Source organism: Arvicola amphibius, chromosome 10 (genome assembly GCF_903992535.2).
Source record: "Arvicola amphibius chromosome 10, mArvAmp1.2, whole genome shotgun sequence".
Taxonomy (NCBI): Eukaryota; Metazoa; Chordata; class Mammalia; order Rodentia; family Cricetidae; genus Arvicola; species Arvicola amphibius.
Genome location: NC_052056.1, coordinates 92,367,712 through 92,484,005, shown reverse-complemented (window position 1 = coordinate 92,484,005; position 116,294 = coordinate 92,367,712). Strand labels below are relative to the sequence as shown.

At 47.1% G+C, this 116,294-nt stretch overlaps 1 protein-coding gene across 1 annotated transcript; it reads left to right on the top strand.

Annotated features, from left to right (window-relative positions):
* The first annotated feature begins 23,795 nt into the window (after nt 1-23,795).
* On the top strand, nt 23,796-108,314 carry Gtf2i (general transcription factor IIi). The gene is given in 40 exon segments (XM_038344459.1): nt 23,796-24,142; nt 42,501-42,604; nt 43,616-43,754; nt 50,561-50,695; nt 51,436-51,619; nt 51,749-51,777; nt 59,697-59,751; nt 60,123-60,166; nt 63,496-63,573; nt 68,398-68,454; nt 70,350-70,412; nt 76,206-76,319; nt 77,159-77,224; nt 79,257-79,440; nt 82,229-82,287; nt 83,685-83,756; nt 89,348-89,531; nt 90,411-90,469; nt 91,744-91,815; nt 93,634-93,817; nt 96,409-96,427; nt 96,429-96,469; nt 96,985-97,058; nt 98,953-99,054; nt 99,789-99,856; nt 100,048-100,159; nt 100,162-100,243; nt 100,950-100,970; nt 100,972-101,003; nt 101,239-101,255; nt 101,258-101,321; nt 102,215-102,298; nt 102,569-102,598; nt 102,601-102,673; nt 102,675-102,749; nt 104,088-104,116; nt 105,362-105,403; nt 106,013-106,054; nt 106,644-106,716; nt 107,292-108,314. Coding segments are annotated over 38 exon segments (2,943 nt in total). The 5' UTR covers nt 23,796-24,142; nt 42,501-42,505; the 3' UTR covers nt 106,703-106,716; nt 107,292-108,314.
* Nucleotides 108,315-116,294: the final 7,980 nt, after the last annotated feature.

Below are 116,294 nucleotides of genomic sequence, written 5' to 3'. Positions count from 1 at the left end.
GGAGAGATGGCTCAGTGGTTAAGAGCACTGGCTGCTCTTCCAGAGGTCCTGAGTTCAATTCCCAGTAACCACATGGGGGCTCACAACCATCTGTAATGAGATCTGGTGCCCTCTTCTGGACTGCAGGCATGCATACAGACAGAATACTGAGAATACGGTATACATAATAAATAAATAAATCTTTAAAAAAAAAGATTCTATAGTAGCCAGGTGGTGGCACACCTTTAATCCCAGCACTTGGGAGACTGGGAGACTGGGAGACTGGGGGGTGGGGGTGGGGGTGGGGGTGGGGGAATCTCTGTGAGATCAAGGTCAATCTGGCCTACAGCCAAAGTTACACTTAGAAGCCCTGTCTGAAAAAACCATAAAGGGAAAAGATCCCATAGTAAATTTACATTTTTTAAAAAATTATGTTCATTTACGGGGAGAGGTCCACATTCACTGCTGTGGAGGCCAGAGGGCAACCTGTAGGAGTCACTCTCTTTTTCCACCGTATGGGGGGTGGGGCTTGAACTCAGGTCCTCAGCCTTGACTGTGAGCACTTTTACCAGGCCAACCATCTCACTGGTCCCACGGCAGCACTTTAACCGTCCTCTGTGGGATGACTCGGCATTGAACGTGTTTGCTGGCGACCTGCAATTTGCTAGGTCTTTCTTTAATTGAATATAATTATGACTCGCCCCCCCACCCCGAGATTCATGCCCCTCTGACTGAACGCAGTGAAGTCACTCCTCAAATACGTGACTGTTTCCCTTCATGTCCCTTTGGGGTCTCTTCCCTAAAATGCTGCCTAAATACGATTACGTTCAGGGTATTTGGTGTTTTATTTCATTATTATTGCTGTTGTTGTTGTTGTTTTGTTTTCCAGACAGGGTTTCTCTAGCTGTCCTGGAACTCACTCTGTAGACCACGCTGGCCTCAAACTCAGAGATCCACCTGCCTCTGCCACCTGAGTGCTGGGATTAAAGGTGTGTGCCGTGACCTCCAGGTCACTTAACCGCTCTTACAAAGGACCTAGGTTTAGTTCTAGCACCTGCATGACTGCTCACAGCCATCTGTAACTCTAGTTCCAGGGGCTCTGATGCCCTCTTCCAGCCCCTGAGGACACCAGGCATGTTTGTGGTGCACAGACATACATGCAGGCAAACATTCTTGTACATTTTGAAAAAAATAAAAATAAATCCAAAAAGTCAGGTGAGCCTTGCTGCCAAGTCTGACTAGAATTACATTCCTGGGACTTAAGTGGTGGAAAGAGAGAACCACCTCCTAAAAATCATCCTCTGATACACACACACACACACACACACACATCTCTGTGAGTTTGAGGCCAGCCTGGCCTACAAGAGCTACTTTCAGGACAGGCTCCAAAGCTACAAAGAAACCCTGTCTCAAAAAACCACAAAAGAAGAAAGAAAGAAAGAAAGAAAGAAAGAAAGAAAGAAAGAAAGAAAGAAAGAAAGAAAGACACACAGACAGACACACAGACATAGACACATACACTCAGATACACAGTCACACACTCACACACTCACACATTCACACTCATACACACACACTCACACAACGTAATTTTTAAAATAATTTACTTATTTTATTTTATGTACATTGGTGTTTTGCCTGTATGTATGTCTATGTAAGGGTATTCAGTCTCCTGGAACTGGAGCTACAGACAGTTGTGAGGTGCCATATGAGTGCTGGGACTTGAACCCGGGTCCTCTGGAAGAGCAGCCAGTGCTCTTAACCGCTGAGCCATCTCTCCAACCCCCACAATGAAATTTCTTAAAATCAAAATAAACAAAAGATTCTCTGTTTGAACTGGTGTGTACCCACAGAGAGGTTTCTCACAACACAATGTCAAGCTGAAACCGGACACGAAACCAGACATAAAAGAACACAGCGGGGAGCTGGGGTGGGTCTTAGCAGCGTGCTTGCCTAGCACACACAGGCTTGAGGTTCATCCCCAGCACTGCACAGCAAAACAAAGAAAGCCCAGCATTTTTGAAGATCAAAACCTTGGTGCAGGTGTGGGAGGAGGCCCCAGGGCTCAGTGCTGGGGCCTGGGAAAACTCACAAAGAAGATTCTGGTTCTACCAGTTTACCTAAGAGGGGTTTGTCTCAGCCCGCCTCTGTAATGCTATCCTAGCCTTCTATGCCAAGTTGGCAAAGGGTCAAGAAAGGTTAGATCTGGAAGTAACCAGAGAGTAGGTGCCCTTGGGAACAGCAACAGAAGCCAGCAAAAAGAACTATACATGGCAACTATACATGGCACCTTCCATGTTGGAGACCACTATGGTTTTCTCCTCCTCTTCCTCCTTCTCCTCCTCCTCCTCCTCTTCCTCCTCTCCTTTTCCTTTTCCTCCTCCTCCTCCTTCTTCTTTTTGTTGGTCTGGTTTTAGTTTTTTGAGACAAGGTTTCGCTATGTAGCCTTGGCTGGCTTGGAACTCACTCTATAGGCCAGACTGGCCTGGAATACACAGAGATCCTCCTGCCACTGCCTCTCAAGTGCTGGGATTAAAGGTGTGCACCATCAGGCTAGGCTCCCCCCCCAACTACTTTTTTTTTTTGAAGATAGGATCTCATGTAGCCCAGGCTGGTCTTAAACTCAAATTTGCTATGTAGCCAGAGGAGACCTTGAATTTCTGAGCCTCCTACCTCTATTTCCTGAGTCCTGGCATTATTGACATGCATCACCACATCTGGTTTTTGCAGTGCTGGGATTTGAACTCAGTACTTCTTCCATGGTAGGCGAATACTCTATCTACATGCCCAGACCCCATTGTGTTCTTGTTCTAGACATTTGAAAATGGTTTTTACTCAAAAGCCCAGGAATGTCTGTCTAAAATAAAACAAACTAACAAACAAAAAAAAAAATAGGGATACTTGTTGGGCAGCAGTGGTGGATACCTTTAATCCCAACACTCGGGAGGCAGAGGCAGACATTTCTCTGAATTCGAGGTCAGCCTGATTTTTAGAGTTCCAGGACAACTAGAACTGTTTCACAGAGAAACTCTGTCTTGAAAGAGGAAACAAAACAAAACAGCAGCAACAACAAAACCAAAACAGGGACATCTAGGGACAGTGAGCTGCCTCAATAGGTTAAGGTGCTTGCTGCCAAGCCTGAAGATCTCAGTTCAATCTCCGGGACTCACACGGTAAAAGGAAAGAACTAACCCTTCCAAAGTGTCCTCTGACCTCCACACACAAGCTGTGGCATGTGTATGGCCTCACATGTTAAATAAATACATGTAGTAATAAAACACATACACATATGCGTGTGCTCACGTGCACACACAGACACACACACACACACACACTGGGCACCTCACCATCTCACTTTAAAACTAAAGTCACTGGCTGGAGAGATGGCTCAGAGGTTAAGAGCACTGGCTGCTCTCCCAAAGGTTCTGAGTTCAATTCCCAGCACCCACATGATGGCTTACAACCATCTATAATGAGATCTGGTGTCCTCTTCTGACATGCAGGAATATATACAGGCAGAACATAATAAAAATAAATAAATAAATAAATAAATAAATGTTTAAAAACAAAACAAACAAAAAAAAAAAAACCCTAAAGTCACAGAGATGAGCGAGTGAAGTGGCTTTCTATCCACTTTGTTTTCTTCTTTCTGAGACAAGGTTTTCCACGTAGCTCAGGCTGGTCTCCAGCTTGCACCAGTCTTTCCCTTCCTGGCGTTGGTGCACCCCCATACCTGACTGCTGACTCTCAGTTCTTGCAACATCTGTATCCAAAACCCCCAAAGGTACCCCATGTTCTTATTACATGGTCTTGTGTCCCAGGAACAGCAAAACCTCACTAAGATCTCATCTGGTGATGAAATCACCCCCAAGAAGAAGTCGCTGCGTGGGAACAGGCTTGTCCCCTTGAGCCACAGAGATGTCTTCAAAACCCTTGCGGAATGAGAGCTGAGACAACAGTCATGAAGATCTCACCTGCCCATGACTGCCTAATCACACATAGCTCTCGCCCCATCCTTCCTCAGTACCCCAAAGATGGATCTGGGGGCCACTGGCCCCTTTGCCTAGACTTCCCAACATGGAATCTCTTTTCTCTGATTTTCACAAATTTTCCTTTTCTTTCTCCTCCTCTTTCGTTTTCCTCTGTGTTTTTTCCTTTATCTTGTGTGTATGTGTGTGCATACAAGTACCACCGTGCTTATGTGGTGCTCAGAGGACAACATGCAGGACTTGGTTCTCTCCTTCTACCCTGTGGGTCCCAGAGATTGAACACAAGCTGTCCGTCCTGATGGCAAGCCCCTTTACTCACTGAACCAACCTGACAGTTCTTGTTTTGATTTTTTTTTTTTTTTTTTTTTGGTTTTTTCGAGACAGGGTTTCCCTGTAGTTTCTAGAGCCTGTCCTGGAACTAGCTCTTGTAGACCAGGCTGGCCTCGAACTCAGAGATCCGCCTGCCTCTGCCTCCCGAGTGCTGGGATTAAAGGCGTGCGCCACCACTGCCCAACTTCTTGTTTTGATTTTTGAGACAGGGTTTCCTGTAGCCCAGGTTAGCCTAGAACTTGTGGCTAAGGCTTACCCCTGAATTTTTTAAAAGGTTTATTTAATGTACATTGGGGTTTTGCCTGCATGTATCTCTGTGTGAGGGTATCTGATCCCCTGGAACTGGAGTTACAGACAGTTGTCAACTGCCATGTGTGTGCTGGGAATTGAACCTGGGTCCTTTGGAAGAGCAGCAAATGCTCCCAGACGCTGAGTCATCTCTCCAGCTTCGACCCTTGAATTTTTTTTAAAGTATAATTAATTTTAATTTAATTTTATGTGCATTGGTGTGAGGGTGTCAGATTCCCTGGAACTGAGTTGCAGACCAGTGTGAACTGCCATGTGGGTGCTGGGAATTGAGCCCAGGTCCTGTGGAAGGGCAACCAGTGCTCTAACCGCTGAGCCATCTCTCCAACCCAACTCTTAGATTTTTTTAATCATCCTGCTACTACCTCCCTGAGTGCTGGGATTATAGACATGAGCTGCCTCTCTCCATTTATGTGGTGCTGAGACTGGAACCCGAGATATTGTATGAGCTAGGCAAGTACTTTGACATTTTGTTTTCTTTCGGTAGATTCTTATGTAGCACAGGCTGGTCTTGAACACCTGATCACTCTGTCTTCAGCTACTAAGTATTGGGATTTACTTGTCTCTGTAATAAGTATATTGGGACAAGTTGTCAAGCCTAATACATCAGAAATGGGACTTCAGTCCTAAACTCCAGCTGCATTCTGTCTTTCTGTCTGTTTCAAGATAGGGCTTTTGTTTTTGTCTTCAAGACAGGGTTTCTCTGTAGTTTTGGGGCCTGTCCTGGAACTAGCTCTTGTAGACCAGGCTCGCCTCAAACTCACAAAAATCCATCTGCCTCCACCTCTGGAGTGCTGGGATTAAAGGTGTATGCCACCATCACCCGCCTGAGAAAGGGTTTCCCTGGATGTCCTGAAACTCACTATGTAGACCAGGCTAGCCTCTGACTTTGAGATCCGCCTGCCTCTGCCTCCTGAGTGCTGGGATCAAAGGTGTGCGCCACCACTGCCCAGTTCCAGGTATGTTCTTATGCTCTGTAAACTTAGTTCCTGGGTAGAAGTCATGGCTAGCTGCCCTGCTGGTGGCAGAGCCAGCATGGGGACCAGTGTAGGTCAGCAACCCAAGCTTCCTGGACTGCTCAGGGATACCTGCAACTGGGATCTGACCTGACACTACTTTATGGACTGTCCCTGATTTTTATATCTTTTTTATGGTGGGACAACAGGAATCTAGGTGGGACGCCTCAGGCTGGTCACTCTTTCGGCTTCCCTTTTCTTTCCTTGCTATTCGATTGAACTGGATAATTCGATTCAATAAGCCAGGGCTGGAGTTGTAGCTCAGCACGCCTGTAACGCTAACACCAAGAGGTGTAGAGGTAGGAGGATGGGAAGTTCAAAGTCAGGGTTACATAGCAAGGTTGAGGACATACTAGGCTATGCGAGACTCTGTAATGGCTATTGCTAATTGTCAATTTGATGAAATCTGGAGTCACCTGGGAAATACTAGAGTCACCTAGAAAATGTGTCTCCTGGTATGCCTGTAGGGCATCATCTTGATTTAATATAATCTTCCTGATTATATTAAAGGGTCTCACTGTGTAGCCCTGTCTGAGCTTGGAACTCTCACTATGGAGCTCACCTGCCTGTGCCTCTGGACTTCTGTGATGAATTCATGCACCGACAAGGGAAGAGCCATTTTACCCATGGGCAGGACCAGGGAAGCAGACACTGGGCTGTAGAAGAGGAGCAAGACTACTGGGTAGCAACATCAGTCTCTCTTTGTTTCCTGCTTATAGATGTGCTGTGATTACTGCTTCAAGAGTCTTTTTTTTTTTTTTTTTTTTTTTTTGGTTTTTCGAGACAGGGTTTCCCTGTAGTTTCTAGAGCCTGTCCTGGAACTAGCTCTTGTAGACCAGGCTGGCCTCGAACTCAGAGATCCGCCTGCCTCTGCCTCCCGAGTGCTGGGATTAAAGGCATGAGCCACCACCGCCCGGCTATGCTTCAAGATTCTTATATCTTCACTTCTGCACCATGCACGTCTGTCTGTATGAGTGTCGGATCCCCAAGAACTGGAGTTACAGACAGCTGTGAGCTGCCTTGTGGATGCTGGGAATTGAACCTGGGCCCTCTGGAAGAGCAGCCATTGCTCTTAACCACTGTGCCATCTCTCCAGCCCACCAGTGCTTTCTTCTTCTTCTTTTAAGGTTTATTTGTTTTATTTTATGTGCATACGTGTTTTGTCTCCAGCTGTGTATGCACACCACATGCAAGCCTGGTACCTTGCCTGCAGATCCAGAAGAGGGCACCAGACCCCCTGGAAAGGGAGTTACAGATGTTTGTGAGCCCCACGTGGGTGCTGGAAACCAACTCCAGTTCTCTGGAAGAGCAGCAAGTGCTCTTAGCCTTCCTGAGTTTGCCAGTTTTAAACAGTCAGACACAGCTGGGTGCATGTAGTGACTCACACCTTTAATCCCAGCACTTGAGGAGCAGAGCCAGGTGGATCTCTGAGTTTGAGGCCAGCCTGGTCTACAGAGTGAGTTCCAGGACAGTCAGGGATTCATAGAGAAACCCTATCTTGAAAAACAAAAACCAGCATTTGGGAGTCAGAGACATGCAGATCTCTACAAGTTTGAGGTTAGCCTGGTCTACATAGCAAGTTCCATTCGAGCCAGGGCTATCTAGCCTAGCGAGATGGCGCTGGTGTTTTTTGTCAACTTTCCACAAACAGACAAATCTGAGAAGAAAGAATCCCAGTTAAGGAATTGCCTTCCGCGAGCTCCCTAGAGACAGGTTTGTGGGGCATTTTCTTGATTCATGACTGATGTGGGAGCATCCAGTTCCTGTGGGTAGTGCCATCTCTAAGCGCATGGTTATAGGTGATATAAGAAAACAGCCCGAGGGGGCTGGAGAGATGGCTCAGCGGTTAAGAGCACTGACTGTTCTTCCAGAGGACCTGGGTTCAATTCCTAGCACCCACATGGTGGCTAACAACCGTTTGTAACTCCAAGATCAGACAAACATGCTGGCAAAAAATAAGAAAGAAAGCAACCTGAACCCGGTGGTGGTGATGCACAACTTTAATCCCAGTACTCGGGAGACAGAGGCTGGCAGATCTCTGTGAGTTTAAGGTCAGCCTGGTCTACAGAGAGAGTTCCAGGACAGCCAGGGTTGTTATATGGGAGAAATCTTGTCTCAAAACACCACCCACCCCAAAAAAGAAGAAAAGAAAGCAGGTTGAGCAAGCCATGAGGAGCAAACCAGCAAGCAGGTTTCCTCGATGGACTCAGCTTCAGTTCCTGCCTCCAGGTTCTTGCTATGAGCTGTGAGTTCCTGCCCTGACCTTTTCTCTCCATGGTGACCGGTGATCAGAATGCGGAAGCCAAATCAACACTTTCCTCCCCAAATCGCTTTTGATAATGATCTTTATCATAGCAATAGGAAACAGAGACATTATGGGGGGGGGCAGCTTGGTTGGGCCTCCCTGAGTGGGTGATGTAATACTGCCTAGAAACGGAGGCTGGAATGACAGGCATCCTGACCAGCGTGTCTGCCACAGACTTCTTGGCTAGCCCTGAAGGGCCATTGTGATCCAGGCCAGAGTCATTCCCCAGCCTGACCTGCACCTGGTCCTGGAGGGGGACGAATTCGTAGCGACTTTATGAGTCACAGCTCTGAGGCAGCGCCAGCCGCCACTTGCTGTTTCCGCTGTGAGTTGTACGCTATAACCACGCTCTGCTCTGCGTGTGCATGCATGTATGTGGCACAAGCATGTGTTTCCATGTGCATTTGATCATGTGAGTGCACGTGGTGGCCAAAGACTGGCAACAGGTGCCCTTCTCAATTGCAATCACATCTTCACCATCTTTTGTTGGTATATTTTGTTTTTGAAACAAGGTCTTAACCGTGTAGCCCTAGACAGCCTGGAGCTTGTTATGTAGACCAGGCTGGCCTCAAAATCACAGAGATCTGCCTGCTTTTGCCTTCTGAGAGCTGGGATCAAAGCTGTGCACCACTGTACCCAACTTCACCTTAAAGTTTTACTTGTGTGGGCCGGGCAGCGGTGGCGCATGCCTTTAATCCCAGCACTCTTAAGGCAGAAGCAAGTAGATCTCTGTGAGTTCGGGGCCAGCCTGGTCTATAGAGCAAGTTCTAGGACAGACTCCAAAGCTATATAGAGAAACCCTGTCTCAAAAAACAACAACAAATATTTACTTGTTTGTTTAATTTATTGTGTGTGTGCGCGCACACACATAGGCACTCACGATGTATGTGTAGACATATGTGCTATGGTGTACAGAACCAACCTCATGGTTGGGTCTTTTCACCTTTATGTAGATCCTGGGGATCTAACTCTGGTTGCCAGGGCTTGCGTAGCGCCAGAGCCTTTACCCACTGAGCCATCTCACCAGCCCACTAGCTTTTTTTTTTTTTTTTGTAAAGGAGTCACTGAACCTGGAGATTGTCAGGGAACCCCAGGATCCACACACAGATTTTATTTATTTATTTATTTATTTATTTGGTATATAATGTTCTGTCTGTGTGTATGCCTGCAGGCCAGAAGAGGGCACCAGACCTCATTACAGATGGTTGTGAGCCACCATGTGGTTGCTGGGAATTGAACTCAGGACCTTTGGAAGAGCAGGCAATGCTCTTAACCGCTGAGCCATCTCTCCAGCCCCCCACACAGGTTATCTTGAGTACTTCCACTACCTTGCAGCCTCCCCATGTTCTTTAATGGTTAGTTGTAGGGCATCGATCAAGGCCTGTCTCAAGCTGAGTGTGGTGCTGGGTGCCTGTAATCCCAGCATTTATGATACAGTTCAGATGATGCTGCGTTCCCAGCCAGCCTGGACTATTCAGTTCTCTGTTTACCATGTGGGTCCCAGGATCGATATCAAATCGTCAGGCTTGATGGCAAGCACCTTTACTTACTGAGTCATCTTGTTGGCCTGGCCTAGACAACTTAAGAAGGCACTGACGAGAAACAGAAAAGAAAAAAACAGTGAAGCCTTGTACTCAGCACTCAGGAGGAGAGACAGGCAGATCTATGAGTTCAAGGCCAGCTTAGTCTACATGGTAAATTCCAGGACAGCCAGGGCCACACAGAGAAACCTGGTCTAGAAACAAAAGAAAAACCAAACCAAACAAATGAACTAGAATGTACCTTTACTACCTCCCTGGGCACTGTATTTTCTTTTTCTCATTCTGTCCTCCTTTTTGATGGTGAATACATATGTGTGCAGTGTAAGTGTGCAGCGTGTGAGGTATCTGTGCCCGTGTGAGTGAGGAGGCGACAGAATACGTGGGGTTTCATGCTCACCATTCTCTACCCTGTCTACTGAGACAGGGCATCTCACTGGACCGGGATCTAGGCTGACTGTCGGCAAGCCCCAGTGGTCCTCTGTGATTCATCCCTGACCCACAGAGCTGATATTAAAGGTATTCACAGGGCCACACCCAGCTTTTCGTTTATTTGTTTGAGACAGGGTTTCTCTATGTATCTTTGGCTGTCCTGGAACTCTCTTGGTAGACCAGCCTGGCCTCGAGCTCACCTGCTTCTGCTTCCTGAGTGCTGTGATTAAAAGCATGCACCCGCTGGGCTGTGGTGGTACATGCCTTTAATCCCAGCACTCGGGAGGCAGAGGCAGGCGGATCTCCGTGAGTTCAAGGCCAGCCTGGTCTACAAGAGCTAGTTCCAGGACAGGCTCAAAAAGAAAAAAAAAAACAAACAGCTACAGAGAAACCCTGTCTTGAAAAACCAAATAAACAAACAAACAAACAAACAAACAAACAAATAAATAAATAGATTAACTAATTAAAATAAAAGCATGCATCACTACTGATCAGCATACCCAACATTTTACAAGGGTTCTGGGAATTGGAACTCAGGTCCTCCTGCCTGTACAGTGAGAGCTTGTATCCTCTTGACCTTCTCCCCAGTCCCTCCTCCCACTTCTTCTCTTAGTCAGGACCTTGCAGTGCAGCCCAGCCAGTCTCAGATTTTATCCTGTCTTAGCTTCCCTAAGGGCTTCGGTTACAGGCCTGTGTCACCATAGCTGGCTTATCCGAGAAATATGAGTACAGCTCATCTGAAAGGGGGCCAGCTACAGGTGAAAGAAGGGAGCGTGGCTGCTAAATGAATTAATTGAAACAGCTTTAAGACAGGGCCACATATCCCAGGCTGACCTCGAACTGGTTATGCAGCCACCGGTGATCTTGAATTTCTTATCCTCCTGCCTCCACTTCCTGAGTGTGGGGAATAAAGGCAAACATCTCTACTCCCTGTTGGTGTGCTGCTAGGGGTGGGAACCCGGGACCTATTCATGCCAAGCAAGACTCTACCAACTGAGCTAGATTCCCAGCCCTGCCACCTGGAGCTTTTGAGACAGTGTCTCTCTGTGTAGCAGCACAGGCTACTTGGAGGCTACTTGGAGAGCTGCCTGCATCTGCCTCTTCAGTACTTGGATTAAAGACATATGCCACCATTACCTGTCTCTTGGCAGATTTTCATGTAGCCCAGGATGGACTTGAACACCTGATTACCCTACATCCAGCTCCTGAGCACCAGGATTACAGATGTGTGATTTACTTGTCTCTGAATAGGCATATTTGGACAGGTGGCCAAAAGTCAGAGATGGGGCTTCAGTCGTAAAACTCTGGCTGCATTCTATCTGTCTGTCTGTCTGTTTCAAGACAGAGTAAGGGGAAGATTCCTGTCCTGCCAGCAGCTCACAAATAACCACACTGAGCCTTGTATAAATTATAAATGCTCGGTCAATAGCTCAGGCTTATTACTAGCTAACTCTTACCCTTAAATTAATCCATGTTTCTATCTATATTTTGTGCTGTGGCTTGATACCTTTATTAGCATGGCACATTCATCTCCTGCTCTCTGTGTCTGATTGGCACCTACTGACTCTGACCTTCTCCTTCCCATCATCTTTAGTTTGGTCACCCCACCTATACTTCTTGCCTGACTACTGGTCAATCAGTGTTTATATCAAACCAATTCAAGTGATGAATCTTTTCACTGTACAAGAAGATTATTCCACAAAATTTCCCCCACTTTGTCTAATTAAAAAGGAAGGTTTTACCCTTAATATAGTAAAATCATATATAGCAAAAACAGTTATTAAGAAAGAATCACAGTAATACTATCTAATCCATTTGCATTTAGAAATTTAGAGAAGATAATTATCTTATCTTGATGAGTCTAAAGTTTCTTAAATATTTTATTTATTTATTTATTTATTTATTATGTATACAGCTAGCCAGAAGAGGACACCAGACCTCATTACAGATGGTTGTGAGCCACCATGTGGTTGCTGGGAATTGAACTCAGGACCTTTGGAAGAGCAGACAATGCTCTTAACCACTGAGCCATCTCTCCAGCTCCGAGTCTAAAGTTTTGTATTTAATTTACTTTCTATTATAATTAAGGAAAACTATAATTATACTACTTAGTCTTCAACTCCATCAAAGACCCCAGAAGGGTGAAATGTTATCTAATGACAGGGACATCAGGCTGCCTGGACAGTCACCCAAAGTTCCTCTGTAACACTGGGTCATCCAGTTCTGGCCTACAGACCTACCATAGCTAACAGACTTTCCTGTGAAGCTGAGAATTTTGAAGGACTGTCATACTTTGTCTTGCAAAGTTTGGCAATCACCTTTTTTTTTTTGCATGCTGCTGGTCTAGTTTGGACAGTAATTGTAATGGTAAAAGGAAAACAGGGGCTGGAGAGATGGCTCAGAGGTTAAGAGCACTGCCTGCTCTGCCAAAGGTCCTGAGTTCGATTCCCAGCAACCATATGGTGGCTCACAACCATCTGTAATGGGGTCTGGTGGCCTCTTCTGGCATGCAGGCATACACACAGACAGAATATTGTATACATAAAAATAAATAAATAAATAAATATTTTAAAAAATAAATAAATAAGGAAAGGAAAACAGCACTTCCATTCCCCAAGTGACCTGTGGGCCTCGAGGGCAGCCAGTCCCAGGCAGGGAGCCCTTGAGTGGCCCACGGGCCACAAGGGGCAGTATATCCGAGGCAGGGAGCTGCATGGCAGGTGAGAGACCTAGACGGATAGGCATGCTATGCAGAATGAAGTTGGATATTTAATTAGTGGGTTAAGGAAGGGAAGGGGAGAGGGAGGGAGAAGAGGGATGTTGTGGAAAGAGAAAGAGAGAGAGAGAGAGAGAGAGAGAGAGAGAGAGAGAGAGAGAGAGAGAGGAAGGCAGAGGGGAGAAGTGGGGAGAAGGGGGCGAGGCAGAAGCTGCCTCTTTGGGAGAGAGACAGAAAGGAAGAACTCGGGCTGCAAGCAGGAAGATCTGTCTGCCTTAGCGGATGGGGGGGGGGGACTGGGCAGGGCTTGTCTCTTAAAGGGACAGGACAGACCATTACAGTAATTGTCAGTAACTGAGGCAGCAGCAATTTCTTTGTACATATGACTAGCTTTTGCAATAAAGAAAACAAACTCTACATGGAGGTTTTTCAACGTCCACAATCTTTTCTGGATTATATTGGTACTGCTAGGAACATTATCATGAAAAGTCTAAGTTATTTTTTAAAAAGATTTATCTATTTTATAGTGTTCTGCCTGCATACCAGAAGAGTGCACCAGACCACATTATAAATGGTTGTGAGTTACCAGGTGGTTGCTGGGAATTGAACTCAGGATCACTGGAAGATAAGCCAGTGCTCTTAACCTCTCAACCATCTCTCCAGCCCCAAAAGTCTAAGTTATTAAAACATTTTTTGTTTGCTTTTTTGAGACAGGGTTTCTCTGTGTAACAGTCCTGGCTGTCCTGGAACTCGTTTTGTAGGCCAGGCTGGCTTCAAACTCAGTGAGATCCACCTGCCTCTGCCTCCCAAATGCTGGGATTAAAGGCACGTGCTATCACTGCCTGGCCAAACCTAATTTTTCTAAACCAAGAATGAATCCATATGGCTGGAGAGATGGCTCACTGGTCAAGAGCACTGACTGCTCTTCCAGAGGTCCTGAGTTCAATTCCCAGCAACCACATGGTGGCTCACAGCCATCTATAATGAGACCTGGCACCCCCTTCTGGCCTGCGGGCACACATGGAGGGAATGCTGTACACATAATAAGTAAATAAATTAAAAAAAAAGAGGGGCTGGAGAGATGGCTCTGAGGTTAAGAGCATTGCCTGCTCTTCCAAAGGTCCTGAGTTCAATTCCCAGCAACCACATGGTGGCTCACAACCATCTGCAATGGGGTCTGGTGCCCTCTTCTGGCCTGTAGGCATACACACAGACAGAATACTGTATACATAATAAATATTTAAAAAAAAAAAAAAGAATGAATCCATAACCTCTCACTTCCTGTGGAAATAAAAGCAGAATCTCTTTCCCAAAGTAACATACCTTTTGACTTAAATTTTGAAATCAAGATATTTTTAAAATATATAGATTGGTTTAATCTAGTAGCTTTAATAATCAAATATCTCTTAGCATAAGTTTTAAAAAGAGGCGTATGTAGTAATATCTGTCTGTAATCCCTGTGCACTCCTCTGGCAAGATGGGAGGCAGAGACAAGAATGATCCAGAAGCTCTCGGTGAACCAAGAATTGAAAGCACTGCAGAAATAAGAGCGATGTTACCTCAACGAGGTGGGAGGGGAGAACTGATTCCAGAAAGCTGACCTCTGACCTCCACACATGCACCATAGCATGCCTGCACCCACCCCCACCCCTCCCCCCACATATTAATAATAAAAGGAGGTTGCTGGGTGGTGTTGGTGCACACATTTAATCCCAGCACTTGGGAGGTGGAGACAAGCAAATCTCTCTGAGTTTGAGGCCAGCCTGGTCTACAAGAGCTCGTTCCAGGACAGCCAGGGCTACACAGAGAAACCCTGTCTCGAGAATCCAAAATAATAATGATAATAATAATAATAAGAAGAAGAAGAAGAAGAAGAAGAATTGAAAAGGGACTTCAGCAAAGAATCAACAGGTAAAGGGTCTTGTTGCCGAGAGTGACAAATTTAATTTTAGCCCAAAGACCCACATGGTGGGAGGAGAGAAACAACTTAGGCAAGGTATCCTCTGACCTCTACATACAGGCAGTGCATATACACACAGACACAGACACACACAGACACAGACACACACACACACACACACACACTAAATAAATAAACAAGTGTACTCTAAGATGTGGGGGCTGAGCCAGGCAGTGGTAGTGCATGTTTTAAATCCCAGCGCTTGGGAGGCAGAGACAGGCAGATCTCTGTGAGTTTGAGTCCAGCCTGGTCTACAAGAGCTAGTTCCAGGACAGCAAGGACTATTAAACAGAGAAACCCTGTCTCAAAAAACTGAGAAAAAGAAAAAAGATGTGGGGGCTGGAGAGATGGCTCGGTAGTTAAGAGCTCTTGCTGCTCTATTGTCTTAGTCAGGGTTTCTATTGCTGTGAAGAGACACCATGACCACAGCAACTCTTATAAAAAAAAACATTTAATTGGCATGGCTCACTTACAGTTTCAGAGGTTTAGTCCATTATCCTCATGACTGGCAGCATGGTGGCATTCAGACATGGCGCGAGCTGAGAGTGTTACATCTTGCAGGCAACAGGAAGTTGACTGACAGTTACACTGTGTGCAGCTTGAGAAAAGAGATCTCAAAGCCCACCCCCACAGTGACACACTTCCTCCAACAAGTCCACACTTCCTTATAGTGCCACTCCCTTTGGGGGCCATTTTCTTTCCAACGCCACATCTATTACCGCATACCTGGTTCTGTTCCCAGTACCAGCATCAGAGGACTCACGCTAGTAAATCCAGCTCCCAGGGGACCTGGTGCCCCTCTTCTGGACTCCATGGGCACCTGCACACACACATACACATAACAAATCATTTTTTTTGTTTTGTTTTTGGAGACAGGATTTCTCCAAAAACCCTGTAATGGTTTGGTAATGGTCCTGGCTGTCCTTGAACTCACAGAGACTTCCCTGTCTCTTCCTCACAAGTGTTGAGACTAAAGCCTCCACCATCTGGCAGTTTTTGCTATTTTTTTTTAAGATAGGATGTCTTCTTATCTCTAGTTTCCACCCCTATAGGGGTCAGATTACAAGTGTGTACCACCACACCAGGCTAAAACTCATAAACTGGTGCATTTACCAAATATGAGTCCTAATAGCTTTAGGTATCTGGGCTAGGGCAAGCAGGAAGTCACCTCTAGACTCAATGCTGTCATCTAGTGATCTTACTTAGCCTTAGGGTTGATGGAGTCTAAAAGTAGGTTAAGCTTTGAGATACACTCTGGACTTTGTCTATTAGAATTTAGGTCAGATAGAAAAGTTTATGTGACTGACCCAAGATAAAGGGCCTAGATGCAGTCCAAGATAATATTGGCTGTAGACCAACCACATTCCACTTCTACCACACTGTACAGAGGTCCCTGTACCTCTTGATGGCTGTATCTCCCTTCATGCTGCCCAAGAGGGCTACACAGAGAAACCCTGTCTCAGAAAAATACATGAATAAAAAGAAAAAAGAAAAGAAACTTTGAAAAATGTTATTTTAGGTGACTGGGTCCTTCGCCTGCGTGTCTGGGCACCCGCGTGTCTGGGCACCTCGTGGAAGATTGAAGTTCAATGAGAGCAGAAGTGGGTGTCGGATTGCCTGGAGGCAGAGTTAGAGGGTTGTTAGTTGCCAAGTGAATGATGGGAATCAACCAGGTCTTCTAAACTGCTGAGCCATCTCTCCAGTCCTGGAGACAAATGACTTTTTGATTTTTCTTTTCTTTTTTTTAATATTTATTTATTTATTTATTATGTATACAATATTCTGTCTGTGTGTATGCCTAAAGGCCAGAAGAGGGCACCAAACCCCATTACAGATGGTTGTGAGCCACCATGTGGTTGCTGGGAATTGAACTCAGGACCTTTGGAAGAACAGGAAATGCTCTTATCCTCTGAGCCATCTCTCCAGCCCCAGACTTTTTGATTTTTCAAGACAGGGTTTCTCTGTAGCTTTGAAGCCTGTCCTAGAACTAGCTCTTGTAGAACAGGCTGGCCTCGAACTCACAGAGATCCGCCTGCCTCTGCCTCCCGAGTGCTGAGATTAAAGGTGTGCACCACCACCGCCCAGCTGACAAATGACTTTTTGAGTATAGCTCTCAAGATTCTTTAAGTAGTAAGAGAAAGAGAGAGAGAGAGAGAGAAAAGAATGTGAGCCATATCTTATTTATAATAATTAGCAATGTAGCCCTGATCTAAATCGGACTTCCGGTTCTTGATGTATGAATGTTGAATTTTGCTCATTGCAGAGCACTTGAGTACTTAGGGGTGCTTAAGCTCCTTTAGCCTTGGCAGGAGAGATGGCTCAGTTGGCAATTTGCTTTCTCTCCAAGTATGAAGACCCGAGTTTGATTCACAGAACCTATGTTAAAAAAAAAAAACAACAACCTGGGTGTGATAACATTTATTTTTAATCCCAGTGATGGGGAGACAGAGCGAGACAGACCCCTGGGCTCAATAGCCAGCCAGCCAAGCCTGGTTAGTGCGTTCCAGACTAATGAGAGAATCTGTCTCAAAAAACCAAGATGAGCCAGGTGTGGTGGTTCATGTCTTTTTTGTCTATTTCTTTGTGTAGCCTTTGGCTGCTGTCCTGGAGCTCCATATATAGGCCAGGCTGGCCTTAAACTCAGAGACCTGCCTGCCTCTGCCTTCAAGTGCTGGGATTAAAGATGTGCTGGTGGCGCAGTTGGGAGGCAGAAGCAGGCAGATCTTTGTGAGTTTACGGCTAGCCTGGACTACATAGTGAGTTCCAGGACAGCCGGAACTGTATAGTAAAACCCTGTATCAATAACAAACAAACAAACAAACAAACAAAAAAGGATGTCACCTAAGAACAATACTTGAGGCTGGCTATTGTCAGGAAATCTGAAGCCCACTTTTGACTTCCAGAGGCACCAGGAACACATGCGATACACATATATGCAAGCAAAACACTCATATACATAAAAGAAATAAATCTAGGGGTTGGAGAGATGGCTCAGGTGTTAAGAACATTGGCTGTTCTTCCAGAGGACCCAGGTTCAATTCTCAGTACCCACATAGCAGTTCACAACTGTCTGTAACTCCCATTCCATGGGATCCGACACTCCTACACAGACATACATGCAAGCAAACACACCAGTCAATGTTCATTTAAAAAAAATCTAAATTTTTAAATGCTTATTTTGTTTCTAATTATGTGTATGTTTGTGTGTCTGTAGGTAGGTATGTGTATAAAGAGTTTTCCATTAGGACTGCCAGCCAGCTCCCAAATAAACACACAGAGACTTACTACTAATTATAATTGCTCAGCCGATAGCTTAGGCTTATTACTAACTAGCTCTTACAACTTAATTAACTCATATTTCTTATCTACATTCTACCCTATGTGATATCCTTTTTCAGCATGGCTTGTTCATCTTGCTTTATCTGCATCTCCTTGTTGGGGAATATATGTTAAGGTGTGTTACTTTTGCTTATGTTGTGTTTGTTTAACTCTGTGAAGCTTCGTTACTGTCCCTGTCTAAAACACCTGATGGTCTAATAAAGAGCTGAATGACCAGTAGTGAAGCAGGGGAGAGAAATAGGCGGGGCTGGCAGGCAGAGAGGATAAAGACAAGTAGAACTCTGGGACTGGAAAAGGAAGGAGGATAACTTTAGGGGCCAGTCACCCAGTCACCCAGCTATGCAGCCAGACACTGAGATTGACAGCAAAGGTCTACAGGAACAGAGAAAGATAAAAGCCCTGAGGCCGAAGACAGATGGAATAATTTAAGTTAAAAAAAAGCTGACAAGAAACAAGTCAAGCTAAGGCCACGCATTCATAACTAAGAATAAGCCTCTTTGTGTGATTTATTTGGGAGCTGGGTGTGTATTTATTTGGTGCCCCCCCCCCAAAATCAAAAGACTAAAGAGTAAAGAGCAAACAATCAGCAAGATCTCCTGGTGACTCCATCCCCTTCTACCCCACACTCTCTTTAGGTCTGCAAGTTCCACCTAAGCTTTTCCTGCCTATCTATTGGCCAGTCAACTCTTTACTAACCAATGAGAGTAATCCACATTCACAGTGCACCTAAAGATTGTTCCACTGCAGGTATGTATGTACACATGTGAGCACTGGTGCCCAAGAAGGCCAGAAAAGGGCGTTGCATCCCCGATAGCTGGAGTGACAGACAGTTTTAAGCAGCCTTGTGAGGGTGCTGGGAAACCTCCGATCTTCTGGAGGGGATGTAAGTGATCTTAACTGTTGAGGGAGCTTTTGAGCTCTCTACTTTTTATTATTTATTTGTTTGTTTGTTTATTTTTGATTTTTTTTTCGAGACAAGGTTTCTCTGTAGCTTTGGTGCCTGTCCTGGAACTAGCTCTTGTAGACCAGGCTGGTCTCGAACTTACAGAGATCCGCCTGCCTCTGCCTCCCGAGTGCTGGGATTAAAGGCGTGAGCCACCACCGCCTGGCTTATTTTTATTTAATTTTTTTAAAGTTTTTTTTTTTAACCTATTACGCCATCTTGTAGGCTCATTTTTATACTTCGTTTGTGTGTATGCGTGTGTGAGAGGGAGATAGAGACAGAGAGACAAATGGAGTATTGTGTGTAGATCAGAGGACAACTTCTTCCTCCTTCTACTATATGGGTTACATGGGTCAAAGCCATGTCGCCAGGCTTGATGCAAGCGACTTTACCCACAGAGCCATCTTATCTTATGAGTCCTTAAAGTTTGCTTATAATGGGTGTGTATCTGATGCTCTCCTGCAGTACTGGGAGGTGGAAGATCAGGAGTCTAAGGAAATGAAGGCTAGCCTAGGATTTTGGGTCCCTATCTTTAAAAAAAGATTTTTTTGCCGGGCGGTGGTGGCGCACGCCTTTAATCCCAGCACTCGGGAGGCAGAGGCAGGCGGATCTCTGTGAGTTCGAGACCAGCCTGGTCTACAAGAGCTAGTTCCAGGACAGGCTCTAAAGCTTCAGAGAAACCCTGTCTCGAAAAACAAAACAAAACAAAAAAAAAAAAAAAGATTTTTTTTTTTATGTGAATTGGTGTTTTTCCTACAGGTAGGGGGTTAGTATGGTGTGAGCATGCGTGATCCCCTCAAACTGGAGTTAATAGACCGTATGAGCTGCCATGTGGTTGCTGTGACTTGAACCTGGGTCCTCTGGAAAAGCAGCCAGTGCTCTTAACCTCTGAGCCATCTCTCCAGCCCATGTGTGTCCCTATCTTAAAACCAAAAACTTCTCTGTTCAGAATAGCTTGAGGACCTCTCCAGGGCTTTTAACCATCCTGGATGTGATTCATCCCTATGTCCAGGGCATCCAGCCTGGGAGTGACACTTGCCCTCTGGCTATACAGTAATTGTTTCCCTTATCAGATCTAGGCTTGAAGTCTAGCATTTTTTTTCCAGTGGTTGCATTCAAGGAATGCTCATTTTCCTAGAAAAGGACCTCAAGTTCAAGTGTATAGATACTGTATCTTCTTGTTCTTTCCGCTAAGATGAAGGGCAGTAAAAGTACTGATTCTGGCTTTTTTTTTTTTTTTTTTTTTTGGTTTTTCGAGACAGGGTTTCTCTGTGGCTTTGGAGCCTGTCCTGGAACTAGCTCTTGTAGACCAGGCTGGTCTCGAACTCACAGAGATCCTCCTGCCTCTGCCTCCCGAGTGCTGGGATTAAAGGCGTGCGCCACCACCGCCCGGCTTGATTCTGGCTTTTTTTTTATATGCATGTGTGTGTTGTAGGTATATCTGTGTGTGTGTTTTACATGTGTGTGTATGCATCTGCACATGGAGGCCAGAGGTAACACCAAGAGTCTTAGCTTGCTCACCACCCTATTTACTGAGATAGGCTCTCCCAATTGAACCCAGAGCTTGCCAATGTAGCAAGTCAGCCAGTTTGCTCAGGGACTCCTGCTGCAGAGATCCACCTGCCTCTGTCTGACTCCTGAGTGTTGGGATTAAAGGTGTGAGCCACCACCCAGTTTAAAACCTTTTCTTTAAGTGAAAAATTTCGAGTTAATTGGAAAGGCATGATGGGTACACAGATGTAATCTTATACACTCTGGAGACTTAGGCAAGGAAGCTGGAATGTTTAAAGCCTTCCTGGGCTTATAAAGTTGAGTTTGAGCACAGCCTGGGCAATTTAGAAAGACCCTGCCTCAAAAGGACATGTAAATAAAGGGCTGAGGAGAGGTGGTAGATTGCTTTGCCAAGAGATAATGCTGGAGACCCTGGGTTCAATCTCTATCTCTAAAGCTAGGAAAGAAAGAAAGAAAGAAGGAAGGAAGGAAGGAAGGAAGGAAGGAAGGAAAGAAAGAAGATTCTAAGATCTTCAATAAGGAGTCTTTTCTCTATTAAACTGTGAAGGAAAATTATGTCTTCGGTATGCAAAGATTACAGTCAAGATATTTGTATAATCCTGGAGGTGGTAGTGCATGCCTTTGACCCCAGTACCCAGGAAGCAGAGGCAGGTGGATCTCTGTGAGTTGGAGGCCAGCCTGGTCTACAGAGCGAGTTCTAGGACAGCCAGGGTTATACAGAGAAACCCTGTCTTGAAAACAAAATAAAACAAAACAAACAAACAAAAAGGTATTTGTATAGTGAAGGTGAAAAGGGTTTTAACTTTGGGGGTTGAAGACATAAACGGAAACCTTGTTTAGACTGTAGGCAACTGTGACTTGTCATTTATGGCGACTTCTGACCTGGCACTGGGGTTAAAAGTTCAAGATCAGGCCGGGCGGTGGTGGCACACGCCTTTAATTCCAGCACTCGGGAGGCAGAGGCAGGCGGATCTCTGTGAGTTCGAGACCAGCCTGGTCTACAAGAGCTAGTTCCAGGACAGGCTCTAAAGCTGCAGAGAAACCCTGTCTCGAAAAAAAAAAAAAAAAAGTTCAAGATCAGCATGAGGCTACAGAGTGAGACCCATCTCAAAGCCAAAACAAAACAGTGGCATCCAACAAGTCCTCTCCTGAAAGGACTGAGCATGGGTAAGAGAGGAAAACCATTTACAGCGTTAAGAGATGGTTACATAGGAACCAGTTTGTGGGCTGGAAAATACAAGCTGCTGGAGAGGCACAGCCTGCCCATGAAGGAGCTTGAGTACATTCCCAGCTGGGGAAAAGCCTGGCTGAAGATCAAGGATGCCATCCAAAGACAGTCTTTCCCTGTTTCGAAGGTGGGCAGAAGGGTGTGGGCTGCTTTAGTATTTTGAGTGATGTTCATATAGATGTGATGATATTACAAATGGTCTATCATTATTAGTACTATTATTTTTAATACAAGTCTCATGTATCCCTGACTAGTTTCTGACTCTGTATAGCAGAGGGTGATGTTGAACTTCCCATTCCCTGCCTCCATCTACCAAGGGCTGGGATTGCAGGTATGTCCCACCATGTCTGGTTCATGAAGTGCTGAGCATAGGGGTTTGTGCATGCTAAGCAAGCAATCTGCCACTAAGCTACATCCTGGCCCTAACTCTTCAATTTTAGTATTGGTTACTTTTAATCTTATGTGCCTATTTAAACAAACAACTTTGTAATGTTTCCTGTCTTTGTGTTTTGAGACAGAATCTTAAAACATGCAGCCCTGGCAGATCTGAATTCCCCACTTGGACCAGTCGGACCTCTAACTTTTGTCCATACTCCTGCCTCGACTTCCTGAGTGCTGGAGTTTCAAGTGTGCATCACCACACTCTGCAGAACTTTTGTCCTAAGCATGTATAGGAAAAAAAAAATCATTGTATGTAGGTTTGGACTGTTTTAATTTCAGGCATGGATCTCAGAACACAGCCCCTGCTGCAAAGAAGCAGGACTCCTGTTTCCGGAGTTTGGGATTTGGTTAAATATTCCAAAGATCAGTGAAATCCAAGTGCAAAGAGAAAGTTGTTCTTTTGACAACTTAATGAATAGCTCTGGACAGACTCGACAAAGTTGAGTCAGGCACAATCGGATTAGGCTAGGAAACGAAGGGTGTAAATATTGTTAGGGGGAAATCGTAAAAAACGTAGGCGGCTTCTGTAATCAGATTGCTTCCCAGGGATCCTTAAAGACTCCGTGGAGTGCAAGAAAATCCAACATGGAGATTCTAGATGAGGCTTTGTGGGTGCGGTTTCATGCAAGAAAGTCCACCAGGGAACGCCAATCCTTGAACCCGAATTCAAAGGCAGGGTTTTGGAACTACATCAAAAGACTGGCTTGCACGGAAAGTTTTCCAGCAAGCGACAAAGAGGCTGGGAGGCTGGAAAAAGCCTTGTGGCCGCCACCTACCGAGAAGCAGCGAGTGGGGGAGGGCGCCCGAATATTCGACTGGCGAAGGGGGTGGGCAGGGAAAAAAAAAAAAGGAAAAAAACAGACGAACAAATACCACAAATTGACTCAATCTAGTGCTCTGTATTAACATCCACGTTCTTCAGACACGGACTTTTTAAACTTTTGAGTTTAACTTCGATGAAGTTAGTTGTTACTCTCGAAAGTCACTAATCTTATTAAATAGTTGAGAAGTAAAACTAAATATAATGGACGGAGGAGGGGCTTTAAGTTAAACCTCTTTGTAGTTGTGGGAACAATCGGAATCTTTCCAGTTTTCTTTCTAACTGTAGAGGTGTGCAGGTATTCGAGAGACGAGAAATGGAAATCACGAGTTCCCCACCTCCTCCCATCCGTTGCCTGTCCCAAGTTAGGGCAAGTCCGTTCTGGTTGCTTCTAAGGCCAGCTCTGAAAACATTGAGTTCTTTGTGTACCGGAGCTGGGGGACTTCCATCTGCAAAACAGGCGACAGGCCAGCCCCGGGGCTCCCCTGGTCTTTGCAATGTCCCCAACTTTGCAATTGGCAAGGGAATGTAGGTTGCAAAGAGTTATTTAAGTGGAAGTTGTGGCCTGCAGCAGAAGCAAGGTGGGGAGGGCACCGCGATCTAGGTCTCCGTTTTTTTCCACCCCACTCCCCTCCCCCATCCGGACGGCCGCGCAGGCCCCAGGTGCAGCCATGTTCTTGCTCCCACCACCCGCGCGCCTCCATTGACAGTCCTAGTCGGAGAGGGCCGGGCGCCGCGGCGCTTCGGCTTGGCCTAAAGGGGGGCGGTGGGGAGAGAATCTGGGTTCATCGCGCAAGGCTGTCTGGGAGTTATAGTTCGGGGTACCCATCCGTCGTGTAGGCGAGCGCCGGTTTAGAACTACAACTCCCGGTGGGCGGTGCTACTTGTGCGCACGCGCAGCGGCACCTTCGAGGAACAAAAAAAAAGCAAAAAAAAAAGGGGGAAAAAAAGGAGGAGGAGGAGGGTGAGAGAGAAGCTCGGAGAGCAGAGAAAAGGGGGCACCGGCGCCCCCCCGCTTCCCTGCACGCGCTCGTCGCCCGCCTGCTGCGGTCACCCCCGGGTTTCGTCCCTCTCTGTTTCCCCCCGCGCGAGGCGATCCGAGTGAGGAGCGAGGCCCCGCCGGGGGCGGCCATGCGGCGGTGACAGGAGCACGGCCGAGACGCGCGGGCCCCCTTCGCCCTCTCACCTCCACCCCGTTCGCCAGCTCGCCTCAGCCGAGGCCCCTCCGGCCTACACCCGCTTGCTGTCCGCATTCCCCCCTCCCCGACCCTCCCGGGCTGCACTTCGGGTGAGTCCCTGTCTCCTCAGAATGTCCCCTTCCCTCGTGTCCCCTCCGCCGTCCTCTCCAGCCTCGGGGTGCCATGGCGAACAGGGGCGTCTTTATTCGACACTTTGCCCCCGTCGGGTTCCTGTGCACCGACTCGGGCGTGAGAGTTGGGGTCTCTTGGCGCGTTGTGAGTGACGATGGGTCAACTCCGGGGTGAGGAGACGGACGCGCTGTGACCCCCTCACCCACCCCAAAGTCCACTCTACTTGGGGGCCTTGGCAGCGGACACGACGCGGCTTTTTTGGGGGGGATGGGGCGGCTGAGGAGGGGGGAAACGACGGTTGCACGCGCGCACCCGTGGCGCGTGGGGGAGGGCTCGCGGCGATCTTTTTATTTTATTTATTTTCTTGCGCGTGCGTATATTATAGACAGAAGCGTGCGTGGTGGTCGGGGGAGAAGGGGGGCGGTGTTTGGGAGGGATGGTCTCGCGCGAGCAGACCCCCCGCGCGTGAACGAGCGAGCGAACCCCGCGGAGCCGCGCAGCCCTCTCCTTTGCTCTGATTGGCTGAGCCGGCTTTCCGGGGGCGCGCGCCCGTGCGCGGTGCCAAGGCCCCTCCTGAGCCCCGTGGGGTCGCGCTCGGGTTCGGTGTATGTGTGTGCGTGTGTGTATGTATGTGTGTACGTGCGTGTGTGTGTGTGTGTGTTTCTGGGGCTCGCTGCTCGTAGGGCAGCAGGCCGCGCGCGATTGGCCGGCGGGCACGGTGGGGGCGGGGCGTCTGTGCCCTGGTAACTGCGGCGGGGGCCTTGGCAGGGGGGCGGGAGCTCTCAGGCTCTGTTGCCAGCGCCCGCCCTGGCCGGCCGGCGCTCCGCCCTGCTCCCAGGTGGAGCCCAGCCGTGGGCTTTGTCCGAAGCTGTTGGCTTGCGGGAACCGCGGTGCCAGGACTTTTTTTGGGGGTGGGAGGGGTGGGGAAGGAGGAGGAGATGGAAATAAACACAATGACCGGAAGGAAGACTTTAGCCTTGAGGCTATGGAAATAATCGGTCTGGTTTGGGCGAGCACCCAGATGTCCAGGTTTAGAGGAGGGATGGAAAAAAAAGTTTACTCTTGTACCTCCATTTTTTTTTTTAAATCAAATTTTTGCCTTTTTGCGGGATGGGGTGTGTGTGTGCGGGAAACTTCAGTATGTAGCCCTCGCTGGTCTGGAACTCCTTGTAGACCAGGTTGGTCTGGAACTCACAGAGATTCGCCTGCTTCGGCCTCGTAGATGCTGGGATTAAAGGCCATTGCAACCACGTCTTGCTCATGTTTTGCTTATTTGTTTATATTTTAATTTTTAAGCAAGGTATTTTGTAGCTCACGCTAGCGTGGAACTTGCTATGTAGCCGGAGCTTGCCTTGAGCTTCTTCATCTTGTATGTGCTAGGATCGCAGGGCTAGCTCCCAATTTTGCCCCGCCTGAAGGTTTTTTGCGCCTCGGTCTGCTGAGAGTGCAGGTCTGAGAAGGTGCTGGTGGGGCGCCCGCTGTGTTTGAGAAGGGGAGGTGAGGTGCGAGGCCATGCTTTTTGGCTGCCGTGTGCAGTGGTTGGCTCAGCCTGCCTGTTTGTCTCAGGGTGTTTCCAGGGCAAAGGGGAAGCTGGTTTGCAAATAAGGGGGTGCAGGTACGGTACCCACAAGCACCTGATTTCGTATGTGGAATGGCTGATACTTTCTACAGCAGGTTTTTTTCCTTTTTAAGTCTGCTGCCTCGGGCTCCTTTGTTGCCTGAGTCCCTTGATCTTCACACCCTGAAGGCACTGAAACTTTTCTCACTCATCTGTAGTCATTTCTGTAAGGTCTTTTATGTTATGGGGTCACGAGTTTTCTTTTTTACCTTGTAAAAATATGGACCACATTCTCTTTTCCTTGGGTCATCCTTTGGCAGGGGCATGCTAATACCCGTATTTAGCATGGCGGGGGGTGGGGGGTGGGGTGAAGTCTAGCATGCTCTTCAGGCAAGCGAGGATTCTAGGCTGGCGTTCTCCATTCGGTCATACTGCCACTCTGTTTTACTTTTCCAGATAGAGTTTTGCTGAGTTGCCCAGGTTGGCTTTGAATTCCCTCTGTAGCCCAGGTTATCTTTAAAGTTGGTAATTCCCCTGCCTCAGCTGCTTGAATAGCTGGGATGATGGACCTTGGAGAGGGCTTAGGTTCCATCTTCATCCCTTTGCTCTTTTTATTTATTTATATAGTTATTTTTACATCCCAGCCACAGTTTCCCCTCTCACCTCTTCTCCAGCCCCTCCCTCCGTCTGTTCCCACCCCCCAACCCATCCACCACTCCTCCCTTTCTGTTCAGGAAAGGGCAGGTTTCTCATCAATATCAACAAAACAGCATATCAAAGTTGTTGAAGACTAAGTATGTCCCCATGTACTGGGCTAGGCAACCCAGTCTGAGGAGTGGCAAACTCTGGTCAGGTCCTTCGCCAGTCTTCATGTCCTGCCAGGTGCCAAGTGTGTAGTGTAGTGTAGTGTACTGCAACTGTACTTGAGTGTGTTTTCAATGGCAGGTGTGCTCCTTGGTCCCTTCATGAAATTCTGGTTGTAGACGAGGCCAACTATAGCGAAGTCAGGTACTTTCTCTCTGTAAGTGGGGCACGTGACTTCATCTGGGAGCCAGGGGTTCTCTAACCCTCTGCTTCGGTAGAGGACTGATGACGTCATTCCAGAGGCTGTGGTGCTGCGGGTCTGGGTTGGGGCCTTAACTGTGTCTAATTGTGTCGCCCAGGCAGGCCTGTAAGTTGCAGTCCTCCTGTCTCAGCATTCTTAAATTACAGGCATGTGCCACTAAGACTAGTTTAAACACAGGGTCCAAGTGGAAATAATGGAACTGTTTATTCTGGATTGCTTGGAAGACTGGTTGAGAGGGTTTTTTTTTAAACATTTTTTATGTAATTTTATTTATTTATTTGGGCATTGGTTTTTGCCTGCATGTATGTCTGTGTGAGGGGTCAGATCTTGGAGTCACAGACAGTTGTGAGCTGCATGTGGGTGCTAGGAATTGAACCCAGGTCCTCTGAAGAGCAGCCAGTGCTCTTAACCGCCGAGCCATCTCTCCAGCCCTGGTTGAGAATGTTTTGTTTTTTTTTTTTTAAAAAGAGTAAATTGTAATTACAGAACTCACCTCCAGCATGAAAATTGGTTGTGGGTTCAAGTGCCGAGTTAAATTTGAAGCTCAGCTGCACTGACAGTTATTCCTGTCTCGTTTATTATTTCAGTCATGGGAGCAGTTCCCGCCCCCCCTTCACAGTGCTGGAGAACAGACCCAGGCAGTCTCCTCCAGGTGTGCTGGGAGAAGCTCCCCATAGTCCCCACAGTCCCCACCGGGTGGAAGGATGGGTTTTAGGCCAGAGCGTGGTGTGACAAGCAGAGGCTGTCTTTAGGATCTGTTGCTCCCCAGCCTTCTCTGCCCTCTCTGTGGTTTTCCTTCACCCAGGGAACTCTCCCGATGTTTCCTCTGCTCCTGCAGCCCTTGCCTGTTTCTGCACTACCTATCTGCTCTTCACCACTTTGGCCAGAGAGAAAGTGAGAAATTTTGACCCAGCTAGAGATCATTGGAGGGCTTGGAGGCTTTTCTTGGTTGTGACTTGATTAAAAACAGTATAGGCTGGGTATGGCGGCTCACCCCTTCAGTCCCAGCACACCTCTCAGGGCCAGCCTGGTTTACATATCTGTTCAGGGGTGAGACCTGTTTCAAAACCAAAACCCAAAACAAAAAAGGTTGGGTATGGTTTCCTGAGCAACTGAGCAGGAAGGCTGAGAGTTTATTATACTCTGTCTTTCCTCAACTATTAAGGACTCTAATACCTCTGCCTATGCATTGTAGATGGACAAACACACACATATATGCACGCATACATAAATACCCCCAAGCGGACCGAAAACATACGTAGTGCTAGAGGTCTATCCCAGGACCTGCTTTACCACTAAGCTGCATCTGTCATTTGGGACTTTTAAAGCATTGATTTACTCAAACTTTGTGTCTTTGAGAGCCAGCGCTTCTCTATGTTTTTGGTAGTACTAGGATTGGATGAGGGCGTCTGCTCGTTCCAGGAGCTCTTCTGCTAGCCCACCCCGCCCCCATCACTGGTGGATGTAGCAGGCCACTGGAGCTCTTCACACCAGCCACTGTTTGAACCAGTGTCTCACTGTAGCCCTGGCTGACCTGGAACTCCACAGAGATGCGGTGAGGTGAACGCGCCTGGTCTTGGTCTCGACTTGGTTTCCCTTGCCTAGGCCTTGAACTTCCTGGCCCTGGTCTTAGATTGTATAACACTTAAAGTTACATTATCTCACTTACGCGTCTTGACTAAGGATGGCAACATATGCCATATGATGACAGAAGAAAAGGGGCAGAAAAACTAAGAATATAAAATCCATTAACTTCATGCCCCCCTCCCCCAGGGTTTTTGTGTAGCCCTGGCTGACCTGGAACTAGCTCTGTAGACCAAGCTGACCTCGAACTCAGAGATCTACCTGCCTCTGCCTCCCAAGTGCTAGGACTAAAGACGTGTGCCATCATGCCCAACTGTTTGTTTGAATGTTTTCTTTGGAAAGAATTTGCATGGATCTGGGCAAATCTCTTACTAGCATAGAAGCACCATGTAAGAAGTGTTGGCTTGCTGGGCGGTTGTGGTGCACACCTTTAATCTTAGCATTCAGGAGGCAGATACAGACGGATCTCTTTTAAGTTTGAGGTCAGCGTGGTCTACAGAGTGAGTTCCAGGACTGGCTCCATAGCTACTGAGAAACCCTATTTCAACCCCCCCCCCAAAAAAAGAAAGCATTGGCGCCTTCATGAGGAAGAAGCTCCAGCCTGCATTTTCCGAGTGGTGGTCTGGGTCCTCACACATGCTGCGACAGTGCAGAGGCTCCCGCGTTGAGTGTCAACCCTAACTTCTAGCCCCCAATTTGCCAGTGCAGTCTTTCGTTACTTCTACCTTTTCTCTTCTCACTTGACAGTTTATTTGCAGACTATTCACAACAAATACATAAAATTAGGTTGGATTCAACCACACATTGAACAAATCATATACACAGAAAAGGGGGGCTGGCTCAGTTGTTAAGGTGCTCGCCAGGCAAGCATACGGACTGGGGTTTGCTCATCGGCACCCACATAGGAAAGCCAGCTACAGCAGCATCCTGGGGCTGACCCACTCTCACTGAGGCCGTGACTTTCAGGTCTAGTGAAGGATTGTCTCAGACCCAGGTGGTGCTCTTGAGCAAGATCTCTGCCTTCTACACACAGCCAGCCCCAATCACAGACGCAGAAGGATGCAGTGACTCTCAGTAGTGACTCTTGAGTACGGCTTAACTTTAGCCTCCACATTTACTGGATATAGGATTTGGTAGAGAGCATTCACAGCAAAGAAATGTTTGTGTTGGCTAAGTATACATCTAAACATTCAAAGCCAGTGTTTACAAAATACCAGTGTGGGGCTCTACTAGAGAACATGTTTCTGTTCCCAGCACCCATGTTGGGCAGCTCACAGCCTGTAACTCTCTCTAGCTCTGGGGTGTCTGATACCTTCTTCATACACCTGATACCTTCTTCATACACATACATACACATAGGCATACATTTGCTCATAAATAAAAATACCCCCCCCTTCCTGAGACAGGGTTGGCTGTCCTGGAACTCTGTTCTTCATACAGAGATCTGTCTGTCTCTGCCTCACAAACGCTGCGATTATAGGCATGTACTACTACTGCCCAGCATAAAAATAAATCTTAAAAATGAGAAATTCAGCTCTGTGCTTTAAGAAATGTTAAACATAGGGGGCTGGAGAGATGGCTCAGCGGTTAAGAGCACTGCTTGCTCTTCCAAAGGTCCTGAGTTCAATTCCCAGCAACCACATGGTGGCTCTCAACCATCTGTAATGAGGTCTGGTGCCCTCTTCTGGCCTGCATACACACAGACAGAACATTGTATACATAATAAATAAATAAATATTAAAAAAGAAATGTTAAGTATAAAAACTAAAGTATATTTAAAAAGCAAAAGAAATGGAAGTAAACATAGCACTATGCACACTAGTCCCGGAAAGCCGAGATGACTACTAACGCACAGCGTAAGACTTTGGAAAGAGCTGTGTTGAGGCATAGCGGAGGCACAGCATGATCAAAGATCAGTTCAGAGGGAGGACTACAGCACTTTAGATAGTGCCCAGTGACAAAGCTCCCAACTACATGGGTGCTGGGACCCAAACTCTGATCCCCAGAAGAGCAGAAAGTCTTAGGTGCTAAGTCATCTCTCCATCCCCTCCATCCCCTGCATTGTCTTTTTATTTTATTATTCATTCATTCATTTATTTATTTTGTGGTGCTGGGGATTTAACTAGGCAGGGACTCTACCACTGAGCCTCATGTCTAGATCTTGGGCAAAACAAGTCCCTGGTTTATAAATTTTTAAAGATAGGCATTTGGAATAAGGTGAGCAAATCATTGTGCATGTCATTCTGATGGTGCCCCATTTATCTGCTTCATCAGAAAATAGGTTATTTTATTTAGTGCAGTAGTAATTAAAGCAGCTGGCTGAGAGCTGAGCCACTTTTAATTTATTGGGTTCAGGTTTGGAGTTCGTTTATAGGTACGTAGATAAAAAGACACATAAGATGTGCTTTAGGTTTGCTTAGTTTCCTTTAGTATGGCTTAACTTAGTGGGCATTTTGTAAAGTGTTTTTTAAAGTATAAAGTACTTAGTAACATTCCAGGGTAAGGGTGCTTGCATTGGCTATTGCGTTTTCTAGGCTACAAAAAATTCACCCGGATGCAGTTCTTCAAATGCAGGTGATTTGCATGTGTAGAGTAAGGTCAGAGGACACGTTGTTTGTGTGTTGGCAGAGCAGGCTCCTGTTGTTCAGAATGCTGGACTCTGGGGTTGAGGAGATGGTGGTAAAGTTCTTCATATGTGAGCATGAGGGCCTGAGCTGGATCCTGGGACCCACGATAAAAAGATGTGCAGGCTGCATGTGTTTATAATCCAAGTGCTGGGAAGTAGAACAGGTGGGCCCCTGGGGCTCCCTGGCCAGCCAGCCCAATGTGCAAGCTCCAGCCCCACAGAGATCCAGTCTCAAAAAACAAATTGGGCTTCGTAAGAGCAATACAGGAAATTGATCACTGGCTCCAAACCTGTGTGTGTGTGTGTGTGTGTGTGTGTAAGTAAGGGTGAGTTGGGGTGGGTGTTGATTTTCTTTTCTTTCTCCTGAAATAGCCCAACCCCCGTCAAACTTGTTATAGCTGAGGATGGCCTTGAACCCGACAATCTGGCCTCACCTCCCAAGTGCTGGGGTTACAGATGTACGCTACTACACCTGCTGTGGGCGTCTTCTTGAGTGTTTCCCTGATTCTTCTAGATAGATCGGATTTCCCTTTTGGATCCTGTTTGCCTCATTAGTGGACTTGGGCTTAATGGTTCTCATCTCACCTTGGCCTTTAAAGCAGAGCTACTTAAATTTCCTACTCTTCACAACCTTTTTACCTGAGAATCTTTATGTGACCCATGTATAGATTTTAGGTAGGTATACAAATTAAACTTTTACTGATAACAAATAAATATATTTTAAATAATTCTTTTTCATAAAATTTTACTTTTTATTAAAGAGGGGACCTGCTGTGTGTAGTGGTGCACACCTTTAATCTAATCCCAGCACTGCTGGGACTGAGGCAGACAGATCTCTGTGAGTTTGAGGCCAACTTGGTCTACATGGTGACTCCCAGGCCAGCCCTGGCTGTCAAGTGGGTCTTAGTTCCCCTGTCACACTCACCCCATTAAAGAAAGGGAGTGGGGTGGTGTGGGTCTGGGTTTAAGCAGCCTAGTCCATCCCAGGGCTGCCGTGTCTCTAGTGCTGGCTTGGACACCTTGCGTTTCCCAGCAGTTCTTGAGTGGTTTATTTTTAAAAGATAGGTTCTTATCGTAGTCTGAGCTAGAAGTCACTTTGTAGCTGTTCTCAGACTCCCTGACACCTTCTGCTTTAGCACCCCCAAGTTACCACAGTGCCTTCCCAATTCTGGCTTTGGAGTTCTGTGCCCCTTCTATTTACCTGTCTGTCTGTCTGTCTGTCTATTTTTTTTAAGATATGATCTCGTGCAGTTCAATGGATGGAACTTCATGCATAGTTAGGGAATTTCTGGTCCCTTACCCCTCAAAGAACTGGTATTACAGGCATGTACTACCTCAGTTGATGGGGTTGGGAGGGATCGAACCCAGTGCCTCCCTTACTCTAGCTAAGCTTTCTGTTGACTGACCCACATTTCCAATCTTTGACCTTCTGAAGACCATAGGAGTCATTTTTCAGGATCTGTGTCAACTTGGATTTGTCCATTTCTTCCTTGTGACTTGACGAAGTGTTTAGGGCTGGACGTCATGGTGTGTTTTCTTTGAGCTCTGTTGGGAGAAGTCCTCTTGTCTGGAGTCAGTATTGTCTTTCTTGATTGAGGCGGACGCTCTTCTGTTTTACTTGGTGAAGGGACAGTACTTAGGGACCCCCAAAATTGAATATTTTCCCTTTCTTTTCAATTAAGCCATTTTGCCTTTTTATTAGAGGCTGAAAATTTTGAGGAGGACAGAAGAGATCAGTGCATGGATTTAAATATTATAGTGTTGTCTTAAGTCCTCAAAACCTTTTTCTCAAATAAATGGTGTAGATAATGAAATCAGAAACCAGTTTAAGATGGCAATAAGTTTACAGTGTACAGGGTCTGAAAGATCATGGGTAACTGAAGGGGTCTGGTCAGTTGGGTGATCTGGATTCCCCTTGCCAGAGTTCTGGGCTGGCCTGTAGCCTGGTGGCAGAGCACCTGCCTTTCATATGGGCATTCGGGTATGATTCCTAGCATTGCAAAGCAAAACAGAAGCAGGCAGCTTCTGCGTGTTGAAGCCTGTAGTTTAACTCCTATGTTTTTCCTTTCTAGGGCGCTGGGGATGGAACCTAGGGCTTCGTCACTGACCTAAGTGCTATGTCATTGAGCCACACCATATCCCTACTGCTGTTCTTAGTTACACCGTATCCCTACCGCTGTTCTTAGTTACACCGTATCCCTACCGCTGTTCTTAGTTACACCGTATCCCTACCGCTGTTCTTAGTTACACCGTATCCCTACCGCTGTTCTTAGTTACACCGTATCCCTACCGCTGTTCTTAGTTACAAGGAAAAGCATGGTTACCAACTGTTTCAAGCAAATGTCAGCCTTTTATAATAAAAGTCAAGATTCCAATAGCATCAATAAATTACCTTAAACACATCTAAAAATACAAATTTATGAACACAGTTTGAATAAAAATTACCACGTGGACATAGATCAAATGGAAGTTTGTTTCTAAACTGCACTCAGTGTTTGTTGGTGTTTGGGGTTATGACGAGCAGGTACTTTTGGGTCAATGCCTGGTAACTGTAGACAGAACAAGGGGTGTCTACCACACACCTTGATGTTTCGGGGAGGAAGGCTTGGCAGCCTGACGGATTGCTGGAGTATAATATTTCATGATTGAGAACCCCACACTGCAGTGTGCCTGAACTTGCTAGAATATCATCAGACTTAACTATTAATCTTTGTGTTTAGGCATTGTTTTAGAACAAAGTGAGTGGTGGCATTTTAGAAGATGGATTTTGACTTTTTGAGTACTAGCCATTTTGAAATATCTTTTATAAAAATTAAAAGTTTCGGGGCTGAAGAAATGACTCAGTGGTTAGGAGCACTGGCTGCTTTTCCAGAGGACCTGGGATCCCAGCCTCCACATGGCAGCTCAGAACTGTCTGCAACTCCAGCTCCAGGGGATCTGACACCATTAAAAAAAAAATTAAAAGTTTCTTGAGATTGAAGATCCCATTTTTTTCCTTATAATTAAGTGGTAGTTCAAATTACTCAGTTTTTTTTTTTTGTCTCTTTTAGCCTTTTAATTTTGTTGTGTTAGTGACTTAAATGAATTGATAAAATTTGGAATTTATTTTATATATATGTACATATTTATATTTGAGACAAGGTCTCTGTGTGTAGACCAGAATCATAGCAACCTGCCAGCCTCTGTCTCCTGAGAGCTGGGATTAGAGGCATGTGCCACCACCCAGCTCTCAGTGCTTCTGCTTTGAGCCTCCTCTCCACTTCCCATCTGTTTCTGTTAGAATGATGATAACATGTGAAAGTCTTCCAAAGCTCTCTTCCTTTGGTTCACTATAAAAATTCTCTTTCCCTTTTTAGTGCTACTGATATTAACACCAAGGATCAATAAAAGCAAAAATATAGTCAGAAAAAAATTACAAGGAATTAATTACTGGCTTGTTTTAGGCACACCAGATGAGAACTCTGAGGACACAGACGAGCCTGACCCTTATCCTAACCGCCAACAGGAGAGAGAAGCAGCGCTGTGAGAACGGGTGGTGTCTGCTCTCAGGGCTGAGGGGAGGCACCTCATCTGTTAGACATTCGCCATCTGGGGCTGAGACAGCAGCAGCTCAGAGAAGCCATAGCAGGGAAGTGAAGAGGGAATAAAGCAATCAATAATGCAAAGCCCAAGGTCGGAGAGTAAGTGGTAAAGAAGAGATGGCAGGTTGGGGGCACTGAGGCATGTGGCCTCATTACTCCTGTCTTGGCCTTGTGGAGTTTGAGTTTGCTGGGTGGGAAAAGCCAGGAACAAGCAGTGGGTAGTTTCTAGGATGCTTGGCCTGCAGTAGCAGGATGTGGCCTCCAATAGACTGGATGGGGATCCTCCCTGTGTCCAGTGTTTGCTTAGCTGCCCTGGTCTCCAATCCTGGGCCCCCCACTTGGGTTCACATAACTTCATGTACTTTGATAATGGCCCCAAAGCTCAGAGTACTACTGGCTGCTTGGATGTGCTAGAGGAGCTTCAAGGGGCCTCTGCTAAGTGACCAGGTGAAAGTTCTGGCTAGTCAGACCAGACTGTCATGAATCTGACAACTTAGTTGGTGAAGAAGGAGAGGAAAATCAACACCATGTTTGTGGCTCTCCAGAACGCTAATGTCATGGCCACAGTGTGAGCCTGTGGGTGGAAAACTCACCCTGGACGTGGGTTCACAGCTGTGGTAGCAGGCTAGGTGCCTATTACCCCACTCAGGGCTGGCTACACAGATTCAGCAGCTAGTTGGGACTACAGAACCCAAATGCCACTGCAGAGGTGGCAGCAGCTCAGATATTGGCTATGTTTTGTGTTCAGTGGTGAAAATTGGCCAAAGAGCGCGCATGCCAGCCACCACAGGCCAGTCTTCCTTTCCATGACAGTGGCCTGAGGGTGAGTACATAGAGACGATCCCATTTGGCTGTCAGTCTCACTGTGCCTCGTTCGCAATGAAACTTTGTCCTAGGTGTGTGTGAACAGGAACAAACCAGGATCTGCAGGGTTTTGCCCTGTCCCCTATGGCGATGATGAAGGAGGAGGATGTCTTCTGTGAACCTGGCCTGCTTTTCCATCCCTTTTCCATGATGCTGCTGCTGGCCTTGATTTGTGAGAATTGTCTGATTTGCAGTACGCTGGTGCTGATCAAGCCCATCCCGGGTAATCCTTCTTGTGGCTAGCTACTGAAATTGGCCCAGCCTAGGCTCCGGACTAACAAACACCTTGTTTTTGCCTTGGGGTCACAGTAGAAGTATTGGCAAGTTTGTTACCTGAGGTTCTTGCTTGTGCTTGGGTGGGAATGGCGAAGACAGACAATATGTTTTGTGTTCTTGAACCTGGCTGTATGTGGGATCCATGGAACTTTGAGATACTAACAATAATAAAACTGCTTTTACACTTAAGTTGGCTTGAGTAGGGAATTTGTAACCTCACTATCTAAGACCTGCCTAATAATTCATACTGTTATCTAACAATAAAAGTATTTACAGCAAGGCTGGAGAGTTGGTTCAGTGCCTAAGAACACTTGTTTTTCTCGAAGACCTAGGTTTGATTCCCAGCACCTATGTTTTGGCTAACAACTGAAACTCCAGTTCTAGGGAATCTGATGTCTTCCTCTGACTCCATGGGCATGTACACACACACACACACACAAACACACTCACTCACACACACACACAGGCAAAACACTCATACACATAATAAAAAAATCTAAGCTTTTTTAAAAAACCTAAGAAATTGTTACCATAGAGTGGTCTGTGGAGAGAAGTGGAAGAGAGGCGCAGCTTGGTGGTGGAGTGCATTTCTGATCCCATTCTCCCGCACAGGACAGTCATTCAAGGGAAGTCAGAGGTCCTGTAATAGAAACACAACTGCCTACCATGCTCTTGTTTGGAAAGTGCTTTGGGGTAGGAAGTTCAGAAATCAGCACATGCATTGAGCTCGTTGTTTAGACAGGACACCCCTTCAGGTGAGATGCAAGTAGGTAAGGGCGATGGAGGATCCTTGTTTGTGGGTGCTCCAGACTTCAGCTGTGGCGACTCCAGGAGGAAATTATAGATAGCGTTAAAAAAATTCAAGGTAGCCGGGCGGTGGTGGCGCACGCCTTTAATCCCAGCACTCGGGAGGCAGAGGCAGGCGGATCTCTGTGAGTTCGAGACCAGCCTGGTCTACAAGAGCTAGCTCCAGGACAGGCTCTAAAGCTGCAGAGAAACCCTGTCTCGAAAATAAAACAAAACAAAAATCCAAGGTAATCAGCACATAAAGATAAAAATTAAACAAGTACATAAATACAGGAAATATGAGCAAGAGCCACTAGAAATAACAGACCAAAGCCAGAGATCTTAGTTACCAGAGACTTGTGAATGTCCTTTTAGGTTTGAACAAATAAAACATGTTTTTAAGGGTAGGAGACCATAACTGACAAAGGAATAGTGAATGGAGGGTGAGCTAGAAGAAATGTAGTTCAGCTAGAGAGGAAAAATGAGCCGTAACAGGATGGTCGGAGACCTCGGCTAAAGTGATGGCTAATGTATGGTAAAGTTGAGCCTTTTGCGGGGGGGGGGGGGGGGGGAGGGGAGTGGGGGTCTCACCGTGTGGCCCTGGATGACCTCTGCCTCCTGTGTGTGTGGTTCAAGGTGTGAGTCTGGAGAGGTGGCAGCTGAGTCTCCCCCAACCAGACACTAGCCTGTACTTAAGCCCTGCGAGTAATAATGGGAGAAAATGTGCCGTACACACATGGTAACACTGCGGAGAGCAAAGACATAGCACCACAGAAACATGCAGGGCTTAGCTGCGTGGGGACCATCTTCGGAGGACGCTGCAGATGACTTCCCGGGGGCGGCAGTGGTAGACAAAATACGACGACTCTCAAAGAGGTGAAATGGCTGCAGTGTGCAGAGGGAAATAACTGTTAGGCCGAGTTTCCATTGCAGAAAAAATGCCCTCAAGAAGAAAGAAGTTTAAGCAAACAAAAGCAGAGTTTGTCACTGGAAGGAAATTCTGCGGGATTGATGTCAGGCAGGGGGGATATTTGAGACTCAAGAATCAGCAAAGAATAGCATAAGTAAATATGTCACTGTTTTAAGCAGATATCAAATCACTTCAAACAAAAGTAATGTTGAATTAAAAAAATCAGAATTACGGGCTAGAGAGAGGGCTCAGTGGTTAAGAGTACTGATAGCTGTTCTGAGGACCCTGGTTTGATTTCCAGCGCCCACATGGGAGCTCACACCTGACTATAAGCATAGTTCCAGGGGATGTGACCTTCTGATTACCACAGGCACACACATGTATACATACGGGTAAAACGCAAATAAATAATAGACTAAACACACTGGGAATTAGGTCAGCACGATGGCTCAGCAGGTGAAGGCACCTGCCACCAAGCCTGGTAACTGGAGTTGGGTCCCTGGGGCCCACATGGTGGGAGGAGAAAACATGACTACAGTTTACCCCCTGACCTCCACCTACCCATGGTGGCACACCTAACTACAGTGAGTAATGAGTGAATGTGAAAACAAAACCCAGAGCCAAACAGCAAAGGCGTTAACATCCCTTAACATTTCCAGAATTCAAAGAACAAGAGTTGGGAATGATTGGCAGTTTATACAAATAGTAAAACCACCACCGGGCATTGCACGGCATCATGTTTACAATGGGCAACAGTCTGGGTGAAGAAGCTTTAGAAAGCCTCCCCTCAACGTTGTTAAATCTGATGGAGTTAGTGTGTTTATACGTTCCTGGTACAATGATCACATACCAGCTATGAAGATGCCCGTACTGTTGGTTTCAGTCCTGAGAACTTTAAAAACGTTGAAATAGGGGCCAGAGATGTCGCTCAGTGGTTAAGAGGGCTAGCTACTCTGTTTACAGAGAACCTTACTGGGTGGCTCACACCTGCCAGGAACTCCGTCTTCAGGGCCTCTAATGCCCTGTTCTAGACTCCTCAGGCACCCTAACAGGTACAGATACATACACAGAGAAACTGCACGTGCACACATTCTCTCTCTAAAGAAATAGAATCTTTAAAATATATAAAAAGTCAAGGTACTTTTACTAAGATTTGGGAACTCCGTGGCAGTATTTGTTAGACTGCTATGCCCGTAGGTAGGTACTTACAGTTCTTTGAAAATGTGGACACCCACTAACCCCTGAGACCAGGTCACCAATCTGCTAGCTCCGCGCTCCATCCCCAGCCCTTTAGGCTTTGGCTGTTTGTCACCTTCCTCTGACACATGACTTGAAGCTGTATTTGTGGTCTCTTTTCAGACAGCCTGTCCGTTTCCATCTTTTTCTGTGGGTGTTCTGTGCCACTAAACCTGTAGAGAACATTGTCACTGAGATGAGAGACTCCCTTACTGGCTGAGCGTCTTTGTTTTTCAACCTTTGCCTAACTCCTTCTGTTGCACAGCTACCCCCACGGTGCCTCCAGGGGCTGTGAGGATGGAAGCCAATGTGTTCTATACAGCAAGGTCTCTTAGCCTTCCAGCGGGACTCTGTGGTGGTGAGAATGCTGTATCTAGATACGGCGCAGATAGCTCTTCTGCGCTTGAGCAGTGGCTAGAGGTCCCGAGGTCATCTTAGCTTAAATATAATTAACTGCATGTGGTGCTGGCTCCCACACTGGAGGGGCACTCTGGGTTGGCTCTCTGCCTGGGATGGTGGTTGTCTTCCTACACCACCTCCTCAGCAGTGTGGGAGATGCACACGCCCTGAGGAGCCTCCTGGGACCCCTCCAGCAAGTGGAGGTCTGATGTCCTGTCTCTGCCTTCTCTCTTGAGTTCATTTACCCCTTTCCTGATGGCCCTGGGATGGAGCCCAAGGACTCACACTGAAAGGATTATGAAGGCTCAGCCAGCCCCTTTGTTTATAGAGACACACCTGGGTGCTGCCCCAGACTCCACAGTTTCTGAGAAAAGGTGGGGAGGGGACACCACCACCAGGTGAGGGCCCCCGTAAATGGCCGGCATATGAAGACTGCTCAGGAAATTGCTTCTTGGGGCAACAAAGATCAGGTCAGTGAGGTAATAGAGCCCCTGACAAAAGTCTTCTCTGTCCTCTAGTCCAGCTGGACTTGAGTCAGCTCCACAGCACCTTCCCTTCCAGGGTTCTGTTGCTCCCCTCCTGAGTAGTTCCACTAATGAAGTTAGCAGCAGGGGGTGGGTGGCACTGTGGGCTGTGATGGGGTGGCGTTTGTCTTCCATTACACAAAAAGTAAATACAGTCCTTTATTTGAGAATTTCATGCTTGCTTGCCTCACATGTAATATGTTTTGCTCATGTCTCCCTTTTCTAGTTGAGACGGTGTGAAGCCTGGCTGGCCTGGATCTCACTCCCAGGGATCTGCCTGCCTTTGCTTCTTGAGTGCTGACATTAAAGGTTCCCCGGTTTCTTAAAGCACATCAAGGTGACTTTAGGGCAGGTTTTTGGCAAGTGAGTCCTGAAGTCCTAGTTTCTTGTTCTGATTCCAGTCGGGACCACATGGCTTTGACAGAGCCCTGCGTGTGTGAGATGAGAACATCTCATTTCTTCATTGATTGATTGATTGCTGGGAAGTTTAAAAAGTGAGCTTTAGAAGAAAGAATATGAGTTTTCAGGAATACTGAAGTATATTTTAAGTGAATATCTGCGATTATGGAAAAACAATTATTTATCCTGCCTCTGTCCAGCCTATATTTACATAGGTTTAACTGGAGAAAAGAGTTCAGTGCGCTCTTTGCTGGCTTGTGGCTCCATCTCCTGCCCCAGTCACCATGGGGGCCTTGGTTTTCGAGACAGGGTTGCTTGTGTGTGTTTGCAAACGTGAGGTGGGGCTGGAGGTGCATTGGTTTTCAGTACAAAGGCTTTCTCCTAAGCGGGTAGAAGTGAGTGCTTGGTCAGACCCCAGCCTTTGCTAGTAGGAATCAGTCTTCCTCTAGGAGCGAGGGAGAATTCTCCTGCGCATCCTGCAGAGCAGAGCTGAAAGTGCTCCCTGCAGCCCTGGCCCCTTGCACAGGTGCTTCTCAGCTGCAACACAGCCACATGCATGGGGCAGCTTTAGAATGACATAATATTTCAGTCATCCTTCCTTAAGCTCTCCTTATGATAAAAATTGTTGCTTAAAATAGAATCTATGTAAACTTGAAAGGGGTAATGTTAACAGGCATGTGATTTACATACTATTTATAGAAAATCAATTTTAGAGTATTTGGTTTAAATTTTACCTCAGATTGTCCTTTGTCTCTGCCACGTGCTAATGGAGTGTCTGTGGTGTCTTTATTGTTGCTTCTGAATTGACTTTGTCCAGGTAGCGTCATAAAAGTTCCACCTTGACTGTTCTCCAAGTGTTGGCTCCCCAGCATTAACTATTAACTGTTCACATTGTGTGGGACCAGACTTTCACAATGGCACCTCAGTTAAGTTTAGTCTTTTCAGTGTCTCCCCTCTGTCCCCACTTGCCTCCATTCTACTTCTACTTACGATTTGACTCTTCTAGACCCCCTTTGGGACTAGACTTGTAGCACTTGCTGTTAGTGCTTGACTTATTTCACTTGCGGTCCTCTCTCAAGGTTCTTCTGTGCTGTAGCACGAATAAGTTACTTTCCCACTGCTATGGAAAACACCGAGGCAACTTCCATGTGAAGTCTCTCTCAAAGGCTGCTTCTAATGACGCCTCCTCCAACAAGGCTACACCTTCTAATCCCTCTCAAACAGTTCCAGCAATTAGGGACCAAGCCTTCAAATAGATGAGTCTATGGGGGCCATTCTCATTCAAACTACTATACATCAGAATTTTCTTTCTTTTGTTTTTGAGACAGGGTCATTAGCCTAGGCAGGCCCTAATTTACTATGTCCATAATTTACTGTGACATTGAACTCCCATCCTCCTGCTCCTCCTCTTAGTGGTGGGACTACAGCTGTGCAGGGCACTGGGGCGGAGCCCAGGTCAGCACTTGAGCATCTGAGCTGCACCTCCAGTCCCGTCGCCCTCTTTTAAAGACCAGTGCTCTCTGCGGGTAGCTTGCATTCCATCTGTTCACATACTGCTAGCTTTGGAGCGTGCCACTGTTAGACTGTTAAGAGTGTGCCAGGTGGTGGTGCACACCTTTAATTCCAGCACTCGGAAGGCAGAGGCAGGTAGATCTCAGTGAGATCTCAGTGAGTTCAAGGCCAGCCCGGTCTACAAAGAGCATTCTTGGAAAAACAAAAACAAAAAATGATGTAAGCCTACAATTCCAAATGTGGAATGGCTGAATTACATAAATCTCTTTGGTTTTGTTGTTGTTGTTTGGTTAGTTGTTTTTTTTTGGTCTTTCGAGATGGTTTCTGTATGTCCCCTTGGCCACCTTGGAACTTGCCCTGTAGACCTGGCTGGCCACAAACTCAGAGATCCACGTGCCTCTACCCCATGAGTATTGGGATTAAAGGCATGTGCCACCATTGCCCAGCAATTTCAAGGGTTCTAATCTTTTTGACATCTGTTTTATGTTTTTTTTTTTCCCTTCGAGACATGGTTTCTCTAGATCAGGTTGGCATTGAACTCACAGAGATCCGCTTGCCTCTGCCTCCCGAGTGCTGGGATTGAAGGCACGCGCCTTCGCCTGCCTGGCCGAATGAGCCTTCTTGCTGACACCATAGACCAAGAGTGTGTCTGAAGTGATAACCACACTGTGTTGCAGAGGAGCTGTAGGCGCTACCTGGTGCCCAGCAGCCTCAGTACTGCTACCTGCTCCTCCTATTTCCACACACGGGGAGAGTTGGTTGCTTTCCTCTGAATTGGATCATGAACTGTGCCTGCTCTCTCTGTCTGGGTAGATGTCACGCGGGGTTTGGTTGGAGTGTGATCTAAGCTAATTTTGTGGAAATGACACGCTATGGAAAGTTAAACGTATATCCTATTTATAGAAAGTATGAAGCTGTAACCATGAAGCAAACGTGAAGCTGTAAGTGACACGGGCTGTGACGGATCCCTGGGGATGCCTTCCCATGTTCACTTTCTCATGTGTTTCTTGTGCAGGAATCATGGCCCAAGTAGCGATGTCCACACTGCCTGCTGAAGATGAGGAGTCCTCGGAGAGCAGGATGGTGGTGACGTTCCTCATGTCTGCCCTGGAGTCCATGGTGAGACACCGGTAGTTCTGCCAGCGTTCTACTCAGAGTGGAAGAGGATTGGGCTTCTAGAGAAGATGCTTGTGCTTCTATGAAACTAACTAATTAGTTAATTATTGTGGTGCTGGGGTTTAAACCTAGGTCCTTGTCTATGCTAGGCCAACACTCTTCTGTACCCCTAGGCCTCAGTACTTTTTTTTTTTTTTTGAGGCCAGCTGACCTTGCAATTTTTGATCATTTTGTCCCAGTTTCTAGGATTATAGAAGGCAAGCACTTTAGCAGCTGAGCCACATCCTCCCGCTCCAAGATTTGAGCTTTCAAGTCATTTTTTTGATGTTTAAGAACGTTGTGCTGGGGCTAGGCATGGCTCCAGCCTTGTGCCTTGCACATTCCCTGCCCTCAGGTTCTTAAAAATACTTAATCTTATTGGAGTAGCTTTAACAAAGCCAATCAGAATCTGAGTGGAACCCTAGTGTTTTGGGAACTGAGGCAGGAAGATCTTGGGTTGTAGCATAGCTGGACCAATTAAGGAGCCCTGTTTCAGTATACTAAGAAAAACTCCAAAGAAGCAAAAGAAAAACAAACCTTCTGAGTGGAATTGCATTGTGGCCATTACAGGTGGCTTGAGAGCTCCTCTCAGGATGGTGACACTAATTCTCTGGCTCCTACTCACCTAGCATCACCTCACTGTCGAGGGTATCAGTCCTTCCCGATGTAGTGGCACTGACCCTCTGGACCCTGCCTCCCTCAGGCCTCGAAAGTGCAGGTCTACAAATTGTAAGCTAGTTTCTTGAGGAATTGGACTTAAACACTCAAGTATTTTCTGCTCTCATTCATATTCCTTGTTTGGTTTTGAGATAGGATTTCTCTGTGTAACAGTTCTCGTGGTCCTGGAACTTGCTTTGTGTACTAGGCTGGCCTCTAATTCACAATATTAAGATGGTTTACGTGTTAGAGTTTTAGAAAAGAAATGGTGCTTTTAAATAGCTACATGTACTATAACTTTGACTGTTTCTGTTTCAGTGTAAAGAGCTGGCCAAGTCCAAGGCTGAGGTGGCCTGCATCGCCGTGTACGAGACGGACGTGTTTGTTGTTGGAACCGAAAGAGGACGCGCTTTTGTCAATACCAGAAAAGATTTCCAAAAAGATTTTGTAAAATATTGTAAGTGTAGTTGTTTTTTTTTTCGAGATAGAATTTCTCAGTAGCTATGGAGCCATTCCTGGAACTTGCTCTGTAGATCAGGCTGGCCTTTGATCCGCAGGGCAAGTTCCGCCTTTAATCCTGAGTGCTGGGATTAAAGGCATGCACCATCGCTGCCTGGCAAGTAGAGTGTTTTTATCTTGTGTAGTTTGTAAATTTTAAATATAATTATTTATAGATAAGACTTCTCAAACTTTCTAAGAGTGAGTTATGCCAGAAAAAGACACAAGACCCTCTGATGTGTTTTTAGGCGTGGTTCAAGACAAGTCCCTGACAGTGGTCATGTAGAAGGCAGTGTGAGAAGGGTGCTGGTAGTTGTCTGTGGGGTTGCTGAGTGCATTTGCTATAAGAGCGGGCAAAGCTGAACAACTCTGGAAGACAAAAGGTCAAGCTGCAGAGATCGAGGCTCTGGGAAGCCTAAGGCTCTGGGCCTGTTAAGGGATAGACAACTGGTTTGGGTTTTTTTATAGGGCTTCTTGGTCTCCCCTTCCCCCTCCTGGTCCTGTTTAGGCAGCAGCCTCCAGGCCTTCCCCCACATTTCTCTGCAGTCGTCTTGTCTTCTGGGAACAAGGACCCAGCATCTCAGGACCTGCCTACCTATGTTCCTCTAACTTCCCTCATTTCCCCCTCCCTGCTCTTTGCGGACAGAGTAGTGGCCTCTAGCTGCCTCATGGTGGAGTTTGTGGGGTGTAGGTTCAGGAGAAAGCAGTCTTAACTTGGTGGCTCTTGGGAAGGTTCAGGTGTGGCAACATTGTGGCAGGCAGTGCATCTTAATCTCCCTCTTCAGGACCAACTGTAGGAGTAGAGAAGAGAATGCTAGCAGTTAGTACAATGTAGCCCAGCTAGGACAGTTGTTCCTAGTGAAGTCCTGTATGCTACTAGCAACCATCTAGGCTGGTCTTGAGGTAGGTACAGGATCTGCTTTCAGGTACTTTGGTAACTGTTGGGGTGGCTAGCATCACAGTGTGAGGCCTTTTCCCTACAGCTTCTACAGAAGACACAGTAGTGGTCTATCTCTTTGGGCTCTAGGTAGGTTCTGCAGTGTTGAAGTAAACTAGATCATGATGTCCTATTTTCTGAGTAGCATTCTTCTCAAGAAGAAAGTCATTAGGGAGAAATAGTTGCTTAAATAACATCTCAATGGATTTAATCCTAATGCCCAGGGAATGTGATTCCTTAAACCATTAAAGAAACATGTCAGTGGGTGGTAGTGGCACATGCCTTTAATTCTGGAGGTCTACACAGAGAAACCCTGTCTCGAAAAAACAAAACTACTCCTTGGCTATACTTTTCTGCTTGGGTGATAAAGACCACATAGGTAGCCAACGTTAATCACATTTATATTTTTTTATTGTCAAGGTCACTTGAGGATCTGGTCCGCAGGATCAAATTGGGCTTTAGAGGAACTTCTGCCTATTAGCAGTCACCCCAGCTGTGTGAGGAGAGTCAAAGGCCTCACTTGACCATGGCTTGGCTTGAAATCACCGAAGGAAATTTTCTTCTGTATTGACCTTCCTCTTTGTAGACTGGACACTGGTGGGGTCTCCATGACCTCTCTGAACAAGAGAACAGGCGACTCTACACAAACTTTTTTTTTTTTGGAAATTTTGACCACAGGGTTTCTCTGTGTAATAGTCCTAGCTGTCCTGGAACTTGCTCTGTAGACCAGGTCCTCCTCTGCCTCCCAGTGCTGGGATTAAAGGTGTGCATTACTCTGCCCAGCTATGACTACCCTCAATTATAGGATATTTTGAGAGATGCCCTAAACCTGGGATCTGTTTGACTTGCTTTGGAAAGCAAGAGGAAAAATAGTCTCCCTTTTGGTCCTTCTGACCACCTTAGTATAGTCTCTAAATATGGCTATTGAAAACCCAGAAGGAATTACACCAGTCTGGTCCTTTTAACGCTTGTGAAATATTTAGATAAAGCTTGGGCAAAAATGAAACAATTAAGTTTGATTCTGTAAACCAGTCCTTGTAATTGTTACTGAGAGTAGACCAATACTCGCTAAGGTTTAGCAGCAAGCAGAGGTTTGACATCAACGTTTTGACCTTTTGTTTACCTTTTATAACTTGTTCAGACTCTTGTAATTTGCTTAAGTTCCCCAGGTTCCTTTTCTGGTATAGCATCCTGCTGTTTGCGAGACAAATAACCAATGAGCAGTCAGCAGGCCTGGCTGTGACGGTCTTTTTGCAGGTCACTACAGCGGACGTCATGGCAGTTGTTTGGCTTGGAAAATAGTGCTATGTAGCACCACCTTAATAAAACACATTGAACCCAAACTTCCTAAATGGTAAATCAGTAGTTTCTGTGCACATGTATACAGTCAAACTATGTTCCCAGGTAAACCGTATAGAAAGGCAAGGCAGTCTTTATATAGTACAAAGAGTGATCTGCCATAACCATGCTTTAGGTCTCAATGACCTAAATGCACAAAAGGTGTTTGTTCCTCTGTAAAACTGAACCAAATGCTTTACACTGTGAGTCCGAGGACAGCTGACTAAACCCAAAGCCCCTGTCTGACCTCTTTCTAGCCAGCGTAGATTTTTCCAGATGAGTAGTCTTATCTGTTAAGTCTTTCATCGGGATGGGTATTGATAAGCTTTCCTTTCAGCGTCTGACTTTTATAGTGAGTTGTACTGTCTTAGTTACTGGGTTTTTATTGTTTTTCTCCAGTGATAAAGCACCATGACCAAGGCAGCTTACACATTTAATTGGGGGTTTGTAGAGTCTCAGAGGGTTAGTCCATGATCAACATGGCTGGGTGTGTGGCTGCATGCATGCTGGCAAGCAGGCATTGGAGCAACAGCTGAGAGTGCATATCTTATCTGCAAGCTGCAGGCTGTGCCAGAGCGGGAGTGGGGGGGAGACAGACTGACTGACTGACTGAGACCGGGCCCTGGTCTGGCGTGGGATTTTGCAACTTCAAAGCCCACTCCTGATGACACACCTCTAATGTCCTTATGTGACCACACCTCCTAATCCTTCCTAGACAGTTCCACAATTGGGAACTAAGCTTTCAATCATATGGCCCAATGGGGGCCATTCTCATTCAAACTACCACAGGTAGTAAACATCCGTGATCAAAAGGAGGAGCCAGCTAATAGAAGTGTCTGCCTTTACATATGTCTAACCTGAGCCCTGACTAGGCTTGGGGTGACCAACTGCTGGGAAGCATGTCACGCCCTGTCTTATCTGTGCTCATGAGAAGACTCTATGCATGTGGTGTGTCTAAACTGCAGGGGGAGCATCCCAGGGGATATTGGGTCCTTGCCTGCTGACAAGAGCTCTGCGGGTCTAATTCTCCATGTGTGAGGGGCAACCTTCGAAGAATCTTGGAACCAGTTTGCCCCCTTTGTAGTGAGATAGAGAGGAAAGAAACCAAAGTCTTGAGCATGGGTTGCCCATTCCTTCCCTGTATCCCTCGTCCATTTGGATGACATGGCCAGTCTGTCAGTAGGGAGCAGCTGGTCCCACAGAGATGCCAGACTTAGTAGGATTACCACACCTACCTGTGTAGGTCTCCCGCCAGCTCCCTTTTTTCCATCTTTAGTCTTTCTTGGGGGGTCATACTGTCCTTTGGCCATGGAGACTTAGGCTGAGGTCTCCTTTAACTCTGCTTTCCGAGATGTTTTTGGTGCCACCAGTGCTCAGAACGCTTGATGAAAGCACACAAGCTATGACAGGCGTTTGCAGCCCCATTTACTGGGACTATAGGTGTGTGCCACCATGCCTGGCGAGTCACAGATTCTTAATTCAAAATATCCTATAAATTCCCTGTAGAGTCTCTAAGGGACTCTCCAGTTTCCCTCTGAAACTTCACAGACCAGGACTGTAGCCCATTTTCAGCCACGACTCACAGATGGGGTTGGTCCTCCAACACAGGTTTGTCTCTGGTTCCTATCACATTCCTGTCTGATCTCTAGATGGGCAGGCGGAAGGCATTTGAGGTGATAGATCCTGGTGGTGCGAGTTTCACAGCTGTGGCATGGCTTTAGTCTAGTGTCATCTAACCGAGACAAGTTCCATGCAGCTCATGGGGTCCTCTTAGACTTGGCCGTCAGGGTTTCAGGCACACACTGGGCCTACGTTTGGGCCGCTGATGCTCTGCCCGTTTTCAACAGAATTGGCTTTCCAGATCCACCTTCATTATTAGATCTCACAGTACAGACATGAGGCCAAGGGTTCCTGGTCGCAACAGGTAGAGCTGAAACATAGAAAGTAGTCACAGAGGTCTGAAACTCTGATGGGGCAGAAGGTAACTGTCCTGATCTCTGGATAACTCTTGGCCATTGTGACCAGGCCAAGGGCAGGCCTCGCGGTGGGTTTCCGAGGTGAAAAAGCAGCACTGGGAGCAGTGACACCGGATCCTGTGCTCCCCTAGGAGTCACTCCTGGTGTGCAGAGCAGTGGCCTGTCTTGAGTCACCAGATTAATTTAAACCCTTTTTATCCTCTTGAGAACAGGAAAGTAAAAACTTTTTACATTTGCAACAGGAGAAGCCTAAAGCTAGGAGTCCAAGCTGGGTATTTATTTTATAGGATCCTGGTAGCTGGGCGGTGGTGGCACATACCTTTAATTCCAGCACTCCAGAAGCAGAGGCAGGCAGATCTCTGTGAGTTCCAGATGAGCCTAGGCTACAGAGCTCCAGAGCTACTGGGAAACCCTGTCTTGAAAAACAAAAAACAAAACAACAACAACAACAAAAAAAAAAAACAAAAAAGCCAACAACTACAAAAAATAAGGCCCTGGGTTCTCTCTCTCCCCACTGCTGGGGTTACAGGAGCGCTGGAGACTGAACCCAGAGCTCTGTGCATGATTGGCACTGAGAGCTATGTTCCCAGCCCTCTGTTTTCTTGCGCTGTGGTCTCATGTAGTGTCACGGCTCTCAGCCAATTTTTTTTCTTTGATAGATGCATTTGTTTTTATTTTCTGTGTATGAGTTTTCTTGTCTGCCTTTGTGTCCGTGTACCACCTACATGCCGCACCACAGCCCGGAGAGCGCCGGATCCCCGGAGCAGGCATTTCCAGGGTTTTCAGCTGCCTTACGGTGTCAGGAATTTATCCTCTGTCTTCCTGCCTCAGCCCCCCCACCGGCTGGGATTGCAGGTGTAAGGCACCTCGCCCAGCTAAGTTTTTATTTTATTATCATTATTTATTTACTTATTTTTTGACTTTTCAAGACAGGGTTTCTCTTGTGTAACAGAGCCCTGGCTGCCCTGAAACTGACTTTGTAGACCAGGCTGACCTCGAAATCCCAGAGATCCGCCTGACTCTTCCTCCCAAGTGCTGGGACTAAAGGCGTGCATTACCATGCCCAGCTCTAAATTTTTTTTTTTATTTATTTTGGTTTTTCGAGAGAGGGTTTCCCTGTAGTTTCTAGAGCCTGTCCTGGAACTAGCTCTTGTAGACCAGGCTGGCCTTGAACTCAGAGATCCGCCTGCCTCTGCCTCCCGAGTGCTGGGATTAAAGGCATGAGCCACCACCGCCCGGCTATGCTTCAAGATTCTTATATCTTCACTTCTGCACCATACACGTCTGTCTGTATGAGTGTCGGATCCCCAAGAACTGGAGTTACAGACAGCTGTGAGCTGCCTTGTGGATGCTGGGAATTGAACCTGGGCCCTCTGGAAGAGCAGCCATTGCTCTTAACCACCGTGCCATCTCTCCAGCCCACCAGTGTTTTCTTCTTCTTTTAAGGTTTATTTGTTTTATTTTATGTGCATACGTGTTTTGTCTCCAGCTGTGTATGCACACCACATGCAAGCCTGGTACCTTGCCTGCAGATCCAGAAGAGGGCACCAGACCCCCTGGAACGGGAGTTACAGATGTTTGTGAGCTCCACGTGGGTGCTGGAAACTAACTCCAGTTCTCTGGAGGAGCAGCAAGTGCTCTTAGCCTTCCTGAGTTTGCCAGTTTTTTTTTTTTTTTTTTTTTTTTTTTTTTTTTTTTTTTTTTTTTTTTGGTTTTTTTTGGTTTTTCGAGACAGGGTTTCCCTGTAGTTTGTCCTGGAACTAGCTCTTGTAGACCAGGCTGGCCTCGAACTCAGAGATCCGCCTGCCTCTGCCTCCCGAGTGCTGGGATTAAAGGCGTGCGCCACCACCGCCTGGCTCCAGCTCTAAATTTTTGTTTTCAAAATTCCCCTCATTTTTATTTCACTTGAATTTTTATAACAGTATAGAGCCTGGGCATGGTGGGCCATGCCTGTAAACCCAGTGCTTAGAGGATGGCTGAGATTTTGGGACCGTTGGTGGCTCCATAGGCTACACTGAGGCAGAACTAGGCAATTTTGTGATATCTTAGCTCAAAAACGAGGTGGGAATGCAAAAGGGAAGGAAGACTGGAAGAAAAAGGCTTAACAAAAGTACTCTACTAAAGGCCAAGTAGAAAGAGGTGGCTGTGCTGGCTAATGTGTGTCAGCTTGATCCTGACCAATTCCCCAGGAAGAGGGAACTTCAATTGAGTAACTGCCCCCAGTGACCATGTCTATCTGTAGGGCATTTTCTTGATTGATGTCTAATATGGGAGGCTCCGCCCACTGTGGTGCCGCCCTGAGCAGGCGGTCCTGGGGTGTGTAAGAAAGGAGGCCGAGAAGCAAGTGAGCGAGCGCTGTCCCTCCATGGCCTCTGCTGTGGGTTCTGTTAATGACGAGTTGTCAGCTGGCTGTAAGCCGATGAAGTCTTCCCTTCCATGATGGTGTCTGTTCCAGCAACAGAGACTCAATCCAGGACAGTGGGTATGAGCCTTTGCCCCTTGGTTATTTTACAGGCGTTGAGGAAGAAGAAAAGGCTGCAGAGATGCACAAGATGAGAGCTACAACCCAGGCGAATCGGATGAGTGTGGATGCTGTCGAAATTGAAACACTCAGAAAAACGGTGGAGGATTATTTCTGTTTTTGCTATGGTAAAAGCACAACACTCTACAATTTGAGAAAAATACATTATATAATGGTATTTTCATCTTTTAAAAACACTGTGTTTCTATGTACGTACCATGTACGTTTGTGGGTTTGAGAACTTTTGTGGGTTGGACAGGACAACTTGGTGGAGTTGGTTCACCTTGCACTTTGTACAATAGTTTGTGTCTCTTCTTAGGCAGCTAAAAGCAAGTCAAGCTAAGTCTGGCCATTTATAAGTAAGAAGAGGTCTCTATATTTATTTGGGAGCTGGGAGGCAGGCTTCCAAAGAATTCAAAAGAAAAGAAAAGAAAACAACAGTTGGAGTGTGGGTGCTAGGAATCAAACTCAGGTCTCCTGGAAGTGCAGTGTTTTTAGCCACTGAGCCATCTCTCCTGCGTAGCTCTGACTGGCCTCAAAACTCATCCGCCTGCCTCTGCCACCTGAGTACTGGGATTAAAGGCGTGCGCCACCACTGCTCCATTCTGTCTTTTTGAGACAGGTCTTACTGGAGCTCACTGATTGCATGCACTGGGTAGCTAGTGAACCCTACGATTCCTTCTTTTCAACACTGGGATTGCAGTGAGCCTGCCCTACCCTACTCTTTATGTGGCTGCTGGAGATCCACATTTGGGTCCTCATGGTTAAATGGCCATCACTTTACACACTTGAGTTATCTTCCCAGCTGCAGTGATTCAGTTTTTAATTGTGACCCTGGACATGCTGATTCTGTGTTTTCCTCCCCCAGGAAAAGCTTTAGGCAAGTCCACAGTGGTTCCTGTGCCATATGAGAAGATGCTGCGTGACCAGTCAGCTGTGGTGGTGCAGGGGCTCCCCGAGGGCGTTGCCTTCAAGCACCCTGAACATTACGACCTTGCAACCTTGAAGTGGATTCTGGAGAACAAGGCAGGGATCTCATTCATCATTAAGAGGTGAGGTGCTTTCTCCTGTGTTGCCCACATGTTTGTTCATACGTGTTGACTGAATCTGTATAGCTGTTTAATCCAGATGCTGTTTGTATTGCTGCTTATGCATGTTTTTTGTTTTTTTTTTTCATGCAGACCTTTCCTTGAGCCGAACAAACTCCTCGGTGAGTACATTCCTTTGTTTACACGGTAGCCTGCTGGATTTTTGATTTTGAGACTGATGTAAGACATTTTTGAGTCAGAGTTAGTGAACAACCTGTGGTGGCTCATGAGGTGAAGACGTGGAGTCACGTGGCGTTTCATGTGTCCATTTACTGGGTCTGTCTTCTTCGCCAGATCCTAAGAGTGATTTGGTTGACCTACTGTCACTGGAGAGGCAGAGTAGTAGAACACACTCCTGTGTGTTCACCTATGAATGTGGTATGATACCTTTGAGTGTTGCTCATGTATTAAGAGATGTCAATGGCTATCAAGTGACTGTGACCATGACCAAAATATAACATCATAGAGAAGAGCATCCCAGAGGAGTTGAGGAAGATCACTGGAGGACGATTGTAGCAGGACTTCCTCTAGGGGAATCTGGCCATTCCGCTTAATTAGGACAGTAAACAAGACAATAGTACCTTCAAGTCAGATCTAGTGTATGTTTAAAGTTATATTTTTTATGTGTGTGTCTGTGTTTATCCATGAAGGCCAAAAGAGGGCATCATTTCCCTGGAGCTGGAGTTCCAGGGAGCTGTGAGCCACCTGTTGTGGCTGCTGGGCCCTAAACGCAGGCCCCTTTAAGCGCAGCATGCACTCTTAACCCCTGGAGTGAGTCTCTGGCCCTTTCTTGATGCCTTTTAAACTTGACAGTCTACAGGAGACCTTTCTACCACATAAAGACAACAGCGAAGAGACACGAATATGAGTGTGTACGAGTGTGCCTCACCCTTGTGCTCACACACACACAGCCTTTTTTCCTTTTTTCTAATAAAGAGCTGAGGTAGCCAGCTTGGCCTTGGACATGCTGTGAAGCCCAGGCTGGCCTCAGATGCCTGATCTTCTTTCTAGGAGCATGTAACCACATCTGACTTACACATACTTTCTGTCAAATGAAAAAAAATTAATTTGGTCAGTTTTATTAAGGTGTAATTAACATTAAATTCACCTATTTTAAGTCTAGAATATATGATTTTTAGTGAATGTACAATCTCTTACTATTTGGGGACACAGTTTGTGGCACAGTCTTGGCTCGAGTGTGTGAGACTGAGTTCAGTGTCCAGCACTGGGAAAACAGCATCGATTGCTTCTTGTTTGGTCATTTTGAGCCAGAGTGGCCTCGCAGTCATAGACTTCCAACCTTCCTCTGGTGCCAGGGATGGAGGTGACACCACCGTGATCAACTCAGTGTGCGAGCCTTTTCTTTCTTTCTCTCTCTCTCTCTCTCTCCCTCCCTCCCTCCCTCCCTCCCTCCCTTTCTTTTTTCCGAGACAAGGTTTCTCTGTGTAGCCCTGACTGTCCTGGAACTCACTCTGTAGACCAGGCTGGCCTCAGACACCCAGAGATCCGCCTGCCTCTGCCTCCCGAGTGCTGGGATTAAAGGCGTGTGCCACCACTGCCTGGCTATCAGTGTGCGTTTTTTTTTTTTTTTTTTTAATCTTATTTGTATTTTATGTACATGGTGCTCTGCCCACGTGTATATCTGTGTGAAGGTGGGAGATCCCTTGGAACAGTTATAGATAGTTGTGAGCCACCATGTGGGTGCTGGGACTTGAACCCAGGTCCTCTGGAAGAGCAGCCAGCATTCCAAACCACTGAGCCATCTCTCCAGCCCCCGGTGTGCATTCTCGATGAAAGTCCTTGGTGGATAGGTAGCTGACAAGTAATTTCTCCAGTCCTATGAATTATCTTCGTTCTTGCTTGGTAGATTTTTTTAAATTTGATTTTTTATTAGTTTATGTGTATGAATGACTGCATGTTTATCTCCATACCACCTGGTGTCTGGTGCCTGAGGAGTCCAGAAGGCTGCATCGGGTTCCGTGGGACTAGAGTTACCTTGGTTGTGAGTCAGTTCCCTTGTAGGTGCTGGGAATTGAACTCACCAGGGCTTTTAACCACGGAGCCATCACTTCAGCCCATTTGCTTGGTAGTTCAGGCTTTTTGTTTGTTTGTTTGTTTTTTGAGGCAGGGTTTTCTGTGTAGCCCGGGCTGTCCTGAACTCCCTCTTGTAGTGAGGAGCTGCTGCGGGCAGGCCTGCTTTTCATCCCGCTCGGCTCCCGGCCACCAGCTAGCTTATGCTCCCAAATAACAACACACAAACTGCATTCTTTTAAACACTGCCTGACCCATTAGTTTCAGCCTCTTACTCACATCTTGACTAACCCATATCTAACAATCTGTGTAACACCACGAGTGGTGTCTTACCGGGAAATATTCAGCATGTCTGACCTGGTGGCTGGCTCCATCGCGTCTGTCTCCCTGAGGAGAGGCATGGCAGTCTGCCCCAGAGAGGGGAGGCATGGCGATTTATCTCACTTAGGAGAGGCGTGGCATCTGACTGAGCCATCTACCTCACTTCCTTCTTCCTGTTCTGTCTACTCCACCCACCTAAGGGCTGGCCAAGGCAGTTTGTTTATTAGCCAATGAGAATCCTCCATCACCCTCTGTAGACCAGGCTGGCCTCGAACTCAGAGATCTGCCTACCTCTGCCTTCCTTTTTAAAGGCATGCAGCACCACTTTTACTTTATGTGTGTTGGCAGCACATATGCTTCTGTGTACTTGTGTGTGTATGTGTTTGTGCAGGTGCCAGAGTTAGTTGATACTGGATTAGTCCACCATCATTCTCAACCTTGCATTTGAGATAGAGTCTCTCGCTGGCCCTGGTGGTCACCAGCTGGCCAGTGAACTCCAGGCTCTGCCCTGCTTTAGCTCCAGCTTTTATGAGGGTACAGGAAATCCAAACTCAGGTCTTCCATGCTTGTGTTCCAGATCCTTAAGCTATTGAACCGTCTCCCTAGTGCCTAGTTTTACGTAAGGAAAAAAGAAAAATATCTTAAATTTATTTCTTGGTAGGGAGGACATGTGTGCTCCAGCACAAGGTGGAGGTTAAGAGGGCATCCTGCAGGAGTTCTGTCCGTCGTATGACTCCTAGGGACAAACTTGGGCTCTCAGGCCTGGCAGCAAGTGTTGCCACCTCTCTCACAGGACCTAGTCTTAACATTTCGAGGAAATGGTTTCTCGTCTTGTCACTTGTGCTCTGGATGGCTTTCTTTGGCAAGCTTTCGTGTGGGGGCTGGGAGGTGATGCAGCCCACAGTGCTTGCTCAGCACTCATGCTGTGATGCAGCAAAGGAAACCATCACCAAACCTTGGGGCCCGGACGTTTGCCCCGCAAGGGTCCTTCTCCCATTGTTAGGTTTTTAGCTCCTCGATTCAGGTCTGTAGTCTTCCATTTCCAGTGGTGCTAGGAGTGGAACCCAGGGTGTCAGCACCAGTCAGATGCTCCACTGAGTGACGCCTCCCAGATCTACAGTCTATTTTGGGTTTGTATATTGCAGAATGTAAAGGCATAAATTTGTCTTTGTATCTGGGTCTCCAGTATTCCAGAAGCAGTCAGTGAAGAGTGCATTCTCTCTCTCTCTCTCTCTCTCTCTCTCTCTCTCTCTGTCGTCTTGGTAACTTTACTGGGAGTCAGCTGATCCTGACTCTATTTCTGTTTTCTTCACAGCAGATGTGCGAGTGGAGAGAGTGTCCCTCTCCTTCCTGCCACAGTGTGGCTTTTGTTCTTTACTCTGTTGGTCTGGTTAGGGTTAGCACTGGCCTTTAGTAGATGTCACCTTGATGCCCATCTTAGGAGAGAACAGTCTGTCACCTCCACGTTGTTCTCCATGTTAGGCGGACATTCCTCTTTGACCATTATGGGCGAAGGCATCAATGTCTGAGGTCCTTTTTCAAATTGAGAAAGAAGCAGAGTTGTGGCATAGGCCTGTTATCCCAGCGCTCAGGCAGCTGAGGCAGGAGGATGGAAAGTTTAAGGTCAGCACTGACTACATAGAGGAAAAATCAAAATATTATGTTTAAAGTATAAATTGTGGCCACTGAAGTGGCACAGGCAGTCTGCAGGACAGCTTGGCAAGTAAAAGACACGCTGCCAGGCCTGAGAGCTGAGCCGCGTCCCCGGGACCCGCGTCAGTAGCTGTGTGTTAGGACTGTATGTGTAATGCCAGAGCCTTTGCTGTGGAACAAAAGGCAGAGACAGGAAACTCTGGAAGTTTGTGAGCCCGGTGGTCCCGAGTACACAGAGCATCAGAAAAAGAGACCCTGCCTCAGGAAGGTGTCCTCTGACCTCCCATTGTGAGATGTACTTGGAGAGGCACTCGTTCATACAGGAGAGGCCGGGGTTGGCATTTACTGTGGGTGACTTGAGCTTGTGTTTGTGTTCATTGTGGTGTGGCTGTGCTGGCTAAGACGCATCTGCTACTCTGGGCTTTTGTTATGAGTGATCATTTTTGTGATCAGTCTTTTACTTAAAATAATGGAAGTAGTCAGTTAAATTACTGAGTTAATTAAATTTTAGTCCTTGCGCAATCAATTCCAAGATCTTGAGCATGTTAAGCACATGGTGTGTCAGTGATTTACATATCCAGTCCCTGGTTTTTATTTTGTATGTGTGCTGTGTATGTGTGTGTGTGTCTTTGTGTAGGGTGCATCTAGGTGTGTGTACACATATGTGGAGGACACGGGTTAATAATCGAGTGTCACCCTTTATTGCGCTATACTTTATTTAAAAAATAATTGAATTTGTTTATTTTGGGTCTGGGTGTGGGTACATGTGTACCATAGCATGTATAGGCCAGAGAACCTTATTTACCTATTTGTTTATTTATCTGGAAGCTTATTTAGGGACATTCTTGTTCTATAAAGTTAAGATCCTCCTGTTGCAACCTCCTGGGCAACCAGGAACTAGATCTGTAGACCAAGCTGAATTTGAACTCATAGAGATCTGCCTGCCTCTGCCTCTGGAGTGCTAGGATTAAAGTCATATGCTACCATGCCTGGCTAAAATAAGTTTGTTTATTTTTACAAATAAAGTGTATAACTTATTCTCAGCTATGGGGAGGGGGTTACCAGTTGTTTGTTTTTTTCTGACAAACTTTTACTATAGCATCTGATAACCTTAGCTTATGGTCCTTCTGCCTCAGTCTCCTTGGTGTTGTGGTTACAGAAGTGCCACCATGCCCACCTAGGGATCTCACTGAATTAAAAACCAGTTCTTTTGGAGTTGGGTATATTTTCATGTAGTAAGGAGCAGCGGGCTGCGTTCCCACCCCCTGGCTTTAAGCCGCCTAGCTAGATTATGCCCCAAAATAACAACACACAAACTGTATTCATTTAAACACTGCCTGGCCCATTAGTTACAGCCTCTTATTCACATCTTGATTAACCCATATCTAATAATCTGTGTAGCACCACAAAGTGGTGCCTTACCGGGAAGATTCTAGCGTTCGTTCATCTTGGGCTGGAGCTTCATCGCGTCTGACCCAGAGAGCAGAGGCATGGAGATTTATTAACTTCCCTTCCCAGCATTCTGTTCTGTCTACTCCGCCCACCTAAGGGCTGGCCAATCAAATGGGCCAGGCAGTTTCTTTATTATCAATGAAATCAACTCAAACAGAAGATCCTCCCACATCAGTGAGGCAGGGAGGTCCTTTCTCTCTGTGGCCTTCAGGGTGAGTCCATTGCCAGCTTTGGCAACTTTGTGGAATAGGTACCAAAATAAGGCAAAACCAGGGCACAAGAGATTGTGGGTAAAGGCTTTTGCAGCCAACTTGGATGGTCTGAGCTCTATCCTCAGGACTCTCACAGTGGAAGGACAGAATGAGCTCTTGCACGTTGTCCTCTAACCTCCACAGTGAGGTGCATGCATGCCACCTGCTTCCACCTGCCCCCCAATACTCACACACATCAGTAAATACATTTTTAAAAGCCAAAGGAGGGCTGGGCATCACTCAGGAGGCAGAGGTAGGTGAGTTTAAAGCCAGCCTGGTCTACAGAGTAATTTCCAGACTAGCCACAATCACATAGTGAGATCCTGTCTCAAAAACAAAACAAAATATGAAGAGAACTGGAGACCAGAGTTCAGGGTGGAGTTCTTTTGGTCTTCATAGGCGAGCACTTGAGAGGGGACATAGGTTCAGTCCACAACAAAGCTAAAACAAAATAAATGGCCTCTTACTTCCCTACTTGAGGAGTGTAATGGACATGCAGTGAACTACAGATTCATGCGTACACATTCTGATCAGTGTGGACCCATGTGTGCCATATGATCCATCACCACATCAGCCCCATTCCTCATGGTTCCTGCCTGCTGTACCCTCAAGCTCTTACTGAGTCTTTTCCTGTCCCTGTAGGCTTACTGGAATTTTCAGATTTGCTTGCGTATAAGTAGGTATGTCACGTGCATGCCTGGTGCCCAGAGGTTAGAACAGAGTGTCAGTTCCTTTGGAACTGGCGTTTTGGATGGTTGTGAGCCATCATATGGATGCTGGGAACCAAGCCCAGGTCCTACAAGAGCAGCAGCTGTTCTTGCCCATTGAGCCATCTCTCCAGCCCCAGCATTTCCAGATTTTTACATGAATAGAATGTTAATGTGTATATTCTTTTGTTTGGCTTATCTTGAAATTACCTGTGCTTTGTATAGTAATAGTTGGTTCTCATTTTACTTTGGTATTGTGTGCAAGTCCTCCTGTGACCCCACCACACACATTTTAAAACTGTTGGAAACAGGGCCTCTCTATGTAGTCCTGGCTGGCCTGGGATTCACAGGGATCTGCCTGCCTCTTCCTCTTAAGTGCTAGGATTACAGGCAAGCTCTGTCACTCCCAGCCTTTGCTTGTTAGGACTTACTTCCTGGGTGGCCTGGATCTTTTGATATAGACCAGGCTGTTGCCAAACTCAGAGCAGACGTCCTATTTTTACCTCCCATGTGCTCTCCACAGGCAATTCCCTTGTCTATGTTGTATCCTTGTTATGTGTAGATATCACACATGTGTTTACTTATTCCTAAAGTAAGACAATTTGGATTGTATAGATACTTGGCTCCCTTAGGAAGGGCTGTGTAAGGTTGACTGAAGGTCTAACCCTAACAGTCTCTCTCCACAGTGCTGGTGATGCAAGCCAGGGGCTTGTACACGCTAGGTAAAGGGTCCCCCGCTGAGCCACGAGACCGGCCTGTCTTGCAAAGGTGGGACAGGGCTTTCCTGTGCAGTCAGGACTGGTCTTGACCTTTAGTTCCTCTCAGCATCTCCAATGCTTGATTTCCCTGTGTGCCTCCCAGCCTGGCAAGACAACTCTGTTTTGGGCAGGGAGGGTTTCAAGATAGGGTTTTTCTGTGTAGCCCTGACTGTCCTGGAACTCACCCTGTATAACTAGGCTGGCCTCGAACTCACAGAGATCCACCCGGCTCTGCCTCCCAAGTGCTGGGATTGGAGGCTCGTGCCCCACAGCTGACAGTTCTTTAATTCAGCATTTCAGTGAGTAACACAAGTTGGACCACTGATCATTGTGCTGTGAACACTTCTGTCAGAGCTCACCAAAGCCCCACACTTTGGTGTGAGTGAAGTGAAAAGTGGATGAAGGAGTTTAGAGGCTGTCTATGTTTGCATGTTTCTCCTCCAGATCCTCTCAACCCCACCTCGAATCTCCCACAGGCCAGGGCCATAGTAGCTTGAACCTGTAATCCCAGCACTGTGTGAGGTGAGAGATTGTTGAGAGTTGAAGGTCAGCCTGGGTTACAGAACCCTATCTTCAGATACAAAACCAGCAACAACAAAAGGAGTTGGACGTGGGCTGCAGTGTGGTGCACACGCCTTTAATCCCAGCAGTTGGGAGGCAGAGGCAGCCAGGTCTCTCTTGAGTTTGAAGCCAGCCTGGTCAACAAATCAGATTCCCAGGATCGCCAGGGCTATTACACAGAGGAAACCCTGTCTCACAAACAAAATCAAAACACACAAAATAGGTGGGGGAATTGTTTGGGAATATTAAAATATTAACCCTGCTTAAAATGTTGTTAAAACTGAATGTAATTTGCTTTTGTTTGTAGGTGGCCGAATGATGACATCAGATACTGAGAGGACCATCCTGTCGCCTGGTGGAAGGTAAACCATCCCTCGCTGGCACTGTTGTGCCACGTGCCCCGGAGTTACCAAAATAGCAGATGGACACGTGCCCCACATCCGGACTGCACTGTATAGCTGAACACTTGTTTATAAAAATGCAAATTTTGTTTTTTGAGAAATAGCCTTACTTTCTAATAGCCTAGGGTAGTCTCATAGTGGAATCATCCTGCCTCAGCCCCCTGAGTGCTGGCATTACGGGCGTGTGACACCAGTATTGTAGGTTTGACTCAGTAGCTGTGCACAGTGGTGCTTCTTCCGTGAGGCTGGCCATCGGGGAACCTGTTGACAACTGTGTGAGTGGCCGTCCCTCACAGTTGCATCCTGTGATCTGAATGTCTTCCTCCTTGCAGCTGTGGCCCCATCAAAGTGAAAACTGAACCCACAGAAGACTCTGGTATGTACTAGTGCTCTTCGGATCTGTTATACAAAGAAGGTGCTTTCCTTAGTTGAGGAGGTGATATTTTGAGTCGCTAGTTATTGTGTCTTGTTATGCTGACCAGACTGGTCTCTTAGGAGCCTCCTGTCTCGGCCTTGCCAGTGCTACTATTACAGGCATGTGTTACTCTACCTAGTTTCATTGCAGAGAGGACCCATAAGATTTATTTGTAATTAATAATTAATTTTGTGCATGTGCTTGTATGACTATGGTATGTTTGTATGCATGGTGGGGCGGGAGGTTGTGTGCCTGTGCATGCTTCAAGACCAGGAGAGGGAATCCCGTGTCTTCTGCTCTAACTAGTCCTTTGAGGCAGGGTCTCGACCTGGGCCAGCTCTCTTAGCTCAATCCTATTGTCCTTGCCTCCCTCAGCTGAGGTTCCAGGCGTTGGCTAGTCTGGCCCACTTGTTAAGTGAGTTCTGAGGTATCCAAGTTCTGGTGCTCAGGACTGTGTAGAAAGCACTCAGAACCAGTGAGCTGTCCCTGCTCCCTGCTGCACTGTGGTGTGACTTGTCATTTCCTCATGGGAGGTGATGCTGAGCATTTCTTCATGTAGCCATCACCCATCCCTGTGTCTTCTGATTACATATCTATGTAAATTCTCTGCCTCTTTACCATGTGTGTGGGGGGAGGATGATGTGAGAGACAGACAGTGGCGTGAGTGGGGGAGAGAACGGATCCACACATGTGTGCCATGGCGTGCCTGTTGAGATCAGACAACAGCGTCAAGCATTGGTCTGAGGCGTTTGCTGCACACAGGCCAGGCTCTCTGACTGTGAGTTTCCAGGGCTGCTCTCTGCCTTCCATCTTATGTGAGAGACACGTACCACAATGTCCAGCTTTACATGGGTTCTGGGATGCCAACTCTGTCTTCCGCTGTGTGCTTCTCTCATTGAATCTCTTCCCCAGCTCCTGTTGTTCCATTTTTAAACTGTGGGTATTGTTTATTTTATTTTATTTTTTTTCCTTAGTTGTCAAGTTCTGAGTATTTTTTGGATATAAGTCAGGAATATAGTCTTGCAAATGTTTCTTATATCCTGTGCTCCGTCTTTCTATATTCTTTTATGGTGTCTCTGAAACTCAAAAAATAACAAATTGTGGTTACTATGCTTTTAAGGTTGTAGTTTTTTTAAAAATTAATTTTCTTTATTTTTTTCTTTTTCTTTTCTTCTTTTGAGACAGGGTCTCTCTATGTAGCCCTGGTTGTCCTGGATCTCATTATGTAGACCAGGATGGCCTTGAACTCACAGAGAACTGCCTGCCTCTCCCTCTCTATGTTCTGGGATTAAAGATGTACGCCACCATGTCTGGTTTAATTCATTTAAACTTTTTTATTTTTGAGGTTATAATGACATCATTTCTTCCCCTCTCCTCCCTCTAAAACCTTCCATATACCCTGCCTTTCTGTCGAACTCGGGCCACATTGTTATTTTGTTATCACACACACACACTCTTAAATCTAACCTGCTCAGAGTGTGTCATGTCACTTCTGTGTGTATTTTAGCAGAGAAGACTGGTTCTTCCTGATCTCAGCTTTCCTTAGTTGCCTATAGTTCTTTGTGTAGGGTTGAGGTCTGAGGTCTCATGGCTTCTCAATTTTTTTAACTTAATTTTCAAAGTTAGCATTCAGGGTAGTGGATTTTTCTGTGGCATCCTTTTTTTTTTTAAATGAAATAATTTTTAAAGCTGAGATTGTACCGTACACCTTTAATCCCAGCATTCAGGAGGCAGAACAGGCAGATCTGTGAGTTCTAGGTCAGCCTGGTCTATAGAGTGAGTTCCAGGACAGCCTGATCTACAGAGCAAGTGTTAGGACAGCAACTGTACAGAGAAACCCATCTCTAAAGATATATATATCTTTTATATTATTTATTTATTGTTTTAAAAATTGTATGGGAGCTGGAGAGATGGCTTAGCAGTTAAGAACACTGGTTGCCATTCCAAGAGGAACTTTCTCCAGAGTTAAGGAAAAAGGAGCAGCCTCAGAAGGATGGCTTCCTGAGGGCAATAAGAGCCAATAAAAACATAGGCAGTGGAAAAAGAAAAAAAAAAACCACTGGCTGCTTTTCCAGAGAACCCAGCTTCTATTCCTAGCACCCACATGGAAGGTCAACTGTAACTCCAGTTCCAAGGCATCTAACACCTTCCCCTCACACAGATACACATGCAGACAAAACACCAGTGCACATAAAATGTCTGTTTGTGTGTCTCTGTGTAGATGTGAGTGCAGTGTTATGAGCTGCCAGATCTAGGTGATGTGACCTTTGGAAGACCAGTGCATGCTCCAGCCCTGTTGTCGTGGAAGCCCTAAGAATTTATTTATTTATTTATTTATTTACTCATTCATTCATCCATTTATTTATTCATTCATTTGTTTGTTTGTTTGTTTATTTATTTGAGGCAGGTTTTCTCTGTTGCTTTGGAGCCCGCTCTGGAACTCACTCGGTAGACCAGTCTGGCCTCGAACTCACGAAGATCCACCTGTCTCTGCCTCCTGAGTGCTGGGATTAAAGGCGTGCGCCACCACCGCCCAGCTCATTATAGTTTTTTTTTAAATCTCCTCCTCCATTTCTGTTTTAGTGTTATTTTATTTAGCGATAGTATGTCTCTGTGGCTTGAGCTGTCGTTAACTCCCCCTTGGCTTCCCCGGTGCTGGTGTTAAAGGTATGCCTCTCTGAACCAGACACAGGTTTACTTTTATTTTCCTTTTACCTAGAAAATATTTGTCCGACCTAAAGTCAGCAAAGCTTTGCAGTGAGTTTTCTGCTTAGGGTTTCTAGCATTAGCTCTTAGGGTTGGTCTGTGAGGTGCCGAGATGGTTGTTAGGCATGTTGGGAGGTAAGAGCATAACTCACTCAGCTTGTGTGGATGTTGAAGACTTTTTCTACTGCGGGACCTGAGTCTCTGTCAGGGGCAGTGGAGTTTGACCTCGCTCTCCCGTCCCTATCTGAGAGCAGTCGGGCAGCCATGCCCACTGATACTCTGTGTTCTAATGTTTCCTTTGTCTGTTCTGACTGGGCAAGACGAGGTGGCCATGCTTCTTCCCTCCTGCTCACCTTTTCCCTTGGAGCTCATTGAGTTTTCCTGTGCGGTTTGTTCAGATCGGTCAGTCGGTTGGGTCTGTCTGTCTATCAGTTGCCGAAACCTTGACGTGATGGGGTTGCAGGTGATTTCCTTCGACACCTACCTAATAAGCCTTTGCCCTTTCAGAGTCTTTAACGTGTAAAGATTTTAACGTGCAGTGCCCTGGAACTGTGACCTACTGGAGACTGTCACTTGTTTTGTAGGCATTTCTCTGGAAATGGCCGCTGTGACAGTGAAGGAAGAGTCAGAAGACCCAGATTACTATCAGTATAACATTCAAGGTAACAACTGTTTAATGCAGCCTTTCTTCTCTGAGTAAATGGCCGTCTCTGCCGCAGTGCCTGTCCTGAGCTCCCATGGCAGCATTGCAGTCAGGGGAATGGAGAGTTCTAGTCTGCAGCTGAGGCGTCTTCTCTTGTGTGGTCAGTCTGGTTCATCTCAGCGGTTCCAGCGTGGCCTGGTAGCACATGCTTACCTTCTCAGCACTCAGGAGGCCAAGGCCAGCCAGAGCTACCCAGCGAGACCTTGCCTCAAACCACTGAGCCGTGTTAGTGGCTATGTCAGTGTGAACAGTCTGAGTTTTCACAGAGTTCTCGTGTGCACTTGTCTGGTAACCTTGATTTTTCTTTAACGTGATAAGCCTTATTGGATGTGGAGTGTTTTTCAAATGCCCGGAATAATATTTCATGACGGTTTTAAGTGTGCAAGTATCTGTGTGCATGTACTGCTGAGTGCCAGTGCCAGTCATTAATAAAAAAAAAAAAGTTAGGGGTAGGGTGTCTGCATGTATGGAGGTGAAGGGGCAGCTAGGAATTAGTTCTTTCCTTACACTGCTTGGCTCCTGGGGATTGAACTTGGATCATTAGGCTCGTTGGCGTGTGACTTTACCCCTTTAATCTACCTTGCTGGCCCTACATTTATGGTGTCTGTAGTTAGTTTGGGACAGTTTACTGATTGTGGTATAGGACTTAAAGCTGAGACTAATCATAAGGATCATTTTTATGGTTTTAGAGTTAAGATGTTGCAGAGTAGCTAGACTTGGTTGTTAGTGTGTGCTCATGAGTACATAAAGCGATCAGGTAGACTGGCCTTTGACGTGAAATACCCCCACCTTTACCATCTTCTTCACTGACATCATTGCCTGCTGTGAGTGTAAGTCCCCTATGCCCCTCCCTCCACGCACACGTACCCTCAAGACCCATACCCGGAAGGTGACATTTTATTTATTTGATATTTTTTGAAATGGTCTCTATTATGTAGCTCTGGCTGTCCTGGTACCCATTAAGTAGACCAGGCTGGCCTCAGACTCATAAAGATCCTCCTGCATCTGCCTCCTGAGTGCTGGGATTAAAGGTGTGCGCCATTATTCCTGGCCTTAATTTTTTTTTTTTTTTTAGTGTGTATTCATTGTGCAGAGTCATGGTTTATTGGTTGGATGGAGTCAGGGTCTCACGTGTCTCAGGCTGTCCTCAGGCTCCTCACGTCACTGAGGATGGTTTCGAACCTGTGATGATCCTCTTGCCTCCCCTCCTGTAGTTTGCCTGTTTGTTGTCCTCGTTGAACTCATTGTTTCTTTAGTGTAGTTGAAGAAATTAAGCTACAAGTTTGCCAGTCTCTAGGCCAGTAGAGCAGTGGCTTGTGGGTATTTCCCCCTTTTCTTCTCTCTTCCACACTCCCCTTTTTGTGCTAGAGATTGAACTCAGGGCCTTGAGCTGCTGGGCGAGTAGGTTTTCTGCCCCTGAGCCACCCCACCGCCGCCCCACAGGCCTACAGTATCTCTCCTTTGTGACCTGTCACTTGCTTGTACTGTGTGTCGGTGTCTTTGTGAAATACCCTCTGTGCTATTGCAGACTGTTCAAAGACATTGGTTCTCAACCTGTGGGTTGTGACCCCTTTGGGGATAACCAACGCTTTCTCAGGGGTCACCTAAGACCATCGGAAAATGTATATATTTACATTACAATTCATAACAGTAGCAAAATGACACTATGAAGTAGCAATGAAAATAACTTTATGGTTGGGGGTCACCACAACATGAGGAACTGTATTACAGGGTGGAAGCATTAATGTTGAGAACCACTGGTCTATGGCGTTTTCTGGTTTGTATTTAGATAGTGCTTTGTGTTCGTGTTTTCTTTTATTGTGGTTTTCCTATGAGTCAGGCTCTCAAACCCAGGATTCGCCATACTCTCGTGAATGCTGGTATTACAGACTATGGTTGGTTGGTGTTTATTTGATTTGTGTTAAGAAGTAGCCATTGAAAGTAGTGCTTTGCTTTTTCAAATTGATTAATTCTGAGAAGCTTGTTTAGAGTCTCTGGGCTTTAGCTCGGTGGGTAGTGTTCACCTTGTGTACCAGAAGCCTTGGCTTCCGTCCCCAGCACCGAGCACACTGGCTGTGCTGGAGCTTGCTCGCATCCCCAGCACACTAGAGGTGGAGGCAGCAAGGTCAGAAGTCAGAGGTCAGCCTGCGCTCCATGTAACTGTTACATACGATGAAAACTCACCTGTACTGGAAAATGTGTTACCTAGCTCTGTGGCTGTGTGGTGGCCGACAGCTATGCTATTGAAGTAACTGTCATTACGGCATCTTCATGTGTATGTGCTACATTTGGACCATATCCTGTGTCTCTGTTTTGCTTCTTTAACCTTTGTGTACCCAAGTCCCCTTCTCTCCCCAGTAATCCTCCTGTTTTCATGTATTTTCAAAATATGTTTACTAATGGAAAAACTGTGCTAACTCAATGAAAAGTATGCTGGTCCAGAAAGTGCATCGATCCTGCACTGGTGATGCTTACTAATCCTGTGTGTTCTTCAGAAAGCCTGGGAGAGGTTAGCAGTTTGCTAAGGCATCCCTGTAACGGAAGAAGCCAGCACTAGGCAGCGTGTGCAGTCAGCTTCAGCCTTTACTGTAGCGAGCACTTCTGTTTGAAACACTCAGAGCCTCCATCACAGACCTGCCGTTCCCATCCCATCCCTGTCAATCATCCTGTCGGTCATTCTCAGTATGACTGTGTACACATACCTCAACACACTTCCCATCAGCTAGCAATACCATCGACTAACATCACTTTTTTTGCCTGTTTTTATTTCTAAAAAGGCCATCATCCCATACACCTCACCCAGATTTGCTCTAATATGACCAATATGCTTTGAAATTCCTTTTGAAGCTTATCTTTGTATCCCAAAGCAGGCCCTTCTGAAACTGGTGATGTTGATGAAAAGCTCCCCCTTTCGAAGGCTTTGCAAGGTATCGCCTTTCACTTCTGCTCTCCCACATCCTGTTCGTATTTGCTGTTTCTTTATATTGGACAGACTGTTTTGATAATTATAACTATATTACTTTTCTGAATGGAAAAGGAAAAAAATGTATTGGCCTTTTTTTTTTTTTAACATAAATGAACTTCACAAGCAAAATTTTTCAAAACCAATTTTCCCTTTTGTGAATCTAGTAATGAATCTCGAAATGGGTACATGACACACTTTCCTATTGAAGGTAAAGTACGCTTTCTACCTTTATCAGCAAAGTCAGCAGTCAGGCTGTTACTGTTGGGTTAGCCGTCTGAGTAGTGCTAAGGCCCCGTGATGCTTAGCTTGGGAAGGATTGCAGGCTATCACTTGTAAAACCCTGTGCTTTTAAATGACTTTTTGGGTAGCTTTTGTGCTGTGTTCCCAGACTTGGTCATAGTCTGTTAGTGATGGCTTTTCCTTTATCCCTTCTGGCTTTGATCTCATGAGATTTATTTTCTTTAGCTTTACTGTATAATGTAAATATAATTGTCTCTCTCGTTTTCGTAGATTTTAGTATAGCAGAGAGGACACACAGGGCCATAGTGTGCATGCGCAGCCTTGCTAACCTGCCCTCGCTATCTCAGCCATTCCTGTGGAACGGCTGGCCTCTTCTCCCCTCTCTCATGTTCTAGTTTCACATCTGTTTCTTTTGACTTTACACAGTCAAAGAATTAACAGCTCCGTAAATGCAAACGTTAAAGTGACAAGGGATGATAAGAGCGTGTGTAGTGGAAGCACCGTGTGCCTGTGGCTCACAGGTGGGCTTCTGAATAGAGTCTGCCCCTAGCTGTGAGTTCTGGTGAGTTCCCACTGTAGAGCACGTGGGGCGATCCTGAGGCAGTCGGAGCATGGCGGCACAGAGCACTGCAGCACAGAGGCCCTGACCTAAGGCGGGCACTGCCAGAGCTCTGAGACCCTCCAGGTCAAGCGTACCGGTGATGACCTTGGCCTAACCCTGGAGTGCGCTGGGCACAGCTGTCCAGAGACCTGCCGCCTTCCCCTCCACGTCTCCTGTGCCGGCCGGCGTCTGTTTTCCTTTATGCACGATGGTGTTTCTCCTCTTTTCCTGTCCCCAGCTTAGACACTTAGAGATTGAGGATGCACTTGGGCGCAGCTGTGCACTGGATCCTATGGGGCCGTTTGGTGTCCTGGCTGGTGGCTCGTGCTGTGCCTGGTCCTCTTGCTGTAGTAGGATGACCTGCTCTCCTGGCTGCCTGACCCAACAGGCGGCTGGATGTATGCCCCATGTCCAGAAGCAGGCAGGTTATTTCCTGAACTAAAATGCTTTTGAAACTAAAAATAGTCTCTAAAATTTTAACTTGACTGTTTAAGTACAACTTTGATTAAATTATGGGATCTAGTGTCCGTAGCTTCTATCATAGTGGAAAGGAAAAGAGAACATTCCACACACAATGAGCCTTGACTTCATTTGTTTTGTTTTGTTTTGTTTTTTGACACCTTGTTAAGTCTCTAGGCAAAGACAGACTTCCTTGTGATTTGGCGTTTTGTTTGTGAGTTGGTGCCGTACTATAGCGCTCCTCAGGCCCCGGCGTGCCGGGCGCTGCGGCATGGGTGACGGTGCCGACACCAAACCCCGAGGGCTTTGCACTTACAAGTTTTCAGCTTCCAAATAGCAGTTAAATGTTTTTCTAAGTTAGAAAACATTGAATTTATTACTGAGTTAAATCTTTTGTATTGCTTATTTATACTAAATTGTATGGTCACCTAGTTTTTCTTCTTTTACTGTTAGGTTTTTTTTTTTTTTTTTTTTTTTTTTTTTTCTGGTTTAGTATATATTGTTCATTTTCTTTTTAGGGAGCCATCATTCTTCAGAAGGCAACGAAGGAACAGAAGTGGAAGTGCCAGCAGAAGGTTAGGAAAGAAGGGACCTTGAATTTTACCATATCTGTTGCACGTCCTTTGGAGATGAGATGACGGTGTTTCGTGCCTTCATGGCCAGCACTGTCATTTTTAGAGAGGAGGCATGTGGTGGCTTGCACTGTGCTAACAGGCACTGGGCCTGGCAGTCATGGTTAGTGATGCCCTTGGCAATGCCAAATAAGTGGGTTGTTCTTTTTCGTTTTAGCTTTCTCCTGCCTTGTTGAAAGGACGCTGAGGAGAAAAAACTCCCATGTTTTATTTTATTAAATTAATCAATTTATTATTTTTCAAAATTTTAGAATTAAAATAGTTCCTAGTTGTAGTCTACTTAATTTTAAGTTTAAAACATAGATTACCATCCCCAGTTTGTTCATAGGGCAACAGATAAACTTTGTGGCTGAGAAGCTTTCTGTCTTCTCACCGTTAACACCCACAGCTACCCCGGAGATGGCTGCCACTCAGCCACTGAGTTCTCCCAGGGACACGGTTGAAAAGTGTGAAGGGCCAACTGCTCAGCCTGCAGAGAGCCTCCTGCTGAGTGCTTGGAGTGTGGTTCATGGAGGGCTTGTAGCCCTCCGAGGACCTCGTCTCTTGTTTCCAAATCAGTCTTCCTCCATTAACTGCTGTTTGTAGAACACAGGGGTAATTTATCCTGAAACCGGGCATTCCTTGTGTCTGTTGTCCCGTTTTATTTAAGATATCACGGATTTTACCTTTTACCGGCTAGTGAAGGGGTGGTCCTAGCAAAGACATGGGCTGATCTATGCACACTCAGCGGCAGAAGTAGACTTTCTATAGGAATACATTTCTCTCAGAAATGTTCATGTCTAGCCAGGTGTGGTAGCGCACACCTGTTATCCCAGCATTTGGGAGGCTGAGGCAGGAGGATCACCCATAAGCTTGAGGCCAGCCTGGGCTACATGGTGAGTTCCAGGCCAGCCTGGGCTACATAGTGAGATCCTATCTCAAAATAGCAAAACAGAAACAGAAATACTTGTGCTGACTTAACTGTTCTTCAAATGTGACTGTGTGGTAAGCACCCTGTTGGGCTTGCGGGGGTGATATGCTGTCCTCTGTGGCAGGTCTTAGGTTGGGGTGGGTGGTCCTGCTAACAACAGGCCTCTGCACAGGACCTGCATGGTTCCTCCAGCACTTAGGCAGCTTCACCGTTTCCCAGGTCTGTCAACACATACTGGGTCTCCGGAGACTCGTTTCTGAGGGAACTCCTGTTGATGTGTTAACAGCTGAGTGCGCTTGGGTTCTTTATTCCTGTGCTAACAGCGGACATCATCTTTGGCAAATCAGTTAACCTCTCAGCCTGTGCAGGATGAGAGACAGCTAAAGAAAACTCTCTGCGCTTCCAGCACTAACATTTCCTGTGTACCTACGCTCTGTGTGGTAACAACCCAAATCCCAGTCGGTCTCGCATGCCCTTGTCACCAGCGGGCGCTCTCTTGATATGAAGGTCTCCTTTGCAAAAAGTTGGTTGTGTTTTTATTTAATAGTATAAACCACTTGTAGGCTTCCTGGAAGGAGAGAGGCCTTAGTGTCTAGGAAGCATGTTTTTAGCTGGCATCATCCAGCTATAGCAAGGAAACAGTTGTGAGCTTGCTGTAACCACATTCCTCTGAGAGCATGGGGCTCTTGGTCCACTGATGCAGGTAACTTGGTATTATCTTAACATTGTCCGGCCGTTTTCTACATTTTGTTTTCTTTTATCCCTAGTTATAATCAAGGGTCAAATATTTTTAATGAACATGAAATGAATTTAAACACCAGTTGCATTTTATTGTAGGCTTCTTTGGGAGCACCAGACAGTAAGTGTTGGAACACACGGAACATGCTGAATAATGAATGTCATTTTAGAATTTTATATTTTTTTCAAGATTCTACTCACCATGTCCCTTCAGAAACAAGTGAGGACCCTGAAGTTGAGGTGACCATTGAAGGTTAGTTATTCCAGCCTTGATCCAAGAGTTCCCTTCTGGTCATGAGCATCTGTGTCATGGTCACACTGAGTTTGCATCTCATCCATTCTGAAAGAAGCTGGGGACAGAGCAGCCCACGCCCCAGCAGGACTCCCCAGTTGCTCTGGGTGACAGATTTAAGCTGTGCAAATAAGGCTTAGCCCCGAGGTAGACCAAACTGCTTTTGGTCAGTAGTAATTGAGGAGGGTGAGGGGAAAGACATCTGAATCTAGACCACACACAGAGGCAGATTCTAGGACCTTCTGGGTTACGGTAGAAGAGATTTAAGAAAAGCTGGAGGTCCTAGTATCTCAGTCAGTAGAAGGGAGGAGAAAGCTGCCCATGCTGACCTCAAATGTTTCAGCTCCTGCCTCAGTTTCCCAAGTAGCTAGGCATATGCCATAATATTGGGTAAGTCAGTAAATTTTAAAGCAAGTCTCTTCCCCCAATACCACTTATTTGTGTTTTGAAAATATTTGGAAGCAGTAGTTGTAAATAAAATTTAAAATAATTTCCATTAGCTAGGTTACCTTGATACTTACTAACTTATTTTATTATATTTTTGGTTTTGAGGCGGGGTCTCACTGTGTATTGTATCCCTGGTTGGCCTGGAACCTGCTTACTGTGTAGACCAGGCAACCTTGTACTCAGAGAGATCTGTCTGCCTCTGCTTCCTGAATGCTGAGGTTAAAGGCATGTGCCTTCAATATTTTTTAAAACATTTTTTTTTCTAGAGTAGAATCTCACTATGAGGCCTTGCTGTCCTGGAATGACTTTTTGACCAGGCTGATCTTGAACTCTTAGAGATCTGCCTGCTTGTTCCCCAGCGCTGGGATTAATGGCGTGTCCTGACACCCAGGCTTTCCTTCCCTGTAGTCCCCTTGTCTCCCAGGACTCCTCTGTGAGTGCCCTCAGTGTTGTGCCTTCTTGTACAGCGCTGGAAGTGAGGGGCTAAAGTTCTCCCAACCTACCCCTTCGTCAGGGGACATTGCTGACAAATCTTTTATATACACGTGTGTGTGTGTGTATATCTGTTTTTGCAGATTTATATAGGTGTGTTATGATGCGAGCTTTGTCACCTAGCTCGTGCCTCCCCAGCACCACACAGTTAGCAGTTCCTTTTTTTCTAACCACAGCATAACCTTTGTTGGTTTGGGAGCTTGGGTGTGCTCTGTCTCCCTCTCTGTCTCTCCGTGACCTGTCTTATTGTGTCTCCATTGTATTGAAGATGTACACTAGTTTGATGGCTTTCATGTGATAGAAGAAATCTTATCATACTTCATGCTTCAATTTCAGTAGATTAATGCATAGATTTGTCTTCCTCATTCACATAATTTTATTAACCTGAAAGCTTCTTTGAATTCTTTGTGGTCAATTAAAGAGTTGAAATTTTGTCACTTTTAGTTAAAAACCTATTAGGGACCGGTGAGGTAGGCCAGCTGGTAAAGGCACTTGTCAGCAAGCCTGATGACCTCTGTTCAATCCCCAGGACCCACCTCCTGCTCTCCACATCCTGCACCGCTCCCCAAACAGAACAATAAATGAAGAAATAAGTAAATTATACATTTTAAAAAATTATTTTTATTATTGTGTGTTGGTGTTTTGCCTGCATTTATGTCTGAAGGAGTCAGATCACTTTGAGCTGCAGTTACAGACAGTCATGAGCTGCCATGTGGGTGCTGGGAATTGAACCTGGGTCTTCTGAAAGAGCAGCCAGTGCTCTTAACTGCTGAGCCATCATTCCAGCCCCAAACTATAAATTTTTAATTAAAAAAAAAATCCCTAATTAATTCCTAGAAAATTATGAGCATGTAAATGAGACAATCAACTTTGTTCTTTTTATAGAACTAAGAAAAGTTGATGCTTTTGGACTAGATGGGGGTACCAAGCTGGGTTTTGGGTTTTTTGTTTGCTTCTTTTGAGACAAAGTCTCTATGTAGCCCTGGATGACCTAAAAATTCATATGTAGACCAGAAGACCAGGCTGGCTTCAAACTCACATAGATCCAGTGGCCTCTGCCTCCTGAGTGCTGGGATTAAAAGTGTGTTCCACCACACCTGGCATGAAGTTGGTATAGTGGTTGTATTGATTATTTACGAAATGAATTCGGTCTTATAGCACCAAAATCATACAAGCAAACAAACAGAAATGATGGGTAAAACATAATACACAGTATTATGTTTAATGATGTGAAAAATCTCTGCCTATCGTTAATGAAACCACTTTCAAAGAAGCATGGGGCTCCAGAGAGGTCTCAGCGGTGAAGAGTCCTTCCTGCTCCTGCAGACAACGTGCATGTTGCTGACAATCTTCCCAAACTTCAGGTCCAGGCTCCAGTGTCCTCTTCTGGACTCTAAGGGCACCAGGCATGCATATGGTGCACATACATTTATGTAGGCCAACACTCATACACATAAAATAATAATAATAATAATAATAATAATAATAATAATAATAAGTCTTTTTTAAAAAGTAAAGGAAAAGCGTGACTGGAGAAGAAATGTGGTTTCCTTGAGGGATGTATTTCTACTCTGAAGAAAGGGTTAAGAAAAATAAAAACCCCTGTTGCCTGCGGGCGGCTGTTATCTCCTGTTATATCGTTCTATGTTTTCCAAGGCGTTTATAGAAGAAAAAAGAATAAGGAAAAGAAATGCTTGTTGGGCAGTGGTAGCGCACATCCTTAATCCCAGTAGGTGGGTCTGAGTTCGAGGCCAGCCCAGTCTACAGAGCGAGTTCCAGTACAGCCAGGGCCACACAGAGAACCCGAATCTGGAAAAACAAAAAACAACTACAGAAACGTGGTCGTATTTTATAGTGTTTGAGTTTGACATTCCCAGTGTCTGCGCTCTTGTTTCTGGGCTCTTGTTTGTGGTGATTCCTGTGTGGCAAGAGGCAGCCGCTAGCAGGTCCCAGCGGACAGAAGTGAGCTGTGTTTCGGAAGCTTTGGAGCAGTCTGACTGTATAGGCCTCGGTCTCAACGATGCTGTTTCCTTTGGCATAGGTAGAGATGATGTAGGGCGTGTGCGCGCTTAGGACACTGAGGGAGGAAGATTGCGTGGGGAGGTGCGTGGGGAGGGCGGGGCTTCGTATGCTGTAGCTTGCTTTTGTGAGTTTTCTCGTCAGCTAATAAAGAGCCTTTTTTGGAAAGCTGTCCTTACCACATAGCTGTCCTTAGGGTGCTGCTCCCAGACCTGAGTCCTCTTCCCACACTGGTGTGCTGCAGCCCAGCTTCTGACCCTGACTTGATTTCCCTTTGCTTGAAGTTGCTTTAAAGTAAGTTTGTTGTCTGATTCATGTTGTGTTTTCATGGATGTAGTATCTTGAATTTTTTTTCTGTTGCTGTTTTTTTAAGGCCATACAAATATTTCTGCGTGCCTTTGGTTCATCTGGCCGCTCTCTGTGCGCCGCCACAAGCATCACTGCAGGGCTGAGTGAGCAACACACTCTGGCAGCTGTTACTCTGCTTCTGTAGAGCAGCCATTTTCCTTCCCATGGTGTCTGTATCTCTCAGCATGAGCAGCCAGTTGTCCCTAACATATGAGAGCTGTGTGAGTTTGGACAGTGTCATTTAGAGCTGTGGTGTCATTGGTAAGCTTAGGGTTGACAGTAGACAGATGTCCTGTTCCAGAGATGGCCTTTTTGTGTGTAAAATTAATACTGAGGGGATTGGCTGCTGCCTATAATCGAAGCTTGCAATAGGATATGTCTCATGTAGTCATCCCACAAGCATAAGAGCCTTCCATGCTGGGGGTGCTGCTGTCCAGTACAACAGCCCACTCCTTCACCTCGAGGCTGCAGGGTGCCCTGCATTGGTATCAGAAGGAGGTGCTGGCTTGGCAGGGTGGGTGGAAGCCCTCGGGGCTGCTGTTGAGTCTGTAGGCACTTGACGAGGACAGCGTTTATAGTGCTTTAACTAGATGGGAAGCACTGTGAGATCCCGAGGCGCGGGTCGGATCCAGAGGAAAAGAGGAACCAACCACACCCTCTAGCAGTCTCTGACCAGGCTGTGTATGCAGTTACTACAGGGGAGTCAAATGTGATTGTCTTTTAAAGAGTTTGCGGTTTTTGTTAGAGTTAATTAAACACTCTCCTCAACCTTCTTCATATTCAACTAGGATTATCTTCATAACACATGTATCAGTATATCTTGAGTTCTGAAATGGGTTTGACTGGCTTAAGTGAGGTGGTTTTGTTTTTTTTCTTTTTCTTTTTCTTTCTTTCTTTTTTTTTAGGTTACTCTCTATGTAACCCTGGCTTCCTGGAACTCACTATATAACCTACATTGAACTTCTGATCTGTTCTGTGCTGGGATTACAAGTATGTGCCATGACACCTGATTTTCAACCCTGTTTTTGGAAGACTGGTCTCAACCTTGACAACTTCTGTCTCTCAGATGCTGAGATTCCAGGCTTGTGCTACCACACCTGTCTTCAACCTGATTGACTTTTTGTTTTGTTGTTTTTATTTTTCAAGACAGGGTCTCACTGTGTAGCCTTGGCTGTCCTAGAACTCACCTGTAGACCAGGCTGAGCGTGAATTCACAGAGCTCTACCTACCTCTACCTCCCAAGTCCTGGGATTAAAGGCTGACATTTTTTTCTTTTAAGTCTGTTTGGGAATAACAATTATATCTTAAATTATCTTAATATTTTGTTATTTGAATGGTTGTTTGTGATAGCTGTTTTCCTAAGTGGTATTTATTTCTATTCTATACTTACTTATTGATCGATTGATTGATTGATTGATTGATTGATTCATTTTTGAGATATGGTTACTTGTATTCCAGGCTAGCCTTGAACTTGATGCTTAGCTGAGGATGACCTTGAATTTCTGATCTTCCTATTTATACTTTCCTTTTTTCCTTTCTGAGACAGGGTCTCACTGTGTAGAACAGGCTGGCCTTGAATTCACAGAGATCCACCTGCCTCTGCCTCCTGAGTGCTGGGATTAAAGGTGTGCGTCACCAAGCTTGACAGCCTGCACTGTCTTTAAATACAGATTCTGTGAGCTACATTAGCTGACGGTGTTGGAGCTGACAGCATAGTTTCTGACCGTGGGCCAGAAGAAGATAGTGCTGTTTTTCCTTGCGCCAGGTGTCAGGTGCACTGAGAGATGGATTTTACTTGGGGGTCCCCTCCGTGCCATTTAAATAAGCATGAGCTTCACAAGTGTGCTGACCTGTGTATACACCATACTCCCATTCTGCTGGCTGTTTATACATAGGTGCAGAGGGAGTCACCGTCTCTGTTCATTTCCTTCTGGAAACTGTGCTATTGAGACTATTTACAGAGCCAGGATGGTGGTGCTTTAGGAGGCTGAGGCAGGAGGATCCTGTCTCAAGTAACAGCAACAACAGAAGGCTGGTGTGTGCTTTAGTGGGTGAACTCAGTGCCATGGACTGCCCTGAAAGACATAGTCACCACCACCACCCTCTCTCCCACGCGCACCACACACACACCTTGTTTCAGGCCAATGGAATCGTTTGTGAGCTTCCGTTCAGGGTTCATCTTCTTTTTTCTAATAACACACTTGTATTCTTAGTTGTAAAAATAGCTGCCTCCATTAAAATCTGTTTTTTTCAGAACACTTAAATCGATCACAGCTGTGGTCATGGAGGCTTTTAGAGAAGGGAGTAGTGGTTGGAGGGATGAGCAGCTGGCTGCAGGCGGGGACAGCTGTGGTCATTGGACAGTGCTCCCGAGAGCCCAGAGCTGTCCTCTCCACTACACTGTCACTTCAGCTCACTCCCACAGTAACGAGGGTTTTCTTTCTCAAGATGACGATTACTCCCCGCCCACCAAGAGGCCAAAGAGCAGTGAGCCGCCCCCGCCTCCACCGGTCCCAGAGCCCGCCAATGCTGGCAAGCGCAAAGTGAGGGAGTTCAACTTCGGTAAGTGTCTGCAGGGAAGAGGGTAAGAGGGGGGCAGTGGCAGCTGTGATGTAGGAGGTGGTGGAGCTATGTGAAGCCTATAAGCAAGCGGCCACTGGGTGCCCCATTATCCTTCAAACCTCTAAGCCCTTCGTTTTAGAACTTAGTCCCTCCTAGTGCTCAGTGTTTCCCACCTGCTTCTCATTGCCCCTCCAGTTGCCAGTAGATTTCTAAGGGACTGAGTCAAATATTAGGGGGGGAATTAATTAGTTTTGTGGTCCATACTTTGAAGACCACTTAACTCTTGAAAATGTCTTTGTTTTGTTCCTGTTGGGGTAGACCCCTGGGCCAGTGTTCTGCCAGTGCTGAACCCCACCCAGCCTTGATGAAGGCATCGAATCTCCCACTTTGTTCTTGTTGCAGCTGCTGGCTCTAATTGGATTTTGCGTGTATCTGAGTCTGTTGAGTGTTTTCAGCATCATATGGAAGTGGCAGCTGCCTCCCTATAAAGCCGTGCTTCTCCACAGCTGACACGCTTCAGGAGGTGCCCAGAGGGCCCGTGTAGGCCTCTCCCTTTGCTGCTGTTTTGCAGTGCTTGATTGGGCTGGTCTTTTCTGATCCCCTAACTTTAAGAGGTTTAAAAGCTACAAAGGCAGTCTGTAGACTGTCCTAAAAATAAGTTTCAAATGTCCCTCGACCTCCAACTGCTTCTAGGAAGCACAGGAAAAGGAAAGACCCTTGGAAGTCAGGGAAAGCCAGACTGACACCGGCTGTCAGGCAGGTTGTCTGGTTGTCTACTGCCACGAGCAACCAGTACCAAGCTGCCCCCAGTACTGAAAGTAGCTTCCTCTCATTTTCAGAGAAATGGAACGCGCGCATCACTGACCTGCGGAAGCAGGTTGAGGAGCTGTTTGAGAGAAAATACGGTATGTCTGCAGAGTCGCCTGCTCAACCCATTGCTCGGGTCAGCCAGGCAGGTCGGCCAGCATCTGTGCCTTCCTCACACATCTGCTTCTTCTGAGGACATATTAGCAACCTAAGTTTCCAGATTACCATTAAGTGGAGGCAAAACACACACAACCTTTTTTTTTTTTTTTTGAGGCAGTCTTACTATGCAGCCCTGATTGTCAGAATTTGCTATGAAGACCAGCTTGGCAGCCAATTCACAGATATCCACCTACCTCTACCTCCAGAGTGGTGGGATTAAAGGCATGTGCCCCCATGCCTGGCTCAGATACATACTCACAGATTTACATTTGTTGATCTTGGCTCTTGAAAAGTTTTTTTCCCCCCCTAAGACAGGGCTTCTCTGTGTAGCTCTGGCTCTCCTAGAACATGTTCTGTAGACCAGGCTGGCCTTGAATGCAAAGATCCGCTTGCCTCTGCTTCCTGAGTGCTGGGATTAAAAGCATTCACCTCCACTGCCCAGAAGCTTATTTTTTTAAAGATTTATTTATTTATTTATTTATTTTTATACTTGCTTTTTCGGTGTTTTGGGTGCATGTGCCTTGTGCGGAGATGATTGTGAGCTGTGCACACTGGGAACTGAGCCTCTGCCAGAGCAGGGAATGCTCCTAGCACTGGGCCATGTCTTCAGCCCCCAGCATGTCTTTCTTAACTGTGACTGAGGACTGCAATGAAGCCCTAGAGCTACAAAGTCATTGATTTGTTAAACATGGTATATTTTCCTTATGGCTTCCTTCATGTTCCTCCCACCTTGTGTTTAGGCCTTAGTTTGTGGGTGGTTTTTTGTGTTTTTGTTTTTGTTTTTGTTTTTTGAGACAGTTTTTGGAACCTGTCCTGGAACTGTTTTTTGGAACAGTTTTGGAACCAGGCTGGTGTCAAACTCACAGAGATCCACCTGCCTCTGCCTCCCAAGCACTGAGGTTAAAGGAGTGCATCACCACCGTCCAGTTTAGTTTGTGCTTTTAATTCACCCATTTCAAAGCAGGAAACATGGACATAGTCCATGTAGAAGCAGTAAGGTAAGGTACAGCAGACAGGTCACGGCTAGGCCAGGATGCCATGTCTTCATGCTCCTGCCCTCCTCTTCAGAGTAGGCATGAGAACTTCAGGTAAGACAGCCTGGTCCTTGCAGGATGCCGGCTGGCGGATGGTTCATGCTTGCTCTTTGTGTTCCCATGTTTTCACTGCACCGTTCTGAGCTAGAGCAGCTTAGTACGTGCTCCCCAGCCATGTAAATTAAGGCCTCTGTTGAGAATAATCTTTTGGATTGTTTTGTTTGGTTGAGACAAGTTCTGACCATGTAGAGCAGGCAGGCGTAGAAGTCACCGAGATCCCTTTGCTCCTGAGTTGTGGAATCACAACAATGCCCACTAAGATTCTTTTCTAGATAAGAAAATAAATGTGTGCTAACTGCTATGAAATTAGCACAACAATCTTTATGTTGTGTGAATTGAAAGCAACTTGGCTGGTAATTGGCTGAGAAGGAGGAATTCTCACTGTGTTCTGTAGACTTGGAATTTGGGCTAGGGGATTAGTGAGTTCATGCTTTGTGTCCAGCTCAACCTCTGACATGGATGGTATACCTGAAACTTTAATGCAAATGCCAGTGTTTAATTGGGTGCACATGGACACAGCACCCCAGCCGACAGTGTATTTGGTGCCCAGCCACAGGCTGTGGACACCTCTATAACTGTTGCATCATTTTACCCCGGGTAAATAAATGGCTGTTATCATAAATTATGCAGATCAAAAATGTCTTCCATTTTCCTGTTTCTTAAGAGAAAATCTTTTAGAGGTTTAGTTGTAAATAATGAATGTTTATGTTCTAAAATCTCAGCAGTTCCATTTATAACATACACACTAACTACTGTGGTTTTGGCTTAAACAAATTATGAAGACAAAGCATCATTGCATGTTCGGGTGTCGTTCTGTCTGGGGTCTGCTCAGAGGCTTGTCTTATAATGATGGTCCCTTTCTCTTTTCATCCTAAAGCTCAAGCTATAAAAGCCAAAGGTCCGGTGACGATCCCATACCCTCTTTTCCAGTCCCATGTTGAAGATCTTTATGTAGAAGGGCTTCCCGAAGGGATTCCTTTTAGAAGGCCATCGACATATGGCATTCCTCGCCTTGAGAGGATATTGCTGGCCAAGGAGAGGATTCGCTTTGTGATTAAAAAGTAAGACACATGTGTTTGTATGGGGCTCCTATCCGTTTCAGTTGATGCATATTCTTAATATTTATTTATTCTATTTATTTATTATGTATGCAATATTCTTTCTGTGTGTATGCCTGCGGGCCAGAAGAGGGCACCAGACCTCATTACAGATGGTTGTGAGCCACCATGTGGTTGCCAGGAATTAAACTCAGGACCTTTGGAAGAGCAGGCAATGCTCTTAACTGCTGAGCCATCTCTCCGGCCTGCATTTTTTTTTTTTTTTAATGCTGGCAAATACTCATTAATCACAGGCTATATTTATTTTTTTTTTTTTTTTTTTTTTTTTTTTAAAATATTTATTTATTTATTTATTATGTATACAATATTCTGTCTGTGTGTATGCCTGCAGGCCAGAAGAGGGCACCAAACCTCATTACAGATGGTTGTGAGCCACCATGTGGTTACTGGGAATTGAACTCAGGACCTTTGGAAGAGCAGGCAATGCTCTTAACCTCTGAGCCATCTCTCCAGCCCCCACAGGCTATATTTAAAAGCTCGATTGATTGTGTATCTCTCTATGTTCCACTCTTCCCTTTTCTTGTGTTTGTATGTGTGATATGTGTGGCACGTATTTGCATGTGTGTGTGCTTGTGTGTCTGTGGGCCTTGAGGTTAACATGGTGGATCGCTCTTCCACCTTATTCCTTTGAGACAGGTCTCTCTCAGTCAAACCCAGAGTTCCCGATTCAGCTCATCTGTCTAGTCTGTTTCACTCCAGGGATTATGTCTCTGCTCTCTCAGGACATTTGTTGAGTGCTGAGGATCTGAGCTCTGGTCCTCTAGCTTGTGGAGAAAGTGCTTTACTGAGCTGTCTGCCCAGCAGCCTGTCTTGTAATATGTGCGTACAAGCGTGTTCAGGTCAGACTGGGCTTGGCTCTGAGTCATGAGCTCCTGCCCACTCGGTAGGCCTGCAGTCAGGCAGTCAGATCACCTTTTCTCATTGTTTTCAGTGAGGAAGAGTAGTCATAGCGTCTGTGTGTTGTCTTTACGTCTGGAAAAGCGAATGCATACATGTGAACATAAGAGTGAAAATTAAAATGAGCAAAGCTGGAAGGAAGACTAAACAGGAAAAGGAGGCAGAATGTTGGACATCCTTCACAGGAACGAGAAAAGTGTGAGGATGGCTTCCTTCGCTGTCTGCTGAGCAAGCACGACCGTTGGAGGTGCTGCTAGCGCACCGCTCCTAAAATGTCAGCCGCCCGCACAATGCTGGGTATCGTTTTGCCCTTTATGTTTCTACATTTACTTTTTTATATCTGTGCCTGCTTGTGCGTGCACGTGAGGTCAGAAAACATTAGGGGTTCATTTTCATGATCGCCCTTAGGATATCACGCTTGGCAGTGCGAGCTTACGTCATCTTGCTGGCCCCACTTCCGTATGTCTTGGCTAAGATTACGGAGTGTAAAGTTTAAAGATCTAGGAGGGCGTTTTTTTGTTGTTGTTTTGTTTTTTTGTTTTTTTTTGTTGTTGTTGTTGTTGTTTTTTGTTTTTTGTTTTTGTTGTTGTTTTTCGAGACAGGGTTTCTCTGTAGCTTTAGAGCCTGTCCTGGAGCTAGCTCTTGTAGACCAGGCTGGTCTCGAACTCACAGAGATCCGCCTGCCTCTGCCTCCCAAGTGCTGGGATTAAAGGCGTGCGCCACCACCGCCTGGCTAGGAGGGCGTTTTTAAAGTGGCAGAAGCAAAGGAAGATGGAGGAAACCTCCTATATCCTTGAAACAGTTAGCACGCTTTGAAGGCGAAGCTGGAATGTAGACTAGCAGTACAGTACAGTAGCAGACATGCATTTAAAATGAGAGAGAGAGCCAGCAGACTGCCGGTCTGGTAAGAAGGTTCGAAAGTGCCAGGACATAGAAAGGAAGTCATGTTTTTGTAGCATAGGCCTTTAGTTTCACCGTTCAGGAGGCAGAGGCAGGAGGAGCTCTATGAGTTTGAAGCCTTTCTGGTCTTCATAGTGAGTTCCAGGACAGCAAGGACTAACTACATAGATAGACCTTGTTTCAAAAAACTTGAGAAAAATTAAATAGTAAAAGTTTATGACAATTGTTTTAAGATTGAACAGAGTCTTTGCTTTCTACAGTACTGGGCGGTGTGTGTGAGGGATGTCACATTCACAGGCTCAGAATCACTTCCTACAGTACAGGGCGGGGTGTGTGTGTGTGTGTGTCACAGTTCACAGGTCAGGGTCACTTCCTACAGAACTGGGCAGGATGAGAGAGAGGTCACAGTTCACAGGGGTCCATGGCCTGGCCTGCGCCTGCAGGAAGTTTCCCCACTTTGCCGGTCCACTGGAGCATCAGCAGGCTCTGCCTGCAGCCCACCATCGCGCAGCTGTGTCCACTGACCCCGACCTAGCTCCCCTCGCTTCTGGACGCCTCAGGTTGTCCCCAGGCCCCTGCTCCCCACCACCGCAGTGACTCACACAGGAGGGCTGTGCGAATTAGGGTTTAGGGGTTTTATGGCTTGTTTGATTGTTCAGAAAAATACAGCATGTCTTTCACCCTGCACATACAGATCTTAACTGTAAACATTTTAAACTATCCATAGCAGGGTACCTCTTTTACTGTGAGCGCAGAGGCCCCATGAAGCATCTCCTGAGACAGTGCGCACTTAGCGCACTGTAGAGCCCTATGAAGTTAGATCCAGCTGTGCGAGTGCAGTCAGTCCTGATGGCTGGGTGCTGTGCGTCTGCTCTGTTTGCCTCCTTGCTGGATCTGGCCTAGAGAGTTCTCACCATTGGCTCTTTCCTTTTAGACACGAGCTTCTGAACTCTACACGGGAAGACTTACAGCTGGATAAGCCAGCGTCCGGAGGTAAGTATCAAGCCTCCAGTTAGTCCCAGCAGTGTGCGTGGGACTGTGAGCACTCAGGGCGGGGTGGCCTCCTCTGGAGGTTGCGGTAAAGAAATAGGCCTTTGGCTTGCACCTGTGAGTTGTTACAGAGCATGCACTCCAGAACCCTAGTGCCCCATAGAAGAGCAACACTTGTTCTGTTCACTTATAACCACAGATAGTTGGGTAGATTGGGCCCTAATGCTAGAGTTCTAAAACATCTATGTTGCTGTGAGAAACACTGACCAACAGCAACTTGGTGAGGAGAGGGTTATTTGGCTTATAGCCCATCACGAGGGAAGCAAAGGTAGGAGCTCAAAGCAGGCAGCTAGAGGAAGGAACTGGAGCAGAGCCCATGGAGGAATGCTCTTACTGGATTGCTTCTCTTGGCTTGCTCAGCTACCCCTTACACAGCCTAGGCCCACTCTTCCAGGGATATAGCACCACCTATAGTGGGCTGGACTCCAACATCAATCAGCAGTCAAGAGAATGCCCCAAAGAGCCCCATAGGCCAGTCTGGTGGAAATATTCTTCAATTAAGATTACCTCATCGGCCAGTGGTGGTGGTGCATGCCTTTAATCCCAGCACTCAGCAGGCAGGGGCTGGCATATCTCTCTGTGAGTTCAAGGCCAGCCTGGTCTGCAGAGTGAATTCCAAAATAGCCAGATTGTTACACAGAGAAACCTTGTCCCGAAAAATAAAAAGAAAAAACAAAAAGATTCCCTCTTTTACCTGGGGAAATCTTTAATCCCAGCACGGGAGGAAGAGGCAGGAGGATCTCTGTGAATTTGATGCCAGCCTGGTCTACAGAGGAGTCCAGGATAGCAAGGACTACACAGAGAAACCCGAACAAAAGATTCTCTCTTCCCTCTTTCTGGGTATGTCTAGTTTTATGTCAGGTCAACAAAAGCTATGACACACAGACATACTGCATTTCTGGGCAGACCTGCACAGATGTATTCTTCATGACATGGTGGGTCATGCTTTTAATCCCAGTAGAACAGGCTGACCTACTTGATGAGTTCCAGGCCAGCTGGGGCTACTGAAATATTGTCTCAGAAATAAATTTGCTAAAAAGTGTATTGTAAAGTCTATATTTGTCAGTTGGTTAATGGGTCATCAATCCTGTCTAATTCAGGACATAGATTATCTTTTTAGAACATGGAGCCATAGATACTGTCATGTGATTTTGATTTTGTCTTGTGTTCCTCTGGATGGAGTGGAAGTTGCCCCATGACGATTAATAAGTATTTCCCAAAGTTTTAGAGATAACTTCTGTCAAAGACAGGAAGAGAAATAACTTTAGGGTGTTCTCACGACATTGAACAACAGTAAGTCAAGCTGTTAAACTGAGAGACCTTGCTCTTTTCCCTCCCAGTGAAGGAAGAGTGGTATGCACGGATCACCAAACTGAGGAAAATGGTAGACCAGCTTTTCTGCAAGAAATTTGGTAAGTATATTTTTCCCCACACCAAACATTACAGAGTAACTTTTAAGAAATTATACATGTGAATTTGTGTGACTGGGGGTAGGAAGGGTACCTGCAGAGCCCGCAGAGGGCGTCAGATCTCCTAGAGCTGGAGTTAAAGACAGTTGTGAGCCATCTAATACGAACGTGGGTCCTCCAGAAGAGCAGCAAGCACTCTGAACTGCTGAGCCCTCTCTCCAGCCCCTAACAGTTTTTGTTTGTTTTATTGTGTTATTTTAGGAATGAAGTGAGATGATTTGAACTTAACCTTGTGTTTTTTTCTAATGCTTTTAGTAAAATTTAAGTGTAAGAAACTGTATAACAGACAGCTGGGCAGTGGTGGTGCACACACCTTTAAATCCAGCACTCAGGAGGCAGAAGCAGGCGGATGTCTTGAGTTCGAGGCCAGCCTGGTCTACAGAGTGAGTTCTAGGACTGCAAGGCCTACATACACAGAGAACCCTGACTCAAAAAACCAACCCCCACCTCCAAATAAAACTCTGTGTAGATGACGATAGAATAAGCCTTCAGTTTTCTTTTTGGACTGGGATGGATTTGGTCTTCCACATCCTAAACAAATGCTTTGTCTCATTTTGGCAAATATCAGGCAGGTCCTTTATTGTGAGCCATACCTTAGCCCTGAATGATTGCTTCACACAGTCTCATTTACGCAGTGTGCCTGTTTGACTGGTTCATTTCTCTTTTGGACCCCTTGTCATTGTGCTGCTATGAAATGAGAAGGACCTTAGGTCCGGGCACTCATCTGTCCTCCAGCCTCCTAACGAGTCACCATGATTGTGTTTTATGTCATCTTGTTCTGTGCTGTTGATTTACAATAATTTTTGTTGTGTTGAGACAGAGTCTCACTGTGCAGGTGATATATAGACCAGGCTGACCACAAACTCACAGAGGTCTACCACATTTGCCTCTGAGTGCTGAGATCAGAGGCACAATCAACCATGTGGGATTCGTGGTGCTGGGAGTGGAACCCAGAGCTTTGTGCATGTAAGAGGAGGGCCTGCTTGTTCTTTCCAGCCGCCCGGCTAGCTTAGCCCCGAAATAACCACACAGAAACTATTAATTAAATCACTGCTTGGCCCATTAGCTCTAGCTTCTTATTGGCTAACTCTTACATCTTAATTTAACCCATCTCCATTAATCTGTGCACCACCATGTGGTCGTGGCCTACCAGCAAAGTTCCAGCAAGTCTATCTCTGGCGGCGGCGGTGGCTCCATGGTGTCTCTCTGACTCCATTCTTCTTCCTCCCAGCATCCAGTTCCGTCTTCCCTGTCTATTTAAGTTCTGCCCTGTCAACAGGCCAAGGCAGTTTCTTTATTCATTAACCAAGAAAAGCAACACACAGACAGAAGGAACTCCTGCACCATGTGCGGGCTAGGCCAGCACTCCCACATCCTCAGATCCCCTGTTTCGGTTGATGTTTTTGTTTTGTTTTTTATTGTCATTTTGAGACAGCATGCAGCCTTTGCTGGCCGGAATTTGCTCTGTATCCCAGGCTGGTCTTAAACTAAAAGTGTGAGCCACCATATTTTAGTCTTGCACATTTGGACACATGTGTTTGATTTGTTAACATTGCCGTGCCTTAAAGAAAGAAAGGAATCTTAGGTATGGGTGTCAGTCTTCATGTGTGTCTGTTTACTGCTGGAAAGTCTGGTGTCCGTGGAGGCCAGAAGAGGCCTGAATCCCCTGGACTGGAGTTACAGGTGGTTGTGAGCTGCCATGTGGGTGCTGGGAACCTCACCCAGGTTCTCTGCGAAGGCAGCTGGTGCTTATATACCCACTCAGCTACCTCCCCGACCCCAGGACATCTTGTGTTGCTCACTGTTCCCTGTATCAGAAACAAATCAAGTTTCTTTTTGGAAAGGAAATTTATTGAGTTTTATTTTGGGCTTATGCGCATTAAACGTCTCAGGGTCCAGAAAGATTCACTATGGCAGGCAAAAACCTGGCTAATTTGATCTGAGGGTAAAACTAAAGAAATCAGCTCGTGTGTGTTACCACTACGTGTTCTTTTATTCCTTGGAACAAAGAAGCAGCGAGAAGCATGAGGCGTCATCTTCACACAGCTGTCCGTTTATGCAGGCACACAGACACGTCAGCAGTCCCGCAGGCAGTAACCAGAGCACCAAGTGTGCATATTCACAATCACAAGAACCTGTGGATCTGGCAAGGAGACACCTTATGTCTTGGAGAGGGGCGTGACTGGGAACATCGCCATGGTAGCTATACTGACCTACAGGCTTGATTTGCATTAGCGTCTAGCTGGCTGAGTTAAAAAGGAATCTCTTCTGGGGACCCTGTTTTTGACTCCAGCAGGGTGCCCAGGTGAGAACTTTTCTCTCTGAAGTTAGTTTTAGTGACTCAGGCCTTTTTCCCGTCTAAACAGTTGATTTCCTGGGCTATGATCTTATGTTAGTTGAAACCAAGGTGAAGGGTAAACACAGAATATTAGTAACTAGTTTAGAGCAGACCAGTAGATTACAGCTTCCTGAGTCTCCTGTTAGAGCAGACACACTGCCTCCGGTGTGAGGCTCCTTTCTTATCAGTGAGGTGTTAACAAAGAAAGTTTGTGGGGGGCTAGCTTTATTTAGATTTTGGCTGGGAGAACAAAGGCTTGACTGAGTGAATCCTTTTCATTCCTTGGCTTCATGGTGTGGGGGGAGGCATCCAGTTACCCTACAGGAAAAGTCAGGTTTATACACTGCTGGGATACTATAGAAGGGGGAAATGCCATGATTTCACAAGATTTCTACAGAACCGACAGTGATTTATCCAAAGGACATGTGTACCCATAGCTCTGCAAAAACAGGTTACTCCAAGTGGATGTGTACATATACACGTCCCGTGGATTAGTCCAATAGATCTGTCAGCTGTACATTTACTGTGTAACACTTGTGGGCTCACCGCAGAAATTTTCTTTTCCGCTACACTGGGATAGTGACTGGGTGGTAAAGAAATACCATCTACTGACAAATCAGAGGTCGAGGCTTCTCAAACATGTCAGTTTCCCTGGCTGTCCACTGTAGCACGAATTCTAGTTGGTCTTAATAATAAAAACCCAGAGTCGGATATAGGAGTTATTGCTGAAGATCAGAGAAACAGAGTGGCCAGCCACCAGAGAGTTCTTTTACCTCTCCCAATGCTCAGACCGACAGGGCGATCCTCTCCTCAGACTGCACTGTTGTCCTGTCTCCTCCCGCCTTATTGTCCTCTCTCTGCCCAGCCATATCACTCCTGTCTCCTCCCTAGTGCTGGGATTAAAGGCATGGGATCCCATCCCAAGTATGTGAGCTCTGTTTCTCTTTTAGACAGATCCAGTCTAGTGTAGCCCAGGGTAGCCTTGAACTAACAGAGATTCCCTCTTTCTCTGTCTCCCAAGTCCTGGGATTAAAAGGTGTGTGCCACCACTGCCTGGCCTGTAGTGGCTTAGCTCTGATCTTCAGGCAAGCTTTATTTGTTAAAACAAACAAAATAGCATTACAGTCCGTAATGAGTCAGGCCTTAATAATGCCTTCCTTCCCATCTGGGTGTAAATTCCTTCGTGTCCAGCCAGTGCCTTCCTAGACATTTAGCAGCCGAGATCAAGTGATGGCCGCTGTTTATTGTTATGCATGACACTATTATGTCATGGTGGTTTGTGTGTGGGAGAGACATGTGGTTCTGAGTGTCTTGCACCCTGAGAGTATTGCTGGTGTTGGCTGTTGTGGGCTTTCCCCAAGAAGTGGCGAAGGAAAGAAGGAAGAGGAAGGAAAAGAAGTGGCCGGTGAGAGGTGGCTGGGCTTTGCCAAGCACAGCTGAGGAAACAGATTCGGGCTGGGATGTGGCTCTTTTTAAGGTGCTTGCTTGGTATGCCTGAGGCCATGGCTTTGAGCCCCAATATTATAATTTTAAAAAACTTTGTTTTGTGATTTATTTACTTTTATTTCGTGTGTGTTTTGCCTGCATGCGTGTCTTTGTGAAGGTGTCAGATCTCCTGACACTGGATTACAGGAAGTTATAAGCTGCCATGTGGGTGTTGGAAATTGAACCCAGGTCTTCTGGAAGAGCAACCACTGCTCTTAATTGCTTAGCCATCTCTCCAACTCCCAATTTTAAAAAATTTTTAGAGAGAAAGTAGATATTAAGAGGGTTGACAATGTGGTTCAGTTGGTGGAATACTTGCTTAGTGTACATGAAACCCAGAATTTTATCCCAGACACCACCATCCAAAAAGAAATTTACTGGGTTTTGTGGGTAGCATTTTTGGTGGATCTGGATAGGTGGCTGTTGGGAGCTGTTGAGAAATTGGCAGCCTCTGGTACCCTTCCTAAGGTTTCTGTGGCCGGAGGAAACATGACTTCCCTGAAACCCCTTAGTGTGCTCTGCCCTCACCAGCGTCCACTGCCTGTGACTGGTGCCTCCACGTTCCTGTTCACTCCTGTGGACTGTGCAGACCACTCGGGAGGGGAGGGGACCCAGCCCATCTTGGAAGCACTGGTTCCTGTCGGGCAATGGGCAGGACTTCCTGGTCTATGAGTGTGGCTCATTGCCGACTAAGTCAGGTGGGGACTGGATAGGGATTGCTCACAGACTTGACTTTTGCCCTTTTCTTTCTAGTTTTTTCTTCTGTTGAGACAGGGTCTCACTATGTAGCCCAGGCTGGCCTCAGACTGAGAAATCCCTCTGCCTCTGTGAGTGCTGAGATTAAAGGCCTTTGCTGCTACAGCCAGCTTCCACCTTTTGTCTCTCAGCTGTCAACTCAAACATGATTTTATTTCATAGAAAGCCTGTTAAAATTAGATTTAAGTTTTGTCTTATCTAACTGATAAGACAGGAGTGGATCTGAGCTATCACAGGTTTCTGATCCTCTTGGGCACATTCCCTTTACTGGTGTGGTGGTGACGACCTCGCCTGTGATTTTTCTAACACGAGAGCCCTTCAGCTCTGGTGTTGCTAAAACGAAGGAAGGATTGAGGCAGACTGGGTTGGGGGGTAGCTCAGTTGTTACAGTGCTTGTCACAGAGCTGTGGGGCCTGGTGTTTAACTCTCAAACCCACAATCAAACAAGGTGGACACGGTGTTGTATACCCTTGTAGTCTCCGCAGTGAGGAGGTGCAGACAGGAGGATCCCAGCCTGCTTGGAAAGTCTCAGCCTGTCTCAGAGATAAGGTCGGCAGCCTGAGGAACTACACTGTGTTGACCTCTGTTCTGCACATGTGCACAAAAACTGTTTGAGTGAAGTTTCAGACTAGAGATTAATAGGTGGATTTAACCCCTCCCCTCCCATACAGGGTCTCTCTCTCTCTCTCTCTCTCTCTCTCTCTCTCTCTCTCTCTCTCTCTCTCTCTCTCTCTCTCTCTCTCTCTCTCTCTCTCTCTCTCTCTCTCTCTATGGCTCAGGCAACCCTGGCACTCCATATCGCCAAGCCCAGCCTCCTGTGTGCTGGGATTACAGGCTCACACCCATGGCTGGCTTGTCTTGTGTTTTAGTTGTAGTATTTGAAGCTGGGCGCTTTGGGGTATTGGCTATGCATGACTTGAGCCTGAGTTTCCTGCCTTGCTCTCATCTTCTGCAGCTGAGGCCTTGGGGAGCACGGAAGCCAAGGCTGTACCATACCAAAAATTTGAGGCCCATCCCAATGACCTCTATGTGGAAGGACTTCCAGAAAACATTCCTTTCCGAAGCCCCTCATGGTATGGAATCCCAAGACTGGAAAAAATCATCCAAGTGGGCAATCGAATTAAATTTGTTATCAAAAGGTAAGAAAAAAATTTTCCCTGACATTTGAAGATGGATCTTTTCTCCTGAGTGGTCCTTCCTGTGTATACCATAAATGCAGTGTTCCATTTACATGAGCTGATTAAGCAGATGTTTCTCTAGTACAGTCCCGAGGTGTGCTGAATGGGGCCCAAGAGCAGCTGTCTTGTGAGCCTGACCCTTGTGTCAGGACAGTGACGTGAGAGCATCTAGAATGCAGGGAGGGTACACTTCCAGCCTATCCCTGGGCTATGTGGCCTGGGAAGGGATCTTCTATATCAGTGATGGCAGTGGAGGCAGGAGGGGGTCAGGTGTGGCTGCACTCCTGGTGTGAGGAACCAGATGCCACCACAGATGGCTGAGTGGAGGAAGGCGGTATGCAACAGTGTGTGTTTAAAGGTCTTGAAGCAGAGTCTGCTGTGGTCCTTTGTCCTGGCTGTCATGGGTACTGTGGCTGCGTTCTGAAGGAGGTGATGCGTGAAAGGAGCAGGCACAGAAGGCCGGCCTCACCCAATCCCAGGGACGTTTCCTGGGGTTTCCTCTGCCTTGTTATTTGTGGCAATGTGCGTGGGTGTTTGTCAGGATTGAATGGGGACATGGGACAGCAGTGTCTCAGGTGTCCACCTCCAGTAGGACAAGAGGTGGGAGGCTGAGTCGGTTTGGAAAAGAAAGTGACTGGTATACCTTTATTTCTGCAGAGACCCATAATCCTCTATGGCTTTATGGAATCTGCTTTTTTCAGAATAGTCACCAAAATGGTTTGTTTCCCTGCCCAAGAGGGCAGAATGGGCCATACTAAGAATGAAGTGGCAGTGTGTATGAGTGGGAGTCTTGACACGGCTCCTAAACTCTGACCACTAATGTCGCTACCACTTCCACAGGCCAGAGCTCCTGACTCACAGTGCAACTGAAGTGACTCAGCCACGGACAAACACGCCAGGTATAGTTGCCCACCCATCCATCCGGCCGTCCACCCGTCCTTCCATTTTTCCTTCCTTCCTATTCTTATTTAGTTTTGGTTTGTTGAGACAAGGTTTCTCTGTGTAGCCTTGGCTGTTTTGAAACTCACTGTGTAGACCAGGCTGGCCTCACAAAGATCCACCTGCTTCTGCCTCCTGAGTGCTGGGATTAAAGGCATGTGCCGCCACCACCTCGCTCCTTCTTTTTATTTAAATTATTTTTGAAAAAATTGTTTCCATATTGGTGGGAACTGAGCCCACTGCCTCATGTATTTGGCAAGAGCCGTTTGATGTCCCTAACACTCTTCTTCCTTTTTCTCTATGTTGCTCATACTAGCCTAGAACTCACTTTATAGCGTAGGGTGGCATTGAATCTGATTCTGAGGTGGCAAGAGCCGAACCATACCTGAAGAGTTCTCCAACACTCCACCCCTCCCTCGAGCCCTTACATTTCCACACCTATCTTCTCTGATGTTCCCTGTACGCAGTGATATAGGTGTCTGCTTGTCTCCAGAGCCTTAGGCCATTGTACCATGGCAACACTGCACCCTGGCAGCTGGACCACAGTAACCACTTGTTTCTTTTGCTGGGCGGTGGTGGCGCACGCCTTTAATCCCAGCACTCAGGAGGCAGATGCAGGTGGATCTCTGTGAGTTCAAGGCCACACTGGTCTGTCTAGCAGTTCCAGGACAGCCAGAGCTACACAGAGAAACACTGTCTCAAAAAGAAAAACAAAACCGTTCCTTAGCTGATGTTTTGATGTTTATAGGCTATTGCAGGACTTCTTACCTGTTGGAGACATATTTACCTCTCCCAGGAATTTCACAGCTGTTCCTGTCCCCTGCATCCTGTGTGACAGACTAGCCTGTTAGTCGTGCTCACGTGTGTTAGATGCTTTGTTTTTTGTTTGAGAGAGGGACTCTTTATATCCTACGTGGCCTCAGACATTCCGCAATACTCCTTCCTCACTCTCCTAAGTGCTCATATGCTTGTCTGAATATGTAAGACCCTCAGAGATGAGCACTATGTAATGGGAACTCTGCTAGCCACCCTCACTATTAGCCACAGTTCAGTGTAGGACCTCCCGGCACCTTCTGTGGCCAGCCCAGTAGTGACCAGAGCAGTGATGGCAACAGCCCTGTCCCACCTGGAGGAGTCTTCCACAGCAGCAGTCTCTTCTGCCCTTCAGTCTGTGGGATTTGTCTTAATACCATAAGCAGCATTATTGGTGACGTTTGATTTTGCTTCTCTGCAGTCAAAGAAGATTGGAATGTCAGAATCACCAAGCTTCGCAAGCAGGTGGAAGAGATCTTTAATTTGAAGTTTGGTAAGTGAGATACAGTGGTTACATCTTAGGTTACAGACAGTGGCCAGGTTCCGAATGAATTCTAGAAGTTCAGAACGTAATGAATGGAGGTGCCAGAAAGAGGGCCTTAATTTACTTCTGTTGCTCAGCTCACTCCTTAAATCAGTCGAGTTACTTTATGTCTCTCTGCTTCTGTCTTCTCCTGTGTCACAGTTGGGGGGGGGGGGTGGGCTTTAGAGCCATTGTGCTTCTCACCTGGAGAACACATTTGCTTCAGCTTAGAGTAGCTGCCAGGTTCCTCGGGTTCTGTGCGGGTTTCAGTGGCTTGCCCAGTCAGTCATGGAGAAGGAAGGGTGACAGAACATGCCAGCATGGTCTGCTACACTACACTGTAACATCTGCTCTCTGTGGATCTTTTGCTCTGTGCTTCTGGAGGCCTCAGCAGGTCGGCTTTCCTGGAAGATTCGGGCCTACAGGACAGCACAGATATATCATCAACCCCATGTTATGTTCAGTGGCCTTAGCTGACTTCTGTCTTGAACATGGAGACCATTTGGATTCATAACCTGACTGTTATTTGCATTGAAAATGTTTAAATGTCTGTGGGTGCACACGGCCTTAATCCCAGCACTTGGGAGGCAGAAGCAGGTGGATCTCTGTGAGTTCCAGGACAGCCAGGGCTGCACAGGGAAACCCTGCGTGTGTGAGTCCCCAAAGAAAGGCGCTGTCTGTAATCTGGGGAGAAGACTGGGTGGTGACGCGCATCGCTGCTGTTCCAGGGCGTCTGGTTTAGGGTGCCAGCACCCACAGGACAGCCCACAGCCTGCTCTACTTCCAGTTCCAGGGGACCTGACTGCTGGCCTCCTTGGGTACCAGGCGTGTTTGTGATGCAAAACAGACACATAAAGTAGAATTTATTTTTTGAGAAAATAGTTATTTTTAAAGTACTGTTTGTTTTTCTGGGTATGGTAGTTCATACTATAGTCCTGGCTCTTAAGAAGCTGAACCAGGAGGATAAATATTAGTTTGAGACCAGCCTGCACTATATACCAAAAACCTGCCCTAAAAAAAAAACTAAACAAAAATGCTAATTTTAAAAAGTATAAATGGGGGGACTGGAGAGATGGCTCAGTGGTTAAGAGCATTGCCTGCTCTTCCAAAGGTCCTGAGTTCAATTCCCGGCAACCACATGGTGGCTCACAACCATCTATAATGAAGTCTGGTGTCCTCTTCTGGCCTTCAGACATGCACACAGACAGAATATTGTATACATAATAAATAAATAAACATTTTTATTAAGTATTAATGGGCCAGACAGTGGTAGTGTGCCTAGTAGTTGGGAGGCAGAGACAGACGGATTTCTGTGAGTTTGGGGCCTGCCTAGTCTACAGAGTGAGTTCCAGGAAAACCAGGGCTGCACAGGGAAACTATATCTGGAAAAACAATAACAACAAAAAAGGTAGAGTTGAATTCATTTTTAAAATTCTAGATATTTTGAATTTTATGTATATGGGTGTTTTGTCTATTGTATGCACGTGTAACTAATGCCTGTAAAGGTCAGAAGAGGGCGTCAGATGCCTGGAACTGGAGTCATGCATGGTTGTGAGCCACTATATGGGTGTTAGGGACTGAATCCTGGGTCCTCTGCAAGAGCAGAAAGTGCTCTTAATTGCCTAGCTGTCTTTCCAGCGCTGACATTTATTATTATTATTACTATTATTATCTTTATCATCATATTAAGTTACTTCTTAATAGTGAGTGTCTGTGGGTTGGATTGCCAGGAAGTTAGCCTAGATACAAACTTCTGCGCTCCTGAGTTGGCTTCTCTTTGTCTTTCAGCTCAAGCTCTTGGCCTCACAGAGGCAGTGAAGGTGCCCTATCCTGTATTTGAATCAAATCCAGAGTTTCTGTATGTGGAAGGGCTGCCTGAGGGGATCCCCTTCCGAAGCCCCACCTGGTTTGGGATTCCACGCCTGGAGAGGATTGTCCGTGGGAGCAATAAGATCAAGTTTGTTGTTAAAAAGTAAGCTGCCTTTGCTGCTACAGCCATTTGCCATGATGCTAGCCTTGCTGTGCCTCAGTGAGTCGTTCATTCTTGGCTAGACCTCCTGGGGGGGGGCGGGGAGGCTCCTCCCGCTGCCCTGCAGGTTCAGAACACAGAGCTTTGATAAACTAGTGATCTAACCCAGGGCCTGAACAATTTGGCAAGCGCTCTGCTGTAGAGGCCCTAGCTCCTCATTGGGGGGATTCAAAGAGAGGGTTCTCTTGCTAAACTGTACCCAATCCTCGGGATCGATTCCAGTCAGTCACAGTTTTCCCTGAACTTCTGTCAACTAAAGCCCAGGCAACATGCTTGCTCTGTTTTCTCCAGTTCATCGTGACGGAGTTATTTACTTTCCTGCAGAGATTCAGTGGTTGACAGAAGTGATCTAGCGTTCATTTGCTATTTTAAAGGAGTTACAGAAGCTGGAGAGGTGGCTGTCTTAGTCACTGTTCTAGTGTGGCACAGACCCACTGTGACCAGGGCAGCCATAGGGAAGAAGGCATTTAGTTGAGGGTTTGCTTACAGTCTCAGTCCATTATCATCGTGGTGGGGAGCATGAGGGTAGGCATGGAAGGCGTGACATGACGCTGGAGAGGTAGCTGAGAACTGCATCCTCATCCACAAGCAGTGGGCCTAGCGTGGGCTTTTAAAGCCTCACCCCAGTAACACCCTTCTTCCAGCAATGGCCACTGCTTGGTGACTAAGCCTTCATATACATGGGCCTCTGGGGGCCATTCTTACTCAAACCACCACATTCCACTCTCTGGCCCCTGAAGGGATACAACCATACCATAATGCAAAATACAATTAGTCCAACTATTGAAAGTCCTCATAGGCTTTCCTAGTCCCAACACTATCTGATATGCCAAGGAGTCTTCTGAGACTCATGGCAGTCTCCTAACTGTAACCTTCTGTAAAATAAAAAAGCAGGTCACACACTTCCAACATAAAATGGCACAGAGTACACATGGCCGTTCCAAAAAGCATAATGAGGAAACTCTAGACCAAAGCAAGACCGAAACCAACTGGGCAAGCTCCCAACTCTGCATCTCCGTGTCTGGTGTCAAGGTGTTCTTTAGATGTCCACCTTCTTTCAGCTTTGTTGTTCCCAACACGCTGGTCCCACTCCCTGTTAGCAGTTTCCCTTGGCAAGTATCCCATGACTCTGGCATCTCCAGCATCTTGAGAACTCCAGGGCAATCGTGGCCTCCTCTCTGGGCCTCCATGCACAGACACCCCTGACACATGCCTGACCTCAGCAGCTTTCCCTAGCCATGGAGGGAGATTCCAAAACCCCTTTCTTATACTCTGGCTCTGAAGCCAGAACCACGTGACTGAAGCTGCCAAGTTAGTTCCACTTGATGGGGCTGGGCCTGCCCGCTCCTACAATTACGTTTCCATCATCAGCTTCTGTTTATGGTTTCCTTCGCTGCTTAAGCCTTTTCCTTAATTCCTTTTCACCAGTTAGGAGCTCAGCTGCTGGAGTCGTGCCCCGAACACACCACTCCCTTTGTCCCCTCAGCACCGGGCTTTTCCTGGCCCCTTTTCTCCTCGAGCTGTACATTTTGTGGTTCTCTGTGTCCAGCTAAGCTGGCTCCTTTTCATTAGGGATCAGCATGGAGGGGATTGTTAATAGACAACAGCCAATACTTGGATGGCTGGAAGTCTCCTCTGCTGAGATTGTTCAAAACTCTTCAATTTCATCTCAGGCAGATATTTAGAACAGGATAAGAAGCAGCCATATCCTTCGCCCAAACACCCCAAGAACAATCTCTAGGACACTTACCCGATATTCTTCCCCTCTGAAACCTCTTGAGCTGGGGCCCTCGTAGTTCAACTTGCCCTCGGTACTGTCTTCCACACTCCTACTAGTGTGACCCATTAAGCCTTCAGTGGCTTTTCCATCCAGAGTTCACATTGCACCAGCAAGCGTGGTCAGGCTTGTCACATCGGTACCCACAGTTTCTGTCTTAGACACTGTGACAGCAGCAGTTTTCATAATAGGAAATGTTGTGGTTGGGGGCTGGCTTACAGTTTCAGAGGCTTATTCCATTGTCATCGGCAATGGGAGCATAGCGGCGCACATGATGCTGGAGAAGAAACTGATCTCCATCCTGATCCCAAAGCAGAGAGAGAAAGAGAGACAGACAGACAGAGAGAGAGGAATTCTTGTTTTGCTTTGATAGAGACTGGACCTGGTATGGGGTTTTGAAAACCTCAGTGCCCACCCTTCAGTGGCATATTCACCAACATGGTCACAACCTACTCCAACAAATTCTTCTCAAATAGGGCCACTCCTTGGTGATGAAACATTCAAATATATGAGCCTATGGGGCTGTTCTTTTTCAAACCACTGCAGATGGCTCCAGTTTAATAGCACTGACTGCCCGAGAACCCACATGGCAGCTTATAACCAACCAACCATCTATCTCCAGTCCTGGGGATGCAACACCCTCTTCTGACCTTGGGCACTAGACATGCATGCACGGAAAACCAATATGTATGTTTTTATTTTCTAGAATTAGTTCTGGTGTTTGTGCTGTGGAGTGACGCACTGTGTGTTCTTCTAGGCCTGAGCTAGTTGTGTCCCTACCTGCCTCCCGGGATGGCCAGCAAGATCAAACACGAAAGGTAAGAGGCGTGAGCACATGGTGTTCTTTGCTGCCGCTCCTGTGTCACCTGAGTCACAGTCCGTTGTCACCGTGGGCTTTGGTTTTATTTCTTTGCTTTAAGCTGTTTTACTTAGTGGATTTTTTTTTTTTTAAGATTTATTTATTAAGCATACAATGTACTGCTGGCAAGGAAGGCACCAGGTCTCATGGATGGTTGTGAGCCACCATGTGGTGGCTGGGAATTGAACTCGGGACCTCTGGAAGAGCAGCCAGTGCTGCTGAGCCATCTCTCCAGCCCCGTGGATCTCTTTTTCTTTCTTCTGTTCCTTGCCCTCTCACTGGAAGTTGATTTGCATCCTCCTTCATTCGCAGCTCCACAGCTTTCTGCCACTCACGTGGAGGATTATACTACTGTTTAGTTCTTCAGGTTTCTTTGAAAAGAACAAACTGTACGACTTTAATACTCTGCTTTTATAGAGCACCCCTGTATTTTTAGTGCAGCTTGCAAAGGTAATACTGCCCTTTGCCTTACAGCACTGCAGTCCCCAAGCGGCACGAAGTCCTGGGAGCAACTCCAAGATCCCTGAGATTGAGGGTCACTGTGGAAGGTGAGTTGTTCTACATTTTTTCCTCACTCTTTGCCCTACAGTTGCGTGGACTCAGGAACTTCTGTGCAGTTGGGGTTTCATGTCTAAAAAGCACCTGATGCTAAATTTATGAATATTGTGTTTTTTTAATGCATGACTCTGTGTGTGTGTCTGTGTGTGTGCACATGCATAGTTTTTTTTTTGTTGTTGTTTTTGTTTTAAATATCTATTTATTTATTTATTTAATATGTGTATGGTTAGCCAGAAGAAGTCTATAACCAGACCCAATTACAGATGGTTGTGAGCCACCATGTGGTTGCTGGGAATTGAACTCAGGACCTTTGGAAGAGCAGGCAACGCTCTTAACCACTGAGCCATCTCTCCTGCCCTGCACACTTGCGGTGTTACAGGACATATCAGGTGTCACCTTCAGGAACACTGTCCTTGTGCTTTGAGATAGGTCCCCTTTTTTGTTCTAGGCCTAGCTGGGTAGGCTAGACTGGCTGCCCTCAAGCCCCAGGGATCCACCTAGCCGGATATCAGACTCGGGTCCTCAGGCATAGCAGTAGTGTACTTTAGTGACTCCGACACCTCCCTTGCTTAACTTACAGTTGTTTGTAAACTGTGGGTCCTGTGGAGACCTACTTGAGGAGACCCCTCGGGTTGTTTCTCTGTAATGATAAGTAAGGCAGACCTACCACACAGAGACGTTTCTCATCCTTTTTTCTCTTTGTTTTCCTCCTACTTTTGATGAAAGGTGTTTATAGGTGGCTTGAATAGCAGTGTGCTTGCCTCACAGCAGGTCTGTGTCTACGTGTCTTCCAGCCTCTGTTGTACAGGGCTGTCACCTTTGGAAGTCGTTGTCTAAGATGCCCGACATAGTAACAGGCAGTCCTGACCGCTGACACTGCTGGGCACATTGTTTCCCTTGACGCGGAAGGAAACGGTTGCCTGGGGCTCCTGGTTCTTGGGTCCTCACTGCCGTTCTCTCTGTGTCCCCACTTTGTTGCTTTTTTTTTGTTTTTGTTTTTTTTTTTTTTTTTTCTTTTTTTTGTTTTTCGAGACAGGGTTTCTCTGCAGCTTTTTTAGAGCCTGTCCTGGAACTTGCTCTTGTAGACCAGGCTGGCCTCGAACTCACAGAGATCCGCCTGCCTCTGCCTTCCAAGTGCTGGGATTAAAGGCGTGCGCCACCACCGCCCAGCCCCACTTTGTTGTCTTGCGTACTTGCACAGAGCCCATTTTGTCAAAGAACAGGTGAAAGGTAGTCATGGCAAGTGGTTGGTAAACAGTGGACCCTGTGTGCCAGCTTACCACTCTGATGAGCGGTGGCCACAGGGAAGATGGACTTCCTTGCTGGTTTTGGTGACTTGTCCCCAGGACTCTGTCCTTTCCTCGTGACCACTTGTAAAGTGCACGTGATGTTCCTTTTAGTAAAAGACTTCCCCCAGAAGCCATGCCAAGCTGTGCTGAGGTAACCCTTCTGTGTGCCCTAAGCCTCTGAGTGGGTATTTAGAAGCAGCTGCAGGACAGAGCGGGACAGAGAAATCACCCTCTACATGACCGAGCCCAGGCGATCTGAGCAACATCAGCGGTGGTACTGCATCAGCCCGAGGTTTCATTGTCAGGTTCTGGTCCAAAAAGGAGGTGACGCTGCTTTTAGTCTAGTTGCCAGAAACCCGTGTTAAGGCAGAGGGACACAGGCGGCCCTTTCTTGGCAGGCAGGGCATGGGAGCAAGAGTGCTGAGCGTGCAGAGCCGTGGCCTGCTATGTATTTTGTTCCCATTTGTGCTGGATCTCAGGAGCCTTTTGACATGTTGCCAGAATCCTAGCATGGACGTGTGTGTGCTGTATTTTCTGTTGCACGCTAGCCAGCAGTGAGCACCCAGTGACTGGTTCGCCTTTGAGTTTTCTCTAGGCCCCAACAACAACAGCCCTCAGACCTCTACCGTTCGAACTCCAACCCAGACCAACGGTTCAAATGTTCCATTCAAGCCTCGAGGGAGAGAGTTTTCCTTTGGTAAATACATCTTTTGTTTTCTTGATTTCAGCACTTCAAATAAAAAAGATTTAGTGTGCCACGTCAGCAGGGACAGTGTTTTCTTGGATGCGCCAGTGTGTGTTAGACATTAACATGCAGGAAGAACCAGGCTGCCTTCCTATGGGACACATGCAAGTGTGTACCCCAGGGGTGCCTGAGGATTGTAAGTTGGGTTACTGCATGGACCCAGAGCGGGCACGTAGTAGGCACTGTGACAGGCCAGGAGAGGTCCTTTGTTCTTCATTTCGGCATGGTTCAGAGTGTTGGTAACCCAATCTAACAGTTTGCTTTAGTTGTATGAGGATTGGCAGGACAGGCAAGACAACATGTTTACAAACCTGTGTGTTTCTTACATAGAGACTTAGATCATGTATGCATACATGATGTGAACGGAGTAAAGCTGTCTACAGAGCACAGATGTGCTCTATAAAACGTTCTCTGTCACACATTGACACAGTGAATGAAGGAGCAGCCTGCTGTGTGCTCCCCTGTGCTTTGTAAAGCTGCACAATAGAGATGAGGTGAACCAGGTACCAGCGCACCTTTAGTCCCCGCACACGGAGGGCAGTGAGCCAGGTGACAGCGCTCCTTTAGTCCCCGCAGATAGAGTGACACCTTGACTCAAAAAAAGGAAACTCAGTGAAAGGATAAGGTGAGAATCTCCGTCCTCCTCGGGAAACCCTGCTCACCGGGGCTGCTGCTCTCTCCTCCAGAGGCCTGGAACGCCAAGATCACAGACCTGAAGCAGAAGGTGGAAAACCTGTTCATGAAAATGCGGTAGGTTTGTTCGGAAACCCTGATACAAACAGCCTTCCATTTCCTACCCATTTTACTGAGTACAAGAATTCCAAAACATGTTCCAAAATTAAAATGAATGTGATTTTTTCCAAATAAATACGGGTCTGTAGTTGCTGTCGAATGCTGCAAACGGCTTGTCTAAGTCACTCTATGGAACGAGTATTACAGTTACAGTCGTGTGTTGCAGGGGAAGCCCTTGGCCTTAAGCAGGCTGTGAAAGTGCCATTTGCGCTGTTCGAGTCCTTCCCAGAAGACTTCTATGTAGAAGGCCTACCCGAGGGGGTGCCTTCCGAAGACCCTCCACATTTGGCATTCCGAGGCTGGAGAAGATACTCCGGAACAGAGCCAAGATAAAGTTCATCATTAAAAAGTGAGGACCCGAGGGTGGGAGAGATGCCCGGGGGCTGGCCTCACGTGTGCTATCCTGGATTGAAATTGGCTCTTCAAGAGACTAAGTCATTATAGGGATGGAGAGGCAACCCAGTGGTTAAGAGTGCGTGCTGCACAGCTTTGGGGACCTGAATCCAGTGCCATCTCCCTTATAACAAGCTAGGAGGAGCGAGTGACCTTAGTGCTGGGGTTTGGCAGAGGCAGGAGAATCTTTGGGGCTGCTGCCTGGGTGGGAATGTGAGCTGCAGGTTCTAGAGAGATCCTGTCTGAAGAAACGAGAGTTAATAGAGGACACCTGGCCCTTCCTGGCCTCTGTGCCACACAGGCTTGCGCACCAGCACACATGTGTACGTATAACACAGGCCCTTTTATTTGTTTGGGGTGTGGCTTGCGCACTTGCTCTTTCATGCCTGTACCTAGGCTGGCGGGCGTGGGCGTTTCTTACTTCTGCTCTTGGGTCGCATACTGACCTCAGGACATGCTCTCCCCTTGGGAAGAAGATGGCAGCGGCACTGGCATGTCCAGAGAGAGCCCAGCAGCAGTAGAGGCTGGTGTATTGAATCCGTCTTGGTCCAGGTTGCTTCCAAGTGCCCCGTGTGGTTGGCAGAGCTGCAGGCTACACGCTGCATCTTCCTGGGTGTCTTCTTCCGGGTTAACCAGCCCATTCCTTTTCCTCTTGTTTATAGACCTGAGATGTTCGAGACGCCATCAAGAGAGCACCTCTTCCAAAAGCCCTCCGAGTGAGTGTCCTTTGATAGCAGCCACAGTGTTGCTCCACAGAAAGTCGGGCCTGTCAGAAAAGTCTGTCATCTTTAGTGCCTTCCTGGAATAAAACCAGCATGCAGTACCAGCCCTACTGGGCCAGGCTTGTGGCCAGCTCATGGCTGCCTGTGGGGCATGCAACTTTGGGTTATTAGAGAAAATTCTGACAGTGTATGTTTTGCCTAACCCCTAATCTTTAGTTTTTACTTTCAGGGAAGATAAACTCATCACACCAATGTTAATGACTACTGCATCAGGTGTGGAAGACCTTAACATCATTCAGGTGACAATTCCAGGTATGATTTCTCTGCCTGCCTCGTGGACTCTGTCAGACTCCAGAACCTGTTTCCGGGCTGGTTCCTATTCCATGGCAGCTCATGTAGTGCAGCCTCCCTCTGTCAGCCTGGCTGCACAGCACCGGACCTAAATTCAGTCCTGCTCACGACTCCGTGTCTCTACGGTTTTCAGAAAGTCTCTCTGGAGGCTCAGTGGGTAAGAGCACTTGCTGCTCCCCTGGGAATCTAGTTTGACCTGCAGCACCTGCACGGTGGCTCACAGCCAGTTATAACTACACTCCCATAGACCTGACACACTTGACTGGCCGACTTGGCATTGGGACACACCTTGGTGCACAGGCATATATACAGGCGAAACTCCCATACATATAAAGAAATCTTTAAAAAAAAATCTTTTTAGCCAGGCAGTACTGGCACACACACCTTAATATTTAATCTCTGAGTTCAAGGACAGCTAGAGCTACACAGAGAAATCCTGTCCTGAAAAACCAAAATAAATAAATAAATAAGATTTCTTTAGTAAACAATCTGTGTGAGACAGCAGGGTTGTTTACTCAACAGGAATGGAGTTGTCTCCTCTTAAGCTGGTGTTAGAACTCTGTTTTCCTTTTGTAATTTTGCTTTATGCTTATTTCGTTTTGCCTTGGTGATGTCATAATGTGGAAACCCCCCTACCCTTTTTCTTTTTCTTTTTTTTTTTTTTTTTTTTTTTTAAATTTATGACAGAGTCTCATTATATAGTTCTGTCGGGCCTAGAACTCACAGAGATCCACCTGCCTCTGCTTCCTGAATGCTGGGTTTAAAGGTGTTCATTACCTCGCCTGCTTAGAACCCTTTGCTAGAAAACATAAGTCAGATACTAGTGTACTCACGGCTTTCCCCTTGTCTTTCAGATGACGACAATGAACGACTGTCCAAAGTTGAAAAGGCCAGGCAGCTTCGTGAGCAGGTCAATGACCTCTTCAGTCGGAAGTTTGGTAAGTTTGTAACAGTTGAGGAAGCAGTGTTTTCATGAAAGCCTTTGAATAGGTTCCCTTCATGTAGTTGTTCAGCAAGTGTTCAGTTCAGGAGTTCTGTGCTGAGAAACATTAGATGTTAGCTGCTCAGGACTCCGTATCTCTACGGTTTTCAGAAAGTCTCTCTGGAGGCTCAGTGGGTCAAAATCTAATAGGGTTGCTGCTCAACTTTGTGTCTGATTGCTTTGAAGAGGTCACTCACGGTCAGTCCCTGTGTTTGTCTTGCTGCAGGTGAAGCTATTGGGATGGGCTTCCCTGTGAAGGTCCCTACAGGAAAATCACCATCAATCCCGGCTGTGTGGTGGTGGACGGCATGCCCCCCGGGGTATCCTCAAAGCCCCAGTTACCTGGAGATCAGCTCCATGAGGAGGATCTTAGACTCTGCTGAGTTTATCAAGTTCACTGTCATTAGGTGAGAACGCCCTGCTTAGTCAGAACGCGTCTGGAGGCCACCAGGCAGGCTATGCTTCCTCAGAGTGCTGTTGTGTGCATTTGGAAGACGAGATGACAGGCATGCCTTTAGTTAGCGCTGGCTTTCTCTGCCTGAGCTGCCTTCCACTGTCTCCTCAGCGCTGGAATCACCAGCGTTCTGCTGCGCCATACACGCTCGGCGCCTGTTGGCTCTTGGTGACTGGTCTGTAGCTCACTCTCACTCAGGCCGGCCTCAGACCCTCAGATTCTGTGCCTGCTAAGTTCCAGGATTACAGGTGTGGGCCACCATGCCTGGCTCTGCCAGCTTCTTGGGATAGGACCTTGCAATGCAGCCCGGGCTGAATTTGGCCTTTGTCTTATTTATAGATATACATCACTGTGTCTTCCATTAGACTAACTTTATTCTACAGTGTTTTTTTTTTTGTGACAGAATCTCAGTGTATGTCCCTGACTTGGAACTTTTTATGTAGACCAGGCTGACCTCAAACTCAGAGGTCCGCCTGCCTCTGCCTCCCAAGGGCTGGGACTAAAGTTGTGTGCCACCTTGCTCAACAGTTCTCCATTTCCTAAGGTGAGAAGTTGGCAGCCATGGCCTGTTTGTCTTTTCAAATGGGCTCACATCCAGCTGTTGCCATTTTCTGACTGCTTTCTCGTGATGCTTAATGAAACCCCAGAGTATCACAGAGCCTAGAAAACCTAAGCTGTCTGTTAGTTACCACAGGAAAAGCTGTTGTAGCAGAGCGTGTGGTTGAGACCTTCCTGGCAGTCTGACGGTAGACCTGCCATTCACTCTACACTCCAGCTACCTGGACGGAGGGGTTTTCCTCTTTCCACTTTAGTGGAATATTCTGGGGGTGTTGGGTGGGACAGCATCTCCCCATGTACCTCCGCTGACTTAGAACCCGCTGTCTAGACCAGGATGGCCGTCAACACTCAGATCTGCTTGTTTCTGCCTCCTGCGTGCTGGGAAGAAAGGCCTGTGCCACCATGCCGGTCCTAGTGCAGCATTTGCTAGTAGTGACCTGTGTGTACTGTCCACGTGTGCTCTAGATAACTAGTCATACAACACATAGAACATAGCCAACAATGCTGTGTGCACTGTACATATACATGTAACTAGTGTAAATAATTGATGTACATTGTATGTGATACATATCAATACAACTGGGTCATTGTTAGAAGATGTAATAGTAATTTCATAGGCATCTTAGTATGTCTCTTTCATGGGGTTATAAAGTAGGATATAAGTGGCATAAATTAACAAAGTAAGCAAATGTTCTTATGAAATAAACATTATACAATTTGTTTTTCTCTTTAGACCATTTCCAGGACTTGTGATTAATAACCGTGAGTATTTCTTGAACTTTTGTTTGTTTGGTTTCTCGGGATCTGAGAGTCCACGGGAGTGGGTGTGTGGGATGGGTGCAGTGCAACTTGCAAAATAACACATTGTATCACCCATCCCTTAGGACGCCCCCTCCATGTGAAATTGGTCAGGTTACCTGACTCCCCTCATCCTCAGTCATAAAGTAGACACTTGGGGGAGGGTGGGTGGAGAGCATTTTTAAAGGGCTCATTATGAGCAGGACTTGGCCAGCTCCTGCCTGGGCTAACACAGCTCGTTTTGCAGTCACAGTGCTAAAGTTCAGCAGGCCCCAAAAGTGCTGGGCATGTAGGAGGAAACCCTGCAATTTCAGGGCTTGGGAGGCAGAAGCAGGAGGATCACGAAGAGTTTAACACTGTCTCTGGCTATATAGAGTTCAAGACCAGCCTGGGCCATGTGAGACCCTGTCTCCAAACAGAAAGGGAGGAAGGACTGGTGATGGCCCAGCTAGCAGGACCCACATGAAGGTGGAGAGAGAGAACCACCTCCGTAGACTCATCCTCTGGCCTTCATGCTATGGCATACATGCTCACACAAACTTCATACACACACAATTTTAAAAGTCCATGATAATTTTTTGTTCTTGAGTCTCCCTTGCAAATTTCAGTTCATCTGTCTTTTTTTAAGACAGGACTCATATGTCACCCTGGCTGACCTGGAGCTCAGCATATGGAACAGGCTAGCCTCGAACCCAAAGAGATACCTGCCTCTGCCTCCTGAGTCCCACATTAAAGGTGTATGCCACCGCGGCCACCCCTCCTGTTCCTCTGTGTGATTCTAATTTCCAGGGACCGTTTTGTACCACTGTTCATAAGTTCCCATGTGTGACGCTCAGCTTTGTTCTTGTCCTCGTGCAGGACCCTGTGGTTCGGGTGACTCCTGTGAAACATGTGGTTTTGGTGGCATCCACAAGGACTATTAATGTTCCTTTTTCTATCCTTTTCCTTTTTCATGTGTGTAGGGGGTCCCGAGGTGTTCAGATCTTGTCATTTCACACGCAGTGGTCAGGAGACAACTTGTGGCAGTCACTTCTCCCCTGCCATCTATGGGCCTGGGGGTTGAACTCAGGGTGTCAGGTTTGCAGGCAGCAGCTTCTCCTGCAGAGCCATCCTGCCCGCTTGCTCCACTTGTGCAGGGTGCCGAGTAGGAATGGTCAGGAATAGTTCACACGTGGCAGGAAGTCGTCTGAACTGTGCATTTCATTGCAGAGCTGGTTGATCAGAACGAGCCCGAAGGCCCTGGGATGCAAGGTAAGAGGAGCACACCACCAGTCCTGGTGCTCACTGTCGCTTCTCACAGTCACAGCGCACACGTTCGCACACTCAAAAGACACGCTCGGGTTCTTCCTCTCCTGCCATGACTGAAGACCAGTAAACTTACAGAGACTTGAGCTGTGGCTCCTACGTGTTAACTGGGCCACAGGCAGTATAAACCCCTGGTCCCAGATCATTCTGATGTCACAGTGCCAAGATGAGTGGCCTAAAGTGAAACGTCAAAAGGAAGAGGCCGCCTGGTGAAGTGGGTGCACGTGCGTGTGGAGGCTGGGGCTGGAGAGATGGCCCAGTGGTTAGGACCACGGGCTGCTCTTCCCGAGGACCTGGGTTCAGTCCCCAGCACCCACATGGCAGATTACAGCTGTCTTAACTCGAGCTCCAGGGCCTCTGAAGGCACCAGACGTGTGCATGACAGGCAGATGCAGACAGAATAACCAAATAATTACAACAAAAAGTCGATAGGCTGTTTCCATCGCTGGGGTTTCTCCTCCTTCCTCTTTTTCTTCCTCTCCTTCTAGGCTCTTTAAATAGTTTAAAGCAAACTTTGAAAATTGCCCAAATGAGACTTGATGTGTTTCTCTTTAGAGTCCACTGAGGCGAGCCAGTTGGAAGTTCCGGCAACAGAAGGTAAGAGCCGTGCTGCTCCCACCGTAGAGATCTAGAATGACCTTGGGACCTGTGGTGTGTTGTTTTTTAATGCCTGTGGGGCTTTTGCTTGCTTACATTTTGGGGGACCATGGGCATGCAGTACCTAAGGAAGCCAGAAGAGGGCATCCAACACCCCACACCCGAATTAGATGTTGTGAACCTCCGTGAGGCTGCTGAGAATCGAACTCAGGTCCCCGAGTGCTCTTTACTGCTGAACCATCTGTCTAGTCCCAACTTAATAAGACTTCTGCGTGTTCTGTGGAGACTCCAGGCAGGCTCCCTCTTTTTTTTCCCATGTGGCTCTGGCTAAATTCTAGATTCCTCTAGCCTAGTCAGGGCATGACCAGAAGTACACGCAAAACAATATGGAATCTGTTCCTGGCAGATCAGGTTGTGAGCTGCCTGTGGCTCGGCAGATGAACACTTGGTAAGCATGTGCCAGGCCCTGGGTTCCATACAGAACTAACTAGAGGATTGCAGGCAGGTCTCGGCGGGCCAGTGTGGCTCCCGTTAGAGGCAGGCAGCTTTGCTTCAGTAGTGCGCCTCCTTGTTGCCCCTTCTACCTTAGAAATTAAAGAAGCGGATGGGAGCTCACAGATCAAGCAGGAGCCAGACCCCACGTGGTAGACCGCGTCTCCAGGGTAAGAGCATCTCCCTACTGCCCTTGGTCCACACCTACCTGCAGAAGCAGCCATCGCTTCTGTGAAGGCCACCCTCAGGGAACACATGCCCGCTGGGGGCTGCAGGCCTAAGTTTTTCTCACTCAGATGTACAAGCACGGGCGTGAGGGCACAGACATAGGCAGGTGTAGTTCTCACGGGTTCCAGGCAGCCAGGATACACGGTGTGGCCCTGTCTTGGGATAGAGGGCTGGGCTGTAATGTAGACTTACTCCTCCTTAGGAGGAGCATGTTTTGAATCTGGATGCCAAGTTTCCTCCTTGCTGGGCTGACCTCTAGGCCAGTGACAAGCCCAGCCCCATTGTCGCTGACCCAGCCACTAACGGGGGTTATCTGTAACCCACAAGTGAGGAGACTGCATTCTGCCCTGGCCTGCCTTCTGCTATGTTTGCCTAGCTTAGGCGAGCAGATCACGAGCTGTCTTTCATACCAGTGTTTGTGCTGGTTCTTTTATCAGCAGCTGCAGGGTGTGTGGCAAGAGGTTTGTCTTGCTGCTGCCGTCCGGCTAACCCATTGCCTGCCTGTTTTTCCCTCCAGCTCAGCTTCCGGCGTGAGTGGTGAAGAGCTTTCGGACGCGCCCTGCCAGTTCTGTAATATACTGTATAACAGAAATACCTTCTATACAAACCTTCTTTTCTACTTCTAGATAGAAATGTCTACTTTCTCAGCAGTCCTGTGAACTGCGCAGCGTGATGAGATGCGCGTGCCTGGCTGGCTTGGGAATGCACTAGAAGGATTTCGCAGCGGTGCTGGAGAGAGACAGGGAATGGCAGGGACGACTTTTAGATTTTTTTTTTTTTTTTTTTTAATGCATTGGGCAGAGCCTTGGGCTGCGGTGCGTATTCCAGTCAGTGGAGATGTTCCTACTGGGCATCTTGGCTTCTGCAGCGAAGAAAACCCCTGTGCTAGGCAGTGCTTTAGTTTTTCTATTGAAAATCATTTCCGTGACCTTGCACTCAGCTCCCCTTCCTGCCTGAGGGGGGGCTGCTGTCTGTCCGTCTGACTAGGGCCTCCGCCTGAGCTCCATCATGGTTCCTCTGTTTTGACATAATTAAAAGCCAGGCCAGCCACTCTCCCGATGGGCAGTGAGCAGCCAGTGTCTCCGCGAAGAGGATGCTCTCAGAGCCTCTTGCACCTTTACTTTGCGGCAAGTAAATATCTGGGTGTACCCTGAAGAGGCCGGAGGTCAGGTGTGCTTGCTGTAGCAGCTGGATGACTCCGCCTTCCCACCTGGGACCCACAGTGGCCTGGGGGTGCTGTGGGGCGCGGCTCTGGGCCGAGTCAGGCTGGGCTGTGGGGAGAGACAGGCAAGCTCTCGTGCACCTCGGTGTTCCCACCCTAAGGCCTGAAAGTGGAGGCTTGCAGACGACGCAGCTGTATAAAGTACCAGCTCTCAGAAGGTAGAGGATGCGAAGGCACAGTTCGCAGTAGCGCCACCACGGTGTTCACAATGGGAAATTATATCACACGGTAGCAGAGATAGGCATTTTTATGTGTTCCTTATATTTTACCTCAAATTGTAGATATAGGGTAATAAATAAAATCCATCCATGCCTTTCACATGCACATTCATTCTTTCTAAATTGTCTTCATGCGTGTCTGGTGAGGGTGTGGGCTGGTGGCAGTAGGAGATGGGAGGACTGGCTGGGGGGTTCACCTCCATTTCTCTCGGATTGAATGCTTTTGTACCTGGTGTTTTTGAAGAAGTCACTGTTTGTCCCCGAGCTGTGTCCAGCCCCTACACCCTTGCATCTTACCCGTGTTGAAGACAGAACTCTGAGGCAAAAGCTACGCCACGGGGGATCTTCTGAGTTCTGCAATTAGAAGCCATCTGCTGCCCAGAGCAAGGGAATAAGCAGAAGATGGTGTCCACTCAGGTGCAGCCACCCAAGGGTGGCAGTCATACTGATACCCTGCTCCCAGTGGTACCTTAGTGCTCTTTGTATGCCTCCTTCCCTGGTGGGGTGACTGCAGCCATAGTGCCTCGGTTGTCATGGTAACAAGGTGCCCGGGAGCACCAGCCAGGATCCTTCAGACCCTCTTTGGCCTTTAGTGGGCACAGTGGAGCAGCGAGGAAACAGCAGGAGCCGACTGGTGTTGCTTTCAGGGGCACACTCCTTTGGCACCCACCCTCTTCCTCTGCCACCTCACCAAGGCTGAGGTCATGCCCTCATCGAGTGGGCCTTTGGAGATGTTACCCATGTCATAGCACACAACAGAACTGTCCCTGAACCAGCATGGCTCGTTTATAAGTAGGTGGCATAACAGCTTCCTATTCTAGGGAGCCTGGCTGATGCGCACCGTGGTGATCAGGGGCGTAGAGAGGGCTGTGGTCTCCAGTTCTAGTGGCTGGGGATGTATGAAGCCAGAGTTTTATTTCAGCACTGCATATACCGGGTGTGGGGGCAGGGCCACAGAGCCAGGTCTTTCTCTGCTCCATAGTAAGTTCAAGGCCAGCCTGTGTTAAACTAGATTCATTTAAATAAAAAGCTTAGTGGTATATACAGCCCAGGAGGCCGACACAGGAAGGTTGACCCTCCGGTTGTCCAGCTGCCCTGCTGTCTGGCCATGTGATCTGACACCTAGTGGGTGGCCCCTCACCTGCCCCACCTACACGTGGCTCCTGTGGTCTGGTTTTGAGGAAGACCAGTGCTGAAAGCTGAGCTGACGCAATGCCGATGTGTAAGGTGTTTCCTGCCCCAGCGGGATCGGAAACGAGCCTCGTATTTATCAGCTTTACCTTGTGCACCCGTGTCCAGGCAGCTCCCCTGGAGATCCAGCGAGGAGGCCAGAGGCCCACCTCCGGAAGCTTCATTGTCTCCAGCTGGGAGATCTGCTACTGTGTACTGCACCAATTGTGGTTAATTTCTCCAATCAAAGGACTTGAGAGAGGCCGGTGGATACAGACAGCCAAGCATGGTAGAACAGGCTCGTGATCCCCACAATCAGAGACCAAGGCCCTCTGTGCCTCCAAAAACAAAAGCTCAGCAGGTGTTCAAAATGTCAAGTTGAAAGCCAGGTATGATGGTTCCTGCCTGTCAGGAGGCTGTGGCAGAAAAATCAGGAGTTGAAGATCATCTTGGTCTGCAGGGTGAGTTCAAGGCTAGTCAGCTGCAGGAGATCCCGTCTCAGAAAGCCAGTAAGAAGATGTCTGGAGCTGAGCCTAGGTGGAGACGCCTGTGATTCCAGCCCTCTGGGAGGCAGGGCCCACACCCAGGGCTGCAGGATGGTAGAATCTCACCCCTTGGTGATTGCTGATGCCTCCCACTGAGTAGTGGCTTCTGTCCTTTGGAGACAGTCTGGGCCCTTGTGTGCCATGTAAGGTGGCATGCCCCATTCCTGACCCAAACCCACATTCTGAGGGGAAAGCAATTGTGCCCCCCCCCCCGCCTTGCTTTGGGGCTCCCCTCGGGAACAGCACACCTCTCCCCCTGCAGGTGACTGCCCTGGTCTTGCCTGGGTTGAGCATGCACCCGGAGACAGAATTGGGGAGCAGGCTTAGGTCTGGGGCACAGGCTCGGCCAACAACTTGCTCTGCAGACCTGGCCATAGCTTCTGTTCGTTTTCTAATGTGTATGGGTTGCTGTGCCTATGTTGATGTCTACACTGTGTGTGTCTGGTGCTCACCAAGACCAGAAGAGGGCATTTCATCCTGTATAACTAGAATATTCTGGAAATTGAACCCAGGCCTTCTCCCAGAAGGGAGAACAGTCAGTGCTCCTTAACCATGGGCCTGACTCTCCAACCCTTTTCACCCACTTTTTCACCTGACTTCCACCCTGAGATAGGGGTTCCAGGCGAGCTACTTCCTTAGTTTAAGACTCAGGGCTAGGTAGCTAGGGCACACCTTTAATCCCAGCACTCTGAGAGGCAGAGGCAGGTGGCTCTCTTGAGTTCAGGGCCAGCCTGATCCACAAAGTGAGCATTCCGTGGCAGCTAGGGCTTTGCACACAGAGAAACCCTGTCTCAATCCCCCTCCCCCGAATAACACACTCACGGCTGTCTATCTGAGTTCAAAGCCGTGGGTTCTGTCCCTACATAAACCAGGCAAGGTGAGACCTTGCCTTTCAAATTGTGACCATCCTGGAGCATGTGACTAGCGCTTCTGGTGACCATAGGGGAAAAGAACAGATCTTGTCACATGGGGGGACAGGGAAGCAGGGTGTCCCAATACACTCCCTTTTACATATAGTTGGGGGTGGCACATGCAAACTTCCATAAACCAGGCAATTCCAGCACTCAGTATATGCAGGGGAATAGCTCAGGCTAGCCAGGGGCTATGTGAGATCCCATCACAAAACCATCTATTACATTATATGTAATGTTCAGGAAAACAGTGTTCGGGGAGTCTTGAGTGGCTTGGCCCAGGGTACACAGTGCAGGTAGAGCCTATTGGTAAATCCATATTGTGCTGCGTGAGGGTGGCAGGTCTTTAATCCCAGCACTCAGGAGACGGGAGCAAGAGGATCTCTGAGTTCGAGGCCAGCCTGGTCTACAAAGTGAGATCCAGGAGAGCCAGGGCTCCACAGAAACCCTATCAATAATAACGACCCTGAGCACTGACTCCACCACTCGCCCCAGTTGTGGTCAGCTGTGACGTGGCTCGCCAGTGGCCAGCATTTGCAAGGCCTCACCCTTGACCTTATTTGCAACTCACAGCCATCCGTCCATGAAGTAGGTCAAGCCGGCTGTTTTATAGATGAGGAAACTGGCACACGGAGCTGGGAGTAACATTGCCAAGGGGCATTCCAGAAGCGGAGTCTGCTCTCCAAGGAGTACTGTGCGTCGAGCTGCAGGGCACAGTGCCCACAGCCCGGGGCTATTGGAACCTTGAATATGGAACCCTTGGAGGGGCCTAGGGAGAAGGGAGTCTCCAGCGTCAGAGCTGGGGGGCTGTCCTGCGCTGGACTCTCTGCAGCTACCAGACATTCTGCTGTGGCCTCACACTCCTCCCACGTGTTGCTGAGAAAGGAGTCTCCCAGTAGGTAAAGGGCTAGAAAACTGCCTCTCGGTGAGCCTGTGCATACCCTCACGGCCTTATCCACAGAGCCAGAGGCCCAACCCCGAAACCCTGTCAACTTTTCCCAGGGGCCTGGGAAAACGGGAGGTTCACTGGTCACTTTAGAAGCAGCAGGAAGCCGGGCGGTGGTGGCGCACGCCTTTAATCCCAGCACTCGGGAGGCAGAGGCAGGCGGATCTCTGTGAGTTCGAGACCAGCCTGGTCTACAAGAGCTAGTTCCAGGACAGGCTCCAAAGCCACAGAGAAACCCTGTCTCGAAAAACCAAAAATAAAAAATAAAAAATTTAAAAAATTAAAAAAAAAAAAAGCAGCAGGAAGCTGGGTGATGGTGACACACACCTTTTATCCCAGCACTTGGGAGACAGAGGAAGGCAGATCTCTTGAGTTGGAGGTCAGCCAGTTCTACAGTGCGTTCCAGAACATCTAGGGCTGCACAGAGAAACTTGGTCTCAAAAAACCAATGAGGGCCGGACGGTGGTGGCGCACACCTTTAATCCCAGCACTCGGGAGGCAGAGGCAGACGGATCTCTGTGAGTTCGAGGCCAGCCTGGTCTACAAGAGCTAGGTCCAGGACAGGCTCTAGAAACTACAGGGAAACCCTGTCTTGAAAAACCAAAAAAAATAAAATTAAAATAAACCAATTAGGGAGGGAGGGAGGGAGGGAGAGAGAGAGAGAGAGAGAGAGAGAGAGAGAGGAGAGAAGAAGCAGGCAGGGTTTAGGCTAAACATGCTGAGAACTAATGGTGAAGGCGGGTTTCAATCTGGGGAAGCCCCACGTTCCTTCTGATGGAAGGTCCATGAGGTCACCTCCCTGTCCTCCTCCCCAACAGCAAGCAACTTGTCAGATCTTCTCTGCCTAGACTTGGGGATTTCCTGGTTAAGGAAATGGCCAGCCTGGCCTCTGGTCTAGTGGGAGACCAAGTGACTGAAGGCAGCGGAGCCTGACGGGAGACAGGCCAAAGTGCTCTGCCCGCTGACTCCCTGGACTCATGCTCCCAGTCATTCATTTGTTCAGTCATTCATACCGCTCCAAGGCCAGTGGTTAAAGGATGTGGGTCTGATGGACTGGAGAGATTCAGGCTCAGATTCAGCACTTAGAGAGCTCGCTGTTTCCCAGAGAGCCCGAGTTCAGTTCCCAGCACCCACCTATAGGTCTAGGTCCAGGGAACCTTACGCCCTTTTCTGGCCTCCATGGGTACTAGAACACTGATGGCATACATTCATGTAAATATACACATAAGTATAAATAAATCCTTAGCGTGGGGGTGGGGGTGGGTGGCCACTCCTTTAATCCCAGCACCCCGGAGGCAGAGGCAGGCAGATCTCTGTAAACTCAAGGCCAACCTGATCTACAAAGCGAGTTCCAGGACAGCCAGGGCTATTATTACACAGAGAAAGCCTGTCTCGAAAAATAAATAAATGTTAATTATATTTCTTGAAATCTTAACTGTGTCTCAGCTCCTTCATCTGTGAAATGGGGAAAGTAATAGTCTCTTCCACTCAGAAGACTTGTCATGAGACGTGATCTTAAGCATAAAATGCATCCAAGTGCCAGGTGAACTGCCACACACAGTATCAACCCTCGGAGGCTAGCCTAGGCTTGGTGGTTATGGCTTTGTTAGAGTGCTTGTCTGTCACCCATGAAGCCCTGGGTTTCGATTCTCAGCCCATCTAAACTAGGCATGATGTCCACACTTCCAATCCCAGTGCTCAAGTGGTGGAGGCGGGAGGATCTGGAGTCCAAGGATAGCCTTAGCTAAGTGAAGTGGGAGGCCAGCTGGGGCTACATGAAAATACGGGACGGCCATAAAACCTCTGAAGCTAATCCTCACTGCCAACCCAACAGGATTTACAGTCACTGTGGGAGTGTACCACTGGCTGTTTTAAAAAACTGAGGTTGGAAGACCCAGCCTGAATGTGGACAATACCATCATCCTATGGGCTGGGGGCTCAGACTGGATGAAAAGGAGAAAGTGAGCCAAGTACCAGCAAGCCCCCTCCTCTCTCTCTGTCTCTCTGTCTCTCTCTCTGCCCGTGGAAGTCAGAAAAGTGTGTCTATCCCTCTAGAGTTTACAGTGTGGGTGGGCCCCAGTGTAGCTATCGGGTACAACACATACACTGGACCACTGAGCCATGTCAGGAGGAGGTTTGGAACCTGGGACCTGGTACATGCTAGGCACATGCTTTTCGGTTGAGCTACACTCCCCATTCTCGATTTAAAAGGGGGGAGGGGGCGGGAGATGGCTCAGCAGGTAAAGGCTGTAATCTCTAGGTCCCCCGTGTCGGAAGGAGAGAACCAGCTCCTGTAAGTTGCCCTCTGACCGCTACGCATGTGTCCTGGTGCACATGACACCACCACCATCACCCCCGCCAAATAGATAATGTAGTTTTAAAAACATAAAAGCCTGAGAGGGTGGCAAACACGTGGCAAACACTTGTCAATCCCAGTACTCAGGAGGAAGGACGAGGCAGAAGGATCTGGAACTCAAGTTGGAGGCCAGCCTGGGCTACATGGTACCATCTCTAAAGACCAAAAGGTGAAATAAGTAGCTCACATACATTAAAATAAATCCCTTGTTACAACAAAGAAAACAGAACAATTAGCCCTGCTTACAGAGGTTATTACAAGGGCAAACGCTCTAAAAACAATAACACACACTACAATAATACACACGGCCTCTGTTTCTCATGCAAGGAACCCTGAGAGAACAGGGGAGGTCTCAGGAGGGCGGTGGGAGGGTGGCTGTGTGTAGCCTCGGGCCACTGGACAGGCCCACTGTCTGTAGTTATGCAATCACCCACAAGACAAGAAGGAAGTGCTAGAGACAGGGACGTGATGGTTAGCTCGCCACCACGAGTCCCCCTTGGAACTTTCCACCGCCCGCCGCCTGCCAGGCCCAAGTGCACAGCAGGTCTGGTGTTTTTGCTGGACTTTCCGGGCCTCACGGTTTTGAGACAGAGATCAGCGGGGCCCAGATTTCATGGCCAAAGGGAAGACCATGTGAGGAGAAGCAGCCAGTTTGTGAGCCGCTTATCCTCAGCGCCTTCCTGTACTAAGACTCACCATCCACGCTGGGTACACCAACTCAGGTCCCTCACTCATCAGGAGACTGAGACAGCAAGGTTGAGAGTTCAAGGCTAGCCTGGGTAGTTTAGTCTCCAAATGACAAGAAGGGCTGGTGATGTAACTCCACAGTAGGGCCCTTTGCCTCAGAATCCTCCAGATAGGCTCAGAGGCAGTGTCCCTGTGATCCTGGAGTCCCCAGACTGCATTACAACCTGGCCCCACCCACCTTCTCTGAGATCCAACCAGAGCCATGGCAAGGAGGCCCAACTGCCAGCTGGGCTGCAGACTGAAGAAGGCCACCTGTGACCCTGGTGACCCAGCAGCCTCTGAACCACCCATAGGGAATAGGAGAGGCCAACCCATGCCGCTCTGAAAGCAGGGTCTCACTGTGTCTCTCTAGCTGGCCTGGGAACCGTAGATCCTGCTCCTGCCCCATTGGGGAGATAACCCTGTGCACTCTGCCCAGCTGTTTCCCTCTTTGTCTACACACAGAGTCTCTCCCTACCGAGAGTCACCACCTTCGGGCCATTGTCCAGGATCCAGGCTTCCTCCTCCCAGGAAGCCTCTTTGTCTAGTCAGCTCAGGGCGAGGCTCCGAAGCGGGGGGGGGGGGGGGGGGGGGGGGGGGGGGGGTCTGCTGACTGCTGACGGCTGCTTTTTTCTCTCTCCCTCTGGTGTCTGCTCCTCCAGTGCTGGGATTAAAGACACTTGCTACCAGGCCTGGCTCCCATCCCTCTTCACCTCGAGTCCCCTTCCAAACAGCTGCCTAAGGAGGAGTCACACCCCGAGGGACAGTTATGTGGTCAGGTGGAGGCATTTTGCTCATGTGGGTGTTTCCATGTGTGTCACCTTTGCTACTGAGACAGGGTCTCTTAGAGACTTACAACTCACCTGGAAGACTAGACTGACTGGCCATAGAGTCCCAGAGTTCCTTCCTGACTCTGCCTTCCCAGTGCTGGGATTAAAACCCACACCAGGATGGGTGGAGGGGGCTCCATGGCTAAGAGTATTTACTTCTCTTGCAGAGGATCTGAGAACCCATGTCTGGGGGCTCACAACCAGCTGTAACTCCATCTTCAGAGGATCCAATGCTTCTGACCACCACAGAAACCTGTCCTCACATAACACACACATGCATGCATACACACACATACACACAGTTAAAACTAATAAAAACAAAACTTTGAAAGCATACACTACCATACCCGGCTTCTCTATAATTTGTAAGCCCTGGGGATAGAACTCAGATCCCCTCTGGGTAGTGGTGATGTACCAGCCAGAGGCAGGAGGATCCCTGGTCTTTAGAGCAAATTCCAAGACTATACAGAGAAACTTTGTCAAAAAAACCAAAACATATTGGCGTGGAGGACTTAGGTCCTCAGGCTTGTATGCCAAAGACTTTACCAGCTGAACCATGCCCCCAAGTGCTGCTGTACTTTTATTTTTTTTTAACA